The sequence below is a fragment of the Peromyscus leucopus genome, chromosome 9 (genome assembly GCF_004664715.2).
Source record: "Peromyscus leucopus breed LL Stock chromosome 9, UCI_PerLeu_2.1, whole genome shotgun sequence".
NCBI classification, from domain to species: domain Eukaryota; kingdom Metazoa; phylum Chordata; class Mammalia; order Rodentia; family Cricetidae; genus Peromyscus; species Peromyscus leucopus.
The window spans coordinates 59,228,091-59,339,109 of NC_051070.1; the positions used below are offsets into that span (position 1 = coordinate 59,228,091).

At 45.7% G+C, this 111,019-nt stretch overlaps 1 protein-coding gene and 1 long non-coding RNA gene across 4 annotated transcripts; one reads left to right on the plus strand and one right to left on the minus strand.

Moving 5' to 3' along the window:
* Positions 1 to 21,685: 21,685 nt before the first annotated feature.
* Positions 21,686 to 82,274, minus strand: Pinx1 (PIN2 (TERF1) interacting telomerase inhibitor 1). 2 transcript variants are annotated; one of them, XM_028884158.2, is made up of 7 exons: positions 82,066 to 82,274; positions 78,880 to 78,989; positions 77,114 to 77,206; positions 74,866 to 74,944; positions 70,957 to 71,049; positions 65,212 to 65,288; positions 21,686 to 22,445 (listed from the first exon to the last, which is right to left on the minus strand). In XM_028884158.2, exons 1-7 carry the CDS (start codon positions 82,082 to 82,084, stop codon positions 21,927 to 21,929), a joined length of 990 nt encoding a protein of 329 aa, XP_028739991.1. In that variant the 5' UTR covers positions 82,085 to 82,274; the 3' UTR covers positions 21,686 to 21,926. The 2 variants fall into 2 exon arrangements, with proteins under 2 accessions (XP_028739991.1, XP_028739992.1); XM_028884159.2 differs by lacking the exon at positions 82,066 to 82,274 and adding an exon at positions 81,712 to 81,978.
* Positions 82,266 to 89,791, plus strand: LOC119088517. Of its 2 annotated transcripts, XR_005092171.1 has the most exons (3): positions 82,266 to 82,443; positions 84,486 to 84,562; positions 87,423 to 89,791. It is a non-coding gene; the product is annotated as an uncharacterized LOC119088517 (long non-coding RNA). The 2 variants fall into 2 exon arrangements; XR_005092172.1 differs by lacking the exons at positions 82,266 to 82,443; positions 84,486 to 84,562 and adding an exon at positions 86,852 to 87,259.
* The last annotated feature ends 21,228 nt before the right edge of the window (positions 89,792 to 111,019 follow it).

A 111,019-nucleotide genomic window follows, 5' to 3' on the forward strand; every position in this document is an offset into this window, starting at 1 on the left:
TGGGGACATAAACCCAAAGTGGCAAGGGATCCCTGGTTCCTGCAGATTCAGGAGAGCAGAGTCGCATTTTCAGGTGCCTGAGAGGCGAAAGGGCACACTGGACCCGACTACGTGTGGACAACGCAGCAAATTTATCTGCACAAAGTCAGGGCCAAACTCAACACAGGCTACTTGTAATAAATAACCCCTTTCTCTGCTCATCTCTTCAGTAACTTCTAGTTTTCACTCCCCCTTCCTTCCCTCTCTCCCTTCTTCTCTGCTTCCTTCCTCTTTCCTTCTTCCTCCATCCCTCTTCCCTTTCAGTTCTGTAGTTCTCTAACTCCCGTTTTTCAGGAGGACATAACATGAAACAGAAACCCTCAAATACACATTAACGAACTGTAAAACAGTTCATAGAAAAGTGACAAAGAGGTGAAAATCTAAAAGGTTTAAAAAGCCGGGTTTCACAATTCTCTCCTCAAGGAAATTCACCCCACCATCCCACCACCCCACCCCTGTGGCTTTGGGGGGCATGGGGAGAGGGAAAAGGACAAGGAGAAGGATTGGAGCCAGCTTGCCGGTTTCCACTTCACCAAGGCAGCAGCAGCTATGAGCTGCAGATACTGAGCAGCCACCCAACATAGCAGCCATTTCAGTCCTGAGGAGATCAGGCAGGGGAGAGCAGGTCTCCTTTAGATGCTGGCAGCTGCACCTGTAGCCACTCTGAGCAAATGTTTCTTGTTGCTGTTTGCCCCTTGATCTAGGCTGGAGGTGGAAATTATTCCTCTCCATCTTTGTTCACACTGACCCTTCTGTATCTGATTGACAGTTTGCAAGCTGGTTGCTATTGGCTTGCTCCATTCCGCTTCCTTACCAGCTCTGTGAAGTCCACTGTGAGCTTAGAACAGGGCCATTTCCCAGATGAGGGCTGTCCGGTTGTGCCTACAAGCCATGGATCAGAAAGCCCGCCTGCCTGGCCTCTCTTGTTCCCTGGTTCTCCTATGCCCAGGGGAAGGGTATTTCAACAACCTCTGTGACTCACTCACCCTTCTTACCCCTTCCCCTAAGCTTTCTAACTTCCGGAAGTTTCAGCAGAACTTTTCTCAGTCATACCTTGTCCTGGACACGGAAATCAAACGGGCCAAGAGCAACTGGAGCCAGCCCAGCCCTACTGTGTTCACAGATCATCTCAAGGGACTTCTGTTTTTCTTCCCCCTTCATCTTTCTGCTTCCCTCTTCCTTCCCCCCTCCCCCTCCTGCCTCCCTCCCCGCTGCTTTCCCCATTCCCCTCAATGGGTTCCTCACCTGTATCTAGTTCACAGTGAGCAGCCCCATCTCCCAACGTTTGCCATAGGGAGTTACTCTTTTTCAACCCCCAGAAATCTTTTCAAAGCCACTGAAGATACACCCATGGAGGTCCCTAATTCAGAAAAAGTTTTGAGATGAAAACTAAGAGCTAGGATCTGAGATGTCCCTGAGCAGACCAAAGCAGGCAGAGCACAAGAACCTTCACAGAGTCTCACAGGTCACAGCACCAAAGGTCCTCTATAGAGAAAGGCATTTTTCTCAGACTATATTGTTCCTAGATGTGAATAAAGTGGACCCTTGATAACTGCAGACTCTTCTGCAATAGTGGATTAAATTACAACACCAGAATATCAAAACAATGTTTTTCTTAAAGTTCCCAGATCACACCCCCATGGTTCCTATGGCAAACCCCCCTCAAAAAAAACAAAACAAAACAAAAAAACAAACAAACAAACAAAAAAAAAAAAAACAAGATGCCAGCTCTCCTGTCCCTTGTCTGATTAATCTTGCCTCCCAGTGGATTCTGGGAGATAGCTCAGCAGGAGTAGTACTGCCTGGGTTCTAGCAGCCAAATCCAACTGGCCACTGCTGGTTATGGAAATCTTAATAAGTTAGCCAAGCGGTTGGTTCCAGCCAGGTCCAGGGGCTCATCTGTAAGATGAAGGATCTCAAGGAGCCCTGAATGAAGGTCCTTGTTCTCTGTGCCCTCCAGACAGCTCTAAGAGGATCAGCAGAGCCCCTGACAGGAACATCTTTTCTATCATAACTTGCTTCCCTCCATTCTGAACAGTTAGTTCTCCCTGAACTGTGGCTTGGAAACCCTGGACTTCATTGGTTACAACCAAACTCTCGGATTCTGATAAAGGATTTAACAAATCAGCCGGGTGTGGTGGCGCATGCCTGTAATTCCAGCATTCCGAAGGCAGAGGCAGGATCCAGAATTCGAGGCCAGCCTCAGTGAGTTCAAGATTAGCCTGGACTGAAACTGTGTGGGGAGAGAGAGAGAGAGAGAGAGAGAGAGAGAGAGAGAGAGAGAGAGAGATATCAACATGCTGTAAGAAAAATTAATGGCTGGGTCAAGGATACATTCTTCATCCTGTCTTTTTCAAAATGCCTAGAAAGAGTGAAAGTGAGTAGAAACTGTGTAGTAAAGACACAGCATGGAAAATAAGTGCTTGCTTAGGTACTTCTATCTGAGTCCTTGGTGAGGCTTGTCGGGCTGATGATGACAGTGGTGGCTGGCGAGACAGCCTGATAGAGATCTCATCTCAGAGCTCTGTCACCAACCAGCAATTCCAATGTGAGAGAGCCAGTGAGCGAGGACGCTTCTCGTTTGTTTAGCTTATGGGATTGCCTTACTGGGTAGACTCAAAATCACTATTATTTTGTGTTCTTTTTTTTTTTTTTATTGAGGTACACCATATCTGCAGAAAAGTGGGGGTGCATGCTGCCTGTCACGAGGTGACCACACCTTTGTGCTCAGAGTAGGAAGTGTAGCATTCCCAATCCTGCTGTTTTCAGTTGCCTGCCCGGGCCCCATTGTGAAATCGCAAGTTCTCCTAAAACAAGGTCTTTCACTCTGCTGCCGCCAAGCCTGACGACCTGAGTGTGATTCCTGGAGCCCGCATGGTGGAAGAAGAGAACTGGCTCTGGTGGTTTTACACACACACACACACACACACACACACACACACACACACACACACTTAAATAAAATGGTTACTAAAACACTTGAGCTATAGTAAAGTCAACAGATCTGGAACACACTGCGGTGGAGAAGACAGCTTGTTGTCAGGGTGAGGGGGACATTTTGTCAGGAGGAGCCCAGGGGAGGCCTTTGGTCATACAAAGGAAAAATGGGCTAGCTGTGGGTAAGACAGTTCACCACCACCAGAGGCAACAGGTAAGGGAAGTACAGACTCTAGGGTTGGCCAGGGGGAATGATGTCAGCAGGCTCTGGGTGTGAGGAATTGTTGTCCCCAGCTGTGTGGCACCTGGTCCTGAGGTGATAAGATCAGGTGGACAGTGACCTGGACTGTAGCAGCGCACAAGGAAGGGAATAAGGTTGGGCTTGGGCATGGTGTGCATGTGGAAGTTACGTCACAGGGGAGCTGCCTGTTAGCCCTGGGGATTTGCTAGCCATGGAGGGTCAGCACTCCAGGGTTGACGAAACTCTGGGACTCAAAGCATCTGTATTAAGAAAGTGGAAAGCATAAGTAATATGCATCCATCTCTGAAACTCTAGGACCTAGAAGAATCCCTGGCATATAGTGGGCACTGGACTGGTAGAAGAGGAAGGTGGGAGGAAACAGTGGACAGGGGATGGGCCATGTGGGTAACAAGAGGGTTCCCCCAGTGCCCTTGCTTCCCACTGCTGTATTTACTCAGAGCAAATTAAGGAGTTGCCTGGGCCCTATTTCTGCCATATTTGCTTGTGTGCAGGGTTGTCCCACAGCTCCTGGCTCTATGTTCAGAAAGCTGGCTTTGTGGCAGTCTCAGAAGACCTTTTACAGATAGACTCCGTGCAAAACGTGTCTCTCATTCAACATGTCTGCTTAGACCACTTCAATTGGCCCCGGAACCATTGGCTCCACCATTCTGCTGGGTCCAGCAGGAGCTTGGGAAGGGGCATGTTCCCACTGTTTACATCTGAACACGGTGCAGTGAAGTCAGGGTGCCCAGGGAAGCTTCTTTGCACACATGGCTGGCACCAGTGCTTGTTCCAGGGCAGGCTAGGCTGGAACTACTGACCGGAGTGTCTGTGTGTAGATTCTCCTCATGGGGTTGCTTTCCTCCCAGCATGGCTTCAGAGCAGATATGACATCTTGCATATCAGCTCAGGATCCAAGAATGAACATCCCCCCACACACACACACAAGGCACAAGCTTCATGGCCTTTGCTGACAGGCTCAGAAGGCACCTGACATCACCTTCCCGGCCAAACCCCTATCAATTGAAGCTGTCCTAAGCCGTGGAAGGGGGCACGGATCCTAAGTCTCCCAATGGAGGGTCACAGAGTTACAGATGCTATGACTCTGCAGTGGCATGTGAGATGGCAGAGGTAAGACCACCAAAGGTTGACAGCCCAGAGAACGGCGCTGTGACACCTGAGATGCTTCCCAACCCCAAGGGCAATGTCAAGGCAAAGGAGTGTGTCTTCCTTCTCTTCCTTCACCTCTGCCTTCCACACACACTGAACAACAATGCTACCCAGTGCTATGCCTTTAAAGGGGGTTCAAAGGAGAGCAGCAGTTCCATTGTAAGGTGAAGGACATGAGGTATAACATGTGCTCGGAGGCAGAGAGCAATCGGAGGGGGCGGGGTGGACGTTATGGTAAAGCTGTATTTGGAAAAGAGCCGAAGGAGTCACAGGTCTGTATCTGGAACTGAAATTTACAGGGTTTCTTTTGAGGGGGCTTCTGAGTGCAATTAGAACTTAAAGGCAGGTGTTAAAAATGGCTCCTCGGCCTTTCGTTAGTTGCCTTTGGACTGGAGTCACCCTGCTCACCTGACCTGGGGTCCACTAAGTATAATGTTTAAGAAGCACAGACGACAGTCTTGACAGTCTTATTTCTGCATGTGAATACAGTCTTGACAGTCTTATTTCTGCATGTGAACACATGTTTAAGGCATATCCATCGCATCCCATCCATCTCCAAACACCTTTTGATGTCAGTGGGGAGGTCTGCTATTATTGCAGATTCTGTAGCTGACGAGGAGGCTGCTGGGAAGAAGTGATAAGAAATGGCTGCATGGGAAAGGGGCTCCGAGTAAGGCCCTCTTCCGGATGCCCAGCTACCGTCAGGCTCCCCACAGGACACAGGGCTGAATGCAATGAGGCTGGATCCAATCACATGTCATCCTCTGTAAGAATAGCATCCCCCTTCTGCCCATGATGGAGATGTGAGGATCCTAGCTATCCCCCTGCCTCACATGCCTACAAAAGCTGGAGAAGAAATAAAGAGCGGGGAGGGGTGTGTGTGTTCAGACATTGTAGAGCAGAGCACAGGATGCTGAAAGGGACACTCCAGTGGGGAGTCTTGTGTGCTATGGTTTCCAGGTACAGCCAGGGGGGGCCTGGAGACCCACTGAGACAGAGGACTCAGTGAGCTGAGGAGACAGTTCCCAGCTCCAGTAGGACAAAGCCAAGAAAGGAGGCTGACTGAGGCTGGCGGGGGGCAAGAGTGGGATCTGCAGTTCTTCCAGAGTACCGGCAGAGAAGTGGTGTGTGTGTGTGTGTGTGTGTGTGTGTGTGTGTGTGTGTGTGTGTGTGTGTGTGTAAATGCTGAGTCTGTGGAGAGAGCTCTGGGGAAACCAGGAGGACAACTGTTGGTCTTCCGAACTCTCACAGGGACGGAAAGAGTCTGTTCTCACCAGCCAGACTAGAAAGGCCTCCTAAGACATGCAAGTAGCCTGAGGGGTGAAAACAAGGACATAGAACCTACAGTCAGGAAAAACATCAATCAACTGAAACAACCAGAAATGACAGGCCTGATGAGTCAGATAACAGTAAAAGAGCTTTTCAAAATCCGCCCCAGAAGGAAAGTGGGGATGTGAAGAGAGAAGAGAAAGTCTAACGCGGACCCCGATCCAAGCCAGAAAGCTGCAAAAGACAACGTGGGAAATACAAAATACACGATCCGGGAACAGCAGCCGGCCTAATTCGCGGGCAGAGGTGGTGGCAAACATGGGCTGTGTCACCAGGAACTCTCCTAAGGGAAGAGCAGAGGGAAAACTAGAAGCAAACGGGAGTAGCAACCCATGCATGAGACAACACCAAGGGCGGAACATAAAAGCTGCCAGAAGGGGAAGGGTCTAGAAAACATGTGTGGAAGAATAATGGCCAGAGAGCTTCCAAATTTAATAGAAGCCCTTAACACACAGTTCCAAATGGTCCAAGATCCCTGACCAGAGGAGATGGAAAGAAACAGCACTAGGCACACCTAACCAGGTTTCTGATGCTAACTGTTTTAAACGTTAATTAATTTGCTTTGTGTGTGGCTGTGTGCAGGGGCAGGCGGTGCTCGTCGCCTGTGCATGTGTGGAGGCTGAGGAGGACACTGGGTGTCCTGTGCTCTCACTCTCCACCTTATTCCCTTGAGACAGGGCCTCCCACTGAACGTGGGGTGAGGCTGGTAGCCAGTAAGCCTCAGTTATCCTCCTGCCTCCACTCTCCAGAGTGCTTACAGGGGTTACAGGTTCAGGTGTGTGGTTACCCTCTACTTTTAAGTGGGTGCTGAGAATTTGAACTCAGGTCCTCGGGTTTGTACAGCAAGCAGAGGCTCTTTCTTACCTGCTGAGCCACCCGCTCCGGCCGTTGGTATCGGAACCACAAAGAGCACCAAGAGGAAAGGGAACCCTGCATACAAAGTAGGAGAGGGAGCTAGCTGCAGCAAGGCCTTGTGATGGAAGTGATGTCATTCAGAAAGCAACAGAGTAACAGTTTTTACAAAACCCCAGACTCAGACTTCTCAACCCCAAATCATATACCAACCATCTACTGGGTACTTTTTGAACGACTTTGTTTTGACTCATGGTTTTGAAGGTGGAAGAATCCAAGCTTGGACAGACACCTCTGACAGGAGCCCTAGCCCATGATATCCCATGGTAGATGATATCCCATGGCAGATAACATCCTGTGGCAGAGGACATTCCATGACAGAGGTTGCCCCAGGTTAGATGATAACCAATGGCAGAGGATATCCCATGGCAGATAACATCTCATGACAGAGGATATCCTGTGGCAAAGGCATCCAATGACAGATGATATCCCATGGCAGAGGATATCCCATGGTAGAGAATGCCCCATAGCAGAGGATATCTCATGGTAGAGGATGTCCCATGGCAGAGGATATCCCATGGCAGATGATATCCCATGGCAGAGGATAACCCATAGTAGAGGATGTCCCATGGCAGAGGATGTCTCATGGCAGAGGATGTCCCATGGCAGAGGATGTCCCTTGGCAGATAAAATCTCATGGCAGATGATATCCCATGGCAGAGGATGTCCCATGGCAGAGGAGGATGTCCCATGGTAGAGGATGTCCAATGACAGATGATGTCTCATGGCAGAGGACATTCCATGACAGATGTGCATGTACAGAGGTGAGTGGCAGATTCAGAAGAGGCAAGACACATGAGTGGCCTCTTCTCTTACCAGATCCTTCTTGCAGTAACTAACCCAGGCTCCTGATACCTAACCCACTAGACAAGTGTCAATCACCCATGGGGGCAGTGTTCCTATGATAGTTTCCTACCACCTCCCCATGCCTTATACTAAGGACCAAGCTTCCAGCACATGGATTTTGGGGGGACATGACATATCCGATCTACAGCACCCAGCAAAACTATCTTATAAGATGAAGACAGACACGAGACCTTTTAACATACGAAAGCTGAGTGAACCTCCATCAGCAGGCAAACACTGCACTAAATGCTGAAGCAAGTTAGTCTTTCAGGCAAAGGATTGCAGTGCCACACAGACATCTGGATCAACATGAAAGAATGGTAATATAATGTGTTAGCAAACATGAAATATCATTGAAAGGTCATTGTTTTCAAAAAACCCCAACTTCCTATGGAATTGAAAACAATATATAAGTAAAATGGTTTAATAACAATAGCACAAAGCCCAAGAAGAGGGAAAGGGAAGCACGTGATTGTAAGGCTCTTGAATGGTATGCATAGGTAATGTATAATTTCCTTTCATGGGAAGCTGTGATCAGAGACATGAACTGTAAACTCTAGAGCAACCACTTTAAGAGGTGGTAGGCAATTAATGTATACAAAACTGAGCAATAAAAAATGATAACTAATTTATCTAAGACAGGAATCAAAAATGAGAAGCAAGCAAGCAACACCAAACCTGAAAGGGCTGGTGAGAGGACTCTGCTGATGAAGAGCACCAGCTACGAAAGCCTGACTACCTGAATTCAGTCCCAGAACCCAGGGTGCAAGGAGAGAGCCGCCGACGCTTCCAAGTTATCCTCTGAACACAGCATGCACTCTGCGGCATGTGTGTGCCTGCACTTTCATACACACATATCATACATACACACACAGATACACACAGATGCATACCACACAATACACATATCTAGTTTAATTTAAAAACCAAAGAAGGTTGGATAAGTCAAAACAATAAGATGGTAGATTAAAATACAGCCACATTCATGATCATGTAAAATGTGTGCAAAAAAAAAAAAAAAAAAAAGGCAGCAACATCCAGCTAAATAGTCCACAGAAACTATCTTGAAAACAAAGCCTTAGATTAAGTGGAGAAAGTGGACGTTCTGATTCTTGCTGGCATGCAATAAGACAAGGAAAGACTTAAAGAGATAGAGCAGGCGTGAGACTCAAACTCAGGCAGGGCAAAGGAATTCCAAGCTCTTTGGAATTCCAAGAGCAGGGAATTAAAATGTCCATCATTATAATGCTGAGAAAACACAAACAGCATTCAATATCAGACAGTAACATTAGCAGAAAAATAGTATTTCTAATAAGTTAGAAATGAAAACACAGACGAGTGTGTCAGCAATTGGCAGGCTGGACATGGTCGAGCTGAGAATCAATGATCTTGAAAGTATGTCACAGGAGTTTTCTCCACTGTAGGAAAAGGGGAAACGGGTCGGATTGTCCAGGACTGTGGGGACAACAAATATGAGACCTGCATAACGGGGACAGCAGCGGGAAATGGGAAAGAGAAGGGAAGTGTCGGAAGCAATGATGTGTGATGACTTCCCAGGAGCCCAGAAAATGCCAGATCAACAGAAAAACAGCAATAACCTGCAGAACACCAAACACAAGTTAAAAATCACAAGTAGCCAAGGAACAATCATTTCATCATAGGAGCGGGGCACTCCCCAGGTCTCTTCAGAATCTACATGAGCAAGGAGACAGCGGAAGGAATATTTTAGTGTTGAAAGTAAAAAACACAAAACCACCCCCCCCAATCCAACCAAACAACAACAAAATCCACCCATTCACAATTCTGTTTCAAGTAAAAAAAAAAAGGAAGGAAGGGAGGGAGAGAGAAAGAGAGGGAAGGATAGGAAGGAAAGGAGAGAGATGAAGAGAGAGACAGAAAGAAGGAAAGAAAGAAAGGAAGGAAGGAAAGAAGGAAGGAAGGAAAACTTTTTTTGATAAGCAAAAATTGGTTGTGACCTACCCTGAAAGGAATGTTTTGTAAGTCCTTCAGAGTCTAGGGATACCCAGGCTCAGTGGTCAAGAGTGATTGCTGCTCTTCAAGACTTCCCAGCACCCATACCCTGTGGCTTACAACCACCTACTGTACCTCTGGCTCCAGAGAATCTTATGCCTTCTTCTGGCCTCCCGGGGCACTAGCACAAACATGCACATGTGCTCTTGTGCATGAGCACACACACACACACACACACCACCACCACCACCACCACCACCACCACCACCACCACCACCACCAAAAACAACAACAACAACAACAAAACCAAAACTTTATTTATTAAAACATGTTCTTCGGAGAGAAGTAAGATTCCATAGGTCAGCAATTTGGATCTATATAAAGAAAGGTCTTCAAAGAAGGGGGGGAAAGACAAACTAAGTTTTGTGACTGAGCCCAAGGACTTGTGTGTGTGTTAGGCAAGTGCTCTAAGTGCTGTGCCACTGAGCTACAGCTCTAGCAAAAAAAATCTTTTTTTATGATTCTTTAACACAAACAGCAATGTATTCAGTTATTATAATTTATAGCTAAGCAAAATGAATGGCAGAGAGGTAGGTTGTGGCCCTCTGTTACTACACACTTGCACTATCTATGATGATGGGTAGTGTTATTTGAAAGCAGACTTGAATTAGTTGTGTAATGTGTACTGTAAATCCTAGAGCAACTACTAAACAAGTAAAGGATTAATATGCTAATAATGTTCAAAGAAAGGAGGAAAATGGAATTTAAAAAGAATGTTTGATGAAAGAAACCATATGGTAGAAAAAGTGTGAAAATGAAGTAAAAAGGGAAGAAAAATGGTAGCAGGCACAGTATGCGTAATTCAGCTGTACAAGGACTGTGTGCAAGGTCAGGGTTTTAAGTGTACACTGAACTAGAGGCTGTCAACATGGGTGGAAAAGCCAAAGCCCAATGATATATCCTAGACCAAAGGCACAGACAATATTTTCAATATAATCATAGAAAGTTTAATAAATCTAGGGAAAAGAGGCCCATTTGTATACCAGAGGCATACAGAACAGCAAATAGGAAAAAAAGAAACTCCCCACATCATATCATTGTTAAAACATTAAACATACAGAACAGAGAAGGTGTATTGAGAAAGACAAACTGCGAGACAAAAATGCCAAGTCATGTGGAAAGGCACTCCCTGCCTCCACCCCAACAACAGCTGACTTTCCAACAGAAACATTCAGAGCCAGGCCTTGACTGAAAGTAAGGACAGCATGCAACAGAAGGGCTCATATCCTAAGTTCTATTTTGACTTTTCCATGGAAGCACATAGTTTCAGTGTTTTGCATCAATCACTTTGTCTTTTATAGCAATGGCAGAAGCATTCATTTAAAATAAAAAAAAAAGCAAAGGGATAGAGAAAAGTATGCCATGCTGGTATTAATCAAAAGAAATCTGAGCCAATGCCAGCTGTGCCATTTTGTGAGACCCTGACTCAAATGAAAATGTGAAAAGAGGGCTGGGGACACAGCTTGGTGGTCTGGCACTTGTGTTGTAGAATATTACTTTAAGGTGTGTTACTTTTGTTTATGTTGTATTTGTTTAACTCTGTGAAACTGTGTTCCTGTGCCTGTCTAAAACATCTGACGGTCTAATAAAGAACTGGACAGACAATAGCAAAGCAGGAAAAAGGATGGGCGGGGCTGGCAGGCAGGAAGAATATATAGAGGAGAAATCTGGGAGGGGGAAGAAGTAGCCAGAGAAAAAGGAGGACTCCAGGGGCCAGCCACCCACTACACAGCAAGCTACAGAGTAAGAGTATGATTTATAAAAGTAAGAGAAAGGTAAAAGCCCAGAGGCAAAAGATAGATGGGCTAATTTAGGTTAAGAAAAGCTAGCTAGCAACAAGCCAAGCTAAAGCTGAGCATTTATAATTAAGAACAAGCCTCCATGAATGATTTATTTAGGAGCTGGATGGTGGGTTCCTCCCAAAAAGTAGAGTAAAACCAACAACAATGCACTTGCCTTCATGCTCAGCTGACTTTGTATAGGAGCCTGTGCTGACTTCCTTCTCATTTCCTTCTATGGATCTTCTGTTTTCTTTATGATTATGTGGGGATTAAATCTAACATTGTAAAGTTAAGATCATCTACCATAGACTACTCTGACATCAACTACACACATAAAACTCTACTCCTTTACAGCTTCCATCCACATGTGTCATAACTCACATCTCTATATATTATATTCATTAATGAAGACATAGCTGTTTTAATTAACATCCATCTGTATATATTGTACATTCATCAATGTATTTATTATATCTACATATATTGTCTATTAATTAAAGTTGATGTATCTATTTGAATTAATGTACATCTGTATATATTTTTATTCATTTATGTGGATGTATATTTATCTTAATAAAGTTGTCTCTCAACTCCCATATAAAATTAAAAAGTGGGGCTGCAAAGGAAGCTATTGTAATGCTTTCTAGAAACTTATATAATGTGTATGAGAACTTGCTTGCATGTATGCAGGTACATCACATGTGTGCCATGCCCATGGAGGGAAGCAGAGAGTGTTGGACCCCCTAGAACTGGAGTTACAATTGGTGGTTAGCTATCATGTGGGTGCTGGGGGTGCTGAGAGAACCTGAGTCCCCTGCAAGGAAAGCAAGTTCTTTTAACCACTCAACTTTCTCTCTAGCCCCCTAGCCTACATTTCATGACCTAGGGAACAGCTGGCAGTCTCTAGAGCATAGACCACATGGTGACAACTTCAAAACCGTGTACATGTGGGCTCCTGTCCTGGCCTACGTACTTGCTAGCTGAAGAATTTTGAGGAACTGTCAATCAAGCAGTTGTCCTGCCTTCTATATCCAGAATCAGAGAGGTACAACTACCTACCTCTGGGTGCCATGAGGATAAATTAGAACATACTTACAAAGCATCAAGTCAATAAAGGGTGGTGAGGAGACATGTCGACTGTCCTTCCTGGATACCCTAACCTGGGCAAACACTGGGGTGCAGAAGGCATGAGCTGAAGTCCTTGATAAATCTAAGACACCTTTCATAGGCTTGTGACCAACATGAGTGATACAGAGGAGCTGGGGAGCTGGCTTAGTGCGTATGACTGTTTATCGAGCAAGTGTGAGAATCCAAGTTCAAATTCCTATAAACTATCTGGACATGGTGGCACATGCTTGTAACCATAGCGTTGGGAAGATGGGGTTGGAGACAGGTGGATTCTGGGAGTTCTCTGGCCAGTCAGCCCAGAAGAAATGGAAAGCTCTTTTCAGTGACAAACCCTGTCTCAAGGGAATAAAACAGAGAGTAATAGAGGTACCTGACTTCCTTCTCTGGCCTACATATATGTGCTTGGCTGTGTATGTGCAGTAGAGAGAGAGAGAGAGAGAGAGAGAGAGAGAGAGAGAGAGAGAGAGAGAGAGAGAGAGAGAGAGAGAGAGAGAGAGAGAGACAGAGAGAGAGAGAGAGAGAGAGAGAGAGACAGAGAGAGAGAGAGAGAGAGAGAGAGAGAGAGAGAGAGAGAGAGAGAGAGAGAGACAGAGAGAGAGATTGGATCCAGCCAGCAGGGTACAGGAGAGGTCACAGGAAGCCATTTGGTCCCTCTCCTGTCTTTAGTGGTCTTGCAACAAATTACTGCCCCAACTTGCCCTTCTCTGGTGAGTTTCCATAGGTTTCCTCCAGTTCTGAAATCTAGGAGCCACGAGGGAAGCCATGGCTCCAGTGAAGGAGCTGAAGGTCTCCATTTCTCACCTTCCCTCGGAGGAGCCCAAAGCTCGCTGGCACCGAGGGACGACTCCTGCCTCTGCACCCACACCGCTTTTACTGCCCAAGGTGCACACGGACACTCCTTGGCTTGCAAAACCTTTCAAGGTTGACAGCTTCCTCTTGAGTGTGGATGCATGAAATGAAGAACTCTCAACTTCTGTGACCCAGTTCACTGAACCGTGAGCATCTGAGGGTTGGGGCCAGGTCTCTGGCAGCTGTGCTCACAGTCCCTGGCAATGCCGTAGCCTGAAGCCTAGTGGAATGGGTAAGTGAGCACCTAGGCTGGCATCTTCCCACAGAGGTCTGTGCCTCTCCCCTTCCTTGTGAACTGAGCTGTGTTGATATGAAAGCACTTCACCTCCCCCACAGGAACTAAACTGGGTCAATCCAGGACTAAAATGCAGCCATGGTTCAGTAGCAAGAAGGAGGTCCTGAGTTGGGATTCCCAGCACTCACATAACAAGTGGCCGCTCATCTGTAACCCCAGTGCTGGGGAGGTGGAGACAGAAGGATCCTTGGAGTTCATGGGCCAGCCAGGCCAGCCGAACTGGTTAGTTCCATCTTCAGTAAGAGACCCTGTCTCAAAACATCAGATGGAGAGCTGGAGAGATGGCTCAGCCGTTAAGAACTCGAATCCCGAAGCCATGGAGACCAGAGTTTGGAGCCCTGAAAACACTTGTAACCTGGGCTTCTTGGGGGGAAGGGAATAGAGACAGGGGTATCACTGAAGCTTATGGCTTCCAGCCTTGCTGAGAAGGTAGGAGAGACCCTGCCTCAAAGGAATGGGCAGAGAGTGACAGAGAAAAGGATATCTGATGCTCTATTTTTGGTCTCTGCACATGAGGTGTGCACGCACACACACACACACACACACACACACACACACACACGCACGCACGCACGCACGCACGCACGCGCACACAGATACACAAATAAATCTTTGAAGTAATAAGCTGGAGAGTGATTGAAGACACTCACATACACATGCATGACCACATGACCACACGTAAAAATAAAACATAAAAAACAAAGCATAGTATCCTAAGCTGTCTCGTGATCAGAAAGGTCTGAGCATCTGGGGGAACGGCTGATGTGGTTGACTTTCCCTGACACTTGAGATACTGGTGGCCTCTGGACTCATCAGCTAGGCGTGTGAGGTGAGCAGGAGTTCCTGTTTTGGGGCTGGAGCTGTGGATGGATCCTGCTTTGGAAGCTCCTCGCAGAGTCTCTCCCTCTTCCAGCTCACTTAGCATCACTTGTTCACCTCAGATGGGCAGTGCCTTGCCCCAGCACGGCAGGGTTTTGCAATCCCTCCCAGCTAAATTGCAACAACTTGCTTGACTTGGGGCTGCCTTGGAGTCCCTGGCAAAGGAAGGTTCTCGAAGCCTGTCACCTGAGAAGTCTGAGTCAACGTAAGCCCTTCCCAGCCCTGCCCCAGGGCCTGCTCACAGGTTACCACCTCCAGTGGCCAGCCCTAAGCCTTCCTGGGACTCAGCTGGCTTCAGGATGACCTGACCACGCCCTTCAGCGTCTCATCCTAAGCTCGTCAGTCCTGCATGATCATCATCAGAGCCTGAGAGCTCCAGAGCCCTGATAATGACCTTGTACAGAACTCCCATTCCAGGCCTTGGCCACCTGTGTGTGCCAAGAGCATGGCCACTGCCTTCCTTACTCGTGACTGGGCCCCCATCTTCTCATGAGGAGCTTCTGCTTTTAGAGATGGCTTTCTTAGAGATTACAGCAGGTTTAAGAGTGAGGCAGGGATTTCCCATGCACCCCTGCTCTCCACTCACCCTGCTGCCCCAGTACCCACTGCCCACACCAGGGTCAAGTGGTGGTTACAGTAAGTGAACCTATACCGACGTCTCCCAGAGTCGACGGTGGATGCGGGATCCACTCAGGAAATCACTCACTCTTGCTTTGGACAGTGTGTACTGTGTCCTTGTCACAGTTAAGTATTTAGTTTTCATTTTCTTCTCTGGCCAGCTGTTAGGTATTTTGCTAGGTTCCGTTTTCATTTAATCCCTCTGCCACCCCCACCCCCCGCCCCGAGGAAAGGAGACTTGGAGGGAAAGGGGCTTGTGAGGAGTCATATGAGGTTCCAGTGGTCAGGTGAGTCACAAGGAAGGCCCTATGGGAAAAGTGGGTCTCACATATACTGGGTATATATAAGTTACTTTTCTGTTGCTGTGAAAAAACACCATGACCAAACAAACAAACAAAACAAAACAAACAAAAACAAAAACCTTACATATGAAAGCGCTTATTTGACTTATGCTTCTAGAGGGACAAAAGTTTCATCATGGAAGCTGGGTGGTAGTGGTGCACGCCTTTAATCCCAGCACTCGGGAGGCAGAGGCAAGGAGATCTCTGAGTTCAAGGCCAGCACAGTCTACAGAGTGAGTTCAGGACAGCCTGGGCTACACAGAGAAACCCTGTTTCCAAAAACCAAAAACCAAAATAACAAACAAACAAGAAAACAAAAACCCAAACAATTTCATCATGGTGGTGAAAACATGTCAGCAGGAGCAGAAAGCTGAGAGATCACATCTGAACTGCAAACAGGAACCAGAGAGAGCAACCTGGAGGTGGGGTAAGGCTACAGACTCTCAATGTAACACACCTCCTCCAGCAAGGCTCTATGTCCTAAAGGTTTCATAATCTCCCCAAACAGCACCACCAACTCTTTTCACTCACATGAATCTATGGGGAACATTTCCTGTTCAAACCACCACAATCAATTCCCTGGCCCCCAATAGGCTCATGGCCATATCATAATGCAAAATGTATTTAGTCCAACTTCAAAAGTCCCCATAGTCTCCCACAGTCTCAACGCCATTTAAAAGTCCAGAGTCTTGGGCGGGCGGTGGTGGCGTACACCTTTAATCCCAGCACTCGGGAGGCAGAGGCAGGCGAATCTCTGTGAGTTCGAGGCCAGCCTGGGCTATCAAGTGAGTTCCAGGAAAGGCGCAAAGCTACACAAGAGAAACCCTGTCTCGAAAAAAAAAAACAAAACAAAACAAAACAAAAAGTCCAGAGTCTCTTTTGAGACTCAAGGCAATCTCTTAACTGTGACCTATGCCACAATTAACAGAAACACAAAAAACAAATTACATAGCTCCAACATACATTCCCTTCCCAAAGGGGAGGAAGAGGAGCATAGTAAGGAAGCACTGGACCAAACCAAGACAGGAATCCATCAGGGCAGACACCAGATACTGTACTCCATGCTCACTGAGTGGGACTTCAATTGCAAAGGGCTTAATTGTTTTTGCCTCTCAGCTTTGCTGCATGTAACATACATCTCTTTTGGGTTGGTTTCACTTCCTGTATACATCTCTCTTCGTCAGATGTCTCACAGCTCTGGTATCTCCAGCATCTTGGGGTCTTCTCAGAATCTCAGGCTTCACTTTCACAACTCCACACAGTGGTCTCTCAGGGCCTCCATGCAGTGACTCCAGTCAGAGGTAGGGAGCCACGGCACAGGGGAGAATGTCGCAGAGATTTGAGATTGGAAAGGAAGGCCAGATGCATGCCGAGCAGTGCCTGTAGGCAGAGGGGTCCAGTAGGAGTGCTACGTTCTGAGCTCCACGACAGGCCTGCTTTATGCACATTGGTGGAGGACAGGGGAGAGCAGCTGAAAACCCTCAATAACAGAGTCACTATCTGTGGGTGCATGTGGTTCCTATGACAGCAGCAGGTCCAGAGGGCAGCCATAAAAGATGAGCAAGAGCTCCTTGACGATCCCTAGAATTTGAGGGTGGTGGAAAAGGCCATCTGGAGAAGTAAATTAAAAGCTTGACATCACTGAGATGCAGACAAAGCTAGGAATTGTCCAGATGCAGCGGAAAGAGACCAGGAGCATCTCCACAGAGGGAGAGGGAAGAATAGCACAGAACCCCCCAAACACTCAGGGTGTGTGAAGCCCTCCCACTCCAAGTGGAGGGCAAGGGTGGGGAGGAGACTGGGGTGGATTATAGAATGGCCCAAAGCGGAGAGGCGAAGGAAACTGGACACATTTGCCACTCTTGGGCCATGATCTCCCAGACAACTTACCACCTAAACGCTGCACGTTGTAAAGCTGATTTGGACATTTTAACAAGGCACCTCAGTGGCTGGCTTGGTCCCTTCCAGCTGAAGGGTTGTCTCCGGCAGTGGATGGAGTGGGCTGCCTCCCTTGCTCCTTCCATCCTTGACCACTCAGCCGACCTGCTATGACTTGGCCACTGGAGGGTAGCTGGGCTCTCGTATTCACATGGACTCCGGACTCCGGACTCCGGAGCGGGGTGGGGATGGGGGGACAGCAAAGATTGATGCCTGTTGTAATATGTGTGAAGGAATACATAGAGAATGATGGTCAGTTTATCGGCTAGAAATGATGTTGATACAGAGATTTTAGGACAAACTGACTCCCAGGTGCAGGTTAAATAATGGGCTGGCAAAGAATTTCCTGAAGCTTCCAGCCCGACTGGATCACTGACATGGATGTTCTCAGAATGAAACATTGCTTGGCTGGAGAAGAGGAGGCTGGAGTCTGGGTGCATGCAATGGGATTATCTCAGGATCTACTGGTCTGCTCTAAAGGACAAACTGGGAAGACAGGGGCGTGGGTAGATTTTTGTGGGTCAGCTCTCCCACCATGAGCAGCCTGAAGCCTGAAGTCGATGATCAAGAAATATATTTACAATAATTGCCTTTTGGCATCAATGTTCACTTTTCCAAGGAAATCCAGTGTGGAAAATTCCAGATGTAACTAGTTACAAAGTCCTTCCCTCAGTTAAAGAACTTATTGCAGGCTTCCTTACATGGTGACTTAGGCTTACATGAAAACTGAACTCAGACCTGCAGTCCATCATCAGCCGGTCCCTAACTGCAATCATTGCCACTTGGGGAACTCTGATTCGGCCAGCTTTCTCTGTTCCCCTTCTTTACCCAATGCCCCTGTCTGCCTTTCTCTCTTCTTGCTGGATCCAGGAGGGCTTGTGTGTGTCGTTTTAACACATGCAGTATCTCCTAAATAGACTGTATGCGAGGTTAGTCAGCTCCTTTATTAGGACACGGTACTAATTTGCTCATGAATAATGGTGCACCATAAAGGCACACACCACACCGGGCACCCGATCTGACCTCTTCTGCTCCGTGCCAGCACAACAGGCTCCAAACTGCAGCGGCTGCAGAAGCTGAGAGAGATAAACAGGGTGGCGGGTGGGGAGGAAGTTCTTACTCAAATCTAAATACAGCCGCTGCTTGCTGATCCAAGAGCTGAGATCACTGGGAGAGATTGCAAGCAAACTCTTCTGGTGCTGATTCTTTCGAGCAAACAGGTCTCGGCCTGCATCCTGCCACTCAGGGGACAGGTGAGCAGAGAAACAGAGGCATGGAAAACAAATGCCGGCTTGGGGTTTATCTTCCCAAAGCATTAATATTTCCTACCGAGGAGAAGATCCTTTTTAACCACAGTCTTCAACAGTGGGTAAAAGAGGCTCACGGAGTCAGGTTCCCAACAACGGCAGAGCCAAGGTGGAAAGGAGGCCCCTTTGGGGATTTCAAATGTACCCAAGAGCACATTCTCGTGTGCAGCTCATGTGGGTTCGCTGTGGAAATCTCTGGTGTTTGCCAGCTGCTTCCCACACGCCGGTAAGTAACCAAACTATGGGAACGACGCAACACAAGGGGCCTACAAGATGGGTGAAGCTGGTATGGAGAGCCAAGGGGCCCATGATGGTGTGGCGGGGGTGCTGGGGCACCATGGGGCTTCAGGGTAGCATAAATCTCCAGCCATCACAAAAGGCTCTTCTGTAAAGGGGACAGGAATGAGGTTACCTCACAAGGCTGAAATGACAACTTAACAAGTTGATTTATTTAAAGTGCTTGGAATGGGGCCCGGCACATAAGGCTCCGCGTTAATAGTAATCGTCTATTAAAATCCATAGAAAAGGTTACTGCAAGACAGCAGGGGGGCAGCTCTTCAGAGGGCTGCTCTTTTCCTGGGAACTCGGATTTCCTCTAATGACTCGAGGCTGCTGAGGAAAGCCACGAAGGATGTAGAACTGAGGCATTTTTACCTAGGGTAGTAACTCTGGGCAGAGGCAGGACTCGTGTACAAGTATCCAGATGGTCACATGCAGCTCCCTGTGTCCTTCTCTTATTATTCCAATTCCCCTCCGACCCAACAACCGTCTGAGAGACCAGTGGGAAAACATGGAAGGTGCGGCTTCTGGAGAAAGCGTCTCCTTCAAAGCCCATGGCCGCACAGCACTCTGAGTTAAGCACATGCTTTTTTCTCAGCCACCTACTTAAGATTGCTGACTGACAGTTACTAAGCATAGGCCCATGCTTGCTCCCCAGCACCGCAAACTAGACAAAAATCACCCAGGAGCCCATTAAAACTACAATTACATTCTATATCCCTCTATAAAAGGTGACTTGAAGCCACTTGCCTGTGGCTGCTGGGGATTCATCTCTCCAGTTAGCCTAAATGGATCTCATATGTTCCCAGTCCTGCAAACAACTCCGCTCTCCGGCTCTCTTGCTCTCTTCTCTCCTGTCTCCTCTCCCCATCTTTCTTCTCTTCACTCTAGATGGAGCCAGGCAAGCTCCCTATCACCGAGCTCCAGCCCTCGGCTCTCACCTTTCTACTAATCTAGGAAATTCAATTCAATATAACACTATAACTGGGCTGGAGAGACGGCTTCGCTGTTAAGAGCACTTAATGCTCTTGCAGAGACCCCCCTGGGTTCCCAGCATCCACATGGCTGCTCACAACCATCTGTCACTCCAGTTCTAGAGGACATGATGCCCTCTTCTGATTTCTTTGGGCACCAGGCATGCACGTAGTGCACGTAACATACATGCAGGCAAAACACTCATAGTCATATTCATAAATTAGTAAACAAACCTTTAAAGTCAATACATCAAAAGGCAAAAGAGGCCAGCATGCATGCACTGGTAAGATCTGCACCCTTTAGTTTTCATACAGCTGTGCTCCCTTCTGGGTCTCTAGTTTCACAAACAAGATAGGGCAAGCCAAGAAGTTGTGAAGGAAAAGTGACTTTAAAAACCTTTGGGGCTTTATTGGCTTGGGATTCTAAACTCTGGGAGACCTGAAGAAACTGGAGAGTGGGGGCTGGAGAGATGGCTCGGAGAGATGGCTAGAGAACCCTGGTTCAATTCCCAGCACTCACATGGCAGCTCACAACTGTCTGTAACTCTAGTTCCAGGGATAAGGTACCCTCACACAGACATACATGCAGGCAAAACATCAATGCGCATAAAAAAAAACAAAAACAAAAAACAAAAACTGGAGATTGCTTCAGGCTCCAAGTCCACCCGGATCCTCTCTGGGGTGATGAATTGTCTTCTGAAGCCACTGACACTGATCAGTGTTCTTAGACAATAGCGCTACTCCATGGATTTTCCAGTTCAAGACTCTCCGGGCCAAGTTTCCCATGGAACACATGACCCCAGAAATTAAGATCAAGGGCAAAACATCACAGTGTGGGCACTGGCCTGTGGAGTGGTCCCCACCGCTACCTGGACAGTTCTATGAAAACTAAGGCCAGTGGCCCAAGGCTGTCTCAGAAGGATGGGAGGCAGGGTCTGAGAAGCAAGCAGGAAAATGTGAGCTGGAAACACAAGGAGCGCTAGAAAGAAGACAGAAGAAGTGAAGGCAGAGGAAAGAAGGGAAATGGCAGAGAGGACACAGGCTGAGGGTTCCACCACCACGCTCAGCAGTTGGCTGGCTCGCAGGGGCACTTAGAAAGCGTGTGGGTGTGTGGCAAGAGGATGACATGTGGGCACGAGGCAACAGCACCTGGTCTGAGCACGGCTAGAAAGTGTCTTGGTCTACTCATAAATATCTACACTTGCAAGAGCTTCCATAAGGCGGTCCTAATGCAGAGCCTGCCCTCAAGAGGACAATCAGCTTCATGCCTTAGCATCTCCATTCTTTGAACTTCCTGGGGACCTCCTGATCATTATACACAGACAAGCTCATCGTAGGGGATTCATTCAAGGAACATGAGATAGAAGCAAGTCTGACTACACCTAGTGCAGGAACCCCTGGTGACCTATGAAAGCCAGGCACTCACTGTCCCCAACTGGTGCTGTCATGGAGGGGGGCCTGGGATCCCCGTGGCCAGCACTCAGCAGGAGAAACATCCGCCCACCAACACTGAAGCACAGCACAGCAATGCCCTCACTGGGGAATGCAGTCATGTAATTCCCACTTGGCAGAAATGTATGGCTGGCTGCAGAACAAAAGGAACCATCTGCATCCAAGTCACTGCCTCTTAATCCCTTAATTAGACTAAGTCCTTCAGAAGGAAGCACCAGTCAGTTACTGAAGGAAACCAGAGCAAACCCACACACTCGCTCGTGCGCATGCACACACATACACACACACACCTCTGTATTTGTATGGATGTGAATAAATACTCATGTGAAAGGCTCAGTGTATAAGAAAGAATCTATTTGTTTATTGAAATTTATTTTATTTCTTGAAAAGTCATGATCTAGAACATTCAAATCAGCTCTCTCAGGAAGGTGACTGGGGGGAAATGTGGTGAGCAGGTGAGAGCTGGCAACCTGTAGGCATGGTGAAGATGCTGAGCTGCCTGGGTTCACCGTGCTGACTTCAGGCCAGAGTGGTTGCCCCCCAGTGTGCTGACAGGTCGGAGGTCCTGGCTAGTGAGAGGTCATCTGGAAGCTTTCTTCTTCTTTTTCACGAGTGCCTTGTCTGGTGTAGAGTCTATTGCTACCTCTCCTGGCTTTTGCAACTTTTTCTTTGCCTTTCTCTTCTTGGACTTTGGGGCATCATCCTGGCTGTCGGGTGGTTGTACACAATCTTCTGCAGCTCCGGCAGAGGCATCGGAACACTCATCCCCACTGGGGCCTCCAGACTGCAGCTTGGCTCGGTCTCTCTTCTTGCCTATAGGCTCCATCTCCACTTCTGCATGCTTTTTCTTTTTATGTCGCTTGGCCTTGTGCTGGGGAGAGTTCTCCACATCTGTGCCTGCTGCCTCTTTGGTTTTTTTCTTCCCCTTTTTCCATTCAACAGAGGTCTCTGAAATGTCAGGCCCTGGAGTCGAGGCCTGTGGCTTGCTCTTTAACTGGGCCATCCTCTTGGCAAAATACTCCTGGATGGTGAAGGCACTGGTCGTGGTCGTGGTCATGGAGGTGTCCACCTCATCTGCAGTGGAGGTGCTGCAGTCATCCTGGAGGAGAAGAGGGAAAGTGATTAGCATCACTCATTCACCCCATGCAGCAGCCAGGAAGAGCCACATGGAGCCGCTAATGCTGGCCCTGAGCTGCTGAGCCCTGAACAATTGGGTAACACTAACAGAACCATGTGGGGAGAAGGCCGGACACTCCTCATCTGGCAAGTGGCCTCACTGATTTGTGAGCAAACAACATGTAAATGAGGATTAAACCTAGAGTCTCCTGCAGACACCAGGGACATGAACATTCCAGAGCTCTGTGACTCTGTAGGTCCTTCTGGGCTGATACAGAAACTCTGACACAGTGTGTATAGGGTCCATGTGGCTGGCCATGTTTTGCTAGTGCAGCTCTCTTAATTATAAAGTAGCACATATTGAACTCTGAACTTTCCTGATACAGTAGCCCTCAAAAACTTCAGTGGAACTGAAATCTTAGTTCTCTGTTTGAAATTCCAGCAGAATCAAATTCTATTGAATTACAACCGGGCCTTGAGTGGCCCCTGCAGTCAGAGTTCTCATCAAAAGGCATCAAATCAAGTGCACATCAAATCAACACTGGCTGTATGTTCTCTAGCCCTTGGATCAAAAACAAAATCATGAAGTCAAATGTGAAATTTAAACAATAAAATGTAGAATGAGTGAGGTGAGTGGGGAAATTTAGATAGAGGATATGAGTGGCGGGAAAATAGCTCCGGTGCTAAGTGCTTGCTGCACAAGCGTGAGAACCTTAGTTCAGTCCCTAGAGCCAATTTAAAGAGCAGGCAATCAAGTGCACCTGGAATTCCAGATGGGAACGTCCAGACAGGCAGATCATGGAATCAGTGAGCTCTAGGTTCAATGAGGGATCCTGCTTCAGAAAACTACTGTGGAGAGCTACCGAGCTACACAAAAGAACTGACCTATTCTCTTAGAGGAGTGCTTCTCAACCTTCTCAATGCTGCAACCTTTAATACAGTTCCTCATGTTGTGGTGATAAAACCATAAAATGATTTTCATTGCTACTTCATAACTGTAATTTTGTTACTGTTATGAATCATGATGTAATTAGCTGTGTTTTCTTTTTCTTTTTTTAAAGGTTTATTTATTTATTATGTATACAGAAGAGGGTGCCAGATCTCATTACAGATGGTTGTGAGCTATCATGTGGGTGCTGGGAATTGAACTCAGGACCTCTGGAAGAGCAGTCGGTGCTCTTAACCTCTAAGCCATCTCTCCAGCCCCTAGCTGTGTTTTCTGATGGTCTTGGTGACCCCCTGTGATGTTTGACCCTAAAGGGGTCATGACCCACAGGTTGAGAACCATTGTCACATACTCATACTAAAGGAAACCAGAGCAAACATATATGTGCTTGCATGTACATGTGCGCGCGCACACACACCTGTCAGAAAATTTTGCTGGTATCTCATCAGGTCATATTGAAAAATAAAAATTAGCTGTCTTAGGACTCCAAAACCAGGTCACTTAGTCTTTTTGTTCCTCAAATGTTGAGTGAGGACTGGAATTCTGCATGACAGAATGAAACACCTTCTTAAGGCTTTTGGTATTTATTTGCCAATGCCAGGCAGATGGACAAGAAAGATCTTGCCTCCCATGGAAGTGCACACACCCATAGCCATGCATAGACATGGGTACTGGGAAGGTGGCCCACTAATGTAACAGAGGTCTCATTGATGGCTGCCTGCCTGCCGGGTGTGAGCTGCTCTTCTTTGAGCCTGTGTGAGTTTGGAACTAATGCTCAGGTCATATAGCCTATGGCTCCTCCTTGTTCCTTTACTTATTACCTTTAGAATTCCTGTTTTCAGTGGTTTAATATAGCAGGAACTGGCTGCCCTGCCGGTATTAATCACCCTTAGTTATTAGGAAACACAGACCATCTCTGAGTCACTTACTCAATCTCCTGGGTCTCTAATCCCCAGGAAGTATGGTCCTAAGCAATTCCTCTGGTGGGGAGGCGCTGAAACTCAGGCACACCACTCAGCTCAGCAGGGCAGAAGAGAAGTGCTGAGTGACAGAGTCGTGAGGAGAGCTGTGGGGAGAATCACTTTCCCTCACTATGGGAAATGCATCCTTTAGTAAGGCTTTTCATGGCTGCCAATCTGATTCCTGAGGGATTGATGCTCAGGACTCCATTCTACATTGGCAATTGGAAACCAGTTTCACTACTGATTATAACCTTGGTTCTGTAAAACATGAAAACATATATACCTTTATAAGAAAATGAGTATTTTCAAATCTGGTCTAATTTCAAAGCAAATAATTACCTTTTCAAGAAAGCATTTAAAAACAAAAAATTGTGTCTTCTTACATTTTCATTAAATACATGATATAATCTCAAAGAAAACCCACCATACTTAAATGTGACTTTCATTACATTGTAAACTTTGAGAATGCCTTAGTTTTATAGTAGTGTTTTAAAAACTAGTAAAATAACTTGACAATTTGGGGTTCTGTATGAATACCACAATGGGAGCAATGACTAATAATTTGGTCAAACATTTGATTGAAGCTCAAGACTTCAGGAACTCTTCCTTAAAAAGACCTGTTGGAGGTCTCAGGAACTAATCTAATACTAATCCAATAGGTAGGTGAAGGTGAGTTCTAAGGTCCCTCTGCATTCTGACAGCTGCTCTGTGCAGAGCACTGGGGTCTGGTGAAGGCCTTATCAGAACCAGGGAGTTCACAGCAAATTCATTCTGACCAACAGATCAAGCCAGGGCAGTACTAACGGCATCTTAGTGCAGCTCAGAGATGCACTCCTCCTGCAGCACTGCCCTCGGAGGGCTGCAAGAGCCTGATGCCATTTCCTCCCGAGAAAGCAAGAATGCCCTGGAAGGAATGGTGCTATGCAGATACTCACAAATCTATTTTAAACTTGGTGGAAAATAATCCCAGGGCTTCACTTTCTATGAAGAGGCAAGAAGCTGGGGGCCTAGAGTCCTATGATTACTTCTGAGGTTCCCTTTGAGGAACCACAGCTTGGAAATTTGTCCGAATCCTTTGAATCCTTGAAGGTTTGTTCGCAAAGGGCAGGTTGTGGAGGGAAAGTGGGGCTTCTGAACCAGTGATCAGCACTTGAGTCGCAGTGCAGATTCCCAAGGTCCCACTCAACGCCTGAGCTTTACCAGAAGCAAAGACAAATGCAGGGAGACATAGAGACTTTCTCCTGGACCCAGGGAGGGAAAAGGTGGAGTGTGTGTGTACCCCAGCTTACTGCACATGACTAGAAAAAGATGCCTTCCTATAGTACGGGGACTTTCTAAAGAAAGGGCTCAGGGAGAGGGCAGGGGATGACAACAGAATTAACACTTTCCCCACACTGTCCCCATCTTCCATTTCATTCACTACTAAGAAGAAACGCGGACACAGAGGCCAGTACAAACGCCTGACATTTTCTATGTCTTTTTGAAGTTTTTGAGATACTGCATGAAGCAGGTTCCTGGTTAAGCTGGCTATTCACAGAAAGCCTCTGATTTCCTCACTTTGTTTAGGGTGCTGAGTACAGCATGTGTTTAAAAAAACCAACAAACACCCTAATGATGGGCTTTCCCCAAGGATAACAAGGGTCTCATTTCTACCCAATCCATAATGTGCTGTGGACCAGAGCCGACAATTCAGGGGGACCTGCTTCCCACTTAGTGAGTGAGAATTTAAGGACAGAAGAACTCTGTGGATTGTTACACTGAGTCACATGAGGAAATTGTAGCCAAAGTGCCCACACCCAGCTGGACTGAAGAGGGCAGCCATCATCAGTGAAGCAGGCACTTAGCATGTGGTGGCTCATGGCATGATAAGGACAGAAACGCTCTCCATTACAGGGGCCCAAGGTGACATTTGGAGCAGAGGGACCTCATCTGCAGACGTGGAGGGAGTGGGATCTGATGCCATGCTGTGGGGTGCAGAGCCCTTGCTCCCCACCATGGCACCCTGACTTCTAACTGGCATTACAGACTCTCAGCACCAACACTAAAGTATATCTACTGCTGAATAATCCTTGACAAAAGTCCAAGCTCAGTTCTGAGGACAGAGATTAACCAAGGTGGCAGCTTAATATAGAAAAACAAAACAAAACATTGGTTTTTAAAGAAAACAGGAAAACCTGTATTATCTAGTTTATAGTTCACATAAATAATAATTTTTTATTATCTCCTGGGGCTGGAGAGATGGCATAGAGGTTAAGAGCACCGACTGCTCTTCCAGAGGTCCTGAGTTCAATTCCCAGCAACCACATGGTGGCTCACAACCACTTGTAATGAGATCTGGTGCCCTCTTCTGGCCTGCAGGGACACATGCAGGCAGAATACTGTATACATAATAAATAAATCTTTTTTAAAAAAAAAAGAAGGAAAGAAATGCCCTGAAACCAGGCTTAAGAGTTTTGTAATTTGTCAAATTAGCATGTGAATTTCATTTACAAAAGTCTCCCCCCCCCCAATACTGGGTCTTGCTCAGCTGGCCTCAAACTTGCTGAGTAGCCCAGGCTGGCCATCAACCCACAATCCTCCTGCCTCAGCCTCTTGAGTGCTAAAGTCTCATGTTGGGCTGAAGTCTGACAATCTTAGACATCCAATACCCACTTGGGCATCTGCAGGGTTGTCTACTCCATGTTAGTATGCTTGGAGGGTGCACAGAGTGTGACACAAACACCACACGAAGACCCCATTTACAATAATCAAAGCAAGGACAGTGTCGGAAAGGAAAGGTGACCCTGACATAATCTCCTAAGGCGGGAACTGCATGCCACCACTGTCTCTAGCCCAGACCTAAAAAGTATGTGCACCAGTGTGCTGTTATTCCTAGAACAGGTACCCAGTCTCGAGCCTCGGGGGCTCAGGAGCCTCTGCAGAAACTGTACTGGGCTACAGAGAACTCTGCTCTTATACCTCTCAAACATGTACACGAGATGGATTGCAGGAAAACGCCCCAGAGAGGTTTCTCGTTCACACTCTCAGAAGAATAGTCAGCTTCCTCGGGGCAGGGAAAGCAAGCAGGTTGAGAGAGTCTTAGGGAGGTGTTAGAGGTGATGTCCTGGACAAACGTCATCTGAGTACTCCAGACACTGCTGTGCAGGGATGGGTGTTGTCAGAGGCAAACCTTTCGACTCACCAACTTTTTTCACACATCACTGCTCGTCTTAGCAACAGGAGGACGGAAGCTTTCTGCCTTGCACATTAAGACACAGAAGTCATGTACAACAGTAATCCTCCAATGAGATTTCTCACTATAAGAAAATGCAGACACCCAGAGCTCAAGGGGAACAGACACCCAAAGGCAACAGACTTAGCAAGCGGGCTGTTAGCTCCATTGCTATTGTTCATGATGAACCAACTCTTGCTTCTACGACAGCCTGTCTGTCACCAGCATGTACTGGATTAGTCTGTGGAAAATTAAAGAAGCTCAGCAAGAAAACAGTCGGTGGACTCAGAATACTCTGTATGTTTTCCAGACTCTCCAACACAACAGTTTTGACCAAACCAAATGAGGTTGCAGTGGAGCACTGGAGGCAGACATCACACCCATTCATTACAGACAGATAAACCAGCTACGAAGTGACTGTGTGACTGGGCAGCAGAAAGGCAATGCTGCGACCTAATGTATGGCATGTAGCCTTCACAGCTCCCAGCAGAAGGACAGAATGAACTGACCCAGGGACCTGCGCCAGACCCTAGAAATGGTCTCTGCCCTCACAGAACTTAGAGCCTCCTTTTAGATCCCTCACAGCCTCATACTCACTTCAGTGATGGGACCTAGAATCACCACAGAAAGAAATGTACACCAGTATCTCTGAAGGAACATCTAGATGAGGTTTACTGAGGTGGGGAGAGCCACTCTAAATGTGAGTGGTACTAATCTTTGGGTTGGGGGTTCCAGATTTAATAGAAGGGAGAAAATGAGCCAAGCATAAACATCCATCACTCTGCTTCCTGATCCTGGGGGCAGTGTGACCAGCCGCTGCCTGTTGTTCCATGCACCTACCCTGCTGCATGGACCACATCCCCTATAAAACAAACCTGCTCCGAAGCTGCCCTTTTCTTCTGGAATTTTGTTCAAGCGATGAGACAAAAGTAACTACAACAACTTCTCTGAAGATCCTGTGCAAGCCTCCAGCAAGTCTGACCCTGAAGAACTATCCCCTTGTTTGCTACCCACAGCAGCAGCTAGTTGCTTTTACTTTTTGTTTTGCTTTGCAAACATCATCTTAAGGGAATTCTAAGTTTTCTGAGGGCAGGGACCATTTTTATCCTACTCATATTCTGCATACTTTCTATGAGACAGACTTGGAGAGTGTTCAACAAAAGTGTCAGATAAAACAGACTGCAGAGGTGACTGCCACCACCCACACACCTGTTGGGCAGGTTGGTGTCAGCAAGGGGTGCAGGAGGGCAGGAGGCAAAAGGGACCAGCACTTGCAGAGCCCTGTCTTCCCGACCAAACACAGCCATTCTTTCATTCAAAATCCCACCTTATGATAAGCACTGGTTGCAAGAAGAAAAATTCTGTCTGGTGCAGTCTATCAATTACTATGACCCTTAGCAATACACAGACCTAAGTTAAATAACCTGAATGTTTCTCCCAATGGTCCATTATCCCACATTACCATTGTCACTTTCCAGGGGAAAAGTCAACTGAGAAAAACCCAGTGGTATGGGAACTGTCACACTTCCTATGGGATTAGCTAGACACATCAGTGGCCTACCTGGACTCATTGTTCTTGACGGAGTCGACAGCAAGAGATTCTAGAGCCCAGGAAAGCCACAAGGAGGACAGCTCTTTGAGAGGTTGGTTGAACAGCAAATGAAGTTCCCTCACAGCCCCTGGCCTGAGACCAAGGGGTCGGAGAGGCAGTAGTTTGAAGCCTCAGCTAGACGAAGGCACTAGGTTTCTGGGGCACCTCTGTGGTTTCCCCATCCCTTTGTGGCCTCCGTGTAATGGAGAGTGTGTAATGAATGACTTACAGGCAGAGAGTTACTTTGTACTCACAAAGCTTGCTCAGGTATAAAATCCTGTACTTTGGGGGGTGACATCTATCACTTACATTTGGAATTAGGCTAAACATGTAAAGTGTCAGCTGTAACTAGCTCTAGGAATTTGCCTAGGATACACAACCCCTTTCAACATTAGCGAGTACATAAGGGAATCACAAGAGCAGGAAAGCCTCACTGACGGAAGACAAGTTTTGATGTGAAGCCATGAGAACTCAGGGCTGCCATTAATAGAATGTAAATGTGCCACAACTCAACAGGAATGATGTGTGTGCATGTGTGCAAAGATATACAGAACCCAGTCACCTGTACAATGACCACTGTGCAGAGATTCCAAGAAGGGGCTCCCTAAAACAGGGACTGGGAAACTAATGCTGTGGGCCTACGTGTTCACATCCTAAGTAGATTTATTTTCACATTTCTTAGAAGTAGGATGAGAGAACCAAATAAAGAATATTTCATAGCATGTGAAACTACATGAAGTATGTAACCATAAAGCTTGAATTTCCTCAGTAAAATGTCTGTGGAAATGTTTTCTCTTTAGTTATACAAGTACTTGTCAAAGGTAACTATCTGCCTAATGGATACATTTTAAAATACAATCTGCTTTTGTGGCCACTGTACTGACAGCTTTTGGGAACACTAGATGCTTTTCAATAACACACACACACACACACACACACACACACACACAGAGTCCGTTTTATCCTTGGCTTCTCTTTGGTGTTAAGGTTTGAACATGTTCTCCGAAAATTCACATGTTGGAAACTAAACCCTAAAAATCACAGGTTAAGAATATTCAAAAGCAGAGCCTTTGGGAGGTAATTACAGGAGGTAGTGATGGGCCCCAGCCTGGGGTGAGTGGCTTTCGGAGAACAGTAAGAGACATATGAGCTCACTCACGGGTGTGTTACTATGTGATGCTTTCTAGACATAGTAGGAAGGCCCTCATCAGACACTGGTACCTTGCTATCAAAATCCCCAGCTTCAAACACTCTAAGAAATAAGTCTTTGTTCTTTGTAAACTGCCTAGTCTAGGTATTCTGCTAAAATGGCAGAATATAAACTAAGTGGGAATTCTAGTAAATTGTCAGCCATTCTGAGTCAGTGCAACGAAACACTGCCCATCTGAGTAGGACCTGAGTCCTCCTTTGTCCAGTGAATCTACACTGCATGTGCCAGCTGCACTTTAGTCACTAGCAGCTGCCTGTGTGATCAGACTTCGTGCTATTCAGTACTGTGTTCAAGCATCCCTGTTTTCCTTTCCTCCGTCCGCCTCCTTTTCTTCTTCACTTTCTTCTTTGGATAAGTCTAGTTGGCGTCACTCCCAGTGCAGCAGAGGATGACCTTGAACTTCTGCCACTTCTGCCACTTCTGCCTCCACCTTCTGAGTGCTGGGATTACAGGTGTGTACTACAATGTCTGGTTTATGTGGTGGTGGGTGGAACCCAGGGCACTGTGCATGCTAGACAAGCACTCTAGCACCTGAGCTACATCCCCAGCTCCCCTATTTCTCTAAGAATTCTCTGAACTTTAAAGTCTAAGGCATAAGAGTAGCAGTGCTGGCAACTTGAATATGCCCAAATTGTACAGTACATCCTTTAGGTGAAAGGCAGACGTTCCTAGGGAAGAAGGTGAATGAATCATATGCTGGGGTGCTAAGGTCTACAGTCACAAGGAATCTTCTACCAAAATTGTGATTATGAAGAAAAAATTCTTGGTAGTTTTCTGCAGCACTTCAGGCAATAGGAATGACTCCTCATATCCAAGGTTGCAGGCACATCCAAAGTCTCAGCACACATGCACCTTGAGCAATGGGGGACTGCTGCATACACATAGGGCTTCAGCTTTAGGGCTTAGTCTTTTGCTAAAGAAAAAGGCTAACCTTGCAGAACTGGGCCTGTAAATGGAGAGAGCAGAGGACAGTATTTCAGGAAAATGAAGAGATCTGCTATGCAAGAGAAGGCTCGGTGATCCTGGGAGCACGCAGAGGTTTCTTCTGAGTTAGCATTGGGTTTCGCTTGGAATTCATACACAGACAAAGGGCCTTCCATGCGGCAGCAGGAATGGAAGCACACAGCAACTCACTTTCCGCAGGCCAAGTTCCTCACGTGATGCCAATGTTAACAAAGCGGTGCATGCCTTTCTTTCCTTCTTTTTCCACTTGCCTGGCAGCTGCCTAAGCTACCTCTCATTAGGAAAAGCCAACAAAAACATGTTTTAGAAGGACCATTCTCCATGGCAACAACTTTTCAAGTGATGACATCAGAATCACTGACAAGTCATGCCACCTCTGGGGAAAAGAGAGGAAGGAATAGAGCAGCTTCCGGCTTCCCTGGAAGGTCCTTAGGCTTGGAAGCTACAGTGACTCACGTGACACCCTCTCATCACACACTGGCCACCACAAGATAAACGCGGCTCCTCCAGAGCAGAAAAGATCAATGTGACATAGGCACCAATGTCTTTGAGTGAAGTCTAAAAATAATCCAAATTGACTGTCTTTATAATTCTGGGTCAACTGGCTCTCCCCCTGCTCTCCAGAAGCAGGACACACAGCTTCCACTAACAGCCGGGTAGGGCTCCCATCTCCGAAGCAGAGGCTTCCAGGGAGCACGACTCCCCCATTTCTCCTCTACAGGAGACTGAAAAAAATCACTCAGCAATCTTGACACCTCCAATTTGGGTACCTTTGTCTAAAAAGCAAAGCAGTTTAAAAAGACTATAGATTGTTTTTAAAACAATCTATATTTTATATCCTAATTTTAAAATTATGATATAAAGTATTAGGACTCATTAAGATGTCAGATTCTTTAGAGAGTAGGATCTTGAAAGAAAAGATCTTTGTAGAGTATAACATTTTTATTTATTGGACATAATTAGTCAGGGTTATATTAAAGAGAAGTAAGTTAAGATAATAAAATTGAAGATACAAGCTCCTTCTCATTTCTTGTATATTATTTAAGGCTACAACCTTCATAGACTCTTTTAAATTCTATACAAGTTGGTCTAGAGAATCATTTAAAGATACATTCTTAGGAGTAAATGTGGCAGGATAAAAATTCTAAACATGAATCGATATTCTAACTGCAGTGCCTCAGAGTTGGTCTCAGGTGGGTTCACACCAAGCCGTGACTAGCGCTCTTCCCTTCCCTTCCCGAAAGTCCTGGGGCTCCTAGGGCTCCATGGAACACAATCGGAACACAACAGGAAAACAGCAGCCAAGCTTGATAGCCTGACTATTTCACAGCCATCAGCAACAAGTATTTACCAGGCTTTCAAGAATAAATCTGGATCTTTACTATTACATAATATATACAACCTTGAAGCTTATACAATCTGAACTTTTGAACTTTATGCAGTTGTCCATCAAAACTGCAAACAATCACTTCTTCCAATGGCAGTGGCACATATCAACTCTTGACTCCCCAACACCTAAGTCTCAAGCTGCAAACCCATCTTTGAGGCACCCACTGAGACTGGTAAGGGAGGAGGGACTCAAGGCTGGCCTGTAGGGAGGACAGTGATGGATACCATCTCACAGAGTTCTCCCTGCTCCTGTGAGACGGTAGTGCAAGGAGCATGTCCTCTCTGCTAGCCTTTCCCACACTCTAAGTCAAAGGACGGTTCCTCGTCACCCTATTTTTACGATGCCATGGGCTGTCACTGCCACTTTCCCAGCGGGAGGTAAACAGAAGGCACAGGAGCTGGTACTATCACTCTTCTGCTCCCCAAGCAGGCCATCTGGGTGTCAATTTCTTACTATCACGAGAGCCCTTAAAAACAGTGGCTTGACTTGTCAACAAACCCAAACTCAATCTAATCCTTTCAGGCCCAACCTGTGTCCTGGCAAGCTCTAACCAAACAAAGCAGCCCTTGACCTACAGCCCGGGTGCCTGGCAGAACCTCCTCAACTCTCGCTGCTCCTGCTTGCCTCTCTGAGGGTCTTGGGAAAAAGCTACATGTGCCCACCAGGAAGGCAGCTTGCTCTTTCAGTGGTGCTGGACAACTGTGCAGACAGCTGCAGCCCACTTTCTCCTCCTTGGCTCCTCCAGAGTGAGGCCAGCCCAATCCTGTTTGAAGTCCTGGCTGCCAGGAGATGGCCGTTTATGTCCCGTCTGAGGACAGGAAAAGGACCGAGCCGTGTGCGAGGGAGAGATAAGAGCTGAGATTTCTGTCCTCAGCTCCTTATCAGCCCTTCCTGCGACTTTCCAGAGCAGACAGCAACATGACAGGCACTGAGCTGAGTTAGCGCGGGAGGCCTGGGCTCCCAGAGTCTGGGATGAGGATCAAGGTAGGGAGGGGTGTGCAATGAGCTAAGAGAAAGTTTTTCCTTTATCTTAAAATAGTTTGGCTCAAACGAAATTGCCCTTTTCTCTGTTTAGACACATAGATATTGCATCTGCTTGTTAAAGTACAGCAACAGACATGAGTTTTCATAACTTCCTGTCCCGGTGGAATGAAGCTCTGCTTTCCCTGCTTACAGCTCTGCCACAGCCCTGTGCTACCAGCTCCTGGGCACGTAGCACAGGGCCAGTCCACTGGGGGTCCTTAGGCCGGTGCCTATAACGTGCTGGCTGTGGAGCCAATGCCTTCCATATGCATGTCAGCCTCCCTGCCCCAGTCTTGCTTTCTTAGGCCAGCACCCACTTACACAGGGCTGACAATTCCAGCCCCGTGCTGAAAAGGGACAAGTGAGGCCATGGGGCACCGAACACAGAAGGCTGTTGCTGCTGATCTGTAACATGTCGTGCCTGTGACACCAAAGAGTACATTCTTGGGATCCAGATCTTTCTGAGGCGAGACCAAGGGGGCAACCACAGCTGATGGGGAAGAATCTGAGCAGGAAATAAGCATAAGCTGAGTGATTCTCTTGATTGTGCATTGTTGCTAAGTCTTAGATTTTCCTGCTCTGTCCACAGGGGCAGGTTCTCACTCAAGAATAATATACCCTATAGAAAAACATCAGTGCAGAGCTGGTGTTGCACACAGCCAGCTGCGGGGAAGCTGTGGGCAGAGGTGAATGTTTCCCCAGGCACCCCAGCGCTAACGGGAATAGCCGCTCCCCGGCTTAGCTGGGAGACCTCTCTTCCGCTGGGATGGAAGGCAGCATGAGTCAGCATGTCAAGCACACTGCCTAGAGCTCAACCACATCTTAGAAGCAGGAGCAGGCAGCAGGTGCTGTTCACGCCACCAACCAGACAGCTATGGCGAAGAGGAGGGATCGAGGGACTCCTTCCCCTCAGTCTACAACACCTCCAAACTAGAGAGATTAAACAATTCTTAAAGATAAAATGAAGCAAACTTCACTCTGCAATCAGCTGGCTGAGTGCTACACACAAAGCTTCTAAATGACTTTAGAACAGTGATTTGCACACACCCGACAAGGTGCTCTCTAAGGTCAAAGAGTGCACAGCTAACCTTGAATCCATCATTTGCTTTTCCACTTTTGTGGTATTCTGTGACATCGTATATGGGATGGGGAATAACAGAGTGATTCGTTCGTTATAAGTACTGCAATGTGTGAGTAAAGACAAAAAAGGACTAAGCACAAGTCCTTGAGTCCTAAATCTGAACGGGCAGGCTGATGGATGACAAACCCTTATTTTATTATAAACCAAACAAAGTTCTAGTCATATGACAAGAAGTAGAAACAATGAACTAGGAACAAATGAACAACCCTAACCCCTAAACTGTGGTCTCCAAACATCATTTCAGGAACCTGTGAGAAATAGGTGGCTCAGTCTGGGTCAGCATATGCATAGGACTGGCCTGTAAAATCTTAGGTCAGAATGGAAGGAAGCTACCAAATACCACTTACCGACTATCAAAAGTACTCAAGTTGCTAGTTTCATACAGAAACGCCATAGAATTCCATACTGATTCTGCAACTTTACTGAAATCTTTTATTTCAGTAATTGTTTAGTGAGATAATTTTATGTCTCTTTCAGTTTAAATATTTCAATTTTTTTTTTAAGGTTTATTTACTTATTATGTATACAGTGTTCTGTTTGCATGTATCCCTGCAGGCCAGAAGAGGGAGTCAGATCTTATTACAGATGGTTGTGAGCCACCATGTGGGTCCTGGGAATTGAACTCAGGACCTCTGGAAGAACAGCCAGTGTTCTTAACCTCAGAGCCATCTCTCCAGCCCCCATTTTTTTTTCTTGTCTGATTACACTTGGCAGTATTTCCAGCACTATGCCGAATGGGTATGGTGAAGGTGAATGGGCACCAGTGCCTGCACCAGATCTTAGAGCAGTGGCTCTCAAACTGTGGGTTTGACTCCCAAAGGGACCCTTTCACCAGAGCTGCCTAAGACCATCAGAAAACACAGACATTTACATTACAATTCATAGCACTAGCAAAATTACAGTTATGAAGTAGCAATGAAATAACTTTATGGTTGGGGATCACTACAACATGAGGAACTGTATTAAAGGGTCGCAGCATTAGGAAGGTTGAGAACTATTATTTAGGGAAAAGGCTTTCTGTGCCTCCTGCTGACTGTGCTGTTAACCACAGGTTTTTCCTAAGTCTTTGTTTTGTTTTTTGAGACAGGATTTCTCTGTGTAACAGCTCTGGCTGTCCTGGAACTCACTCTGTAGACCAGGCTGGCCTCAAACTCATAGAAATCCACCTTCCTTTGCCTCCTGAGTGCTGGGATTAAAGGCATGCGCCACCACTGCCTGGCTCAAGGAATTTTTCTCCTATTCCTAAACTATTGAAACTTTCATCAAGAAAGGCTGTGAGACTTTTTTTTTTTTTTTTGCATCAATCAAGATTATCATGTAATTTCTGCCTTCCCATCTGTTAATGGGGTATATCATACTGATTATTTAGTCTATGTTTAATAAGTGGATCCAGAAAGGTGGATTTCCTCATGCAAAGAAATGAAACCGGACCCTCATCTTCTATAATACATAAGCATCAACTCAAAATGATAAACAAGTCTAAGTAGAAAACCAGAAACCTTAAAATGTAGGAAAAAATACACAAAAAAGTGCCTTGACTTTGGCTTTGACAATGATTTCTTGAACACTGCATCCCAAACTCAAGTTATAAAAGCAAAAATAAACAAATGGGACTATAACAAACTAAAAGCCTCTTGCACAGAAAAAGCCAACCGCCAAAGAGGGAAAACAGTGCAAACAATGCATGTGCTAAGAAGGCACTAGCAATGTAAAGTTCATATGAGTCGATGGAAAGAAAATTGTGCCTGATTAAAATGGGCAAATATAGCCGGGCGGTGGTGGCGCACGCCTTTAATCCCAGCACTCGGGAGGCAGAGCCAGGCGGATCTCTGTGAGTTCGAGGCCAGCCTGGACTACCAAGTGAGTCCCAGGAAAGGCACAAAGCTACACAGAGAAACCCTGTCTCGAAAAACCAAAAAAAAAAAAAAAAAAAAAAAAAAGGGCAAATATAAACAGCTGTTTCTCTGAAGACCAACGTGCAACACCCATACAAAACGTATTCAGCATCACTCATCATCAAGGAAATGCAAACCCAAATCTGCTGCAAAACCATGCATCTACCAGGACAGTGCTTATTAAAAAAGTAGGAGATAACATCAGAGAGGAGACAAAGAAATAGTAAAAATCACTACCATGTGACCCAGCAATCTATCCATGAAGGAAATAAAGTCCTCTTCTCAGGACACCTGCACTCCAATGTTCACTGCAACATTATTCACAATGACTGTGATATAAAAACAACCCACAGCTTCACTGACAGTTAATAGGGTGAAAAATGGATACATGCCCACATGCACACACAGGGAAGTATTATTCAGTCTTTCACTAAACATGACACAAAGGACATTATACTGTAAGAGAGGCACAAAAATAAATACACAGCATGTCCTCACTTATTTGTAGATTGAAAAAAGATAATATGGAGCTTGAAAGATGGCTCAGCAGCTAAAAGCTCCTGCTGCTCTTACAGGGAGCCCAAGGTCAGTTCCCAGGACCCACATAGCAGCTCACACCATCTGCAGCTTTAGTTCTGGAAGATCTGATGCCATTTTCTGGCCTCCATGGACACCAGACACGCACGTGGTGCACACACATACATGCAAGCAGAAACAGCAGTGGGAGAAATGAAGGTCCAAAGGTCCAAAAGCCCAAAGGAGAAGACTGTGAGATGTTGAAGATAACTGTGAGGACCAGGAGGTTAAGAATTATGCAGTTGGGACTTCTGCTAAGTGACTCATAGCTGCTCTTGCTATGAAGAAGGAAAATAACTATGGGCAATGATGATACAGTCATTTGCCTCACCATCACAATCAATTTGCTCCATATATGTATTACATAACATCACAGCTGTACTTTTTACATACCTCCAACAGAAACTTGTTTACAATGCAAGGAAGTACTTCCGAACTAACCTGGAAGGCTCTCATTAGGTGAAGACTGAAAGTTTGCTCATTAGCAAAGACAATAACTAAGATGTGCTGATATAAATCAAATGTATTCCAATGTGCAAGTGATCCAGAAATGGGAAATCTGCCAGTTACCTTTGAGGAACACAGAAGAACCCCCTCATCATTCTGAAAGTTGTTAACTCAAAAAAGCTGAGCCAAAGATTTGCCCTATTTTCCTACAAAGACCAGGCCTCAGGCCACTCTAACAGTAGAAATGTGAGAAATGTTGATTATAAGCCTGAAGGAGGAACATAAAGAGATGGAGTCAGACTGGAGACTGATGTTCCTATACAACTATTATCAACTTCTGTACAGTGTAATAATGGACTCACAGATTTAAGTCCCTTATCGTTTTATGTGTTTGTGAGCATGCATGTAGGCAGAGGAACAATGTCCACCTTTCTTTTTGTTGAGACAGACCTTGGAACTTGCCAAGAAAGCCAGGCTAGCTGGCCAGTAACACCCAAGGAGCCCCCTGCCTCTGTTCACTGCCCCCAGCCAGCACTGAGACTGTAGTCATGCACTATAGCATTCACCCAGCTTTTTACATGGTTTCAGGTCCTCATACTTACGAAACAAGTACTTTATCAATGGAGCCATCACCCCAGGGAGTTGTTATCTCTTAAGATAATTTATTGCTATAGCATTTATGGATAAAATGCTGGCTTCCAGGATGACTGCTTCAAAGCACCACGTGTGAGAAATGTCACAGCACTTGCTGCTCTCAGGCCATGGCCCAGCCACATCTAAATGAGTTTCCCCAAGACCTTGTTTTCTCAGGATCTATGTCTTGGCCGGTATGGTATTCTTTTCCTCTACGGGGTTCTCCAGGTGGCCATTACCATGAAGAGTCCATATTGCTGCGGCCTTCCTTGGCCTTTGTGAGGCAAGTCCATCACTGTGACACACCTCCCAGAGCCCTCCAACATCATACTCCAGGCTTTTGTTCCAGCTGACAGTGGGTGCCTTGGACTTCCTGCCCAGACTGTAAGTGGGGACTGTGTCTCACTCATTTAACAATCCATCATCAACAGGGTTACTGTGTGACAAGGAGAACAACATTTGAGTCAGGTCAAAGGAAGAACTAGATGCAGAGGGAAAACTAGCCCAGAAGAAAGTGATTAAGGCCACAGCAGGAGAATGAAGAAATAAAGAGATCATGCCAAGACCACAGACACTGCATCAACTGCCCACAGCCCGGCCCTTCCACTGTGGTTTGAAATGCACATGACTAGACAGTAAACCCAGTTTTGGCTCTCTTGTAACGTCAACATAGAGCCGAGTTTATTCATTAATGTAAAGGAAGTATCCCAAATATCACCCTGGCAGTTCTGAATCCACATAAGGACCACTAAAATGAAGTGTGGAATAACCGGTGACTGATGGTGCTAAAGTGTCACCCACCATGATCAATCCTGTTCTAAGTAACCGAAATCCACACAGAAGCCAACTCTCAGGAGGCTGAGCTTCTGCCCCATCCGCACACCTGGCTCTCCTAACCCTGGGAGTGACGGTGCTCTGGTAACCTAGAGCACTGATGTAACTCAATGGATACTGTCTCCTGAACTTTAGAAATGACTAATTGCGTAAAAGATCACAAGGAAGTATCCTAAGGCAACCAGGCGCAGTTTTTATGCTAAAACATTTTAACATTTTCGGAGTAAGAATCCTACACAGGTCTAAAGTGCACACTCTGTTTAAAAGTTTCGGCAATATAAGGACATGAAAGAAAACTAACCCACTGCTTCCCAGCATCACTCAGCCACTTCCTGCCAAGCCTTCCTGTGGAAAGCTTGCTGACATTAGTACCCAGGCTCATGTTAAGTGGCTGCTCAGCTTTTCTGCTGTGGACAGGAATCTAAGGCACTGAACTCGGTGCGATCTAAGCTCATGCACTTGGTAGAAAGCTACTGTGGGGAGGGGACAGAGCTCACGTCCATAATCCCAGTTCTGAAACTTGGAGGGCTGAGGCAGGAGTGCAGGCTGTACAGTAAGATCCTGTCATCAAACAGCAGAAGTGATTTGGAGTTCAGGGTCACACACTGCTTCAAAGCCAGGCATGTGAAACCCAGGCTCCACCTCATGAAGCTGTAGAACCAGAATCAGAACAGAAGGCCTTCACAACTCAGGACGATAACCACAGCTGGATGCCACTGCTGCTGATGTGTACAGAAAAATGTTCTGATGTGGTGAAGACAAACCTGTCAAAGAGCAGCAGGTGACAGCTCAAAGCAGCCATGTGCTCTTCGGCAGGGATGGCTGTTGCTCCAGGAGACCCTGACTCGGGGTGGACTCCCCAGACACTCAGTCTGCCCAATAGGAAGGAGCAGAAGCGTAAGCGGAAAACCCACCAGCCCTTTGGCTCCTAATAAAATAGGACTTAAATCTTTCAGAGGAAGCAAGTTATGAGCTTCCTCCAACCTAAAACTTGACAAGAAGTTGTAGGTTAAAGACCAACTGTAAATAAAGTTTTTTCGTTGTTATAAATTGGTTCCAATGAAATTGTGTAAGATTACAATTTAAAGACTGGTATGAACCAAGAAGCACAAAGCCACACTCAGGAGGTCCTACTAATTTAAGCTGGTCCTAAAATATTCTGTAGAAGGACATTAACAAGTAAGTCTCTTTTACTGAAATTCCTTACTTTACAACCCAAACATATATAAGACACTTAGACTCCACCTAACTGTCCAGGTGATAAATCAGCTAAATAACTTAATTACTGCTCGAATCACAAAGAATTCCTAAGGCAGAGAGAAATGTTTATTTAAATCACTTAAAAGAAAGCCTTTCAGGTAGCTGCAAGCAATTTACTGACGCCTGTTTGTGTACAAACATTTGCTGTACTAATTACAATCTGGTCTTAGAATAGCAATCCCATTGGGACAGTTTAAACAATGCGCTGGGGTTGAAGCTGTTTTTTCCTCTAGAGCAAAGGTTCTTTAACCCCAAACTCAGGTTAAAAGAAAAGCCTGAATACAAAGGCTTTCCACAACAGTGACCAACAGTGTTGAAAGACCATCTGGAGTACCTGGTGTGAGCATGTGCTGCCCAACATGGGCAGTGTGCTTGTGCAGTGTGTGCGCACGGGCACTGCACACACTCTTCCCGTAACGAAGGAGTCCCACACCCTCTGAAGTGATGAATGTTTTTTGTTTTTTTTTTCTTCTTTAGTGTTTAGGTTTATTGCCATGAAAATCATACTGGCTCATTATGTCAGTACTGGCTTCCAGAAGTTCTGGGCTGTACCTGCCATTATTACATGGATTCCCCATGACTAGCAAGATGAAGCAGTAAACACAGGACCTGTGTGATAAAGGTGGAAAATAGCACAGTTCCCTCAGGAGTATTCTCAGCTTGCCTCGGTGATGGTTTACTCACCAGGGCTCTCACTGTTCAGCTGGTAGATCATCCTGGGAACAGACCCCTGGCACAGGCCAGTTTCTACTCCTGGGGACAGACGAAGTGGATAACCACTGCAGGGACACAAAGGCCAGGGTCATCTAGGTACCTGGCAAGTTCTGAAGAGGTTCCTGTGGAGCCAGCTGAGGACTTATCTCCACCTCCCTTCCCTGCCCAATTATGCCTCTGCCTCCATCCCCATTACACTTTGGACTGAACCACCCGTGAGCAAGAGCCAGCTGCAACAAACTGTTGACCAGGGCTTGAAGCGAGATAGAGAACCTTCACCCCAACTCCCTACTGCTGCTGCCTCTCTGGTTCAGGTCCCGATTCTGCCTCCTTGTAGCTCGGCACTCAGGAGCCAGTAAGTCCTTTCTACTGCCTGATCATTGTTAAGACTATGGTGGGAGTCAATTCCCTCTCAAGGCAACAATCATTTTGCATGTATTTGTGGGGATGAAGGAGGCAACACATATGTACATTGGTGACAAAAGTAGGCAGGTTTTAACTCAACACTTACTTAATCATTCCCTAACTGCTGTTTTTTGAAAAAAGAATTTTAAAAACTCTATTATTATTTGTATGGGGGAGTGTATGTGTGCGCATGCAGAGGTCAAAAGAAGGGAATTAGTTTTCTCCTCCCACCTCATGGATCCCAAGAACCAAACTCAGGTCATCAGGCTTAGCAGCAAGTGCCTTTACACTTAGAGCCTATTTATACTTTCTATCTGACATTATCACCCCAGAATAAATCATACCAGTTATTAACTATCACCATCTCCAATTACTTTTTCAGTTATAGACTGCGAAGAGCCACACGAAAGAAATTAAAGATAAAATGGATACAGCAGGATATTAACTTATGCTACAGGGTTCCCCACTGGGTCTCTTCAAAAAGTGATGAAATTAAAGGACACTGAAGATGAACTCAATAAAACCCAGAATCCTTGAAGACAAAGAACCTTAACAGTCTTCACAAAAAATTCCAAAGAAAGGCAAAGAACATGAAATCCTCCTCACTACCCAGCTTTCTCTGGGGTCACGTTCTGTAGCTGGAATCACAGGCAGACCATGTCCACCTACATTTACACAGATCCTGGAAATTCACATTCAGTCTTTAGGCTGGCATGTGCAAGCGCTTTAACCACTGAGCAATCTCCTCTCCCAAGAGTCTGATCTTTCTAGACACCGACAAAGTGCTACAGTGTGCACGGTGTGCAGCAACAGCAAAAACAACGAGGATGAGTGTAAGCCTCGCTGGAAGGAGACTGGTTAAGGTGAGAGATGTGTACACGGAGACTTACTCCCTCCTCTGCAGCAGTCACCAGAGTCTGGACGGATGGCACAGAGGAAGAGAGTTCCCTGGAGCCCAAGTGAAAGTCGTCCCTGGCTGTTGGACCTGTCATAGTGTGCTGGGCCCACAACTCTCTGAGGAGTCCAGACCAGTAGATAGACAGAAAAAAAGAGGTCTCGGGAGCCACCACATACAAAGGTAGCTCCATCTGTGCGCTGACTCAGACAGGAACAGAGGGGCCGGTGGAGGGCTGCATTTCCCTTATGAGATCATGCACTGGCCACAGCAGCCTCGACTGAAGCCAGCCTTGGGGTTTTCCCTGAAACAGTCACAATTCCTCTCCCCAGCAAAACAGGAACTGATCCTAACAGGAATATTATGTAATTCCAGGGAACCAGGAGATTGGGAAAAGCAGGGTTGGGGAGAAACACCGCAGGATGAAGGCAGAGGTGCGGTGGAAAAGCAGAGCCACTCAGAGCAGCCTTTGGAGTGGGGGCAGGCTCAGTATCCACCCAGCCCTGGGCAGCTCACTGGAGATTCTTTCCAGGGTGACCAGGTGCCCTTCCGGTAGTCGGCAGGAGGGGAAGTGAGGGGGCATCATCACCACAACCCAGAGAAGGACTGCAAGGACCTGATACAGAGAAGAGAGAACTGACACAGGGGTAGGTGTACTCTTCCCTCCAGATCTGTCGGAAGGAATTGTCAAAACTACAGATCTAAGGTGAAAGGGACGTTCTGCTCTATGTATACGCTGAAATGACACCACTGCCCAGCCACTTAGCACAGCTATTGCCTCACACAGCAGTGGTCTTTGTGTGTGGTGAAGGCATGGAAGATCTACTTGGCAAATTCCCACTGCAACAGTATAGTGAGGACAGGCACCAGGATGAACAGAGGCTTCTAGAACCTACTCATCTTCTAACTTTGCCCATGCTGAGAAGGCTGCAGTGAGCAAGCAAGGAGCCTGCTAGGGATGGACTCAGAGCATGAAGACCACAAGGAACACGGTCTCAGCTGGGTGACAGGCAAAACTTTAAGCGCCTAGAGACAGATGCTTAACAGTTAGTCAGTGCTGACTCTGCTTTTGGACAGACAGGTACCTGTCATCACTACTACACATGCCTGGTTATACACCAAGCTTCTTCTCTGGCTACGTGTATCACAGGATTATTCCTCTTCCTCCTCCTCCTCCTTCTGTCCCCCACTCCACCCCCCAGAAACTGGTACAGCTTGTGGCTTTTCTAGAGTGGTCATTTACTGCTTTAGTGACACCACAGTACTCAATATTAAAATACATAAAGAAGGCTTAACAAGTAATTGGAAACCCAACACTAAGCCTGACAACCTAAGTTCAACTCCTGAGATCCACACAGTAGGAAAGAACTAACTCCTCCTGCATGCTGTCCTCTGCCTTCCATGCTGTGGCACCCCCCCACACACACACATGCACACACTCCTACACAAAGTAAACAAAATAATGTACGTAGGGCTGGAGAGTTGGCTTAGCAGTTAAGAGTACTTGCTGCTCTTCCAGAGCACCCAAAGTTCCCAGCAATCAGCTGGGTGGCTTACAACTGCCAGTAACTAACTCCTGCTCCAAGGGATCTGACGCCCTCTTCTGGACTCTGTGAATACCTGCATGCATGACATTCATGCACACAGACACACATGCATAAAACAAATAATTAGCACACATACATGTGCGCGCGCACACGCACGCGCGCGCGCGCACACACACACACACACAGAGAGAGAGAGAGAGAGAGAGAGAGAGAGAGAGAGAGAGAGAGAGAGAGAGAGAGGGAGAACAAAAACCCTAAAAGCCTAGAGAGAGAGAGAGAGAGAGAGAGAGAGAGAGAGAGAGAGAGAGAGAGAGAGGGAGAACAAAAACCCTAAAAGCCTAGGACAGAGCACTCTCTCCATTGGACAACTGCCTTTAGGTACAGGAAATGGCAAGGGCAGGCCCTTGAGTTTGGGTTAGTTAAAGACAGCCATTCCCTTTGCCCCTTACACCAATACTGCTGGTATTACACTTTCAAGTTTCAATACCAATGCCTCTCTCAAGGTTCTTCCCCCATTCAGCCCAAGCCTCCATCTGCAGGAACCAAAACAGAGTTGAATGAAATCTGGCTCAAGACAGTAAAAAGTCCTCAAGTGAGACAGAGGTGGCTCTCTTGGAAGACATAACACCATAGGAAAGAGCTCTGGAAGACATGGCCTTGTGCATAGAGGACACTAGGAAAAGCCTCCCTACACTATCTTCAGTCAAGTGAAATATAACACTTCAAAGTCAACAGCAACTGTAGTAAAATGACAGGCAAGCCAAGGAAGGCACCCCAAGTGCCTGGCAGCATGTCAGCTGGCTGAGATTTGGGTCTCGGCTGGAAGTCCCCTCTGAGAGAAGCCCCTACCTTTGTGCAATCAAAGCTACCAGGCTGCTGTCACTTCCATCTCCCCAGAACCCCTAGCTTGTTCTTTCTCTAACTCAGGGCTACAACCTTGACTCAAGCTACCAATACCTCTCTGGAATCTTCTGCTTCTACAGCAGATTGACTTCCTTTAGCATTTTCTTTTCCCATTCCTGCAGACAAAAACATCTTCCTTAGATGCAAAATCAATCATGCCATTCTGATGCTTGAACGCCTTGTGGTGCTTTGAATAGATATGGCCCCCATAGACTCACGTGTTTGAATGCTTGGCCCACAGGGAGTGGCACTATTAGGAGGCGTGGCCTTGCTGGGGGAGTGTGTCACTGTAGGGGCGAGCTTTGAGGTCCCATATACTCAAGCTACACCTAGTGTGACACAGTCTCCTTCTGCTGCCTGAGGACCAAGATGTAGAACTCTCAGCTACCTCTCCAGCACAATGTCTGTCTGCATGCCACCATGCTTCTCTCCATGACAATAATGGACTGAACCCTTGAAACTGTAAGCCAGCCTCTATTAAATGTTTTCTTTTATAAGAGTTGTCATCATCATAGTGTCTTTCCACAGCAATACAAATCCTAACTAAGACACCGCTCCATAGCTCCTTAACTTCAGGCAAAGAAGGTGGTCTAAGCTCCTGAGCATACACGTCTTACAGTTTAATGAAGCACCACCTCCTCTAGACTCACCCTGCAACACCCACCCCTACCAACAAAACCAATTTATAACAAGATTCTCTTCCCTTTGACACCAAGCAGTCTCCCCTGGCCCCAAATCCTATAGTGGATTCTAGTCCTCACACTATGCATGTGTATACTCAGCCTCCAGGCCAGCTGCATCTACCTGGTTCTGGTGGTGGTTGTAGATGACCAGGCAGGGATAACAGGTACTCCAGCCCTAGTCAACCACTTTGGAGGCTGAGATTGGTATCTCAACACATCTACAATTCAAATTCACTCCTGCTGTGCCAGCTAGCAAATTAGGCTCAAGAATACAGGTGACTGGTGTCAGTCAAGTTATAGTTAGGATCCAGGCTTCAGGCTGATGCTGGAAACAACTCTTCTTTAAAAAGACGAGTGAGCCATTTCTGCTCAGGAGGCTTTAGCTCCACTCCTGTGGCTGTACCCAATGGGCTTAGGACCTGCTAGCCCCACACAACTCAAGTGTAGCTTCCAAAACGAGGGGAGGGTGGAAGTCATCTCTCATTGGTACTGACCAGGCAAAGGACCTGGAGTTCTGCTGCTGACATCTCTGCCTACAACCTGCTTAAGTTTTCTAGGCTAGCCAGAAATTTGGAGGCCCCATGGCTCTTATGGACACCCACCCTTTTCCTCAGTCTCTACTGTAGAACACTATGTAAACGCTGTCGTGAGGAGAAACTAGGTACTCTACTATGACAGAATAACACCTGTCCTTCACTGGGGACATCAAAGGGAATACAGATACTGGCTAGTATCTTTCTCCTGGAGGCTGAGCTTCGGGATTAAGGGCAACTAACTTGGAGACCTAGAAAATTAGACTTGGTAGAGGTGTATCAGCCCTCCATGCCCTTTCCTGGTGCTCTGCACCTTAGCTGGGTAGACCTGGCCACTACAGCCTCCATAATGATCTTCCAGCTCCCTGATGCACAAGGCCTGCTTCTGCTGGAAAGCCCTCCCTGACCCCTTGTCCTTTCTACATTGCTTGGAACAATGCCTGCTGGAGGAAGGCAGGCCCCTGTGAGGAAGGTGCCCACCATCTGTGTACACACTCAAGCACTGTGGTATGGCAACAAGAGGATAGGGTACCATCTCACTCATTTGGCAGCACCATGACTTCCACCTTTTCTTGCTAGGTTTTTCACATTACTGTAGAAAGCTGACATGATGCATGGCACAGCCCAGCTTGGATCACCCAGACAGCTTCATTCCCAAAATTTGCCACATGTGCCCCCATCTTCATCCGCATCTGCTGGGTACCCACTGCATGCTGGCATTTTGCTAGGAGTAAGATAAAAGTGAGAATAATGAAAGCAAGGCCTTTGCCCTTCAGATGCCTCTTAGAAGTACAAGCTTTAAGCTGGGCAGCAGTGGTGCATGCTTTTAATCCCAGCACTTGGGAGACAGAGCCAGGCGGATCTCCGTGAGTTTGAGATCCAGGACAGGCTCCAAAACAACACAGAAGTACAAGCTTTAGGAGTTCCTCAAATGTGTATCTCAGAGCATCTGCCTGCACCGTTTTAACGAGCACATTATCTACACAATACTCTGTTAGCTGGTCTACAAGACTTTCAAATAAATTATTATTATGTCAAGAGCCAAAAGCTGGGGCTCTAAGCTCAGTTTGCTTGAAAGTTTTGTCCAGATCATTACTGTTTCCTACCCCAAAACTTCAAACGAGCTGATGCAAGACAAAGGACACACATGTCCTTAGGAATAAAGGTGTTTATTTTCATTTGAATTATAAAAACCATCAACTTTAGCAGCTATACCAAAAATAGCTGACTTTTAAAGGGAAAAGGAAGAGTAAGGCATAAGTTATTGAGCCTAGGGCATCACCCTCAAAGCGGTGCCACGGACACAGTTAACGCTGCTACAAATCATGGTAACATGAGTCATATATGGGCACTTTCCCTATATTCCTTATTACTTGGACAGATTTAGTTTCAGATAATCTTTAAACAAACACTATTGCAGTAAGTACCTGTAACAGATTCAAACAAGAAGCAAATAATTCACCTGGGGTGTGTAAAGCAATGCTGCTTGACATGGAGATGATAAGTATAGTCAACGATTTAGGAATGGCTTTACATTTGAGCAAATAAATATAAGCCAAAAATGGACTTGATAGTTGCTTAGTAATTATTTTTATTAGCGAAATAGTTCTTTGCTGATTTTCTCTTTGAAAATAAAGTTGGGCTGGGGAGACGGCTCAGTCAGTAAAATGCTTACCTGTCAACAAGCAGGAGGAACTGGGTTTGGAACTCCAACGGTGGGAAATCATCAAGGAAGACATTACAGTGTCAGCCTCTGGCCGCTATCCACACACAGCCACACAATAAAGAAGTTACAGGGTGGCAAATGGAGGAATATTTTTAGGAGTGGGCTCCTAAGAACCATTAATGTTCAATTCTTGGTACCACAACTCATTATTGTTTGCTTGTTATTTCTTTTTCTAATAATTTGAATTTTAATTGCAAATATACCAAAATATATAGATTCTGGACTGGCAAGATGTTCTGTGGCTAAAGGAACTTGCTGTTGAACATGAGGACCTGAGCATAATCCCTAGGACCCACACACTGGAAGGAGAGAATCAATTCCTGTAAGCTGTCCTCTGAGCTCCAAATTACACCATCGCACATGTGCTGTCCCCACAAACAAACAAACACACATAAATGAAATAAAATTAAAAATTAAAATATAGATCCTATAAATATCCATATAAATAGCTCCTTCAGCCTACAGAGAGCAGCCATGTAATTCACAAAGTTGGCGCTGTTCTGTGGTATGACTATAAATTAGTAGCAGAGAGCCTTCTAATACAAGCCCCAGTGGGAGTGGAGAAACTCTATAAAGACGTGCTTAGTTTCTAATGACAGCACATAACAGAGACTGTTGTCTACATATTTACTGAGAAGCTTCCTCTCCAAGCCAACCTTCCACACCAGTGAAGAGAGACAGTGACAAAGGAGGGAAGTAAACTTGTAACATGTTTCCAGAGAACTGGCCCGGGAAAACTGATACCTATTGAATCAGGAAAATAAAATTCAAGGGCTTTGTGACTTTCTAAATGTAAAATTCTAAGATAATTTGCTACAAGAAGTCATTAGGTGAAATGCCAATACCAAAGTGAAAGTCTGTTGGATCTACAAGGCTTAAACAAAACAAAACAAAACAAAACAAAAAACCCTCTAGCCAAGCATGATGGTACACTCAGGAGGCGGAGGCAGGTGGCTCTCTGGAAGTTCCAGGTCAGCCAGGACTGCACACAGAGACTTGGTTGTTGTTGTTTTAAATCTCCAGGGCTAAAGGTTATCAAACCTCCATCTCAGCCAAGTAAGCACACAGAAATTTCTCTAGCTTAGCTACAAAGGCTTGGCTCGGCTCCCACCCCAACACTCCTATATTCAAAGGAGTAAAAAGGGCCCTTCGGAAGCTATTGACCAAAATCTTCAGCAATTAATGTCACTGTATGGAAAAACTATGCTTTTACCTCAGAACTTCATGACTTACTTTATTCTCGTTGCTTATAGAAAAACAAGGCAAATCTCGAGGCTTTCAAAGCACACTGTGTCACTGAAGTTGGTCAACGTTAAAATCAAAATGACCTCACTTTTAACATGAAAGTCTATGAACCAACCACCACAAAAGGCTCTCACTATGAATATCACACATCCCTCATGGTATCCAAGCTTCCACCCCATCCATATGAACAGAGAATCTTATAGCCAGGTAAAAGTAGAGCTTTCAGTGCTCAAAGGCGGTCACTCTTAAGAGTCACAGAGGAGAGCCACGGGTGTTTTATGAGCAGAAGTAGCTGGGCATGCTGGGAGCCCTGTGTGGCAAAGCTGGCATGTTGGAATACCAGCAGGTTGACCAGGGAAGTCGATGGAAGATGGGATGGAGCTGGAACTGATGGTTACAGAAACACACAGTGATTCACGGAAATGACTCATTCACCTGGGTGAGAGGCTTCTGAGCAATTCTGGGCAAATCCTGAACAGTGGGCAGCCTGGGGAGAAGAGCTTCACCACGACAGCAAAGAACTGAAGGCCCGGGCCCCCTGTACCATGTGGAGCACAAAGGGATTTTAACCAGAGTGGAGATTAATGCACAAATCTCTGCCAGGGCATTCTAATGACCGATAACCTTATACTTCAGCCTTTATCTAATATTCACTTGGCATCAGTCTGTCTTCTGGAGGACAAACTCACAAAAACAATGATGACAATTCTTTATTACACGGACACCCCAGCTAACTAGGCATGCTTTTCAGTGTGCTGTTCTATTTGTTTAATTCTAAAATTTCCCAAACCACCTACAAGAACCCCTTTACCTAACTATTAAATGCAAAACTGCAGAAAACTCCAGTTTAAACTTCATAGTTCTAGTAAGTGTGATAACATGTCATATAATCTTGACTGGGACATGAATTGTGTGTTCATGGTACATATGCTGCCCACCTGTTAGTCTCGGGTAATAGTTTCTGTTACCAGATCAAACCTAGTATCACAGCTCTTGTGTTTAAAGAACTCTTATTTTACTTAATAATGGCTCCCAAGAACATGCAGAGTGCTGCAAAAGTTACTCTAGGGCCTGGAACCTGCGACAGGCTATCTCCAGTACTTTTTGGTAATGCTACAGGTCACATAGGAAGGACGCAGTACACATCTCACAGGGCTCAGTGCTATTCATGGTTTCCGACATCCACTGGTGTCTTAGAATACAGTCTCTGCAGATATGGGGGACTACTGGACCATGCAAGGACGTGGGAAGTGCAACAAAACAAACCAGCTTACTCCAGACAGTCTCTAACCACCTGTTGTTGCTCTGCCTACACTCCCTTTTCTTGATCAGTGGTTTCTTCCCTTTGACACCCAGAACATCTTTCCACAATTTAACCCTAAGAGGAGGGGGGGGGGGAGCCAAAACAAAACCAAAACCAAAACAAAAGAACAACAACAACAACAACAACAACAACAAACCCAGTTCTACAGTCAGACAACTAAAGGAAGTTTGGGAGAGGGCTGTGTTCATTAACACATAAAAGGCTCTAAGAAGGCTGCAATATAGCTTTGTTAATTGATTGCATGCTTACTCACATCTATCACCCATGGGACACATGGGGTGGGTGGGAGGAGACCTTGTTCTATAGCAATGCTGACAGGAAGAACTAACAAGAGGCACTGGCCACAGCCTCAGCTTCAGCTGACCTGGTCCCAACCTTCTTCTATCCCAAACTTATCTACAGCACAGTCCTCTTGCCTCTACCTCCTGAGTGGTGGGGATTATACCCAAGGATTTCAAGTACACTAGGCAAATACTCTAATAATTGAGCTACATCTCTAGATCCACAATGGAAATAATTAGTGAAGAAAAAAAAACCAAAAAACCCTAAGTTCTTTTAACCAGCCCAGCGAGTAGCTAGGACTCCCGAGCTCAAGCAGGCAGCTGAGAAGCCACATCATCATGGATGTGTGAAACAGCGTGCTGGTAACAAATTGGACAAAGCTGATAGTCTTTCACTTATCTGTTACTTTTGCAACTCTCAAAAGGGGAAAACAAGTTTTATTTTTAAACTGAGGAAAAAGAATTATTTTGAATTTTTGTTTCTGCAATCATACATCAGTTTCTTAGAAGTCGACTAAAAATGCCAACCTGTCCACTTAGGGCAGAGACTGAATATTTGTCTATCTGCTCACCAGATCATTCTTCAACTACAAACTAGCAGCAGTGAATGTCACTACTCAGCAGCTCCATCTGGTGCCAGCTTTCCAGAAGACACTCTCAGTTTCTAAATTTGTGCACAAGGAAGAATGATCTGTAGGAACATAGCCATCACTCAAGAGGTCAAAGGCCATCCCTCTTCCTGGCAGGCCCTCCAGGAGAAGAGTATTTTACCTCTTACCTAGTAATTATGATCAATGATGTTCATGTATGTATATATTCTGTTTACATATCATTTCCTGCTATTTTTAAGAAATGGCCCTTCCATCACATGAGCTTTTTAAAAATTGAGTTTGTACCTAAATATACTTGAAGGAATTAGAAGTGATGGACCTCTCTACTTTCTTAAAAACTCATAAGCTGCAGCATATTTAAACTATTTTAATAAACATGGTAGTTGGAGAAGTTTCCTAATGTCATTAGAAAATACTATTCTGTTATATTTAGACAGAAGAAACTGTCACAAGAACGGCAGGGAGACTCACTAAGTTAAATGTTTTATTACAAGCCTACACTTTTATGCTAGTAGCCTGAAATCCACGTAATGATGACTAGTAAGTACAGCTGATGAAACCAAAGAGTGTGTGTGCAAGTGTGTCAGTGCTGGGGTTCTAGGATACAAGCAGAGGGTTTCCCAGAGGCCTGAGAGCTGTCAGGCAGGTCGAGTGTCACTTCATTCCCTCCTTTTTCCAGCTTGGCTCTACAGTGCAGCTTATTCTGTGTCCACCACAAGAGATACCTGTGCAGTTCCCATAGCACCCACTTGGTTGTGATAGGGACTAGATCAGGAGAAAGCCTCTGGAGAAGGCAGACCAGGGAGGCCAGATCCAAGGGAGAGGCAGCTTGGCAGCTCTGTCATCCTGCCAGTCTCTCTCAACTGTGGTATAGGAGACCAAAGTGTGACCCTGAATGTGACTAGGCACAGAGGTCTGGTATCTACAGGCACAGCACAGAGCCAAGAGTCACTCTTAGCAGGAGGCCAAGGAAGATACTATTTTCAAAGACTATGGATGGGAACATGGGCCACAGGAGCATGATTGGGCACAGGGATTTTTCTGGTTTGAGTGACTTCTATGATGCTTGAATGAGGACCCCAGTAGCCAATGCTGGGCTAGTGTTTCTGGCTGACCAATAAGGCCTAGAGGGGTTGAACTCCTGCTGAAGGTCATATGAGTAGAAGGGCAGAGGACTTCAGTGCAGTCTATGAAATGATAACACCCCTGCTCTTGCTACTGTGTGGTCTCATTTGTTGGTTATTTCTGGTCTGTAAGATTCACCCATCACCCCCGCCCACACACACACACACACACACACACACACACACACACCTAGCTTTGACTTGATTCAAATTCTTCTACCTCCGCTGTAACTTCCACAAAGTGAGATCTTAAGCAGGACTGTAACCCAATAGCCTGAAATACAGTATTTGGTGCTATTCTTAGGGTTTGGTGACTGCAGACTGCGCAACATAGAAACGAACCTGTGCAGCTGACAAGTGCCAATGTGATCAGAAGTCACCACAGGGCGCCACCCAATGCCAGGGAGACTATTTCATGGCTCTTTTACTGAGTGCAGGTTAGAAAATTGGGCTTTCTTGGTCATAGCTAACTAAAACAGAATGGAGTTAGCCTACATGATCTGGCTGGTAGGAATTCTTAATGCTATGCTAGGCTCGAAAGCAAAGAGTACCACTCTCCTCCTAGCCTTCCTACAGCCAAGGTAATGGATCCAGGTGCTTGGCTTAACAGGACTTATACTACTCAGTACAGAGACCAGAAACCTGGCCAAGCCTAAATTTAATAAGGCATCTGCACCTTACAGAATCCTTGGACAGGTTTCTTCTGCTCTACATTTACTGTCTGTGCTTAGCAGGATTGAGATAAGACATAGTTATGAAAACACTGCTCCTAAAAAATAGATATACAAACCTCAGCAAGGACAGGAGCAGTGCACACTTATAACCTAGCACTCAGGAGGCGGAAGCAGGGAGAGTTCAAGTTTGAGGCAAGTCTAGGCTACACAGTGAGTTCAAAGTCAGCATGAGCTACACAGGGAGACCCTGTCTCAAAAACAAACAAACAGACAAACAAACAAACAGACAAATAAACAAAGCCAATCTATGCTGGGATGTAGCTCCCATGGGCAGGGAAAAGAAAACAAAAACAGAACAACACTAAACTAAAAACCAAATAACTAAAGAAAAAAAAAAACCCACCCAAACAGCAACAATAAAAAGACAATGAGTTAGTTCTTCCTAGCATCATGGAGGAATCATGGCTTACCCAGGGCAGAGAGGCAGCAAGGAAGCCAGCTATGTCACCGAGAGCTTGCTAAGCCCAAGCAGCAACACACCTAGCCTCTATGAGAGGAAACTGGTTGTGACCCGGGCAGTAGCTGACTAGCTAAAAGTAATGGTGACTCTTCACATCTAATTTAGGTCCTAGACTCCCCAAGTGAGAAGCAGAGCCCAGAGCAGGGGAGCGGCCCGGTCTTCACTCAGAAGCCAAAGTCCTGCTTCGTGGTAGACTAAACAAGTTTAGTCTCACTGGACCTTTTGTCAGTCACTCCGAGGCCTAAGTGGCATAGGAGCCTTGAGCCTGAGTTCCTGACTTTATGCAATCTCTACTCAAAGGATGCTGCCTAGCAAAGGTCACCTGCAAGGGTTTGCCTCTGAGAGGCCCTATGGTGAGAAGGAGCTCCCGGTACCATTTTACCTGCTGGGAACTGCACTTCTGAAGGGCAGCCAGAAAAAGACATATAGGGACTACTGACACTGGACAGCACTCGGACAAGAAGCACTTTGAGGAAACATGTGGTGGCAGATGCTTTGAAAAAGAGCAAGAGTTGGGGTTAGAAAAACCACTTAGGACCACAGTTCAGGAGCAATGAGGATGACTTTATCAGTAGGAATAAAAAAGCTGAATGCCTGGGACATTTAAAATATAAAAACCACTAAGAGACCATCAACAGGATAGCGTCAGAAGGGCAAGCTGAAGAGCACACTCACACCTGTTACCAAACAGTAACAGAGCACGTCCGAGCTTTCACTCCTCCCTGACCTCTAAGGGTTTAGTCCCCACTACCATCTCTATGTGAAGAGACCTCTTCAGACCTCTACTGTAAAGATGCGCCTTGAGGTCATGCAGGAAGTCGCCCCAGGTCTAAGACTGAACTGGAGCTCTTGCTGGAGTATACATGTCAAAGCTTCCTCCCACTTCACAGGGTACCAGACTGCTTCCACTCACCATCCCAAGGAGGGCAAGCGTGCAGCACGGGGACTTGCCTCGCTGGCGGAGTACCATATACTCTTTCTGGGGGTGAGGAAGACCAAGGAGAGAGGGGACGGCTTCTGATCTGTCAAGTGTCCCCAGTGTGGACTTAGAGGAAGCACACACTGCAGGGGTAGTTTGTTGGTGACAGGAGCCACACAAAAAGCTTCTAGTTTGAAGTATAATAGGGATGTATTTCTCGAGGCTCAGAGCATGTTCTTCAACATGTCCATACTTCTGTAAAGTAAGCAACGAAGTGTATATTTTTAACATTCACAAAGGTGTGCAGGCAATTACTCCTGCCCAAATGGGTCCCCTAGGAAGAAGCAAAAATTAGCCTAAGGGAACCAGGCACAGCAGAACAAGCTTGTACATTTGGACTTGAACCTGGTAGCCACCTCTAGGCTCCCTATGGTGGTTTGAATAAGAGCAGCTTCCATAAGCTCTTATATTTGAATGCTTAGTCACTAGGGAGTGGCCCTATTTGAAAGAATCAGAAGGTGTGGCCTTGTTGGAGAAAGTGTGTCACTGGGGGTGGGCTTTGAGGTTTCAAAAGCCCACACCAAGCCCAAGGTCTCTCTCTCTGCCTAGGGATGAGGATGTCACTCTCAACTACTCTAGCCCCATGCCTGCCTGCCACATTTTCTGCCATGATGATAATGGACTGAACCTCTGAAAGTAAGCAAGCCCTCAAGTAAATACTTTCTTTATAAGAGTTAACATGATGTCTCTTCACAACAATAGAACAGTGACTAAGACACTTGCCTAAATATTATGAGATAAAACAGTTCTACATTTTGGAAATGATGAAAAAGAAAAAGCAACAGATCTTTCAACAATTTCTTTTTTTAACTTGACAAGGCTTTCTTATAGTGCATCTGACTTCTTTTCCTGGAGCAATTTTGCTCAATGTCCCTAGGATTAGACCCTATTTAATTTACTGAATGGAGACCACCAGCCATTCATTTTTCTCTTCAAATTAAAAACACAGAGGTGACAGAAAGCATAATCTCTGGGGACAAAAGAGCCTGAACCATATGCTAACAGGAAGTAAGCGGTGGCTGGAGGGCAGGAAGAAGCCCACTGATGGTAGTGAGACCCTCTTAACTTTGGATACCAGAACTGTGCCACTGTCAGAGTGCTGTTCTAGAGAAACAGAGCCCTGCCACCTAAGGGTTCCCCAGTGAAAGGGCCAGTTACCCAGGATCCCTGGACAGCCAGGCAAGAAGAGCTGCCTGCCCCTGCAAATGGGCTCCTAAGGGAATTTCCTTAACTGATTTATGATTTAGATCAAAGCAGATGGCAAAGGATGACTGGACTATGTGGGAATCCTCCAATGTGAGAAAACAACCAAAGCTGAAAGAGCAGAGACATTCAGAGAAAAGACAGAAACATGAATCTCAACTCCTAATGTCTTTGGTGACAAGGGAATGTACTGAATCTTCGAAACAAAAACAAAATGACATTTAGAAATAAGGAAGAATAATAAAAACGTTAAGGGCTAAATTCAAAATTTGTAACAGAAAGGTTAGAAAATAAATCCAAGGTCTTCTCCAAAGTATAGCAAGGACACAGGAAAATCGGAGACAAAAGAATAATCTAAAGCCTAGCCAATGATGCCATGCACCTAGAGAAGGGGGAGGAGTGTCCATTCAACTATGAGGAAATAGGGGGAGAGATGCCCATGCATCTGCAGAGGAGGAGGGGGGAGTTCCCATGCATCTACAGAGGAGGAGGGAGTTCCCATGCATCTACAGAGGAGGAGGGAGTTCCCATGCATCTGCAGAGGAGGAGGGGGGAGTTCCCATGCATCTACAGAGGAGGGGGGGGTTCCCATGCATCTGCAGAGGAGGAGGGGGGAGTCTTCATGCAACTACAGAGAAGAGAGTAAGATGCCCATGCATCTACAGAGGAGGAGGGAGTTCCCATGCATCTACAGAGGAGGAGGGAGTTCCCACGCATCTGCAGAGGAGGAGGGGGGAGTTCCCATGCATCTACAGAGGAGGGGGGAGTTCCCACGCATCTGCAGAGGAGGAGGGGGGAGTCCTCATGCAACTACAGAGAAGAGAGGAAGATGCCCATGCATCTACAGAGGAGGTGGGGGGTTCTCATGCAACTACAGAGAAGAGAGGAAGATGCCCATGCATCTGCAGAGGAGGAGGGGGGAGTTCCCATGCATCTGCAGAGGAGGAGGGGGGAGTTCCCATGCATCTACAGAGGAGGAGGGGGGAGTTCCCATGCAACCACAAAGAAGAGGGTGGGGGAGCTGTCCATGTAACTACAGAGAAAAAGGATGGGGTAAGTATAAAAGGATGAACGAAGGTGATTTCCAAAATTGCCAGGAGGCTAAGAAATGTCTAAGGAATATAAACACTCAACTCCCACTTAGGAGACTGTAGATTCCAAGGTTAAGAAGTTTCTAAAACCTCCTGTATGGGAGACCAAGAAAACAGGTCCTTGTAAAGTTCAGAAGCACCAACAGTACCACCACACAAGAGTAAAACCTTCAAAGCTCAGGGACCAATTTCCAGCCCCCACTCTCATCCTCACCTGCAGAGCAGTTCCTTTCAGCCCTGCACTCTTCTCAGGAAGCTGCTGGACAAAAGGCTTAGGGTGGGGCAGGCTAGGAGGTCGATGGTTAGTTTTGTCAGCTTGACAACCTAGAATCACCTGGGAAGAGTGTCAGTGTCAGGCTGGCCTGAGGGCATGTCTGTGAGGGACTATCTTTACACACTAATTGAGGTGCCCAGACTCAACCTTGGTAAATGGGTCCTGGACTGTACAAGTGTCAAGAAGGGGCTGAGCCTAGGCCATAGGCATTCATTTCTCTCTGTTCTTGACTGTGGGTGTGCGTGTGACTAGCTTCTTGATTTACACACGACTCCAGGCCTGTAACTTTGGAACTGTATGTTCAATAATCCCTTTCTCTCCCAAGTTGCTGTTTGCCAGGACATCTTGTCAGGCAACAGAAATGAACTCAGGACAATGAACAAGGTATGGGTAAGCTGGGTGTGAGCAGCCAGCAGGGAGTCCCAGTGAGGCAAGCAGTGGGGAGATCCTCTGAGTAATCACATCTAGCTGACAGATGTTCTGACAGAGCAACTCACAAAGAGTAACAACAAGGGGCTACAGCACCTACAAGTGCCGAGGGCAAGTCACAGTAGCAGCAAAACTGCAGAAATACTCTAGAACAACATTTGACTTAGCAGGGAGTAGTTTACATAGTTGTAAAAGTGTAAGCACCCAATAACACCACCAGTAGTAACTTGAGATATAAAAAGGCCCAAAGCCTAATCTACCAAGAGAGATCCAGGTGAGAAGTGTCAATGGGTGGCCTCACTCGCTCGCACTCAGGCTTCCTCCCGTGAGGACTCCTTCCAGCAGCACTCAACCTCTCCCTCCCCACCCAGCCCACAGTGACAGCACCGCGCCATGCACTCCACTCCTTTACCCTTGTGGGCAAGGAGATGGTTGCAGAACCCAGGAAGAGCCCAGCATCGGCCTGTGGATCAGTATCTGACCTCAGAATAACACCATGGTCCCGAGAAGCACACTGTCAGTGAAGAACCACTGTGCTCAAGGCTCCGTGATCAGCTTTGCGCAGGCACCAGCAGATGAGGGAGAGAGATACTCAGGGGCCGTGGGATACAGCAAGGAAGCAGGCCCTGAGCAGGCAGCGATGGCTCTGGCTCCCTTCACCTGTCCTCCCCACTGTGACAGAATCTCCTATCCTGGCTGCTTTGTTTTTTAAATAGGGATGGATTTTTCAGTCTTGATCACAGAACTGAGTGGTGACAGGAGTAACAGCAGCAAGGAGCAGCTAAGCGCTTGTTGAGAGGCAAGGACAGGAAGGCTGGGAATGCAGGCCTCCCCAGTCCCCAGCATATCTTCTCACCCTCCTTCCCTGGAGGCTCCGGGAATTTCCTGCTATTTTCCAGGGTACTGAGAGATGCACTTCAGCAATGGAAGAAATTATTCCAATTGAGAATAAAATTGATAAGGCAAATTTGAAAAATCAATGGAAGAAATGTCAATATAAGATTTTATACTAACATACAAAGGTAAAAGGACTGAAGATGCTGTAGGGAGCAGGCCAGGAAGCTGGAGCAACAGAGGGTGTGAGAGGAATGCTGATTCTCATGGTGAGCTACGTCAAACAGCTTAACGTTTCCACACCGCTGGGTGGAATATTAAATAATAATTTAATATTAATATTGATAAAAAATAACAGTGGACATTCAAAGAGTCCATTCCATGTGCTGGCCACTGCTGCAGATGCTATACAGGTGACCTCCTTCACTCACACACCCAGGCAGGGGAGCCCCTTCTTGGCACTCATTTAAAGATGAGAAAATGTGAACTTGGAAAGGGTAAGTGACTGCCAACAACACTGGGCCAGGACTCAGCCTCGGGCAGTGGGAACCATACAGTCTGGAGAGTCTAACTTTGAAGGAAGCCAGGAAAAGATAATCTCACAAATTATTATGTGGAAAGTTGTCGGACTTCACCTATGAGTAAACCCAGACAATCAAAACCAATCAGTCTAACAGGCATGAGTAAATAGTGAGCATTTATTTTCTCATCTCTAAAATCCTAGACTTTTCTATCAACAACACAAAAATGCTGCCTAAACAGCAAGAACAGCAGAAAAGAAAAAGTTGAGAAAAAACTGCAGTCACACAAACTGTAGTTAAAAAATGACTAAGTTTCCTTGATAGATGAATTTGTTGGAAAACCATTTATCAACAGCCTGTTTCTCTCTAGCAGAGTCCCTCAAGCCGAGAGCCATGTCATCCCCTTTGACTGATTAATTAGCCAATCAGGGGACATTTTTCATTGTGAGGCATGATGGTTTATTGCAGCTAATGTTTGGTCTCTAATGGCGACATATTAAAGCCAACTCGGCTATTTTAGCCCTGTGGAGTGACCAAAAGGAAAGGATAGGAGATAAATCAAAAGAGTGCCCTTCAGTTTCCCTTCAGTCCTTAACAAAACCCCCAAGGAGCAAATGGCCAGAAGTGAGCCTCTACCAGTACAGAGAAAGACGAATAAAAGAACGGCACAAGCGCCTGCCTTCAAGCCAAGGTAGACCTTCCTGTGTCTGAGAAACAGTAATTTATCCTTTGTGATTAACAGATACCACGGACACCTAAAAGTCAATAGCCTGCTCTTCCTCCTTTTACCAAAGGCTGGGCTCGATAAGAAAAGCAGCTCTGCAATGCTTCTTGCTCAGTGTAATGATCTCTCCTGCGCTCTGGATCCAGAGCTAGTAAGTACCCCCATGGCCAATTCCACCCCACATTCTGCCGTACGACCCCGAGCCACAAGGTCTAAGGGTCTCCATCCTGGGGCCTTTGGCAGGCACTAACACACAAGGAAGCAGAGTTCAAATGCAAAGGAGAGCGGATTTTGTGTTCACAGCCAGAAGACAACATGCTTAGCACACTGACAGACAGGAAGCAGCAGGCTATACAGTTCCACACACAAGCATAGAAAACTACCAGCCTTCCTGGCTTCCCAGTAAAGCCAAAGATACACCTAGCAGTCTATCAGAGCAGACACAAAAAGTGCTCCACCTGCTCAGGGAGTATTTACTGCCATCATCCCAGCATGGGAGATACAGTTTTATGCATCTTAGAATTTTCATGGTTTCCTTCATTCCCTTGACTCAAAGACTACTCAGTCACACTGGTGAGCTGGGATCCCTCTGGCACTGGAGTTGGAGGTCTTTTCTGTGCCAGAAGCATAGAAGCCCTCAAAGCCTGCCTCTGCTCCTGGCTTTCTGTAGCCTTTCCTGACATTAGCAAGGCCAGGGACTCCATTTGGGTCCTGGTTTCTCAGTGCAGCAGTTCAAGGGGGATGACTACTTACCTCAAGGCTCCAAGCAAATGTTCTCACTCATACAGCCTCCAAAGCTGTGCAGCATCCTCACAGCCAGCCTATTGGCTGCAAGTAAACCAAAGCCACCCAACGCTGGGGAAGGGGAGCTGGCCTCCACTGTCCTATGAGGTGAACATGTAAGAGCATGTGGAATGGAATGCATTGCCCAGGCCTTCGGTGGCAAATAGAACCTGCTACCGGAACATATAATTCAGCACTCTTATTAGAGGGAAGAAAACTGAGCTTACAGATAAACTAGGAATATCTGAGACAATCACCTTGACACTTACCCTTGACACTCATTCTCTTGAACAACCATTTCAAGATTTTTTACCCTTTGGAGAAAGAAGGTAAGTTGACAAAACCCAGTTGTCCACTATGAGAAACAAGAAAAACCAAGTAATGGTTGCTAGCAGCTCAGGAAAATGTGAACCACCTTGGATACCAGCAGCAAAGGTGATTCTAAGTGCTTGTCCTCCAGAATCAAGGCTGAGGGCTCACAGGCCTTTTGTTCACTCTTACCTGCACAACACTTCCTGCAGGGAACAGACCACAGCTGTATCCTTAGCTGCTAGCCTGTGGTCAATCTGGGTTGCTTCACTCCCTGAGCAGCTGTCCCCATGGGCTCCCCATCATCCCCACAAACTCCCTTTTGTGCTCATCTGCAAACCACACCCAATTCTGCTACTTGTTCCAGTGCACAGCACACACCCCAGAAACCCTTTGCACAAATATGTCTCTGACCTCTTCTCTACTTTATGGCACCCAGGCCTGAAGGCAACAAGCCAGGCTGCAGGCAACCAACAAGCGAAAGGCACAACCCTTCCACAGAAGCACCTGCCCACATTCAGGCCGATGCCATGCTACAGGTCTCAGCCTTGGTTAATGCGGGGTCAGGTTACCCTCTAATGTAATGATTCAACAAGACTTTACACGTCTCATTAATTTATCTTCAAAAGGTAAGAGTTTGGACCAAAACTTCCAACTTAGACATTTGAATCTGGATTCTGTTATCAATGGTCAAATGGTGACAAGGATTATGGAAATCATTACTGAGGAGAAGAATCAATTGTAGAACTCAAGTGATTATATTGCATGTTTATGGTCATAGGCCAGATTTGTTCTAACTGAAAGGTTCTTAGCATTAGGAATGCCTGCCTCTCTAGTGCCCAGCTCTGCAGTGAGGACAGGGTAGGCATGACCAAAATGGGCATAAGATGCTACAGAAAGGGAGAGCCACATCCTTTAAATTACTTACCAAATTCAACCTAGCTCACTAGTACAGATTATTAGCATGGGGTGAGAATGAATGGACAAACAAGCCTCCAATCTAAAGACATTTTAAGTAAGAACTATTTTAACTTTTTGAAAAATTCTTATTTGTGTAGTTATTTTTCACATAAGAGATTTAAGGTACTGCACCCAACCAGGAAAAAAAAAAAAAAAAAAAGGTCTAAAATGCCCCATGAATCCAATCAAGCAACAGTTTTCAGATCTTATGATCAGCAAGACACAGCAAAGTGGATGTGCAACATGAAATAAGTGAGCAGACTTCAAAGAAGTTGTGCAAAGAAAGTCATCATTAATTAGGTATTGTAAGTGTACACAAGAAATACACAGGGTTCTAATTCAGTCAGGTCATATGGTGAAGACACGGATAATTACTTGCCAAGAGCCTATGCCAGAGGCCTGTTGTTTAAAGAAACAAAGTGAGACTGTTAGTAACACATTTCCAACCCTCGATATGGTTTCGGAGTATTTTCTCTAGTGATAAGGCTGAATCAGGAAATAAGCTGGATGGAGGAAGGAAACTGGGAAGGTGGGGGAGGGAAAAAAACGAGAGGGGGAACAAACTAGGGAGTATCAGGAAGTTCAACCAGATAGGAACTAATGGAATTTGTTTTTCAGTGTCTCCACTTCAATCTGCAAACTGTGGGAGACACACGCACGCTCGCAAGCTCATGTATACACACACACACACACACACACACACACACACCTCCCACTGAGAACATACACGTAACTCCTAGCAGCAACAAGCTTCTCCTAAGGCCCAAGTAATTTCAATCCAGTGTATTGGGTCATTTCTTTGTTTCCATGGAGGATGCAGGTAGATCCCATTTAGGGAGCACTCTGCTTCAGCTTCACAGCTTTCCAAGTAACATAGCACCACGCTGGGGAAGGGAAGAACTTGAAAACCAGACAGGTGCAGCCATCCAGCCCAGCACAGGGTATTTTACTAACATATCTCTTGAGTACCTGGCAGTGAGTGTGTGATAGTCCTTCACTCTTTAAGCAAGTTCTTCTGAATAGCCAGATGCAGCCAGGAACTGTGCCCCTCCCAACAGCCTCTACAGCTGGAAGAAATGCTAAAGCACCAATAAAGTCAGCAGACAAATCAGAGCAGAGGCCTTGTGGTGACAGATGCTTTCTTCCACAGCAACAAGAAACAGGGACAGCTGGGAAACACTCTAGCCTAGACACAATGTCTGAAAGCCAAATTCTACAAACTGATCTTTTAAAACAAAAGTAGCACAAGCAAGTATTCCTTCAATAATCTCCTCTCAACAATCAGCTACGGACACCAGTAGATGATACCTGGCACAGAAGGCGGGTTGATGAATACCTCCTAAAGGAAAAGGTATTTCTAATACCAGTCCCAAAGTTATGCAAGGCATCATTTAAAAAATATTTAACAATTAAAGCCCAATTTTTAAAAGAGGAAGTACAATGAAATTTCTATTTACTGAACCCCCTACCAAGTGCCATCCTGGATGGAGCACATGCTGGGAACCCAGAACTGGATACAAAACAGTCTTCTTTCCCTTTTAAGTTGTTCACTGCCTACATGTACTTGACAGATGAAAAAGTCCACATGTACAATACAGTAGATCGATTTCTTCATTAGATACAATGAAATCATTAGGCACAATGTTTGGCAAAACATAAATTCAAGCCAATGTTGCTATGAGGGTCAAGGGAGGGAAACACAATAACCCAACTGAGAAGAGGAGCCAAAAGCAGTATTTTCAAACCAATCTGATCAAAGGCCTTTGCCCTTGGCTGTGCAGACTGTTTTAAGTAACATGGTAAGGTTTCTTAGCAACACTATTCAAGGAAGGTGCAGCTGTACCCAGAACTCAAAGGCAAACCAACATACATCCAAGACAGAAGGATTCTGCATAGGGAAACCTTTGTTGGTTGTCCGAAGCACAGTTAGACAGAATGTTTTCTGCATGCATGTGGCTATCCATATGGGTCTATCTCCTCAGTGTGGACATGGACTAATAACACCCAGATACTCCACAGACAGGCAGATTGCAGAATGTGCAGGCCGGCATGCTCCACGGGTGACTGTGTGGCACCGGGAGGTTTGTGAAGCCTGGCCACCTGGGGAGAATGGAGCTGCTCTCTTGGTCAACTGTGTGGTCAGAGCTGCCCTGGTGTTCTTCACCCAGCTGCCTTCTCACACTGCAGTCCTCACCTGGATCAGCTACAGAGAATAAGAAAAATTCTTTCTCATGTGAGTGGTGGTGGTGGTGGGGTGTGTGTGTGTGTGTGTGTGTGTGTGTGTGTGTGTGTGTGTGTGTGTGTGTGCATGTGTCGGTCTGTCTGTTCATGCATGTGTACAGATGAACAGAAGCCTGAGGTTGACTTTGGGCATCTTCCTCTATTGCTCTCCACCTTATGTACCAAGGCATAGTCTCTCATTTAGTTTGCTATTTCAGGCACTCTGGCTATCCAGCACAGCCCAGAGATTCCCCATGCCATGTGTCACCTTCCCCACCCCCATGCTACCCTACAGATGGGCTACTACGCCCACCTGGCTTTTTATATGTGCTCCGGAGATCCTAACTCTGCTTTACCTATTGTATTATCTCCTCAAAAAAATTAAATATTTTCTTCTACTACTGGAACACATCACCACCAAGGACTGGCCATCTTTCACATAATGAAGCATCCATGAGTCTTAGCAGGCCACAGGGAACCCTAGAAAACAGCTTCCTCAATGCTTACCCTGCTTAAAGAGTGGGGCAGAGAGGGGTTAGGAAACCCAGGAATCCAGCCCTAACCTGCAAAGGAAATTGTTTAACAAAGTCTCTCATCATAGACAATTCTCAAGTTTCTAAACATAATACTGAGTAACAAGTATCTACTACCACCAGTCTGGAAAAATACTAGAGACAAATTAAAGTTGTCTTTCTGTTCTATGGTGACCACGGACCTTGGCCAGGAACCAATAAAGGAACATAAGCATGACACACCACATTCACTGAGGAACTGTAGTTAACTATATAGCCCAGATTTTGTTAGATTAAACAAATTTTCATTATCTCCAGAAATATAGCTAAAATCCCTAGTGTGTTTCACATCAGAATGAGATACATGGCTGTCTCTTACATTTGGAAATAGTACAAAAGTTTTGTGCAATATACAGCCCAATGGAATCATTAGGGTTATGAATTATAGGTTCATTTGTATCTTCCAGTTTTGAAACAAGCCATAATGTTCAATGGAGGGTGTACCCACTGCCCATCCGTTCCCAGGATCTAGTGGCTAAGGGTGGGAGTGGGGGTCACATAGTTGTCTGTGACATTCCATAACCTTGGGAAGAGACAGAAAGAGAACACACAAACAGCATCATTACAACCCACAGCTGGGTACCTGAGCAATCTTCTTCTTCTTCCTTTTCCCAAAAATGCAGTCCAGGTCAGTTTCACTCCGAGAGGAAAGATCCTTCCCTAGAAACAACACAGAGCTTTTCAGCAAGACCATTCATCTTGAAATGAGAAACACAAGTAAAAACATGTCACTCAAGCTGGGCGGTGGTGGTGCACGCCTTTAATCCCGGCACTCGGGAGGAAGAGGCAGGTGGATCTCTGTGAGTTCGAGGCCAGCCTGGGCTACAGAGTGAGTCCTAGGAAAGGCGCAAAGCTCCACAGAGAAACCCTGTCTCGAAAAACCAAAAAAAAATAATTACTCCTGAAAGATAGAAGGCTGGTAGCAGAAGGTCAGCTGCTGACTCCGAACCCCTCACATTATAACTCTGAGCACACCACAGACCTCAATCAAAGCTTCAGGGACTGTCTTAGCACCAGAACTGCCCAGTCCCCTCCTGACTGCAAACCCAGCACACAGACTGCACAGAAAGCTCCACTCAGAAGTGACCCTCCCGCTGGCTGTGCCAGCAGGGTGGGACTTACGGGGGTCTCTGGGTTCACTATCTGCAAAACAATCCATTCCCTTCAAAGAGAAACAGTGATTTTACTGATGGCTACAAAATGCAGAACTGAAAATCCTGATAGGCACATAACCTCAAACCTTTTCAGTACTCACACATTCACTAATTTCTGACACACAGGATCTCAATAATAACTAAGTGAAAATTTAAAAGGATAAAGCGAATCAAAGCTCAACGTTTCTTTTTAAAATGTTCTTAATTGTAACAGCTCTACCAGTTAAAAGGAAAGCCACATGGCAGCAACAGGGAACTAAATGGTAAGAGCAGTATCCAAAGAACCTATGAGTCCTATTTTAAAAACCTACAAACCACTAACTGAAAATTCACTTTGAAATTTCTACTTCTCCCCAACAGTACCCTGTAAGCGGTCAGCCAAATCCATTCCCATCCATCAACTTCAAGGAAAGTGCATCTGAAAACTCGGCTCTCCATGTGAAGCTGCTAAGCTTGGGACGAGAGGTCAGGTCACATACAGGAATCTGGGTTTCTAGGTGAAAGCCAAGTTCCAGTCACCAGCTCACTGGTCTTGGTTTTCTGTAGCAAACTGACTTGACAAAGTAATGTCATGACCTAGAATGTTCTGGTTCACCGATTAGCACTGGGGCATTCAAATATGACACTGCTCAGTGACCCCATGAAATTGAAAAAAGAAAACACCCTTCAATTTGATACAAAACCAGGTGCCAGAACCAGTTTCAGAGGCAGTGGTACCGGAATAGATGGTGCAGTTGGCACAACCTGTTCCTGAGGTATTGGAAGGTTCCCAGTGTTGCTTCCCTCCCACCAGAAGCCAACGCCAGCACCCCAGATTCAACAGAACCCCCATTCAAAAAGCCCCAGGAGAATCCACATAAGAACAGAGTGATGCTTTCCACAAACAGGAGCACAGGCAATAAAACCAGAGAGGTAGCAAAGACAACTGCAGTTGCAGCAGTGAGCAGTGGACAGCTTCTCGGGAGGTAGAGACCTAGCCTCAGCTGTCACCAGTGCAATCCATTTCCTATTTGCAAAGCACATTCCCTGTGGAAGTTGTACCCCAGAAAAGAGTCAGCTTAACTTGGTTTAGAATGAGCAAAAGAAACCAAGCATGATGATGCACACTGTAATCCAAACACTCAATCAGCAGAGGCAAGAGGATCAAACATTCTAAGCCAGTGTGCCATACAGTGAAAGAAACCCCAACGCCCAAACAAGCAAAAAACCCCCAAAACATTGACCTTTAACCTGGCCCCTAAAAAGAGGAGCTATCCTAAAAGAAACATAAATTCATGCCTCTTTTATAACAATTTCACTAAATGCAAAAGGCCAAAGGAGAGAACATGGAGCCACAATTTACAACTAGCATGTGAAAAAAAAAGAATACATAAACATTCAAAACAAATCTCAGACACAAAGGGAAGCTGCCAATCAGCACAATGTTCAACAGAGGTGCTAGGGTTTCTAGAGTCCTGGGGTGGGTTCCTGGGCCAGGAATTTCTATCCTCTAGCAAAGTTCACTTAAGTAAATGTAGAAACCAGGGCTGTACAGGAATTGCTCTAGATTCAATCTGGAAAACAAGAACACAGAAAGAAATGAGAGTCAGAGGCCATTAAAGAAGAAATCTGTAAGTGGGTGAAATGGGAAGATGGTGGGATCCTGAAATTAAGAGTCAACTAATGGTCCTGGTTGAATCGCTTATATACATTATGAATTTATGGTCACTCCTGGATAAAATACACATAGTAAAAATTAACTTCGAAAGGATTGTAGCTTCAGAACTATGGTAAAATCACAACAAAAACTGTTAACTAATTAGATCTTTGACAAAATGACCAACAGAAAAACCGAACAATGCAGAAAACATGTTATCTGTCTAGTTGTGGCTGCTTTAGCTCAGCCATAACTGCATCTCAAGAATCAGGAAGAAAGGCTTCCAGGAGCCAAACAGACACAAGGAAGTCCATGCAAGGCTGGGTGCAGGGTTTCACAGAGGAATGTTGCACTCAGGACAGCCTTAGCTACTTAGCTATCAATCATGGCTAGCATGTTTTCCAGATGATCACACTGAGAGAAGGAGTGTAACTCCCAGAGTTGACAATGCCAACTGCATCCTCCAGGCTGGCACCTGGGAAGCAAATAGACTATAACTCATAGATATAAGATGGATGAAATATAGCTGTAGCCCACCCTAAAGAAATGCCGGCTTAGTAAATATATTTGTAAATTAAAAAACAGGTTTATCTGGGTAGCTTCAGTTGCTTCAAAATTCATTTACATAATTCAGACAATAAGACTAAATTAAATAAAAAAGCATGCCCCTTACAACCATGGTCTTACTGTAGGAGGAGCTAGATTTTTTGTTTTGTTTTTGTTTTTTGGTTTTTTGTTTTGTTTTGTTTTGTTTCTCAAAACAGGGTTTCTCTGTGTAGCTTTGGTGCCTGTCCTGGATCTCACTCTGTAGACCAGGCTGGCCTCGAACTCACAGAGATCTGCTTGGCTTTGCCTCCTAAGTGCTGGGATTAAAGGTATGCGCCACCACCGCCCGGCAAGGAGCTAGATTTTAAACAAATATGGATGATAGTAACTTAAAATTCATATTTAATTATTTCAAATCAAAATCAAGTAGAAGCTACACAAAGGAGTAACTATGCATCAGGACTAAGATGATGTAGGCAGAACTTAGACAATAGCAGATATTACAGTACCATTAGATCTGGCCAGGTATTCTGCACTGTTTCTTTGAGACAGGGTCTCACTAGGTAGCCCTGGCTAGCCTGGAACTCACTGTGTAGACCAGGCGGGCCTTGGATGCAGATCAGCATGCCTCTGCCTCCCCAGTGCTGGGACCAAAGGTGTGCACCAGCACAATCGCCAGCCCTTGCTCTGGGAAGGCCCTGAGCAGGCTATACAGAGCACCACCTACATTTTAGTTTTCTGGACACACAGGGACTTACCACGTGACTCATCCTCATTAGCAAAAGGAACTAGATAGAAACTTTGATTGTGAACATTAAAGTCCCTTTTTCCACAAGGCTGGAAAGCATGAGTTCCATATAAAGGGTCATGTCTCACAAAACACAGAACAGTCTAGCTGGGCTTCATGGCAATTTGCAAATACCTCCTCATGTTACAGAAGAGGAAACAGAATTTAAAGGAAGGGAAATAGTTCGGGATATATCTGGGAGAGCAGTAGCCAGAAGTCAGTTTCCTCTGACCCAGACAGGCTCCTTTAGAACAATCTAACAGTTTATGGTTATCATCACACCCAGAGACAAGACCAAGTGAAAAGAAATAGCTTTTAGGAAATTAAAAGAACTGTAACACCAACTTCCACTGGACAGTGCAGATGGTGGTATCTGCTGTTTCCTATACTACCTGGATTTTCACTCCTTTCTTATGTTCACTCCTTTCCAGCCTTTGGGTCCTCTATTTCCTGATACCTCTTCTCCTTCTAGCACAATATACCTCCAGCTCTTCCTTCTCTGCACTCCAAGGCCTCCTTTCTTCAGGAGCAAGGCTGAAAACTACACACACCTCACTGTGAAAGAGAAATGAAGGCCTAATGCACCAAGCAGTTTGACAGGGTCACCAGCAAGGGAGTGGCTGAACTAGAAATAGAAAGCAATCACGGCCAGTATCCAGCAGATTAGAGCAGCGTAGAGAGGTGTATCCTAACTTCAGCAAATGCTTCGGATGAAGTCAGGCATGCAATCAGGCACTAAGGGACAATCAGAAGACTACATACATTTGGAGGGAAGGGGAAAGGCTGCATGCCATCCAAAGTGAATTCACTTGTGTGCTCGCAACAGCCTTCTGCAGTGTCTCTAGTCTTCCTACAGTGTCTAATGAAAAGAGAAGGGCTGTTTAAGGGGCTACCATGCCTCACCCCCAAAGGACCAGGAGGACAGTAAAGTAGTTTTCTGTCCTACAGCAGGTTATGGTGTGCTAGAGATAAGCCCTGGTTAGAAGCCTCATAGGCTTCCAACTAAGGAGTGTTTGCCTGTGAAAAAGAAAGGGATAGCACAAAGGAGCAATTAAAACCCCTTGTGGGGAAGGAAGGAGACTCCAGTTCTCTTCCCACAGTGCTTGGAAGTCACTCTGCTCCTGAACTCCAGCCTCTGCTGCGCCTTTCACTTCTTCCAAGCACAGTTCTACTTGTTGAGGTCCTGGTCCTAAAGGACAGCTACTATCAATAGTGTCCAGTCAGACTCTGTCTCCCACTGCTACTCAGGCAGGTTATGGGAGTTAAGCAATCCCCCAAATGCCAAGAACAAGGCAAAGAGATAAACATTCCCTGACACAGAGGCAGAAACAGACATCCAATATGCCAAAGAACAATCACATAGTGACTGGATGTCACAAAACAGTAACCATCACACCTAACATACATGAAGTACAGCATGTAATAGGTAGCTTGTGGCCATTCTGCAGAAACATCTGAGATTTGTTTATAGCAAGGTAAAGGCTTCTCATCTGTACACGAGTGCCACCTAATGGCTACAGAGAACAGCTGCACTCAAAATGAGCTACATGGGGAAGGTGGAAAGTGGCCTAGGAAGGTTGTGATGAGCAAGGCAGGGTTTCCTGCCTAATTTCCAACTGCCCTGTTTCTCAACACCACCGTGGCCATGGCCATGGGATGCCTACAGTAATACTCCATGAGATGGAGAACTTGTATAGACTACTACAAGGGTCACCTTGGGACTATGAGTCATTACAGTGAAGATTTTGATATAATTAGTGAGCCAAACTGTCAAAACAGAAACTATCCACCGCAACTACTAAGAACTGAAAAAGAGTGTAAAAGCTGTAAAATTGAAGAACAGAAAATTTAAATTATTTTTTGATCTAGCTACACAGCATCCCCATTTCCTCTAAACACAACACTGACTTCCATTCACAGCCCACACTTGACCTGCCCAGTCTAAAGCCTCCGCTGTGCTCCTCTTGGTGCTAGGGCACCCCAATTTGCACTTTAATAAGATACCTGGCAAGTCAGCATGGGACCTTGCAATCATACTGAACCCTCACCACCCAGGGCTGCTGCAGATCAACCCGCCAGGCTGCCCAGTCCTCCCCATTCAGAACCTCAGACAAGCAGCCAGTGCTGCAGCTCTGGGCAAGTCACAAAGCCTCAGGAAACCCCGTGCCAGCACCCACACTTCAACAAGTGAAGGCCTGCTCTTACCTTTCGTGAATTTCATATAATGAACCCGGTTTTTGGAGGTTTTAGATTTTTCTTCAAGGCTAAAAGATTTCTTTTCCTTGTTGTCTGAGGAATCTTTAGAAGGAAGAAAAACATCACCATACGCTTTTATAGGACTGTCATCATTTATTACTAAACCATTAGCAAAAGACTGGGATTTTTGTTTTTAAGTGAAGATCAGGCAAGGTTCTCTTTAGCCTATAAAACCCTTAAAGAAGAGAAATGAAAATATGTCTTCATACCAAAATTTAGATATGAATATTCATGGCACTAATTCACAGCAGTACAATACCTAGGTAATCCAAAAGCCTTTCAATATGGCTGAGCTCACACTGAACACAGCCTGATACTGGAACATCATTTAATCACCTGCAGTAAAGAATGGTGGGTTGATTCCAACATGACCACTGAGCCACATCTTAGGTAGCCATGATCTCCCCAGGAGTTCCTAGTACTTTCAAAACAGAGCGTGAAGCAGAGCAGGCTGGGAACTGTGAACAGTGCTTCAGCTCTGAGACAGTGCTCAGCATGGGTTACTGAGAGCGCATCACCCTGAACCACTGCGCTGTGGCCTACCAGAACTGCTCTCAGTTCAGGAGGCACCTTCTGAGTTTAAATGTCCCTGTCGAAGGACGCCTGAGTCTGGACTGAGCTCAGGGGATCCACAGGCATGTCTCTGACCTGAGGGCACAATCCACATGCTCTCCTTTCCCACATGTCTCCACCTCACTTTAAGAAGGTCAGCTCTCTCCTTGGGATCAATGAGGAACCCAAATATGGGTAACAGGGCCCCATCTTCTCATCAAAACCAGCCTCTCCATTCATCTTATCAAGACACAATGCCAGAGATTTCCCTGGTTTATTTTTGAGTATTCGTCTGAATTTACAATGCGTTTTCTAGTTGTCCTAATAGTAATCCACTAATTACTATGGCCACTTAACCCAAAGGAAAACATCTGTACTGAGTGCTGAGATCACTAGGAAACAAAATGTTCTGTCTGTGCTGTGGTAGAGAAATGGGATCAACTGAAAAAGGGTGTAAGGCTGGTCACAGTGGTGCAAATTTACAATCACAGTATTGGGCGCAGGTAAGGCAAGAAGATCATTAATGTAAGGCCACCATGGGCTACCTAGTAAGACTCTAACTCAAAATACCAACAAATATTTTTTAAAAAGTTTAAAAATTAAAATATATTAACATAAAATACAATGTGAAATGGAAATGTTATTTCAGAGGAAAGGAATTATGAAATAGAGCCTCTTGGACCCTACAGAGGTATGTATTTGCATACTTCAGAGACAATGGATATCAAACTGTGATGCATCTGGCATTCACTACAGGCATTTAAGGTTACTACAAAATAAATGCTATTTCCAGCACATGGGGCACATTTAAAAGTGATGGCATAATTTTCCTTAAAATATCAATACTTTTTCCATGAACCAGAAATTACATCCTTTGGAAATGTACTTGTGGATTTAAAATCTTTTGGATGTTGATCTAAAAATGTGTGACAGAGCACACTTTCAAAATTCTTCAGGGGATATGTGAGTAGAACTTGAGGATGCTGCTTCAAACCACAACTTTGCATTTCATCACTTCTCAGCACCCCAGTTTCCATCCCAAAATATTTAAAATAACGAGTGGCAAAATATCAGAAGGTTAATATGCGGTTACTAGGAGGAAGTGCCATCAAAATGCTAGTGTGAACCTGTCAGGGTATGCCTAAGTGAGACAGGATAACTTTTCCTGCATGTACATGCACCTGTGTATGTATGTGGGGTTATATACTTATTCATGTGTATGTCTGCATGTGTGTGTAAGTGTGCATATGCATGTGTGCATTAAGTGTGCATATGCACGTGGAGGCCAGGGGACGATGTTAGGTATCTTTCTGCATCTTGCTACACTTCATTTTTTTTTGAGACAGGGTCTATCACTGAACCTAGAACTCACTGACTGGTAAACGGGCTGGCCACTGAGCTCCAGGGATTCTCTTGTCTCTGCTCCCCCAGGACCGGGGTTACAGTCACACACTAGTCTTTCCGGCGTGGTTGCTGGGGATCTGAACTCAGGTCCTCACTCTTGTGCAACAGTCACTTTACTTACTGGAGTTATCTCTCCAGCCCCCGCCCTCCATCCTGTTCGTGTAACATGGGCTGGCCATGAACTGACAATTTACACGAGGCACACACTGTACTTGTGATTCTCCCTCCTCTTCCTCCCAAGTGCTGGGATTATAAACACCTACCACACCTAAGTGTGTGAAACAAGGTAACTTAAAATGAAATTTAAAAGAACATTCTGATTTTTGTGTTCTACAAGAGGAAAACACAAAATGTCTGATTATCTAGAAGGCAAACAGTTTGAATTTACTAAGGGGTCTTAACAACAGAAAAGAATACTAGGTTCCTATGCCATCTACCATTGAATGCAAGCAATGCATGACTGATAAAAAAATTCATGTGGATGAAGACATTGCATTCAAAAAAGGAAAATAACCTGTTAGCTCTCCAGGTCTGTCCTGGGAACAGGCTTTCCCTAAAGGAATCTTCTGAAGGCGCTTTCCAGTTCTAGCCGGCAGTGGAGCCACAGACAAGCTTCTCTAAATGCATCATCAGGGCTGCGGGGCTACTGGCTCCCTCTAGTGGTCTGGACAGGAGTTATCTACAGGTGGACAGCTGCAGCTTTGACAGTTAAATTTTTCCCGGGTTTGGGCACCAAGGAAAAGGAAGCCCATGGAGATTAACCCTGGAGGAGGATGAAGAAGGCAAGTGTCATTTGTGAAGTCAGTCACAGCCTTCCTGACAAACAACTCAGTCCTCTGGGTCCTTTGGGACGCCCGCTGCCTGATCTTACTTAAACATTCCAGGACCGGCTGTTGTAGTGACGCTGCCTAGCTCCAGCCATCAGTGTAGGTCAAGGGAAACCTGTCCTGAGTGAGACAGGGTCCCAACATTACTAAAATGGTACCTCTCACCTAGTAAACAGTGATCATGACATCATCAGACTGGGGGAAGTGAAACCTCTTCTCTATCCACACAACCCGTGCAAGAACTTTTTGAAGTCTTGGAGCAGATCAGGTCTTGGGATGGATTCTGTGGCCTGAAAGTTACAAGCCCTTTCTGAGGCCCAAGCACTAAGTAACAGTGACAATGCCAAAGCCAGAGCAAAACAGTTTTCTCTGATTAAGAACAGAGTGTGGGCATCTCTGAGAAAAGGATCCCAGGTCCAAAGGTCCATGAGGACACTGGTGATAAAGGCATCTCATGCTTGAGTGATGCCCTACTCATGACACTTAGACGTCACCAGATACTCACTAAGGGGGACTCTCTGGTAGCCAAAGGCTGTATCGGTCACTCATTAGCTAACTTTCAGTCTTTACATAGCATTAATTACATATGCTGTATTTTACTTTAAGTCTGCCAGAAAGACAAGTAATGTTCACAATTCTTCTATCATAACAAGTGCATAGCATATATTTAAAACCTATACAGTTGAAGTGAACCCCTTCATCACTTCTTCCAGGGTTAGACTACTAGCACTACCAGGATCTAAAGCACCCATGTGCCCTTCTTAATATGCCCTGCTGTTTCCTCCAAGAAAGCTAGGCATTCTTTACTGTGGGGCACAGCTATCTATGCTACAGGATGTATAGCCACAGTTCTGACATTACCAGATACCAGTAACATGTCCATAGCTGTGACAATGGAAAATGTCTCTAGGACCAGGAAGATGGACAGTGGGCAAAAGCTCATTCCGTGACAGTACCATTAAAATATAAACAGAGCCGAGTATTGGTAACTGCTTCCATCACCCAGCTCTGGGATCTGAAGGTCTACAGTAAAACGCACTTAACGATGGAGGAGCAGCAGTGTTAGTGTCCTTACCTGCTGTGTCCTGGCTGTGGCAAGTGTTGAGTGCTGCCAAAAGCTGGTTGAAGTCATCCTGGTGAGCAATCCAGTTGTCCTGGAAGCACCAAAAAGTATGAGAGGCAACCCAAAGCTTACTATACTGCTGATACAGACATATAACAGAAATCTGGCCGTTAATATGAAATTGTACATGTTTATTAAAATATTACTTTGTAGTGAAATCTATACTAAAGTCTTTGTGTCTGGCTTTGAGAGATATGTTCAGCAAAGCCTTTGCTATGTTTGGGTTAATCAGTAGAAACTGAGAAACTGTTTTGAGACTATTTAAATCTTGAAGAAATGTTGTTCCTCTGGAGAATCTACAGTTGGTGCTCCATGAGAGCTTGCAGCTGCACCGACCTTGGTCCTAAGACACTCCTGGCAAACCTGGAGTTCTTACTTTTGATTATGACTGAAATTTGTGTGGGTTGTCTGCTCTCACAGGCAGCAAGAGCAGGATGACTGTGGTCGTTGGAACCTTTCCCAGCTCCGATTAACCTTGAATATATTTGAATAAAGTAACTAGAGTGAGCTAGCTGGGTGTCGGTCTTTTTTCCTTTGGAAAATGAAAGCTTGGCATTTTGGTGAGCTACTCTCTCTACTGCGGCACCTATGACCGACATCAAACCACTATTTAATAAATTTAACTGGATTCAAGAAATAGTATAAACTTGAAATAAGATTTAAGCAGATCCATATAAGAGCTAGAGCATGTAGGGCAAAGCTCAGTAGTACAGTCCTTACCTAGCATGTATAAAGTCTCAGGTTTGGTCCCCAGGACCACAAAGTCAACAAAATATACATATATATTTAGAGGAACCTGCTTGGAAGCTCAAACCTGTATTTCAAAGGTATATGGCTCACCCATAGTTAAGTCAGAGCAAAAACAGAGCAATAGGCAAAGTGTGCTGAAGCAATATAAAATTATTATCTTCTCACACAGAAACTATTGGGGACTGGAGATACGACTCAGAAGATAAGAGCACTGGCTGCTCTTGCTGAGGACACATGTTCAATTCCCAGCACCACATGGCTGCTCACATCTGTCTGTAACTCCAGTTCCAGAGGATCCCATGCCTTCTGACATCTGTGGGTACTGCAAGCATGTGGTACAGACACATATGCACAGGTAAAATACCCATACCCATAAAATAAAATAAATAAATCTTGGGGGGCAGGGCAGGAATGACCCGCACCATGGACATGACAGACAAGAGCAGTGAGAGCACAGCCCTCCTCTTTGCTCAACACAGCTGGACTCCTCTGCTGACTGGAACACTTTTGTCAGCAGCAACTTCACCGAACTCTGTAGAAGAACATCCCAAGTCTCTGAATCACTAAGTTCCTACTTGCAAGGTGTCCACTAAGAATGACCTCAAAACAATATGACCCAGTGGGCAGCAGGGCTTCTGAGCACGATTTGCCCATACAACTTTACATAAGCATTTCTTAGTAAGAAAGTTTAAGAGTTAAGGTGTACAAATAGGTTGACAGAACACAGCTCTTCTCCTAAGAATATAAGTATAGCATGTTTCGTGTTTCTCACAACAGCATTTACAGTTAACCTTACAGAAGCTCTTTCTTGAGCGGCTAAAATTTTAGCTGTTACTCTAGAAAATCTTAGCTGTTCTAGTCAGAGATACCAAATTCAGTTCATAAGGTCGTTCTCCCAGTTTTTTTTTTTTTTGTTTTTTTTTTACTGGATTCTGTTAGCTACCAGAGTTCAGGATCAAAGCTCCCAGGTCTCATTACGAATGAAAAGGAGCAGTGGGTACTAACCTTGCAAGTGCAGAGTCTGTGTTCAAGAGGACATGTGATAACTGGGGACACCAACAGGCAGAAACAAGCCAGCTCTCTTACATTATTTTCCACTCTCAAAGCCACCCGCAGTATAAGACAAACTACTATCAGGATACAGGCAAAGATGAAAAATGGTTCTGTGCTGAAATGAACATTTCTTTGAAAAGACTTTTTACAAACTTCAGCCATAAAGCAGGAGTGTCTCTCTAGGCCATAACTAAATAAAGGATCCAGGAGGACAAGGCAAGGAGGTGGATGCATGTCACAGGATGAGGACAAGCTAAGCCAAGTGCCCTTAGGTCTTTCTTCACCCAAAGCAGGTACCATACTCTTGATTAAAAACAATTCCATCTACTTGCATGAATTTCAATGTTTCTGTTGACACAACTCAACTCTGCAAAGAAAGCACTCAGAAGTCACTCACTTCGTTATTGTTTGTAGCTCCAAGTCCCAGGTTGTTATTTTTAACTTTAACTCTAATATGTTCTGTGGCTCCTTGTTCCTGAGCCCCCAAACCCTGTGGAGATTAAACATAAAGAGGTTAAATATAACCCTATCAGCCACAAAGAGAAATTCTCTCTCTTTCTTCACCATCTATTCAAAACAGACACAGCCCAGAACAATGGTTCTCAACCTGTGGGTTGCAACCCCTTAAGGGTTAAACAGCCCTTTCACAGGGGTCAGATATCAGATATCCTGCATCTCAGATATTTACATTACTATCTGTAACAGTAGCAAAATTAGTTATAGAGTAGTAATGAAATAATTTTATGACTGGGGATCATCACAACATGAGGAACTGTATAAAAGTCACAGCATTAGTAAGGTTGAGAACCACTGGCCCAGAGCGTTCTGGAAGATAATGTCTGCAGCACCAAGGATGCACTCTTAATTGTGAATGCTGATTCTTGAGCCCAAGGACCAATACAGAGTCCATGAAGGACAACACTGTGTAGAGCACAGATCTTGTGTGTGTTCTGAAACAGGGCACAGCTACAGCAAGTGGCAGAAGCCCACAGGAGCATGTGGCGCACATGGCATTCTCTGTTACTTGATACTGCAACATGGCATCAAGAGAGAAGGTGGAGGAGCGCTCCAGGTCCCTGGTCTCACCTAGCTCTCACTCCTAAGGTTGTAGGTCATAGGAACAGCAAGCGCAGAGACTGTAAGTGAGAAAGACCTTGATGGACCTCAGGACGTGAAAGACCTCCAGGGAGGCTTCAGCTAGGTAAATGTGAACAGAACACAAAAATGGAGATCAAACATCACAGGACCTTGAAAGTTAGAGCAGAGATGTAGATTTTAATTCTTAGAAACATCTTCAGCAGGGGAGCAACAAGATCTAAAGTTAAGTTTGAAAGGCCCTTCTGGTTGTTGTACAGTGAAATGGACAGAGGAGGAAAAGAGGGAACTGGGAGGTGGCATTGCCTAAATGCTTGGGTAGTTAGCACCATCTTTGAAAATCAGGAAAACTTGGAAAGGAGAAGATTTGAGGGGACTAGAGGCTTATGATAAAAAATAATCTTGAGATGGCCACTCAAGTATCACAGCCAGGAGGCATAATTCAGTGCATGGTAACTGATGAGATCGCCTGGGCAGAGTATGCAAAGTGGCTCCACAGCTCAAAAGTCTAGAGGAAGAAGATGGCCATGACTGAGAGGTGGTTCAAGTGATAAAAAACCAAGGAGAGAAAAGGGTAGTAATGCTACCACCACGAAGTTCAACAAAGCAGCCACTGTGCGGAGCACTGCTGAAGGGGAGTTAATTAAGGACATCTCACACCCACTGGATTCAGCAAGAGCCCTGCAACCCTGACAGAAGTAGGAAGTATAGTTTCACATGAGAAGTCCACAGTAGTCAGGAATGAGTGGAATATAAGGGATTCGAGAAAACATGTATCTGCTAAAAGAACAATGAAGTACCATTCTTGGAAACACAAAACTGAAGCTTAAGTATGATTCCATATGTAATGAATTAAAAGATAGCTAAGAAAGATACTAATCACAGCAGGAACCAGAAGACCTGGCTGGTATCCAGGGTCCAGTCTAATTTTACCACCTGGTCACAATTTAGCTCTCCAAAATCAATTGCTGATCTAAAGCACAAAGCTCTCTCAGACTCTATGAAGGCTAGTTTCTAATTCATAATCTCCTGGCTTGGCATGGATACTTTAGACTTTTGATACAATACCTTTCCTTTAGACCACCCCATCTTCTCAAGCATCCTCTGGCCAAACTTGGAATCATCATTACTCCATGCAGTGTTTCTGGGATCCAGAGTCCATTTCTGCTTCCGCCGACCTGTAAATGAAAAGGTATCTCATCAGCAACCTGTCTTAAGCACCCTCAAATCAGCACATGCTTACACATTCAAAGTCCAAGGGGCTAATAGAATCTCGTCCCTGTTTTTTACCATAACTATTCCTGGCATGTAAACTGACTTCGTAAAATTCAAAGTAAAATATTCCCTCTAAGACAGAAAGCAAAATAAACACCTGATAGACTATTATTTGAGCCTTCCACATCCAGTCACTGTCAACAACCAAAGCCCCTCTTGTCGCCCCCTTCATACTCACTGGCAGCTGAGCAACCACAGCATCGGGTGCAGTCACCTTGGTGTGCATTGCTTCCTGTTATAGGCTGAACGCTACACAGATATTAGACTCAATTTCCACAGTATCTCAATGAAGGGAGATATTCTTACCTTTCTACCTTTCAGATGAGAAAACCCGAGTCTAGGAGAATAATATCTGCCTAATGCCTCCAAGTAAAACCCAAACCTTTTATACCAAGGTCCTATAGATTTCAAAACTTATTTGGGGCGGGGATGAGATGGAGATTCATGTAGTGCCCAGGCTAACCTTAAATTTGCTACATAAGTAAGAATGACCTTGAACTCCTGACCCTCCTGCCTCCACATTCCATGCCCAGACCAACTTCTATTCTTTTTTTTTTTTTTTTTTTTTTGGTTCTTTGAGACAGGGTTTCTCTGTGTAGTTTTGGTGCCTGCCCAGGCTGGCCCCAAACTCACAGGGATCCGCCTGGCTCTGCCTCCCGAGTGCCACTTGGCTCAATTTCTATTCTTATTCCACAGTACACAAGTCATTGTGTCTCTTAGAGAGAGTCAATTGCATACCATGACTAATAGATAATATGATACCTCCCTTGTTATTAAATACCATAATGTATTCATGATGTATTCACTGAGCCTCCAGGACAGTCTGTGGCACTTCACATTCTACTGCACTGTGGTGTTTATATCCATCTTTCATGTGTCCTCTCACTCTATATACCTGAATATGTTCAGTTCTTCATCCTTATGCTTCATTGCAAGGAGGAAAAGAAAAAGCACTTTGCCTATGGCTGGCCCCTGATAAAGATGTATCAATATATGAAGGAAAGAGAAAAAATAGAGGAAGAAAGAAGAAAGGAAAAAAGGAAGAAAGGGACAAATAGCTGAAACAGGGAAATTGCTTTGGGTGTCATGAGACTTTTTTGTGAAATGAATATAAATAAATAACTGACCACTAAGGACTCAAGTTCATCACTACACTTTGTTTGAATCTTTGTCTGAGACAGTCTAGCTCTGTAGCCTAGGGTAGCCTTGAATTGGTGGCAGTCTTCTAGTCTTAGCCCCACACATGCTGCCGATGGGTACAAGCCACCACATTTGGCTTCGCTGTTACAATGAGGAAAAACTAAGGCAGGAAAAGAACCCACAGGGCCAACAGAACAAGAATCTGAACTTCCCAAGCCAACTGCGGCCAAGTAAGGAATCTGGAGGTTGAGTAGCATTACTGCTCACCCACTGCATCCAGGCAAGCGTACCGTCATCAACAGCCTCATAACCCATCTGAAAACAACACAGCCTCTAGTCAAGGGGCTACTGTGCTGCATGTAAAGTCAGTAGGGATCCTCACCTGTACACACCCCAGCAAAACCAAGAATCCTTTCATAAACACACAGGCAGGAAAAAACAAACAAACCAACCCACCACAAACCAAACTGAGTTGGACTCAAATTCTCAATGTTATGCCTGGGGGAAAAAAGCTGATCCAAAAACTTGTTCCACCTAGCTCAACAGCCTGGTACATACCCAGCACAACACTATCTTGCTAATGAACACAATAAAGACAGCTGTGTTCTGCATGTGTGTGTCCGATCCATGTCCGAAGAATGCCTGTCAGGGGTCTCTGACCAAACCTTGTAAGGAGCCTACCCTTCCCATCAGAAATGCATCCATCCCTGTCACATACTTACACAAGATGCATTGCCATGCTACATAAGGAACTGGTGGCCAGGTCAGCTGTTCTTCCCTGTATACTACTGTATACACGCCAGACTGTATTGATGCAATACAAAAATCTCCCTAAGATTTTTAAGCCTGGATGAGGCAGAAACTAGCCCAGTTTCGTGGAAGTAGAGTCCAGTTGAATTGCCTAGAAGAGGGTCGAATCAACTGATCTACCTAGAAAGGGCACTCTCCAGTCCAACTACTGAGCTGCCTGCAGGGTGTGTGCAGTATACTCCATGAAAAGAGAGTGGGGGTAAACTACAAAGAGGGGACTAGGAGTGGGGGATCAGAGGGGGCAGTAGGGTAGTGGCAGATGGGGAATAAGAATCACCAAAACACGCATTGTTCTAAAATGCCATAATGACATCTTTTAAAAAAAGAAGACATCTGTTTGTGTTCCTCGATAGTTACACAGCTTTCAGGAAAAGTTAAAAACGAGTTCTTTGGGACCACCACATGACTGCCTACTGGTGGCAAGAATCCACAGCTACACCTATCATTTAGACGTTAAAGTAGCCTCTGAGGAAGGGAATTAGTGGCCTTCAGAGTGATGGTAAGTGTCAAAGACCAAGAGGCAATGTCGCTTCTAACCACGGATACCCTCTCCGTCTCACTTAGAACCATTCATTCATCAGCCTGCGCTTCACCACCACCACCCCGCCCCCCACGGGCTAATCAGTGTGTGGCACTTGTAATCCTTCTCTTTGCTTCTCTGGGTCTAACACACACCTTGGACAGCTGAATTTCAGAGCCTGAAGCAACGCTACGGGACCCGTCTTTTTGGAACCCCCCGGACACTTGGGCCTGGAGAAAGTGAAAGAATCCTCCCAGGTGGCCCCGATGGCCAGCGCAAGGGACAGTCTGGGGCTTGCTGCCCTGAATTTCCGAACGCACACGTGGACCTGCGACCCGAGACTTCAGTAGCAGGAACAGAATCTCGAGGCCATCGTTATCTGTCCCGCGCGGGCCCGGCAGTCACTGCGGTCCCCACCCGGAACTCGGACACCCCCGGGCCCCCGGGCATCTTAGTGACCCGTGCCCATCAACCCCTTCACTCGGTCGCCCAACTCGGCCGACACTCACGCTCCGCCAGCATCGACATTGTCGCGAGTCTGCCGAGCGCTGCCTCTGGCCGGGAGTCCAACGGTTAGGAGGCGTCTGAGGAGAGGACAAGGGAGCAAGCCCCCGGGCGCGCACGCCGGGCCGAAGGCTGCACGGGGGCGCGTACTGCTGACGTCAGGTGTGCGCGACTCGCTACCAACCACGTGCAGCTGAGGGGCGGGGCTGCCTGGCGGGATTGAGAGACGCAGATTCGTATTAGGGCTCGGAAAGAGCTTGTGGGACGCAAGCACTTCACAGTTTTAACTCTGAAAGTGGGTGTGCACGCAGCCTTAGAGCTAGCTGTCCGGGGGCTCCACCATGGGAACCTTTAAAGAGCTGGAGAGGCGGCTGAAGAGGAAGGTATTGGCACTATGGAGGGGGTCTGCGTTCCTCACCCCCTTACCTCTGCCGGTTGGGAATGCTGAGAGGAGGGAGGGTGGGAAAGCAGAAACAGACATCTAGTTGCCAAAGCAAACGAAGCGCCATGCTTTTTGTGCTCCACGGTGGAGAAATGTTGACTCGTCCGTGGTCTTCACTGTGACAGACTTAAATCCCAAAGACTTCCCCCAATTCCGTTGCTCGGTCTGCCATACCTGGCATTTGCTGAATGCGTCCTGTCACATGCTGCATACCCCCTTGCGTTCCTTTCTCCTCCAGACACGTGACCTCAGCTATCCCACCCCCACCCCCAAGCTGTTTATTTGCACCCCCGCCCCGCCCCTCTAGCGTCTCCCTTCAGGGTCCCTCTCTTTGTCAAGGCTTCAGCTTCCAGTCTAGTCTTTAGCTTTTCTCACATCATTGTGGTACCATGCCTTCAGCTCTGGCCAGTGCCCTGCCCTTCACAGGGGCTCTTCTTCCTCATCTCATGTTCTTGGGAAGGTCACAGCCACTTTTCATCAGACCCAGCAAGGCTCCATGTAGACCCCACTGAGTTATTGCAGCCCTTCCAGGACGCAGTGTGCTGGGGAAATGAAGTGGTGGTGTTTAGTGGCGGGGGGGGGGGGGGGGGGGGGGGGGGGGGCCCAAGAGCTCAGAACTGGGAGTTGACAGGCCTCAGAATCGGGCATGATTTTGCCCACTTCTACTTACCTGTAAGACGAGGAGGTTGATAACACCCAGCTAGGAAGGATCATGTGCTTGACCATGAATTATAAACAAAGAAAGAAGGGGCAGTAGATGTGACAGTGTGGCTATGAGGCTGGGTCTGACCAAATCCCCCTTTAAAACATCTGGGCTGTGACCAAAATTCTTTCCAGTTTGCCCTTTCCCAGATAGAGAGGTTCATGATCTGGATCACCAAGCCCAAGCCCAGGCAAACAATGAGTTTCCAAGCAGGAGGGCATACAGGAACACTTCCTCACACACAGTGAGGATACAGGCTTTGTTGTGTGGCCTCACACTCCTCTCTAGAGGATCTCTACAGGACAAGAAGGATTAGCCAATGTGTGGCATTCTCGGTTCTTGAACCACAGCATCTGCTACCTTTGGAAACCTTTGTTCATTGTTTGAAAACATCTTTGGGGAGCACCATAAACTTCTATTGTCTGTTTACCCCTGTGCATGAAGAATTTGATGAGTAAGTTTGGAAAGGACAGAAAAGGAAGTATGTAATCAATGCAGGTCTGGAGTCTTAAGAAAGTCAGTTAGGACAGTGTAGGGAACTTGCTTCTATCATGATTTTTGCCTACAGCAGAAACTAGACTTGATGATTAAAAAAAAAAAAAAAAAAAGTAAGCCGGTAAATTAATCATGGTGGAAATAAGAAGCAACCAGAAAAGATCCTGAGATTATCAGTGTGAAGTTCAGCATGCATTATGTAAAAATATTCTGTAGCTGTAAGAGTGAAACTCCTGGCCTCTGCTAAATCTTGATTGATTCTCCAGGAAGAGAGCATGTTGACATGCTTCATTTGTGCCTTACATAATCATTCCTCTTTCATTATTAATGTTGGTTGATGGATATCAGAGCTCATCCATGTGTAGCCTGAACTTGACCAAGCAATGGATTGCTATATCCTTTCCTATAACCAGCCTTAGTGTGCTCTTCCCAGGAAAAAAGACCTTACTAGGTGGAATTCCTGAATCAAGGTGATTTTTCAAACCTCAGAGGTAAAAAATAAAGATGTCGCACTTCAAAACAGAAAAAAGATGGATGAGGGAGAGGGAGAAGAGAAAAAATGAATGGCTGGATTTCTACTTGTCTTGGCATCAGAAAAGCATACTCATACTTGCCTCTTCATTACACAAAATGGCCAGGGGCTGATAGAGCTCTGTAACCTCCTAGGAGTGGGGTGGTGGTGGCAAATGACAGCAGTTCCCCCAGGCAGCTGCAGAGATCACTAGCAGTAGTCCCTCCCACAACCTCAACTGCCAGGATCAAGGAAGCTCAATTTTCTCTTATAGGTCAAAGAGAAGAGCAGACCTGCTATCATGAGATTAACTCATATGCTGAAACCTTCACCCGTAAGGAGATGGCATGGGTAGGTGGGGTCATTGAGGGGTTTGCATGATCACAAAGAGGGAACCTTGGGATGGGATTGGTGCCTTTAGGAGAGAGAATCCAGTTTTCCTCCTCTCTCACACACTCTGAGAATGCAGCAATGCGACAGCATTGGGAACCAGGAAGCAGCCCTCACAGAAACCAAATTTGGCAACCATTCGACCTTGGATTCAACCTCTAGAACTTTGAAGGATAAATTTCTGTTATCTCTAAGGCAATTTAAGTATTTTGTTACAGCAGCTCAAATAGACTAAGACAGACAAAATTACACATTGGCACAGAATAATAATCCTAAATTCCAGACCCATATTTCCAAAGAGCAAAGACCCAGGAAAGGATCTCTTATCTTTCCTTTGATGCAAATATTTGGGAGGGTGAATACATTCACATTTATAGGAGGATTTTTAGTTTAAGAACACCAATACAAGCTTCCTACATCTCTTTCATAACCCAGTCCCTCTTTAAACAACTGAAAAACTCTGTAAGCCAAAAATTGCCATCAGTTCAGAAGAATTTTAGGAAAGATATTTACAGATGAGTTTATCAGAGGGAATTCTTGTGATTCATTTCTAAAATACTGACTCGAAACTTGAAACAGTCTAGTTATCAGCCCCCAGGACCAGGGTCATGTGTTCTTAGAAGAAAGACTAGAGATGGGTGGGGGACTCAAAAGCAAAGGCAGGCTTCCTCTTTCAGTGTTTCTCCTGAAAAAGACCGATGGGGTATGTGGGAAGGGGAGCATAGAGAAATATAGGGATAGGGTTAGAGCTGGTTTGGTAGTTAAGAACAATTCTTGCTCCTGCAGAGGACCCAGGTTCAATTCCCAGTACTCATAAGAAGCCGCTCACAATCGCCTGTCACTCCAGCTCCAGATGATCCAAAGTCCTTTCCTGACTTCTGTAAGCACCTGCACTCAAGTTCACCTACCCAAACATACACATAATTAAAAAGAATAAAAATAAAGCTTTTTTAAAAAGGTTATGCTTGTAAAGAGTTGTGGAGACCTGGGAGAGCAGGGTATCAAAGGGCATGGGCCAATTGGTGAGGCCTGTGTGCCTCTCCCAGCATTCTGGACTCCTGCATCTGATCAAAGCACTCTCTCTGCGCCTCTCTCTGTCTCCCTTGCTCACCCTTTTTTTCCCCTTTTCTCCAAGAAGTTCCTTGCACTGAGGAGGACACCCTGACATTGTCATGGCTTTGTCTCAAGTCATGTATTTCCTCCTTCTTCCCAAACTGCAGTTTGAAAATGAACCATATCCATACATGCAAGGGAGAATAGAGAATTATGTCCCATAATTCTTGTTACCACCACCTGTGTGCTGCGTATGCTTTAAGAACTGTGGCAGCCCCCTGGATGTGGTTCCCCTGGACACATCTCTCCTCCTTCCCTACTGCCTTGCCTCCTTGCTCTACCCACCCACCTTCAGCCCACCTTCCAGCAAAAGACTTAAAAATGAAGTATGATTATATCCCATTTTGTAGTTCCCCTAACACCACAATAAAATGCCAGATTAGGGGATGGCTCAGTGTATAAAGTATTTGCCTTTCAAGTGCAAGGACCTGAGTTCAGATCTCCAGAACCCGTATAAAAAGGTGAGTATAGTTGCACATGCTTGCAATTGCATTCATGGCAAGCTGGAAGGTAGAGACAGCTAGATCCCTAGAGTTTACTGGCTGCTAGCTTAATAGGCTTGGTGAGGTTCTAGGCCAGTGACAGACTCTCCTTCAGACAAAAGGTAGGGGGCCCCAGAAGAACAACACCTGAGTTTGTCCCCTGAGGAACAACAACCAAGGTTGTTCTCTGAAGTCCACAGACATGGGCATGTGCGCACATGCACATACACGCGTGGAAGAGATGGAAAAAAGAGAGGTGAGAAGAAAGAAAACAAAGCATCCTAATGAAAGCATAAGAGCCCTTCTTGCTGGGTGTCCCTGGGGTTGGTCTGAAGGCCTATTACTTCAGTGACTCATCTGCAGGATTTCTAACCATAGGAAGGAAAAGTTTATATCCAGAAAACACAGCCCAGGACTTTTTAGTCTCCTCTTCTCTTCTCACCCTCATACCCTTCTTTTTAATACCAAGTTTTCTTCTCCAACTTCTCAGCTGGATTTCCCTCGCAAGACCCCTCTTGTAGCCTTCTATCAAAGACCACATCCAGGGGCCAGAGTGAGAGGGCCAGAATGGTCTGGGCTTGCCTTGCTAGTGGGAAGGCCAGTGCAATGTACAGCACGGTAGGAGTCAGCATTGCCCAGCAGGCCACCACTTACCTCCACACTTCCTTTCCTTGCTTCCCCGTCTTTCCTTCTCCCAAAGGCACCAGCTGCTTCCAACTCCCAGTCCAGTAGCCTTTGGTGCAGGGGAGGTTGCCCTCTGCTCACACGGAGGCCAGCTAACGCTCCTGTCCACCCCAGGAGTGTTTATCCCACCCCAACTAGACTTAAAAGAAAAGGCACACACACGTGTTATTAAAATGAACTGTTTATATTATCTCAGTTGAGTCAATACATTATAATGTATTAAAATGGAAAGGTACAAAATTGAAATAAATACTTTCTGATTCATGTATAAATCTTTTTTTTTTGTCAAGATGACTTTTATCATCAGTACATGTCACAAGAAAACATTTAAAATGACACCAAAACAATCTCTGAAATCATGGTGCATGGAGGAAATAAGGTAAAGAAAACAACTGTTGGCTTGTTTTGGCATGAGACCTTGATACAATTTGGGTTCCCCAAAACCACGTGAAGGGTGATAAAATAGAAATGCTCAAAACTGACTTAAAAAAATAAACAGGCTTTACAAAAATCCTCTTTTTTTTTTTTTTTTCTGAACCCAGCCACTTCTCTACACGGTCTGCACTTACAGTAGATACATTCATTATTGTCCAAGGGAAGACAGCCGCTGCCTTTCACTTAAAGAGCTTGGTGGAGAGGCTGAAGGGGTATGCTACAGCTGAAGGTGAGTAGAATGTTCCAGAGAACAGAAAAGTCTAGATGGTCTTCAGGAACAGCACTGAGCAGGATGGGGTGAAGGGTCTCTGGGCGAGAGGTGGAGGGCAGGGAGGAGTCCAGTTCTCAAGCAGCAGAGACCAGAGGATGGCGTGGGGTTGGTGGTAGCCACCATGGGCACTGGGAATCTCTCGGCCTGAGCAGTCCTGGGTTTGTCCTCAGCCTGGGAACACTGCTCTGTCAGTGAGAGGTGGGCCCTGGGCTTTGGAGAGGGAGTGTGGTCGCCTTTCAGGCACAGCAGCGTCGGGGAGACAGGCAGGCTTCCAAGGTCTACCACGGGAGGGACTTCTCGCCTGGTTCTGACTGTTTGGTAGGTGGTCATTAAGGCAATAAGGACTTTAGCAAACTAGAAGTTAAGGACAGCTAAATTCAGCCAGATCAAAGGTAAACAAAAGGTGAGAAGGGGACCCTTTCTCTTCGGCTACTTTCCCCAAGCCAGCAAGCCTCAGCTCCTGGAGCACAGGTTTACAGTACGCAATAGCAGAGGGCTTGCCCTTTGAGAGGCTCCATGGAAAAAAGGCTCATCCAAGACTTGGGCAACGTAAGCAGTTTCTACTCTCCAAACTCTTTCCTGCGGTCATGTTCTGGGGAGTGGCAGGTGGAAGCACCAAGATTCATGCAGAAGTTAGGTCAAGACCCTGGCTCTCATCTTGCTGGTTCATCTCATTGGCCTTGAACACCATGCAACCCGGAAAACCAAGCCAGATGCTTGCATGCACCATAAGACTGACACTCAGCTGGAGAGAAGGCAAGAATTTCAGGGGTCCAGAGAGGGCACCCTCCCCTGAGCAGATGGAAGGAGAGCTGCAAGGGCTATGGAACTATGAAGTCCCACTTGGCCTCTGGGGAGAAGAAAAAAGCTCGTGTGACTTGAATCTGTCCAGAAGGAGACATGCAAAAGGTAAAGGAGAGCAGGACTATTCTCTTCCTCCATGCTCTGGACAAAGGAGATGAGCCTTACAATGCTATGGGAAACGTAACCTCCGACAGCTACCTGTTCTGGGCTAACTTCTGGCAAGAGGCTGGGTAGTCTGACTGCCAAGGCTCTGGACCGGGGAAGAAGAGGATCTGGAACAGTTTCTGCCAAGGGTACAACTACCTATCCCTGCATAGGAACCAAGTATGACCTAGGTAAAGCAGATAGAATCACTCCCCTCCATCCTCCAGCATGAGACAGCAGGACAGAAAAGGCTCCTCATGAGATGCCTGGGGCCTGCAGGTATAGCAGCTTGGACATGCTAGACTCAAATTATTCAGGAGCCCTCTAAGGGACCTTGGTGGGAAGGAGACATTTGCAAGAGGACACACTAATGGCCAGCTGTCTGGGGCTCGATCCCTGTCTAGTCCCTCTGGTGGGACGCTAAGAAAAGTAGGTAACAGGACTGCAAGAATTACAACAATAAACCAATGACAAAAGCGTGACAAGCATGATCTGGGGATATGGACAAAACAAGATTGATGGCAAGTTAAGTGATCATTGCTAAAGAGGACTGGTGGATGACTTCCTCGTCTAATCCTGCATGAGTGCATGATTAAACCTATCCTCTAAGTGACACACAGTACAAAACAAATCCTCTAAGAAATCATCTAGCTTACCCCTTCCTTTCCCTGACAGAATACCCAAAGCCACTGGGAATGGGCTCTGTAGAACTAGAGCCCAGCCATCTTCCTACAGCCACTGGGACATTGCAGTCACCTTTATAGTCTTGCATCCATGTCTGTTCTCTGGCTTTGCTCTTACCATGTTGAGAAGCAGGCAACACTCCTGAGAACGCCCGCCAGTGAGCCTCAGGAACCTAGTATTCATGGCAAACACCTTGTTGCTTCACTAGGCTAGCCTTCTGAGGAGCCCACAGAACTTAGGGGAGCAGCAGCCTGGGCTGGAGTTCTGCTGTGAGCAGTGTGTGGCTGGTGTGTGGCCTCAGCTACTGGCTAAGTAGTGTGGTCACCAGCCCTGCCTGTTCTTGGAAGAGTTTAAGAATACGGGGAACAAAGGAGCTGTTCTAACAGTTCAGAAAACAAATTGTAACAGATGAAACAGAAGTTGTTGTTGTTGTTTTTTAATGAATGCAAAGAGTGCACATGAACAAGGATGACAAAAGCTTACAAGTCAGAAGATGCGTGGGAAAGAGTCATCTTTAGGATCGTGAGAGTGTGAAAGAATGTTTGCAAAGTCTATTGTGTTACCTAGTTTTTTTAAAAGAGAAAATAACGATCATTGTTATTACCAATATCAAGCACATTAGTTTTAGGGCTTATGGTCCTAATTTGGAGTGCTGGCAGCTCCTTTTCTTGAGGAAACAAGTTGGATATGTGGCTTACTGGCCATGTAGAGTCACCTTTCTCCCAGAGAGCCACAAGAGGGCGTTCTATAGACACAGAATTCAAAGAAGAACCTTGAACATTAACATCTGACCCACACCTTGCAGGGGGTTGAGGCACATCTCAGAAAACACCACTAAGGATGCCCAGGGTCCTTTCTGGGTCTTTGGCCAGGGCACAGACTTCTCTTCAGATGATTAGTTAGGGACAGGCTGTAAAGGGCTATTCTTTAAAGGTATAAAGAAAGCCCTTTAAAAATCTCCAGCTCAGAAATTTGAACTCTTTCAAGAAACAGCCCCCAATCTAACTGGAATAAAAAACATTTCTACATGTAGAAAGGAAAAAAAAAAAAAAAAGACTTTTAAGACTTGGAGGCTGGGGCCAAGGAGGCAGGCCTCATGGTCTTTATCCATGATGATACAGTAAAAATCAAAGGGCCTCAGCAGCAGGCTGTGGACTCTGTTCTAAAAATTTAAACAAAAGCACATTCTAGACTTGATCTTTATGCTTTAGGGACAAATGTCAAGGGTCCTCCAGACCAAAAATGGCCACATAAGAATAATACTACCAAGCTCCTTGAAAGAGGAAGACAAGGCCCGAGGCTGCTGTCACTGTTGGGAAAATGATACTCATAGAAGTCCTTGAAACTGCCATTTGCATGAGGAAATACTCAATGGCTTCTGGTGGTTCCACGGAGATAAAAGTTGACAGAGAGATGTGTAATGAAAACACAGAGAGGATGTAAAAATCAATGTGAAGACTTGCTTGGATCAAAGATCATGGCTTCCTGAGAAAGACTAGTTTAAAAAAAAAAAAAAAACAATAGAATGTTCTTTTTGGAATGGGAAGCCTCTGAAATGGAAACAACCTTGAGGAAGTCATCCAGGTGGGGGTGGTTCCAGGATGGTGAGTTAGATGGAAAGCTAGATTGCTATGATTATTGAGAAAAACCCAGAGCCTACCCCAGCAGGAGAGTAGGAAGGGCAGGACCAAAGTAGAGAATCCGCTGCTATCCTCATTACTATTCAGTGCCTCTTGAAAACACAGGTGACTAGATCAGCTTGTTCCTTATCCCACATGCTAACCTCCCTCACTTGGCTCACACAGGCCTGGGAAAGTGCGTTCCCATCAACCATGGTCACGGAAAATATTTAGGGATGCCAAGCATGGTGGTTGGGGGACATACCACACCAATTTCATAAATGTAAAGGAGCATTGTGAGCTGGTGTTTCTATGTCAGAAAGGGACAAAGTGGCTCCATCAATTCCGCTGAGTTCCCCCGCTCATTATGTCTTCTCTCTAGGCATGGCTTGCCTCATCTGTGGAAGGAGGATATTGGGTCCTTAGGGCTCTTGGGGCTTCTCTGGCATTCTGGGTCTGAGGTCCCAGAGATGTTGTCAGCTGGAACAGACAAAAGTAAGGTCTGGATTCTGCAGCCTTGTACCCAGAGGGAGTGAGCTTGCTCCTGAAAAGTAGCAACTCAGTGTTGTCCTCACAGCCTGCTGGAGACTGGAGAGCAACATCAGTACCCTGGTACTACTTCCCTTGAATCCTGGCCACAGAGAGCCTGCAAGAGAGGAACAATGCTGCCAAGTGTCTGTGGTCCCTCTGGAGCCAGCCTTGACTCTAAGGAAAAGGAGGAAATGCACTCAGTTCATCCTGAAAAGTGCCCGCCAGCAGCGGACAATGATGGGACAGATGCTCGAGTACACCACTGAGGACATAGGTACATACCCCGGAGGAAGAAGTGCCTGTGAAGTCCGTTCTGAGTTCTTAACTCCGAAGAGGGCAAAGACAGAGCCAGCCAAGAACTTCTTTTGATTCAGCTGGCCATGGGACAGATGGTTTTCTGCAAAGCCAATAAGCTCCAGGACCGTGGAAACCTAACTGTGACCTCAGCTTGGGAAGGAAGAAGCAGCCTGCTTACAGAGAGGTGAAGCGATCCGCTCCAAGCCAAGTACGTGTCTAAGAAACACAGATCCTGGACGAAACAACACAAATCGGCTGCTAGCAACTGTACATGTTAGATCCCAGCCAGGGGAGGGGTTGTCTGTCAGAGCCTAGGGTGGGCAAAGCTGGGTTAGCAAACTGCTAGCATCCCCAGGGGATAAACCAGCCCACAGATGCAGGCTTGGCAAAGAGAAGATAGGATTTTAGGGCAAGAACTCAACTCCTTTGACCAGAGATAATTCCTAGCTATTCCCCTTTATCTAATCCACGTGGGAACCCTCTCACTGAAGAGATTTCCTGTGGAAATCTTGACATAATAATCCCTTTAATACATGTCTTCCCCCTGCAAGTCCAGGTGTCCTGAGGAGGGGGAGTCTCATGTTCTGTCTGCAAACAGCAATTCAGTCTCACAGGCAGCTCAGGACCCATATTTGCTTGACGTGCACTGAAGACCCAGGAAAAGGCACCTGTCTCCCTTTCTGCCGCCACCCCTCCTGATGTCACATATGAAGAAACTGAGGCACAACAAGGCCACCGATGTTTTTTCTGCAGTCTTTCACGTGGCTCTGGTGCCATTGCAGTCAGGAAAGCCTTGCATCTCCCTTTCTGAATCCTTCAGCATCTCCATTGCCTGTCTGCCTAACTCAACATTTACTGCCCAACTGCCTTCCTATCTACAATATAGTATATGTACTCTTGTGTATAAAATATAAATAATTCTTAGACTCCCACTTACCTTCCTGTCCTTTCTTCTCCTTTATATAACTAGGACTGAAAAAAGAATGTTCCATGACAAGGGAAAACCACAGTACTGCTCAGAGAGAGAGAGAGAGAGATCTCTGAAAGGAGAAATGCCCGCCCTCGCCTCCGGGGCCTGCTGCTTTAGAGCTGGACTGTACAGCTGTTGAGTGGGGTGGTAATTCAACAGAAATCAGCAATGGAGACACCTGTGCCTGATGAGTGAACTTCCACAACCTGGTTTTAAGGAACAGTAAATACAATAGAGATAGATAGATATGCTATGTTGAACCTTGAGTACTAAACACAAGTTATAAATAGAATTATGCTAAAGGAAAGCAGACAGACATCATTGGGACTAAGACTGGTTGACAACCAGTCACCATTAGGATTAAAAAGTAAACTGGCCTGTTCACTGTGCACCTCCACAACACTTCTTAATGCACTAAGTACATTTTAACCATGCAAAAATACACAACATCTTAACTAGGTTGTTGGGGTTTTTTTTTTTTGTAAAAAAAAAAAATCAAACACCAACATTATGCATTTTTGTTAATTATATTGGTTAAAGTAACAGCCAGTGGCTGCCAAATATCAGATACATCATATACATATTTTTATACAGAATCTGGACAACACAACATTACACATCAGAGAGAGAGAGAGAAAGAGAGAGGAAGAGAGAGAAAGAGAGAGGAAAAGAGATAATTTGTTCCTTTGTGGATTTGTTGCTGTTCGGTAAAAAAATAAAATGAGAAGCAATGCTAAGAAGGAAAACGCGTCAACAGTTAAGAATACACAGGGAGAATTGCTAACCCGAAATACAGGAGGCAAAGAGTTCATATTTAGGTCTGTGTCTAGAATGTTCCTCACTAAGAAACGAAAGAGAACAACAGGTAATATTGTTTTGGAAAAGCAGGGAGGTGGCGATAACATCATGCTGTCTTTTGCCCAGCACGTTTCCAGCAGGAAGGGAAAAAAAATAATCACAAATCAATTCCAAAAGTTTCATATTTTTAAAAATGTCCTCCCTTGCCCAGGAAGCTGAGTGATGCAGGAGTGGGGGCCGCTCAGTCGAGAGAGTCCCTGGCAAAGGTTGGGCCCAAACCATTGGCCTTGGATTTGTTGGAGATGTGAGCTGTTGTGGGAACTCACACAATGGGATGCGATGTGGCTTGCTCCTCTAGGCAAGGTCTCCCTGGCACCAGAGCAGGGGTGCCTCCATGATAAGTGCTATTAGCCAGGCCCCAATCCTATCCCCTTAAACTTTTGGTGTCAACACAACCGTAAGACTTCAACCTGGAAAGAAAACAAGGCCTTAAACACAAGCTATGGAAGCACTGCCGTGGTTATGGTTAGATACAAAAATGTGAAAATCCAGATGTAATCAAAAATACAAAATCAGTTTCAATAGGATTTGCTTTTTTTTTTTTAATACCATTACAGTGCAAGGGTTTTCAAATTACAGTAAAAGTTATGTGTCTGCTTACAGTAACTAGAATAAGTAGCTGATTTTGTTCTAGAATCAGAGGTCCCTGATAAGTGAGAATGCACCAATCGAAATCAACTCAGAAAAACAGATGACGGTCTTCACAGAGATAGGGTGCTGCGGTCGCCCCTTCCAATGCTAGGAACGAGAGAAGGGTGGTGTTTTGCACAATTCGCCAGCATGAGGTGCCTACTTATTCAAAACTGATAACAATTCCAACGAGAACATAACTGGAAAACTGGAGCTAAAGGGTGGAGGATCCTGAGGGAGTCCCCCGCGTCACTGAGCTTTCTCCCTAATACTTAGAAAACACAATGCTTTAGCCTGAGCTTCCGGGCCAGATTGCTTTGTGCTTCAGTCGCTGGTCCAGGCTGTTGGGAGAGAGGGTGACGCCACCTACTGGACATAAAGAAAACAACAGAAGCAAGCAGAGAGGTTGGGGGTGGTGGGGGCCCAGAGGCCTCCATTTGGTAAATGGATGGCCATTGCCAAGGAGACAGTGTCTCTCAGAGTCTCATGGACCCGAAGGAAGAAAGATGTCAAGAATCTAGAAGGATGTCTGAGCATGGGTGCCCCACCTTCTGAGCCTCACCTTGGGGCAAGAGACTGGAAAAGAGGAACCTGGCTAAAAGAAGTGACCAGGTCCATGGGTGGGACATGAAGAGAAACATGGGAGCCTGTGGAAGACTTGCCTCTTGAGACCTGCAGCATCAGGAGTATGGGTTGTGTTAGGAGGTTAATGAGCCACTGGAGAGTCACCCTCTCTGTGACCAAGAGGAAGGGCAAACATTTGGCACTGGGCACAGACAGCAGCAGGCCAGAAGCTTGCAGAAGCCACATACCCTGTGTGTTGGTCTTTGGCCTTCTTCATGAAGCCCCCTGGAGTCCAAATCTAAGAAAGCCACACTGCCCCATTTGGTAAACCTTGGGCTGAATTTAAAGGAGGCTATTTTAGCACAAGAGGTACTTTGGATACAGGGTTAGCTAGACCTGTGTAGGATATGGAGAGCACTGTGTCCATCTCTGAACTGTGGCTGTCAGTATGATCTATTGGCTTCCTCCTAGTGACCTATGTAAGTGAGCATATCTTCTACTCCTGTTTACAGCCAAGGAAAGAAAGAAGCCCCCATCCCTCTGCACCATCAGGAAGTCTCCCTATCTTTGACACTGAGTGAGAATTTGTGATGTGAGTCCAGTACTCTGTGATTTGCTTAAAATCTGGCCATTGGAGGAAGCATGGGCTGTCTCTAAAACATGTAGTACATTCCTTAATTTGGGCAAAAGGGGGCTTCTACTCCTCCCTTTGGCCAGAAGTGACCTACCTCCGAATTTCTCTGACTTAGCTTTCCCAGAGTTAGTCACCAGGCCACAGCCTACTCTACTAAAGTATTCACCTTGGAAATGTTCTGTGCTTCCAGCCCAGTCTGAGCCATACCATAGCCCATAGAGTGATCCTTTGCACATCGCCTTGGGTGCCTCTAGAGTGACTGGCCCCTCCCAGACAGCTGATGTCTATACTTTGCTGACCATGGATCTTCCTGCCAATGGAGGACTCTAAAAAGCTGGTTTGCTTAATAGCTTTTTACTGTAGTCTTCAATAAATCCCCAGAGTTCTGCACAGACAGCAAGGCCTCCTCTCTTGAAATGATGCGTCATTTAAGGATTTGTGATCACAGATGTATTCCCATGAGGAAAGGGACTGAATGAAACTAGAGGATGGGACAATAGGGAATGCAACCTAAAAGCTAAAAATCATACCTTAAGACAAGTCTGTATGGGTCATTCTTGGCACCACTATGGAGTTGTCTCTTTCTGAAAGACATTCCCATCAATGATGCTTCAAGAACTGACACTTTTGGAACTGGCATGGTAGCAAGGTAGCTGTTGCATTACTAACTCTTGGTGTGGTTTGCATATCATCAAACTGACACTAGTCTAGGGTGGTTTCTTACTTCATTGTAGTTCTGTGACCTCAGGCAGATAGATCAGCTCTTTGACCTCCAGACTCCTCATATTGGGTGTGAAACCACTTAATTCATAGTTATTGGAGGCAAAGCACACAACAGGCATTCAGGAAATGCCATGGACAGCCTCATTTGTTTCTCTTAAACACATCTCATCTTCCCATTCAGTGACGCTTTGTCATGACTTTGTATAGACATGCAAAGCACATGCCTAGCAACACACTCATCCACTCCAAGTGGCTTTTAAAAGACAATAGGAGTTGTGGGGTTCCTTTGTGCTTGGCATTGTTTGGTTTGCTCATTAATTTCTAAATATCTAATATGGCTGACTCCCAGCTTAGGACCCAAAACACTCAGGTCTTCTTTCATACTTAAACCATTTGACATCCTTAATAAAACAGGGATTGGGAGAAGCAAAGGTGTTTTGTTGTTGTTTGTTAGTTTTTCCTAGAAAAATCAGTGTTTGGGGCATGTTAGCACAATGAGCAGTGGGCTTCATTCTTTTCCTTTGAAATCAAGAAGAATGTAACTTATTTAGGAGATGTTTGTCCTTGTTTTGTTTTGAGACAGGGTGTGTATGTGCACCACCATGCTCAGCTTGTCATTGATTTCAAGAGGATGGCCTTGGATTCTTACACTTACAAACATTAGGGTGAGTTAGGAAGGGGGAACTGTGCCTTCCTTGTTGGGTGACTGGGTGTACGGACAACAGAATTCTAGGCCAGCGAGGGGTAGTAAAGAGTGTTGTCTGTATTTGCTGAAGAGGAAGTTGGGCCAGGGCTAGTGCATTAGGCTGATGCTGAGGCCCGTGCTCCACCTGCTGTGCTGGGACTGTGATGAGACTGGACTCTGCTTAGACAGGAGCCATGCTTAGGATGTCCCAGCATAGCTCCCCAGATTCCAGATTTCTCTTCATACAAGTTATTCTCAGTCCACTTAGACAAAACCACTCAGCACATGCCCATGCTCCAGTTTGCCAAATCAAACCAGGAAATTAAGGTAGAAACAGCAACTCTTTGTTGAAGGTTTCAAGAAAGAGCAATGCTATGTCTCATCACTATTAAACAGTGAGGGCTTTTCCAATACCGCCCACAATTGACCTGATGGGCTCACTAGCAGATAAATATGTACTGTTTTGGAAATAGACACCTTTTAAGTGACAAATGCAATGATGATGATACACGCTGACTTCAGAAGACTTTTGATCAAGTACTCCAGCAGAGATCTCAGAAGTTGCCATGACAATAGAATGGAACAGTGAGTGGCAAAGACAAGAAAACTTTCGGAGGAATCAGTGGCGATCAGTGTTGACCCAAAAGAGTGCTGGGGACTGGCCTATGGCTTCTGATCTCACAGGGAGCTTTTGAAAGTTGGCTAAGTAATGCAAGGCTGGTTCAACCCTTGGGTTACACTATTGTGTTCCATGCTTCTCTGGCCATTTCTAAGAGACTGTTCTTCTCCCTTGTTCTCAGTAACCTGTAACCCTGCTCATAGAATATAAACCCACATGAACTCGGTGAGTCCCTAAGGCTTGGGATGGAGGCCTATGGTCTGTGGACATGAAGATATGATGATCAAGAATGATAGCTAGGTCATTTTTTAATAAAAGGGGGGACCTGTAGGACTCTGGCCCCCGTTTTGGGTAACTGTTGCCTTGCTTTCGGACCTTGACCTTGATATCCTCCCTATGCTAATTCCCTGCCAGGTTTCACCCTCCTGAATGCTTAAAGGAAGTTCCTAGTCTGTGTACCCTGAATAATGGGTGTTAACAGCTTAGATGCAAGATTGTAAAACATCAGTAGCGAACTTCTGCCCTCCGGGGTCCTCCCATTGTGCTGTAAGCCTGTATTTAAGACCTCCTCCCCCCTTCAAGAAATGACATTAGGCATTTAAAATTTTATATATATATATATGTATATATATATATATATATATATGAATATATATATATTTGAATGAATACTGCGAATGTAATCTATGAATACCATAAATGTGATTAATATCATGAGTGTAATTTTAAAAATAAATAATAAAAAAAGAATGATAGCTAGGAAGTTATATTACAGTCTTGTCTCTCCTGGAGATGAGACAATAGAGAGACTTGTTCTTCAGTCTCAAGATCAATGTTAGCATGATTTGGGTGGAAGCAACCAACCATCCTCTGTCTTGGAGAATCTGTTCAGAGAAAGAGAAACATGCTATCACTCTCCACTCTTTTTGTTTCTTTTTTGGTTGATACATTTTTTCCTAAGTGGGCATTTCTGTGGTGAAGGGCTCTCTATGGCTTTGCAAATCCTCTACACATGGTCTACAGAGACAATGTGTCAGTACTCAGTAAAGGGGATTTCCAGGGAATGGAGAGGGGGAGAGGATGAGGCACACTGTGTTCATTTCCTAATCATTGTCCTTAATTCCTTAGTCTAGGAGGTACCATCTCCCATGGGGAATGCTCACCAGTCCTTTAGGAAGGCAGGGGAAGCACAGAGCTCATGAAATGTCATGTCATCTCCTCTGGTTTTTAGTGCGGTCATGTTGGATGTCTTCCTGTCTTTTGAACCCCAGAGAGCACCACTGTACTTAGTCCCTTTGAACTAGATTTCCTCCAGAAGACTGTGAATGACTTGGGGATGGGTCTGGTCAAGGGCTCGGGATGTCTGCCTGGTGTTAGTGAGTGATGAGACTACGTTGAAAGCAGAATGAGTTAACTGTTTAGGGATGTAGGGATCTAGTGGAGCCCTTCTCCTCAGGCAAAGAAATCTCTTCCTTTAGCCTCAAAAGAGTAGCTGCTGGTTCTGATAGGAGGCATGAGACAAGTCCAGCTGTGCCTGAGGCAAAGCAAGACCCCAGCCCTTTAGACTAGTAGATGCTGTTCAGTTTCTGTTTAGCAGTTTGGGTTCCCAAACAGTGGTGCCACTCAATGCTCTGATCCCTTCCCTGCTGTGTGGAGGAGTGATCCTTCAAAAATGGCCTCCTGGGAGAGGTCTGCAAAGAAACTGATCAATGAAGTATGTCCTCATAGAATCTGTTGTAGGCACAGAGTGACAGATCAGGAGAAAAATCTTTAGAAGGGAGGGAAATAATTTCGTTGCCACCCATCAGGCCCCAAAGAATGTTTTATGATCATCTCTTCTTTTGGCCATCTCAACATTTCACCAGTTAAGCCATTATTGCTGGTGCAGGCATATTTATCTGCAAATCCAGGTAAATGATATCACTGTAGGGGTGAACCTTCACAGTTCATTTAGGTAACAGAAGGAAACGGAAGGCGAAGAACTCTATCAACCAAGAAGGGGGTTGTGATCATAGGTGAGGTGGGAAAGGCGAGGGGGTTTTGCTCAAAATAACTAACCCTGTGTCAAGGTTTTCTCTTATTAATTGAGGGAAGCAGGGAAGGATATTCAACCACCCACGTCTCATGTCTTGTGTTCTGTTTCCTATGGTGTGATAGCGTTTTTGTGTGCAATTATTACCTCTTCTATTAATTTCTTTGAAATATGTTTCACATTTAGGTCCCCTTGATACAGAATATACTCTTGATGATCAGTTGGCTGAATTTTCAATGGAAATATTATTTTGGCAGGAAAGTCCTCTGAGATAAAATAGATTCATTATCTGACAACCTGCCCTTGCAAGGAAGGTCAGAGCATGGCCAACACAGTGGTCTGAGTAGCCCAAAGTCTAGAGTTTCTACTGTGGCTATACAGCACCTTGAATTCGGGGTAAAGAAATATTGGCATCATTTGTCACTGGTGTTGAAATGTACCTGCTGCTCATGTTCAGTGATCTACAAGTCCCTTAGGCCTAGACATTATTCTTATCCAAAAGTAGGGAACACAGAAATCAGCAATGGATGGAGCAGTCAGGAGTGAATCATAGAGTGAGCTAGCAAGAGCAACTAGGAAACCAGGAAGAAAAGCATCTCTTTCTGGAATAGTTTCTTCTTGCGACAGTATCTTCTCCCTTTCCAGGGAGCAGTGATCATCCAAATTATAAGTAATGAGAAAACATCACCAGAAACTCCCCCACACACAAATCTAACAGTGGTCAGACCAGAGAAGGACCAGCCCACCCTGCATAAATGAGCCGTCTAGACAAAAGAGGCCATTCACAGTGAGCTAATGTTGATCCTTTTTCCTCACTCCCAAGCTTCTCTGACTTGCCTGGAATTTCTCTCACCAAGAAGCATGCCATGAGGAAACAGAGAGGTCACTGCATGGGCAAAGCTGGCTGACCTTTCAGAAGTCCCATCCATATCCTCTCCTTGGTTGACCATTAGAGTCACCCAAGACCATTGGACCTTCCTCCAAAGAAAAAAAAGACAAAAACAAACAAACAAAAACCACATTCTGAACCTTGTGCTCTTTAACACTAAGACACACACTGCCTCTACCAGATGCAGGAGAGCCCTTCTAGTGGCTTGGACTTCCTACTGTCTGTGCCCTGGTACAACGTGTGTAGGCATCTGGAGAGAACAGCTCCAAGGGTGAGGGTGGCCCAGAACCTGCATGGAAAGAAAAGAGAGCCCGGTATTCAAACTCTGGCAGGTTCTCCAGGAATGGAGACCTACCTACCCATGGAAAAACTTAAGAAACAGAGACACAAGGAAAGATGGGACAGGTATGGGTAGGTAGCTCTGCTTTCTGTTGGTGTTGAGTGAAATGAGGGGTAGAGGGTAGAGAGGTAAGGAACAAATTCCAGTTTTCCTCCTTGGACTATACCATAGCTATGGAATCAAAAGGATAAGTGATGATAGAAATTGTGCTTTCTATTGCTGAAGGAAGGAAGGGAGAATTTTCTAGCAAACATTTCTCAATCATTTAATTATTTCCAATGAAATCTTACAATCTTAGAAAGCTCAGTGAGGTGGCGAATTCCTCAGAATCAAAACCCACCTTTGGAAGTGTGTGGCTGTAGTACTCGTATGTGAGTGTGTGTGTGTGTGTGTGTGTGATATTCCCACTCTTAGTTACACACATATACACACACATATGTAAATATATTTATCGTTATGTTTTCCCTCCAAATCAACACCAGTGTGTCCCATCTTCAATATACACTTTATCTGCATTTCAACTCATGGACAGACCACTATACCATAAAAAGAGAAACAGCTAGGTATGAGTCGAGTGTAACCTAGCCGTGGCTGTTTTAAATGCCAGCCCAGCGTTGTTAAAGAGCAAAACAAACCTCTCTCAAATACAAGTTGAAATGTCAACCATTGATACATACCAAGCAATTCTTTATGACCACCGAAGAAAAAAGACCTATTATAAAATTGAATCACAGACGTTTCTTTCCTTGTCGCATTGTATGCATTTATAGGGAAATCACCATTTCCCCCCATTCAACTACCCTTTTCCCCTATCTCATCAGAGCTGGAGGATAATAAGTCTAGAGTTTTGCAGAAGTGTTATTTGTAAGGATATTTTACCCTAATTTTGAAACCTTTCTTCATCCCATTCAAGCACATTGAATTGCTTTGAGAAAAAAAAATACATATTTTGGCCCAAGACACAGGGAAAGCAAGTATCATTGAAGTGTACAAATTATTCAGGGCTTGTAACATAGACATGCTTAGTGAAATGAAGGCAATTCTGTCCGAACGTGTAGATAAACAGGATAAATTGAAGACAGTCCACCTTCTGTTCAGGATCCCATGAACCTGTCCTGTCATCCATCTGGCCTCTCTTGGGAAACGTGAGTTTTTAGGTACCGCTGGCTTGTACACTGTGAACGGTTCCAAAGCACCATCCCTCATAACACCTTGGTGTGGAAGAGAGTTCCAGAAGGTTTAGAGAAGAGGTGGAGGCTGGGCACAGTAGTTCACCTCCAAATAGTACAACATGACATCAACCTAGAGAAAGCAGCAGCGTCAACAAGGAGAGCAGTCCAGTTGGACAGCAAAGCCAGGGAGTCAGGGCACACTGCGCTCGCTCCATGCCACGGAGTGGAAACTATGCTGGACATAAATCAACAGAAAAGGTTTCAAAACCAGAAACAAAGCCAAACCAATGTTTCCTTCCCCTCTATGCACAAACCTTTATAGTTCTAAACCCAAAGAACAGTGGCATCAAGATGAATCCTATCATCTAGAAGATTCATCTGTAGAGAGATTAACATTTGGTCACTTGCGTCCACAGAAATAAAGCACCTTTGAAACCAAGAATTGTTCAAGAATCCTAGTGTCTTATTCAATGTGTCAAAAAAAAAGTACAGTGAAAATAAGTAGAATAGCTTATCAAATGGCCAACATAACAATATTGACTCTAGTGAATAGGCAAAAGGGCTCCCGAGGACAGTTCACAACTAAGAGCATAGAGTACAAGAAAAGGCTATGACATTTCATGAATATTCTGTGTTATAGCTTTGAACTTTATTGCAAAGCAAAAAATATATATTTTATATATATATATATTTTTATCTACATTTCACCTCTGACATTGTACACAACACGAAAGCACAGAAAACCAAAGGAATCATAATGAGGTAGATACAGAACACTTACAGATGGAGGCGACTAAAGATTTTAAATTTGGCTTAACACTGTGGCCACCAATGTCTGCCTTTTCACCAGGCCAGCAGAAGCCCAGTGATCTCTGACCCTAAAATAAGTCCCAATAAAAACACCTGCTTCAAAATGGAAAAAAAAAGAACATTGTTTTTTTCAGTCAGGGTATCAGATGTGTACAATTGCAAACCCTGGTAAAATTAAGAAAAAAAATGTATTTTTGTTTGTTATTTTGTTTTTGTGCTCTCTACTCTCACCATGGAAGGAGTTTTAACTTATCTAATGAGGAGTAACCTGTCCTGTAGGGCTATTCTGTGTAATCTTGCCAAGTGGGACCCAGGAGCTCATTAGTTAGGAGTCGGTGGTGAGCATGTCAGGGGGTCTTAATTCCCTGGAGCATCTGTACAGTGGTAGCCCCTAAGAAAAGGACTGCTGGTCTTTGGGACCCTCAGTACATCAGCTGTAATGAACACAGCTTCTTTCTGGGAGCAACTGCTCTCAAAAGAAGCAAGAGGTACCTGCCAGTTGGCATCCCAAGACATCCCTTTCCCCTCATCATTTCAATTAACAGTCCTTCCGGTGGGGAGGCTAATGGGCTACCCAGAAGGACATCATCTCCAGCTTGCTTTGTCACTGCCTGTGGTGGTGGTAGTGGTGGTGACTACTACAGAGAACAGCTCCTCTGTGTACTCATGTCTGTGTCCCAAATGATAGGAACACAGACAGGAGGAAGGAACTGGAGAGGAGGACCCCAGGCTGGGTAAACCATGAAAACAGCTCACTAGGGAAGGTCAGCTCAGACCTACGCAGATGGCAAAGAACCTGTTAACTATGTTGTACGTGAGCAGAAAGCTCTACAGACTTAGAGCAAATGGTGTAGAAGGAGGAGTGGGGCTCCAATCTATCTATGGGGCTCCCACTGAACCAGACTTCAGTGGATATTTTAATTCATGTTTCCACTTGCGACTAGATCCTGCTTTGGATGAAATTTGCTCTATTAATAATTACTGGAGAAAGCTATAGGCCAGGGCAGCCTTGGGCCTGAGGGAAGGCTGAGAGGTCCTGGTGGAATGCCTAGTTATTTGGGGGACAATGAAAGAGGGATGGAAGGCCACCTGATATGTTCAGGGAGGACCTTGGAGAAGTGTGAGGGTGAGAGGCTAGAGTTTGACTGGGTTGGCTCTTGTGTTTGTGCTTCATTGACCTGGGGATTGTAAGCACCCCAGGAGACACGGTCTCCTGAGTACAATACCTGGTCCATGGACAACATAAACCAGGTTGAGCTGTATGTTTAGAAAGTGCATCAAGAGGATTGGTTTGAGACAGAAGAGAAGATCTAAAGGTTCTCAAAGCTTTGGAGATGCTATGGTCATTTATCTCTGTCCAGGTGGGACCCAGGGCCTCCTCCAGCCCTTCTGGGCCCATACCAGGGAAGACTCGCCTTTGAACTTTGAGAATCAGACACTGGGGTAGGTAAGAGTGGAACTGAAATCAATTAATGTGTCAACAGAAGCCGCTATGAAGCCAGACAATTTCTCCAGCCTGGCTCAGGGGATGAGACTGTCTGTCAGAGCACTTGATTCTCAGAGAATATGGCCAAGTGAGTTTGGAATTCCCAATCTTGTCTTCAGAAATTCCCAGACCAGGCAAGACCAAGGGTGCTTCTCAGGGTTCCAAATACTGGGTCTCTGCCCTCTGGGAGACTCAAATCAAAAGGAAACAGCTGGGCTATCGTAGGCAACATGGGGACAGTTCTGAAGGAGGACTATCTGATTTCATGGTGCCCGCTGGGGAACAAGGGAGAGATGAGATGATGTCTTCTTCACACCCTGAGATCCTATTGCGCCCTGTCCAATGATACCCAGCTCTGCACATGGAATGGAAGGGCTTTCGTGATGGCCACTTCTGTGATGAGTACAGAGCTAGTATTGTGTGTTCAGGCGGGCGCACTGAGTTGGAGTGCCAGCAGGCAATGAGCTGGAAGAGCTGCCGTTACACATGAAGGTAGGGACTGATAGGGTCAGCAGAGTGCATCAGTCTTCTCTTCCCCACCCTGTAGGCCCCTCATCTACCCCACATGCCTCCGCTCCCTCTCTGCTTCCCCCTGCCTCCAGGGCTGGAGGCTGTGACTCTTGCTCCAACTCCCCATCCTCTGTTTTGCTGCACCTTCTCTTCCCTTGTGTATGTCTGCAGCATGGTTGGCCTGCCCAGGCCTGAACACATCGGATCACTATTTGACTCCACACCACTGCACTTGTTCATCGTCCCGTGTAGTGTTTCCGGGTGGCGTGGCTCAGAGGCTGCAGCCTCGACTCTGCATTTTAGAGATGGGAAAGCAGAGGTGCACAGGAGGCAAACAACATGCCTAGGAATGCAGGGACAGGAGCAGACAGGGCTCCCAGTCCTCTGCTCATCCCCACCTCAGGCTGCCACCTTCTCATATCCTTTGCTGAGCCCCTCCACTGTATTTATTGGATGGGAACAAAATACCGGGTTCTTGGTATCCATCTCAAATAGTCTCTGCCGGGCACTGTGAGACACCTGATCATTGTAAGCTTTGGAAAGAAGACATGAGACGGAGAGAGCCTGGAAAGGAGTAAGCCCCTGAGGCAGACTGAACCAGTGATCTAGGCCCTCAGCTGTACTCCTGACTGACCTCAGAACCCTGTACGAGGCATCATGAGCCTTTGTCTCATGGCCTGTAAAATGGAGTGAGATTTTTGGCCTTGCAAGATTTTGGTAGGGCAAGCTGAGTGAGAGGCCAGCACGAGTCCCCTGTTTGGCTTGTTCCAAGTCAACATCCCACAGATAGGAGTTCTCTGTCCTTCTAAAAAGGCCCTGCTAACACCATCACGGGGTCCTTGTGGGACTTATTCTGACAGTGTGATTCCTGGCCCACAGAGATCGTGAGGACTTGGCTGTCCCCTGATTATCTTCCATCCTCCGAGTAGCCAGCCAGGGAACACTCTGAGCCTTACAGGCTTCTCCGGCCTTGGCATTTTGGCATATACATGTGCTACACTGTCTTAAGTGGCAACTAGCACTAAGGACGTCTGCCAAGGGTTAGCTCACATGCTACAGCAGGGCATGCCCACTCTGACAGGCATTCTCTGAGAAAACAGGGCTAGTCATGAACAGTCGGTACCCACAGGCACAGTCCCTGAGAATCACTGCCATCACAGACCTCGGAGGCATGTGTCCCTTCCCAGAGTCACAGATTGACACAGCCCCCACGAAGTCTGAGAAGTCTGATTTGCCATAAAGAGCAGAGGATCAGCATACTTCTCCCTCATGGCTCCTCTTCATTTTGCACCAAATGTGTGTCTTTTGGAAGACCTGGAAACAATGGATCTGGGGCCATCTCTGGGCCTGAACATGGATGGCATTGGTCCAGAGAGGACGGGGTCACAAACAGGGCCCCAGCTCCTTAACTACGGCTTAGCAAGAGCCAGTTGTTGGGGAATTTTGTGTGTTTTTAGAACTGATGCTGCTGTGATTTTCTGAACCTCAAAGATGGCTTAGATTATGGGAAAGATTTCAGGGAGGGGGTGCTTATATAGATGGGCCTCAAAGTCTCCAGAAAACAACCTCCAAAGGGGGACCTCATCTCGGGGGGGAAAGAGAAGAAGTTCCTGGGATAGGTCTCAAACATCCCGTTAGCTAAAAGAACAGGGAGCTGACGGAGGAGGGTTGGTGCTAAAGACTGTGCTGCTCTCATGGAAGCAATGATCTCCTTCTTTATCTCAAAGGAACTCACTCTATGCTCCCAGCAACCAGGGAGAAGGAGCAGCTTGTGCTAGAGCAGTTAGGCAGTGTCTGAATTTGTCTGTTAAAAACTGTCTTGGATGGCTCAGCCACCTTGTGCTAGATTTGTAAACCATGAACAAAACTCAGACTTGTGCATTCTCAGCCTAAAAAGGGGAGGAGCTGCCTTCTGCCTGCAGGAGTTTCCCTGCCTAGGTTGTGCTTTATAGACCCCCAAGACCTCTCTTCTTCCCCATAAATACTTTTCAAGACCTTGTGAAGCTGTGCCAGTTCACTGGAATTGGCATCACCGGGCACTGTCAATGAGCTGGAAGCTGCCATACTCATCATCCCACTCCACCCCATACCACGCTGCACACAGTGCTGGCTTCCTGAGTGATCATGTTTTCTGGCCCTTGAAGAGTCCTGCTTGTACTTACACTAGCTTCAAAATGAAAACAGAGGCATTGGCCCTACTCAGGCAAGTTAATGTCCATGTTGGCAGAGGCGGGGGTGGTGGTGGGGGGGAGTATTAGAAAGGAGAGAAAAGGAAAAGGAGGTTTGTCACTGGGTAGGAAATGTAGACTAGGGACTATCTGGGAAAGATGAAACTGGCCAAAAGCTAAGGTGGAAGGTCTGACTTGGCCCTCTGGGGACAGGTTACTCCATATAGGTGACCACAAATAAGGAGAGAAACATGCTCCCCAGAGCACACCAGCTCACAGCTACAGTCTGATTCAGGAGCAGGTTGGAAGGGCGACAGTAATAGCTACAGGTGCATGCCAGCCTCCACCCTCCCCTCGACCTCAGAGATCACAGGCCCATTGTTCCACGTAAGCCAAATTTGTTCTCTTGCATTAAGTCAACACATCCCCAAAACATATACCATGGAAAGTTGAATTTCTAAAGGAAATAAGTATTTTGAACCAAAAAGAGGATGAAAACAAATCGTAAACACAAAAACACACAATACACATCAGATCACTTACAGAACCAAACGGGATCAGTACATCATCGAATCATTTCAAATGAAAGCAAAGAAAACTTTCGTTGTGGTTGTTAGCGCTTAAATTTAGGCAAAGAATCACTGTAGCATGCTCACCTTGAACCAGAGCTTGGTCATTGTGGTTCTTGGATAAAAGGGGGGAAAAAACAACAGCCTGTGAGGGATATGGAGAAGAGCTGAGAATCTGAGGTGAAGGGGGTGGAGGGATCGGGAAGTTTGCATAGCTGTGAGACTGGTTTCTCACCAAGGTGAACGAGTACATCATCTGAGAAATAGCATCTGACAGAGTGGGCTGTGTTTTTCTGTTCATTTCTGTTTGCAGTATTTTGTTCTCGGTCCATCAGACACATCATACACAGAAACATATATACAGTACACACACACAGCCACACACACACACACACACACACACACACACACACACACACACACACCAGTATTAACACTAAAAACATGCAAGCCAACCCTACCCTTTGAAAGACCCCCCCCTGCCGCCTGTTCCGGCAAAGTTTGGATTCACCAGTACACGGTGCCGGCATCCTCACACCACTTCTTGTCCAAAGTAATATCTAAGACTTTTGCTTACAGTAGCAGTTAAAAGAGGAGACGGGGGACAAGGCATGAAGGAAAGCACCAGACGTGGTTGATTCTCTTATTGATCTCTCTATGGCAATGCCTCACATTTTGGTTCGGGGAGAGTCACTACTCTTTAAGAGATGAGAGAAGAAAAAAAACTGCCTTTTTTTTTTTTTAAAGCTTTCTTGAGGTAAACCTTATGTGTGAACACCTTAGGCAGCTGTCAGTAAGTCTTCACATAGGGAAGAAACCACACACCAATGGAATATCCATGTGCAGAACATGAGAAAGCCTATTTACACCTTGCTGTATGTATCTCTCCTCTCACTCAGCCTGCCTTTTACATGGTATGGAACAGAACAATGAAGGATTTCCTGTTTCACATTCGGCCCCTGCCATCCAATCCTCGCCGGACTCTCTTGCACACACGTACCAAACATCACAAACCAAGGGAAAACTGAAAATAGAGCTTAGAATACTGTACAGGTCTCCAGTCTTGCTGTATGCCTTCAGCATATGTCGCTATATATGCACACACGTGTATACATATATGGTGTATACATATTAATACAGGAAATAAAGATCTTTTAGTTACGGTTTATGCAGAATCTCTGCATCTTCGTTGTGTTTTCTATTCTCTCTTGCTTTTTGGATAAACAACCAGCTACAACAATCTATTATAAGGCCTCACAGAAAGAATTCTACATGTTTTGTTTTTCTATAAGAACCAAAGTGTATAAAATGAGGTTTGATTCTAGCACCTTAAACAGCATTGGTGATGTTCCCTTGGGAGAAGTTAGCGCTCCCTGGCGGCCTAGAGAATCTCTGTCAGTTACACAACGTCCGAAGGTATTCCTGTAGGGAGGGGATGAAGCAGGGCTGGCGGAGGCAGAGCGGGAGCAAAGCGAACCTCACAGTAAAGTCGCAGCGACACACACAGAATCTCAGAAGCAGGTCAAGCTGCTGTCTCCAAATGACTCATTCCTTGACTCTGCCCCAACCGATGATCCTATGGGAAACCCTTCCCCAGGAGGTACGGAAATAGTATGGGAGCCATTTTAGATGGGGAAACTGAGTCTGAGAGACCTCAGCAGGTTACTGAAGAAACTGTCTTGAGTTTGGACACAAACCAGGAATGCCTGACCTCTCACCTCTCACCTCTCACTCCTAAACCATCTTTGTCAACTGTGATGGTGAGTTGAGATTTTTCCTTTTTTCTTTTCTTTTTTAGAAAAGCAGCTTCTGGCCATGAGCAAGGAAGCAAAATAAACAAAGAATTTTTTTTTTTTTTTTAAATATCAGCACCAAAGGAAGTTTAAAAGAAGCTGCCTTGTGCTCCTTTACCAAACACTCTGTGCTATGGAGACAGCAACTTTCACAAACAAAGAGAGCTCATCCCAGGGATAGGAGGACAGCTCCGTTCATCCCTTGATGTCCTTCCTCAAGGTCATTACTCTCCAGAGAGCCAGTGGGTTTAGTGGAGCATCGTATTTTTTTTTTTTTTTTTTTTTTTTAGAGGAATGATCACTTCCCACCAAAGCTGCACCCGAACCTCAATGATAGAAGTACAGAACCACAGTGGCCCATCCAGAGCCCTGCCGACTGACACGTGTACACGTTCACGTCTCTGACCGCGCTGGAATGGAAGACCGGGGAGGAGTCCTGGTACTGCTGTTTGCTGCAAGTGGCCACCTCGAGGGGAGTTACTCGACGGAAAAGCACCACGAGAAAAGGCACCACGGGTCTCAAGAAGTTCAATCGTGGGTTGTTATGGCCCTGCCCTCGCCATGGTGGGGGCACAGGCAGGCTGTTCAATTTTTAGCAAGCCTTCGAGTCAAAAGGTCTCATCCCATGTACATCTGTCAATCCCAGCTCAATGGGACAGAGGAGCTAAGAGCCTGACATTGTTCTCTTCAATGACTAACGGGAAAGGAAAAGCATTTCTGATTCTGAAATAAAAATGGGAGGGCCCCAGACACTGGAAGACAAGCCCTGTTTAAAATGGGACATGGAAATCTTCGTGTTATGATTACTTAGTTTTAGTGAATCAAGAAAGAAAAAGAAAGGAAGGAAGGGGTAAACGGGAAGAATGGAAGAGAGAAGGAGTAGGGAAGAAGGGAGGACCTATTACATCCATCCAGTTAGCCACAAATAGCACCAAAGGAAGATTATCGAAGACAGATAGTTGTCCGCACGCGTCCACACAACTAAGGACTTAAAATCGTTATTACTCCATTCTGAGATTCTGGCTAAGAAAATGGAAGTTACTGGCCATCTGAAGCACTAAGAATTCCATGGGCCACTGGAAAACCGGAAAGGTGCTGCTGCTGACCAGACACAGTGGCCTTTAATTTACCTCAATGTACTTGCTAGCCCTGAAAATCTTCTGTTTCTGACTCCAATTGGAAGCCACACTCCTAGTTGGCATGGGTACTTAGACTGTGGCAGGAAAGTGGATGTGGGAACAGAGTGCAGAGCCCTCACTAATGACTGTCCTTGCCTGGCTCTAAGGCTAGGCTGGAACAGAAGAGTCCACTGGCCATGCTGGTGGGTCCCGCAGGCTCCAAGTCTTTGTCCCCACTGTCTAAGCCCGTGGTGATAAGCTAGAGAGACCAGGGACCAGAATTACAATGGCTGTCTGCACAGGGACCTCTCAGCTGGCTGGTGGCAGTGGGAGTGTGGCATGGTGACCCACATCTGTAGTTTGCTGATGTAAATGGGGTTCTTGGTTCTCCTTCTGCTTCCTCAAGCTGCAGGTTTAGCCTTCATGGTTTCCAAATCCCAATGCTTAGCTGTACCTCCTCAAGTGGCACTTCCGTTTCTGTAGGTGGTAAGTAAATGGTTGCTACCACTTTCTATATCACCAGTCACGTGTCCACATCTAGCTTCAGCATGAGCAGCAAGGGACAAATACCAGGCTCTTACAGAAAGGTCCTCCATCTGCAAAGGAAACCTCCAGAAAACAGCGACGTGCTCACTCTTCACCTGGGCCTCCTCTCATGTCTTTTGCCTCCACCACTGTAGCCTTGGCTGTCTGGAAGTCTGTCTGCCATTGGTGTAGGGACATGATCTCTGCTTCTTTTTTTTTTTCTTTCCTTGCTAGGCTTCCTGGAACTTCTTTCTGGGTA

What these genes read in the sequence shown, in the direction of transcription:
- Pinx1 (XM_028884158.2), bottom strand. An exon ending in TGGGGTGGTCTAAAGGAAAG is followed by an intron (nt 77,207 to 78,879) that starts GTATTGTATCAA and finishes TAATCTCCACAG; the next exon opens with GGTTTGGGGGCTCAGGAACA. An exon ending in GAGCTACAAACAATAACGAA is followed by an intron (nt 74,945 to 77,113) that starts GTGAGTGACTTC and finishes TGGTGCTTCCAG; the next exon opens with GACAACTGGATTGCTCACCA.